The 143,507-nt window shown below is 47.5% G+C and overlaps 4 protein-coding genes and 1 long non-coding RNA gene across 6 annotated transcripts in view; all 5 read right to left on the bottom strand.

The window, feature by feature from the left end:
• The window catches only part of LOC144178437 (glycerophosphocholine cholinephosphodiesterase ENPP6-like), a 62,875-nt gene extending 3,833 nt beyond the window's left edge, over positions 1-59,042 (bottom strand). Inside the window, exons 1-6 of the mRNA XM_077706290.1 lie at positions 58,591-59,042; positions 10,939-11,116; positions 9,993-10,177; positions 9,034-9,143; positions 7,840-7,995; positions 1,384-1,527 (exon numbers count right to left, since the gene is read on the bottom strand). Coding sequence (XP_077562416.1) covers positions 1,384-1,527; positions 7,840-7,995; positions 9,034-9,143; positions 9,993-10,177; positions 10,939-11,116; positions 58,591-58,990 — 1,173 coding nt within the window. The 5' untranslated portion in view covers positions 58,991-59,042. The remainder of the gene's footprint in view (positions 1-1,383; positions 1,528-7,839; positions 7,996-9,033; positions 9,144-9,992; positions 10,178-10,938; positions 11,117-58,590) is intronic.
• A 10,565-nt stretch (positions 59,043-69,607) lies between these two features.
• On the bottom strand, positions 69,608-88,389 carry LOC144178435 (uncharacterized). Its single transcript, XM_077706289.1, has 3 exons — positions 88,020-88,389; positions 83,126-84,317; positions 69,608-72,385 (listed from the first exon to the last, which is right to left on the bottom strand). The coding sequence occupies exons 2-3, from the start codon at positions 84,304-84,306 to the stop codon at positions 72,124-72,126; spliced, it is 1,443 nt and encodes a 480-aa protein (XP_077562415.1). The 5' UTR covers positions 84,307-84,317; positions 88,020-88,389; the 3' UTR covers positions 69,608-72,123.
• Positions 88,390-94,990: 6,601 nt separating this feature from the next.
• LOC144178434 (uncharacterized) lies at positions 94,991-101,306 on the bottom strand. The gene is made up of 4 exons (XM_077706288.1): positions 101,172-101,306; positions 96,618-97,565; positions 96,443-96,504; positions 94,991-95,273 (listed from the first exon to the last, which is right to left on the bottom strand). Exons 2-3 carry the CDS (start codon positions 97,540-97,542, stop codon positions 96,455-96,457), a joined length of 975 nt encoding a protein of 324 aa, XP_077562414.1. The 5' UTR covers positions 97,543-97,565; positions 101,172-101,306; the 3' UTR covers positions 94,991-95,273; positions 96,443-96,454.
• Positions 101,307-101,605: 299 nt separating this feature from the next.
• On the bottom strand, positions 101,606-111,420 carry LOC144178433 (uncharacterized). 2 transcript variants are annotated; one of them, XM_077706287.1, is made up of 3 exons: positions 111,131-111,420; positions 107,369-107,467; positions 101,606-105,134 (listed from the first exon to the last, which is right to left on the bottom strand). In XM_077706287.1, the coding sequence occupies exon 3, from the start codon at positions 103,536-103,538 to the stop codon at positions 101,742-101,744; it is 1,797 nt and encodes a 598-aa protein (XP_077562413.1). In that variant the 5' UTR covers positions 103,539-105,134; positions 107,369-107,467; positions 111,131-111,420; the 3' UTR covers positions 101,606-101,741. The 2 variants fall into 2 exon arrangements, with proteins under 2 accessions (XP_077562413.1, XP_077562412.1); XM_077706286.1 differs by having other exon boundaries at positions 111,160-111,416.
• A 15,120-nt stretch (positions 111,421-126,540) lies between these two features.
• Positions 126,541-131,124, bottom strand: LOC144180296 (uncharacterized). Its single transcript, XR_013324368.1, has 2 exons — positions 131,021-131,124; positions 126,541-127,480 (listed from the first exon to the last, which is right to left on the bottom strand). It is a non-coding gene; the product is annotated as an uncharacterized LOC144180296 (long non-coding RNA).
• Between the last annotated feature and the right edge of the window lie 12,383 nt (positions 131,125-143,507).

Raw genomic sequence — 143,507 nt, 5'->3', positions numbered from 1 at the left:
GTAACATCACGGCACAGGCCACTGGCTGGTGACAGCAGGAAAAGGGCAACCACAAACATGGCAAAGACGCCTATGTCTGCCTAACGGAAAACCACTAACAGAAAGAAAGAACGGAAATCAAGACGGCGCTCCGAAGTTGTTTCTATCGATCGGTTTGGCAATGTACTGAAGGAAACAAAATAAATAAAGTCGGTTCAGTGTTACGATCAAAAAGAGGTGTGCAATAGCGACCTCGTCGGCGTAAAAACACATCACACGACGGCAATTTAAAGTAGTTATTTTTTACATGTGCTGCAGTTTTACTGAGCTTACAAATAACCTTAATAATAATTTAATACAGTAAATTGTTGTTTTAACAAAACCACTTCATTCGAATTTTTCCTTTATTCGAAGTTTTTTCATGGTCCCTTACTCAGAACATGAATGAATGAATGAATGAATGAATGAATGAATGACTTTAATGCGCAGAGTAGGCTAAAAAGCCCTGTGGGTAGGAGATGGAAAAGAGGATTGGGAAAGACGTCTCTAATTAGTTGTAGTACATCTGACTAAGTAATTTTCAGGGTTCGTTCTCAATGTAGCAGTCTCTCTAGGTCCCATTGGTGATAGAGTATGAAAAGAAAGCAAATCATTCCCCGCTTTATTAAAATGCAGTTTATGACTACGCCAAATTCTTGTCCAAAAGACTTCGTTATAACGAGGATTTACTGTATACGTTACTTTAAATTATTAATTGATTAAGTGGCTGTTTATTTTATTGGCAGACATGTGCTCTTGAACGATACGTTAAGATACCTGCCCATGAACCCGTAACTTGAGAAAATATCCTTATGTAAACAGCGCAGGCGAAGAAGAAGTCAGAGAAAGGGCAAACACAAAGACGGCGCTGTTTGTTTGCCCTTTCTCTATCTTCGTCTTCTTCTACGCTGTTTTTATCATGAACGTACCCCAACTTGCCAAGTTCGCCGCACTTGAGAAAATATGCTACCACCCCCCCCCCCCCCCTCCATCATACAAGATAAAAAACAATACATACTGTGCTCAAGTTGGAACAAACTCCACATGGCATCAGTAGTCATGCCGGGCAAGCGTTACATGTTGTTAGTTCAGTTTTACTATTTATAATTTATGTTTACTTCTTGTATTGTGTTTTTAAAAAATCGCCTTCGATCAATATTCCCGATTTACACTATTTTAAGAACTAAGCGTGTTAACTTCGCAAATTATGCGTTTTTGTGCTGGCGCAGGGCGTTACACGCTTGGTGCGGTGGGGTCATCGGCAAAGAATGCCCACGCAGTAAAACCTTAAAAATAACATAACCGAAAGGTGCAGGTTAATCGCTTTTGAACGCGCGTTCAGCCAAGCGGGTATCCATTACGCACCGGAAAGATGAAATACTTGGGTGTGGTCATGAGGAACAGCGGCAGGACTCGGGGGCTGTGCTTGATGTGGTACCTGGCGGGAATCTCCTCCTTTGTGTACACCTGCAGTCCCTCCACGCGGGCATCGATCAGGGCGCGGTGCAGCTGTGTGGGAGGCCAGGTGAAACAGAGGAGAAGGAGAACGGAACAATGAATTACGCAACTTAAAAGAAGCAATAACGGCGGAGCTAGCCGCCACCTTTAGCCGATATCGAACACCTGTGACCACGGTAGCGGCATTTGAACGCAACGCAGCTGCGGAAACCCTATACGCCCATACGCTGCCAAGCGAAAAAAGAAGTTTCGTACAAATGAAACGCCACGTATGAAATACAAAGCTGTATTCCCAAACGGTGCAATTTTTTTTCTTGTAACTTACAGGTGTCTTAAAACACGTTTTGTGCATGCACAGTAAATCAACTCACGCTCAAGGACATGTGGCAGAGTACCGCTCTTTCAAGAACAGCCGAAAGAAGCTCACAATCGGGAGGCAGAGTTACAACCACCATCCAGTGTCGTACCGTGCTTATGGTAGAAGGGAGTTATTTCAACTCTAGGGTACTTTTATTGCTTGCTGCAGCCATATCAGACGGAATTGCTGCAGCTTGCTGCGGCCAAATCAGCCTTACCACACAGGACCGCCACCGCCGACATTTAACTCAAGTGTCCAACATAAGCTAAGTTGGTTTTTCTCCTCGTCAAAACGTTTTGCCAAAATCTCCCAACAGCACACGTGTACCCAATGCCGGCGAACACCTGAGAGAAGTTATTTTCCTTCAATGTGCAAAATAGATTGAGCCCAACTCCTGTTGAAACAATTAACAGCACAAGCCATGGAGGCCGACGTGCCTATAGTGGGGCATAACGTATCACCGCCCCTAATTACCTCAGCCGTAACCTCGCCAGCTTTACGTACCACATGGGAGAGAAGAGGAGACTTGGGCTGAACTGCATTAATGTGTTGCGACAATTTAAGTAGGGCGATCTCGCAACCCATTCGAACTTTGTTACTTGTTGCGAACCAACGGGAAACCATGGTGTACGCTGGACCTGCTCGGGAGAGCAGTAACCCTGCGTACCTACGGTTGTTTTTGTGCAACAAACGCTCTTTGATGTACTACAACTACGTTAATACACATAACCTTGAATGGTTTTTTTTTCTTTCTTGCGAAAGGGGATTACCAGGCTTTGTGGAGCTGGACCCTATGTGCTACGCAGAGTCGATCATGTGCGTTAGGGATCAGTTTAAGCTGCTGCCCTACTGAATTTTAAGAAAATACTGAAACAACGCTTTCTAAAAATACCTAAAGCATCCCTAAGCCTTTAATTCTATGCATCCTGATTAATGCATTACTGCATCTTTTCATAACTGTACCTGCCCCCACATTGTGCTATCTTACAAACGTAAGTGGTGTAACGCGCGAATAGTAAACCTGTGTTTTGAGGCACGGCGTAGTGGAGGACTAGGAATTAATTTAGGCGACCTGATGAAGGTTTTTAACATGCGCCGCTTCCGTTTTCCCCACCATCAGAAACAACGTCGCCCCGGCCGAAATCTAACCCACGTCCTTGGGCTCCGCTGCACAATGCCTTAGCCACTGACCCACCGCAGCAGGGACCTCGGCAGGCGCGCGAAACAGCATAGCTCTCCTCCCACCCACTGCATATGCATTCGAGCATGGCACTGGCCCCCGCATTATTTAAAGCGAAGCTTTCTGCGCCTCGCTGATGACGTTCGATGTCGCGCCTAAACTAACTTCAGGAAAGCCAACTCTACACAATGAGTTTCACAAAATTATGATGATGATGATGATAGGCGAAGGCACATCAAGCGGCTCAAGAAAAAAAGCGCTTCCCGTGGTCGAAATCGAACCCGGGTCCCTCGCGTTATGAAGCCGACGTCTATCCGACTGCGCCACTTTTTTTTCTCTTTATTGCCGGTCTTCGACATAACGCAAGTCATTCAACACACCACATACAACAGGCACGCACAAAAAGCAGCCAGTCGTGACTCCGACTTGGCTTTGTCATTGGTTCATTACTTCATACTCCGATACGGTCGAAGCAGTTTGGAATTTGGTGTAAAGGGTACACATTTACCCATACTCTACGGCACTCGAACGTCCAAATCAATCCAATTCAAACAAATTAATCGAAAGCAACGATTAACTCCATTTTGCGCAGAGAAAGCTTCGCGTTTCAACAGTCGTTCTTCTTAGATGAAAGGGGCTTTGAATTTTTTCGCTCCTAGGAGTGAAATGACCTCCTTTGTAAAATTTCTCAATGCGGAGTTCAGCGCCTGCACAGAAGGAAAAAAAATAGCTCGCACCCGCTAGCGAAGAGGGGCGACATAAACAAAACATTTTCTGCAAGGCGGACTGCCACCGCGGAGTGCAGTCAGAGTAACGTATACTCTCGTAAAATTTGTTGTATGGGCGAAGCCTGATCACCAGCTAAATTTGGCCGGGTCTGCGGAGGGAAAGCTGGCCCCATTGGTACTGTGTTGCAGCCGGTCATGGGAATCGTGTGCGGCGTGGAAGACCGAGGGAGTAATCCTCCATGACAGTTTCTTACTTTAAAAAGTTCGAGTGGCACTTCTACAATTTTATTCATTTGGCCCTATGTTAGTGCAGCGTTACAAACACGGCAGAGTAAACGCGGGTTTCCTTCGATTTATTGTCACAAAAACGGATGACGACTCTAATAACGTGGAAAATGAAGTTTGTGAGAGCAAATGGTGCTCAAAGAATAAACGAACGAAGTAACATGCCACGAACTAGCAGACGAATCGACGTGCGCTATCACAGTCGTCGAATCGAATGGTGCCGCGCTAGGCCGCGAGTTTTTTCAGCATAGAAGCAACGGTTTTTCGAACAGCCATGAACTGTCGATCAGGCGTAGCGATAAAGCGAGGTCATCCCACCATAGCTTCTATGCGAGCATCAGCTTGATAAGAAGCCCGCATGCTGGCTGCGAAAAGATGATAATGGCATGCGGCCGGCCACTGGCACAAAGCAAAAAATAAGCGTAGGTATTTTCGCAACAATATGATTCGAGGGAACGACATTTTGTTAACACAGAAACTGCCCGTGTGCCGCGTCTGTTTGAGCTGTTTGTGTAGAGCAAATAAATGGTATCACAAGTATTTGCTTTTCCGCGATCAGCCAGGGCCGTGTATGCATTCTTAACAAATGGCTGTCCAAACAGCAACAGAGGGGAGATAAATAATCTAGCGTTAGAACACCTATAATGATTCCCGTTATCGGATACCACGAGTCGACCGATTTCGCAATGCCCAGTGGCTGCACCAAGGCATTCAAGGCATGTTCCCGCCAATATTTGGTAGTGGTTGCCAGGCTGGATCAAAAAAGCGCCGAACTCCCAAGGAGGCTGTAACTCCGTCGACTGTGGAACTGGCTGTAACTTGCGTTATGTAACTCAGCCGGCCGAAGATAGCAACCAGTATCGCATGCGCCAAAACTGCAGACAAAACTGCATGGCAAACTGTCATCGCTCCAGGCGTCTCGATACTCAACCATAAAAAATATCGTGCGGACAACGCAAACTGATAGCAATTTCGCGGGCCTGCAATCTTTGTGCGGGGTCTTATTGTACGCGAATTCTTTTGACCAGCTTCAAGCACCCCGGCAACGGTGGAAAGCTTCTGCTCGGTGGTACCCGCCAAGGTGGCTCAGTGGCTGAGGCGTTGCGCTGCTGAGCACAAGGACGCGGGTTCGATTCGCGGCCGCGGCGGCCGCTTTTCTGATGGAGGCGAAAAGCAAAAACGCCGGTACATGCGAGATTTCGCGCATGTTAAAGAGTCGCAGGTGGTCAAAATTAATCCGGAGACCTCCACTACGGCGCGCCTCATCGCCTGCGTTGCGTCGGCGCGTTAAACCCTACAAATGAATCAATTCTGCAGGGTAAGATCATTGAGTAGAACTTTGGACATTTTGCTGTAAGACGTTTCGATTTGTTGACAACTTACTGCGCGGATATTCGGTGTAAGGACATTTCGCCGCAATGGCGCTGAAACCATCGCTTTCTTGTCGACGTCATGGAACGTTGGGCTCATAATTTTTGTTACTTTATTTTTGGTAGCATTGATCACTGAAGATTTTAGTGCCAGCAGGCCTATATGTCAACCGAGAATAATTTGGCGGATGAACTTCATTATTTATTTATTTATTTATTTATTTATTTATTTATTTATTTATTTATTTATTTATTTATTTATTTATTTATTTATTTATTTATTTATTTATTTATTTATTTATTTATTTATTTATTTATTTATTTATTTATTTATTTATTTATTTATTTATTTATTTATTTATTTATTTATTTATTTATTTATTTATTTATTTATTTATTTATTTATTTATTTATTTATTTATTTATTTATTTATTTATTTATTTATTTATTTATTTATTTATTTATTTATTTATTTATTTATTTATTTATTTATTTATTTATTTATTTATTTATTTATTTATTTATTTATTTATTTATTTATTTATTTATTTAAGATACCCTCATGGCCCCAGGGGCATTACTGAGGAGAGTGGTAATGAGCAGTACAAGACACACAAAACTGACAAACATAAGACAACTTGACAACGTGTGTACAAGGCAAAGGAAGAAAGGTAGTAACACAGCCAGGAATCTGTGAGCGTGTTCATACTCGTTCTAAAACCACAAAACAAACACGATATGACAATGACAAAGTGTAAATGCTACAGTGAACAGATGACCAATGAAAAAGAATTACGACATAAATTACAGTAGCGAAATATACGGAACATTCTACATGGAATGAAATACGTCCCTCAGCTGATAGAATACATGCCATTTAAACGTATTTTGAATTCATCAAAATCGTTTATAGGCGCTATTGATACTGGTAGGTGGTTCAACTCTGATGCTGTGTTGGGAATAGATGAATTGGAATATGCAGCAGTGCGACAACGCGGGATGCTAACCTTACGAGAATGATCAATGCGTCGTGAAATGTAAGTGGGGGCGTTTAGTAGTGTATTTTTTAGGTCTGTGTTCTGGTGATAAATTTTAAAGACTATGCAAAGACGTGCTACCTTGCGGCGCAATGCAAGGTTGGATAGTGATAATGCATTTTTTGTTGCGTTTACACTAGAGAGATGGTTATAATTACCCGAAATAAAGCGAGCTGCACGGTTCTGAACCGCTTCAAGTGCTTCCGTTAGTAATTTGGTGTCTGGGTCCCGAATTGGTGCCGCATACCCAAGTTTAGACCTGACTAATGAATTACAAAGAAGAAGCTTCACGGACGGCGTTGCAGCTTTGAAATTTCATTTCAGATAACCTAGCATGCGGTTAGCATTTGGTATAATGTAGGTTGAATACATTTATTTGGAGATGGTTGCTTCGCCTTCATGAGGAAAGCGGGCTTAAAGGATTGGAAATGGTAAAAAGTGGCTGATGAATCGGCCCTATTTCATATCATTTTTTTAAAAGCCTAGTTGTCAGAAGTATGTGTTAAAACTGACGCCACTCCTACTTAGTAAATGCAGCCTCTTTTCGCGCAGCCTTTTTTCGTGTTTAACAGCGTTCGTGCTAAGCCGCGTGCCCGCATTCGACAGTTTTCTATACATAAGCTTGAAAAAAAATTCGTAAAAACGCTGCAGTCTCAAAAAGAATTCCAGACGGGAGACGCAATGGTAAGCACGACGGGTTCCCCACAGAAGGACACGCAATGAACAACGCAGCTGGTATTCACAAGGTATAGTAAAGGGAGAGCGTCCAAATAGGTCGCCAAGGCAGGCTCGGCAGATATTGTCATTATTGAATTACCGAAACAGGCTGCTATAATTCTGCACAGATTGTTGCCCTTCCCGTCTTCGCATCACATCTTTAAAGCGCTTTAGTGTTCTCATGTATGGCGTCTGTAACTCTAAAACGTCGGGTGAGTGTGAAAGAAAAAAAAAACGCTTCCCGTGGCCAGAATCGAACCTGGTGCTGGTCCGCCGCGTTAAGAAGCCGGCGTCTATACGATTGATTTCGCTACGGTCGAAACTCAGTCCAAACTCAGACGACAGCCAAGAAAATCGTCACGAGAAAGCTCTGCGTTTAACCACCTTCGTCGCTAAGCGGAAAGGTGCATGCTTTTTTCTCTAGAAAATATCTCGAGAATAAAAATTGGATCTTAAAATTTTAATTTTTCTTGGGAAATTATCAGCAGTTGCAATCTCTCATTATGTGGCAGACGCCGCATTTCGGGGCGGATATCCTCCACAGAACTAATTCTTTGTAGCCGCTGCATGTTGGAAATAGGTTGGGCGCCTCCCAGGAAGGATTTTAGCAGCTCACATCGATTACAGTTAAATTCAAGTTCAAAGCCTTTTCTGCGCAGAGAAGACGGTCGACAAAGCGAAGCTTACCGGTCGGAACATGTCCTTCCACGGGAGCACCATTGAGTGCGATCCGAAGTTCAGCATGTACTTGATGAACGAAGAGTACTTGTCAAGGACGATCTCGGTGGTCGACTCGGGGCCCGTGTTAGCCATGCCGTGGTCCGAGACCACCATCAGGGTCACCTGCGGTTTACACGACGTTCATCAGAAAGTCGTTAGGCAGCAGCTGCATTTGAACGCGGCCAAAATTCCTTGCGGGCGCTTTGAAACTATTAGTTCTCTTCAACCACATTCTGTACCTTGAGCCGTAGTACCCATGAGAATAGCATAAACTATATCTAGCTTGTTTAGAAGTTAGAACGACTTTGGGTGGTTGTAGCCGCCGCGCTACCCCGTCCCTCCTCATGCTACCCTACAAAGTTTCAAAAATAAAACTAGGACGAAGGGTGTGAATGAATGAATGAATGAATGAATGAATGAATGAATGAATGAATGAATGAATGAATTTAGGACAGAAGCAGACAAAAAATCATAAGACATTGCGCTCTGTGAATTTGTATGACCAGAAAAGCTTTTGACAACATGACATGGAGGCGACACAGAGTTGAGGGGAAAAATATCAACAAATTTTATTTCTCGTGAGCATTGACGGTGGTGATCCCGTACAAAGACACATGCATGCACACGTGAACCTTTATTTTGACTCTTTTGTTCTTGAAAATACCCCCTATAGATAACTAATCTGTTTAAAATGCATATCCAAGTCATGAGGCATACAAGCTTGAAGTCTATGATAATATAGTTAATGGAACTGTTTCTATGTTCAACAAGTTTACAGATTTTTGTAGCGCCAGCCAGTGCCAGTCGTAGTCGTTCAGAAAAGATTTTCTCACATGTACTTCGTCTTCACGAGCTATAACGGGACTGGGAGGCACATAGAAGGGGCTAGTGGGTTTTCGGACACAAAAAAGGGAAGGTAAAAGCTTGTTCCAAACTTTACGAAAACCCAGGTACCAAGCCAAACATCCTACGCGCTGAAAACCTTCGGCCGATTTCTGTAAGTGCACGGCTGCGCAAACTCAGGCTACATCCCTGCATGCGAACGGCGTAGAAACTGTGTTGCGTCGGTTTGCGACGTCCAATGTTACAAATGATGGAGCCTAGATTAGTAGCAGTCTTTCTTTGTTTTTCTTCTTCTTCTTCCTTTTGTGACTGGCTTACCTTCTGAGTTAAGTTGAGTATTTCCAATCTGTCGATGAGGTAATTCAAGTGGTGATCGAATTCTGCCAGCGCCTTGTGTCTTTCTTTGCTCTCTGGCCCGCGATGGCGGCCTGAAAAAAAAAAAAAAAAGATGCGGTTGATGCCTCTTTCATAGGAATCGGTAAAACACGAAAGTGAAATGTGCCTTCACAGGAGCATTTATTGTGCATCCGTGGGAGCTTGCACATCGCTATTTATATTAAGTCGACATGGCAACGTTAGACGCATCAACGTTAGACACTGGATTGCACGTGCGGGAAGATTGCGTAAATCCGACTGAAACCACGGCCCCTTGAAAACCATGCGAACGAAACGGAATTGAAACCGAAAGCAGTAGATGGCGGAGGGTGCCTCAATTCACCCGCGTCCCGCGTACGCGAAGACGCTGGCATCGAGGCGCCAACTGTCGGCGCTCAATTGTGTCACGATGAACTACTTCGCTTCACTTCTCCTAGACGGCAGCATCTCCTAGACGGCATCTGAATGAAGAAAGTAGTGGGGAAGATATAAGACGTGTTCGCAGACCTATTTGCGCTTGAATTCATAGCGCAGTGGGCAGAGCTCTTTGTACACCAGTATATTATCTCTATGCTTTGTACCTCCCGTTGCGGCGAGAAAGTTCGTGGCTCGAATCCGGGTGCAGTCGCGTCAATGGAAGTTTCTCTGGCGACGTCATTTCCGTGACCAATATGACGCCGGCACGCCGGTCAGCTCTTGGTGTACCCAGGCATAAAACACTTTCTTGTTTAAAAAATCAACATTCGACATGGCGAGAACAATCCAGTGAGTTTGATTGTTATACCGAGATGCTCCTTTCCCATATTAACTCCATAATAACCGTGGGGTAACTTCCTTCTGTTCTTCCCCCGAACCTCGTATACGAGGTGGACGCACGCACACAGGAACGCACGAAGGCGTACCGAAGTAGGCGACGGCCCCGTACTGAAGCATGGCCAGGCTGAGTTCATCGGTGTCGAACACCTCGAGCACCTCGTCCAGCTTGCGCCGAAAGTCCGAGTCCAGGGCGCGCCAGCCCTGCACGGGCCGCTGGGGCATGCAGATGGCCGGCCGCGTCTCGTTCAGCGCCACCTCGCAGCCGGGCCACCTGCGGGGCGCACTCGGTTAGAAACAGCATGCGGCGCAGTAGGTCTCCCTGCAGGCCGCCCTTAGCAAGCACGAGGTTTGAGTGGACAGCAAGGTAAAACAGGTGCGGCGGAAAGGACAGTAAGCCATTGCGATCGATTAGGCATGCTTTGTTGAACGCGGTCTACAGGTACCTAAAGATGCAACCTTGAACTCGTACGTAGGGTTAACCAGCGAAGCTGTAACGGTGCGGTCGGTGTTTTCCCGCTCCCTAATATGCGCCGTTCAGCAGCCTCGGTAGATGCGAAGTGCAGCTACGTCAGTTATGCATTAAGCTAAATTCTGTCCCGTTACTTCTAACTCCTCTCCAACCTGTTTTGTTTTTCTCGCGCATACACAGGTGGTTTCGCCGGAGGAGTTTTCTGCGTACACGGAACCGCCAGATTTTCACTTCACTTAGCCATATAAAGGTTCGCTTTAAAATAACTGGGAAATCAGGAGCTTAAAATATTTCGCGACGTTAGGTGTAAGAGACTTCAGATAAAAGCTGCAACCTCTAGCCCGAATTTGCTGCTGTCTGGCATAGTAACAAAAAATAAAACGCAAAATAAAGACAGATCTCACTTGGGTGAAATGTTATTTTAATTGGAAACTAAAATTCCACTCTGCGCGGTGAAAACTTTCTTGAGCACAGCGTCTTTGTGACTCGTTTCACGAGTTCCATCGCGGACGCAGCTGACTTCAGATTTACGGTGGAGGGATGACAGTTAGAAGGGTACTCACCAGTAGACTGCCGACCGCAGCCGTCGGCGCTCGGCAAGCAGCCAGATGGGCTCAGCACCTTCCCACCAGTGGGACCAAGGCACCGAGCTGCCCGCCGTGGGAGCCCCCAGAAACAGGTCGCGCTTCTCGGCGTCATACATGGCGTCTGCCACAATCCCGTGAGATTCCGCGTACAGCCCTGCGAGGCGGTGAAGAGGGGAATAAAAATCACGAGCCATTCCACTCTGTGAGGGCGGATGACCAGTGACGCTTGTTACGAACGACATAAAGGTGACGCAGAATTCGGGTGAAAGGTATCAGAAAATTTTATCTCACTTCAGCGTTGATGGCGGTTGTCTCTAAAGGCACGTACACACACGCACACACTTTCATTTAGACTTTTCTGATCTTGAAAATGGTCCAATTGATAACTAATCGTGAACGTCCAAGGAATTAGACGTAGTATAAGTTTGAGGTTCAAATCATGTTTCAAACGGGGTGCGATTGTGGTGGGGACGCAGACCGGGACGTTTGTTTCCCAACGCCTCGCGTCACAGAACGGCTCGCGAGTCAAATACACGTGGAGCCTCTGGAGTTCTTGTTCGCACACATGAAAAATACATCGAACCGTCGTAATATAAGCTTCGTCTAAAGAAAATGGCCTACTAAGACTTTCCACGTTAATACAAGCCACCAGTACCGATCCCGGGGGAATCTTTTACGGTTTCAAACGCGTCCAGCGACCTTCATTAGTGGTCTTCCGATACCACGTCACGAATGTGACAGCGTAAGTGCAGACACATCTCCAACAAAGCCACTATTTAATGGTCATTGTATTTGCTATCAAAAGCAAAGAAGAAAAAAGCCCTATGCAAACTGTTTTTTTTTTCGCACGTGCAGCGATGCAGGTAAGTACAGAAGAATAATGCTGCTTATGTGTCGAAATTTCGCATTGTGTCGGCGTGCTGATCTAGTGAGGTTGGATTGCATATTTATTTTTTTAAATCCGTCTAAACCTGTGATTCCTTCGTGCGCCCAGTTTGCTTCCCGTGGTGCATCGTCGTGCTTCTCGTTAGCACCGAAGGTGGTCACCCACTGGCATCGGTATGGCCAACGTTACCATCTGTAAGCGCATCGAGGGAGACGACTTTTTCTTTTTCTTTTTGCGCTCGCACCGTCACGCTCGAGTGACGGTCGTGTCGGGTTTGGAACCATGTCTGCGTCCATCACAGTCACCCGACCCAGTTCCGTTTGCTGTCCCCGCCGGCAAAAGTTCAACCGTCGTTCAGTTGCTTGCTTTGCTTGCTATCTCGGAGAATTAGACGACAGAAGAAAAGGGCTTCTTTGCTTTTATTTTTTCTTCCTAGATGCGCATGCAGCCCGAATTCCGATTAGTCTTCCTTGCTAGGTTTTACTAGCTGTGAACACTCTTTCGATCGTTTCGTGCCCATCCGTCTCGAGCCGTCGATCGTTGTACAACGCCTTTTCCCGGTAACAGTTTGCCTTTCACAGCAAAGGCTGTCAATTGTTTATTACAACGATACTTTTTTTCTCGACACGCATGGTTTTGTGTTCGTCGCTGTCAGCTGACATGTGTTCCTTCCTCGCACGCGCGTGCGCAGCTGAAGGTGAGTGCTGGTCTCTACATGTCCTACCGATAGTCGCCTGTAGCAAGAAATGCCCTTGCTGATGATTACCCGCTTGCGGAGGGGCAGCCTTTACAAGTGGCGAAAAATTTTCCCATCGAGCTCTGCCCTGCACTTCTTGACGACAGCGACACTTGTTCGTTCGCTCTTTGATATCTAAACAAAAAAATTAAAGCCGTTTCACTCAATGTGAAAGCTGTCGGAAGTACAGAGCAGGGATTCGTCACAATGGGCTGTAGCGCCGTTATCCGCTCACTGCTACCATCCAATGCAATTCAAATTTCCCGCCTTCGCAGTGCTCGCGCGCCCCCTGCCTGAAACTGCGCCAGCGGGAGTTCTGCTCTTTTTGTGCTTGCTTTTCCTCCCGCACGTGCCGGCGTTGCACTGCCACTTTTTTTTTTTTTTGCTTACTATCGTAAAAACCAACCCAACGAGCGTTCTCAACTAAATGAACGCGAGCGCTGCCGGTTAATTACGTATACTTTACCTCAAATGTACCAACAGTTTCCTTTGTGCTAAGCAACGGGGAGATGTATGACAATCGCCAGCGGTTCACGAGTTTTGAAATCTTAAGACTATATAAACCGCCTGGCTTTCGAAGCCTCCGGGTTACGCTACGCCGCGACGACAGCCGCTACGACGGAACGCCGTGTGGCTCTACTTGGGTCCAGGGACCGACAACGACTAGGCGAGCCCCTAAAGGGTTCTGCACTTTATAATAAAAGTTATTCAGCTACTCACAGCGTACCAAACCTAGTTTATATGGGGAAACTGAATGCAGCGCAACAGGATTTCGATTATCGCGTGACTCGGGACTGCTTACCAAAAGCCAACACAACGGGCTCGCAGTATTTACGCAGAAGGTAGCACAATGGGAATGGGTATCGATAATGCAGGGAAGGTTGCATGCAACCAAGGGCGGAACCAAGTGCCTACTTTGAGGGGAAGGGGGGGAGGGGGGGGGGGGGAAGGGGGATCCATAACGCTGAATGGAGGGGGAAGAGGGGCGCAACCAACCGAAATGTCATGATTTTTTATCCAGTGCACACCTCGTGCTTTTTTTCATCAACATCTTTCTGATAACTGCGGTTTTAAAAAGGCTTCCTCCTCGATGTAGCGCTGATGGATGAATAAGCCTTAAACAACTGTTTACGTTTTGAAGGGGGAAAACTGGCTGTGGAGAGAAAGCGATTTGCATGCTTCCAATAAGGCTGTGGTTGCGTTATCCAGTAGCACGCCTACCAAAAAGTTAGAAGTGAGAGTTGCTTTGCTCGCCGCGGACAGCGATGGTCCCCGCCACACCCTAAAAAATTGGTCGGCCGAAAAATCAATAACGCGAGGGGGGTGGAAGGGGGTAGATTAGTTGGTGGCTTTGGAAAGGGACGACCTGCCCCCCCCCCCCCCCCCCCCCCCCCCTTCCCTTTTTTTAATACGCCACGGCATGTGACAGGCATACAGCTGTCTATCATCTCTTGAGTACAGCTCCTGGTTGCCGCAAATCTGCAGAATTTCGTTCCTTTACAAGTTTGTTTCGATAATCACTCGTAAAACTTGCGGCCATAGACGTAAAAATATCCTAAATATATTGTGCTGGTCTTGATCCGTAGTGAATTGTCCCAAACGTTGGAAACTGCGTTCAGGAGAATAAACTGGGATGACGGAAACCATCAGTGCGATAATCTTCCAAATGCGCCAACATTTTACAGCAACACTTTCGCGCTGATGAAATCAGAATGTCGACGAGAGAGGAAGAGCGGGGTCACAAGCATGATGACAAGTTGGAAAGCCAGGCAGAAAGAGTAGCAGTCAAGCCCGACGTACGCGTTTCAGCGAGGTGACACTCGTAAGGTACGACGTGGGCGCTTGCTGGCGAACATTTCGAAAGAAACTGGTTGCGACCGCCCGACCGATAGTCTCGATACGTGAACCGCACGCGAAAAGAGGTCCATCCAGAACGCTGGTGCCTCAGCGCATGCGTAGTGCCAATATGGCGTTCAGGGCGTGCTTCCGATTCTTAGAAAAATGTTAAATTTAAGGCGCCGAAGCAACGCAGGCGATGAGGCGCGCTGTAGTGGAGGGCTCCGGATTAATTTTGACCACCTGGGGATCTTTAACGTGCGCCGAAATCTCGTACACACGGGCGTTTTTGCTTTTCGCCGTCATGAGAAAAGCGGCCGCCGCTGCCGGGAATCGAACCCGCGACCTCGTGCTTAGCAGCACAACGCCTTAGCCACAGAGCCGCCGCGGCGGGCGCTTCGTAGAAATCCATCATAAATGTTCCTCACGTGCACACTAACGTACACGTTAAACATGGGCGGCACAAGGTTTGCCGGCTCACTAAGAGCATTTCACATACTGGGAGTCGTTTTTACCATGGTGGATTGACATCGAAATTCGGTGCAACAATAAATGCATGAACATGTACTGGTGAGACCGAACTACAAAGAAGTGTGATCGATCAAGTCCTTTTGTATATATGTACGGATGTAGGGCGTTCCAGACCAAGACTTTGTTGAGTGCAATGCCGAAGCTATTGCATCCACACTTCTGTTCTAAAACTGTTCAAAGTGGTTACAGTGACCATGGAAAGCCCAAAGCTTTTTTTTTTTTTTTTTTTTTTTTTTGCCCGCGCGCGTTTCTGATATCGGAAGAACTCTGCTGATACCAACCACTTCCTGACCTGGCACTACTACAGCGTAGCGTGTGTGTGGGCGAGTGCGTGTTTGCGTGCGTGAGAGAGTGAAGGTAGAGTTACTGGTGATCAGGCATTACAAGTATATTTTTTTCTTTACCTGTGGCAACGGTCTTTCTAGATAACTACATAAAAAAAAATTCTTTCATCACAGCCAAGGAAAGGTGTTGCAACCATCGAAGGAAATTTTACTTGGGGGCTAACATTACCCTAATATAGAAAAGAGACATTCCCGCTTGCAACACCATCCATTGTCTTCTTTACCCTAAATGTCGCTTTCGAAATCATCCGAAGCCTTGCGTCATGCGATGAAGTCTTTCAGGCGAGAGCCCAAGGCATGCATTTTTATGTATTTTTCTTCCCCGTGATTTATTTCGGGCAACTGGGCGTTGAAGTGATCTAAAAAGAGGTGCGCCTTTTCTTCCCAATTTTTTTTATGTCCAGCGCATAAAACTCTATGTCTGCAGCCAACTGGCGCCATGAGTTCGCAACAACTATTACAGATCGTTATGCGCGCCATGATGTAACGAAATAAAACCTTCGCGTGCTCTTTATGTGTGTGCCTGAATTCAATCATGCGTGGGAAGCTGAGGATGCAGGGAGCACGCCAACAAACCTGTACTCGTCTTCACGGCTTCAGTAAGTGTGTAGAACACACGCGGGACCCCGTCCCGATTACTCACTGGACAGAGGTTTGAGCACGCAACTTCGTTTTATAGGAAAAAAAATGGTACTCGGTTATGTAAGGCGTAAGAAAGAAATGGCGTGAACTGAGCTCACCACTACACATACCCCAAACAATAACGGTTCGTGTAGTGTCGTATTTTTTTAGGGCGCAGCCCCTTGGCGGCCGTCTCTGGGCTGAGCCGGTTGTCGGCGTAACCGAGGGAACGATGGCCTGGACCGACGAGTGAAAGAAAAAGCGAACGATGAAAGGAAGCAAAGGAGGACAGTGTCTCGAAATTGGGTAGGGAGGGCGGTTCGCCGTGGCGGCGCGAGCCAGCGCTATCCGAAACTGTGCGGTGAAGGAGGAGAGGGGGCAGTATGCCGTGCCTGCACGAAGCGCTCGACGGCGCGACGCTGGGGCGAGAACGTGAGGGGGCGTGCGCGTGACTATGATGTGCGTTCGCTTAAGACGCAGTTCGTGGTCCCTTCCTGAGACGCGCTTCGCGCCGCCGCCACAGAGGCTCACCATAGCTGCCGTCAAGAGAACCCACGAGTGAGTGCTGCCTCAGCGCACTGTTGCTGCACACCAAATATCGCATTAGGGAGTATCGTAATCGCCAGCCAATTTTTTTTGTACTTTGGGCTAGCGCTCTCAAATCTAACTGTAGCCGTGTAGCCGTGCTGGAAGAGTGAGCTAGAGAGAGAGAGAGAGAGAGAGAGAGAGAGAGAGAGAGAGAGAGAGAGAGAGAGATCTTCGTTACGGAAGAAATTGTTGGAGTTTAAGAAAAGGGAGTAAATAGATGGTAGCGAACTCACGGGTAGAACCTGAAGTCCAGGTCGCCGGATGCAGCAGATCCTTCTTTTGCCCTCTCATCAACTCGCGCTGATCTTGAGGTAACAAGCTGGATAAAGCTGCCTCAGATATCTTGATAGAAGCGGAATATGCAATGTTTGAGTTCTTCTCCCCTGAGCAAACCTTTACGCGCGGCTAGGTTGCGAGGACGAGAGTGGATGTTTCCCCGAGTTTAGCGGGAGTTTTCAGTTAATGTGCAATGTTCCAACCGCACATCTTCGCCCACATATAAAGTAGGTACTTGGTTTGCTTTATCCTGCGCATAGTTTGCGATCCTTCGACATTGAGCCCCTCGAATCAAGGGGAAGATCGTGTTCCTATGCGTGATTTGAGGAGACGTTCTTAACATTTTCTTAGGGGAGTGTGGTAGTCGTAATCGCAAGGAGCACGGTATATAAATTACCCTGCGTCTTGGTCGGTGCCTCGTTCTCTTCCAGACCCTCGTGTCCGGGTGTCCGGGTGTCCAGGTGACGTTATTAATTTCTGAATTCCGGAAGGGCGTATCTTACGCAAGCGTTTAGGTATTCTGCCTGCAGAAAACAGTCTAATGCCCTTGAGAGTCTGTAACGATACTTACCTTTCTATTCAATAATTTCGCTAGTCGTATTCGTATTGCCAAGCTTATTTCTCCAACTGTATTTTTGTTGTTCATGCACGTATAAGGGTCATGCAGTCACAAAGATTGCCCAAAGAGTAGTCAACTGCGACAATTGCTTCCTCGTACTTTCATATGTGCCGGAGTCGGTGTATACTCCGGTCTTATGATTTTGGAACAAATTTCCCCAAATTTCCTGCAATATCACCTGTTCTCGCGTAGGTTTGGATCCATGTTTTTAGTAGAGGAGAGCTTTTATAAAGAGTCGTTGGATACATGTCTCCTATGGCGTGTAGTCGGCCCATCTCCGGGGCCATCCCAATTTTGTTTACCCAGCTGTTCTGAGGGGGCCAGGAAACTGGTTTCTCTGATTTCTTCGAAACAGTTATGAAGAGACAATTCGGGCCCCTAATCATGGTCATCATCATCAACATTCTATTTAGGTCAACTGCAGGACCAAGGCCTCTCCCATTGACACTTACCGCCCTTGTCTTGCGCTGTCCGAGTCCATTCTTTGCACCCGCCGCGGTGGCTCAGTGGCTAAGGCGTTGCGCTGCTGAGCACGAGGTCGCGGGTTCGATTCCCGGCCGCGGCGGCCGCTTTTCTGATGGAGGCGAAAAGCAAAAACGCCCGTGTGTACGAGATTTCGGCGCACGATAAAGATCCCCAGGTGGTCAAAATTAATCCGGAGCCCTCCACTACGGCGCGCCTCATCGCCTGCGTTGCGTCGGCGCGTTAAACCCAACAATCAATCAATCAAATCAATCCATTCTTTGCCTCGGACTGTTGTTATTTTGTGCCTCCATCAAATTGAATGTCCTCCCCCTTCTTCTAGACCCGTCTCTGGTTGTTCATTTTGTTACCCGTGGGGTTTACCGGGTGCCAGTCTGTCTCACAGTCACAATTGCGAGGTTGAGGACTGCCTTATATGCTGTCCTGATGATGATGTTTCTTTGATTTTCTTCGGTGCGGGTAAATTTGTGGTATGGTAGAATCTGCAACATCAGGGTAATGATCAGTGTGTGGCTGAATGTTTTTGTTGTTGTTCTTGCGCCTTTATGTATGGCACATACCCATTCAGGGGATCGGCCAATCAACAGAAGACAGTGAAAATAAATAGAATTCTCATTTAATTACGAGGCGCTTAGAAAAGATAATTTAGACCGGTTGGAAAGAGTTTTGGTTCCATACACGACAGAAAAAAAACTGAGAAATCATGGCGAGAGTAACCAATCGCAATCATAAAGAGAATCTATTGGAATTTTCAATGAAGCGCAGGAGGGCAGAGCGTACATCCCGACTGCAGAAACCCCGTTTCGGATGCCCCGAACGATAGCAGAGCCGGCACTGATAGGGATATCCCCAGACTGCAAAGCGGCACCTCCAGGAACTGACGTCTGAGACGTAAAAAACCTCGACAGGTGAAGAGGTAGTGTTCGACAGACTCGTCTTCGTTACAATAGCTGCACAGAGCTGTTGGCGCCATAGAGTTTCTCAATCTTATGAAGTGGAATTTTAAGTGAGGGCTTCTTGTTTAAACTAATACATTTTCTGACAAGGACTTGTCCGAAACCACCCACAAAAAGAGTGACGCAATCGGCGATGAGCGCGCGTAAAAGTAGTGAGAAACTCTATGGTTGGCGCCAGTCTTACTGTTTCTTCTTCTTTCTTTCCCCCTCTTCTCTTGGTTAGGCGTTTTATAATGTGGACAATCGGTTAAAGATTTATCACTTTTTTGGCAATTGTGAGTTAGGCTCTCCCGCTTGACTCCAGAGCCACACCGAGAATTATTGCGTGACTGCTCTCCGGGAGGACAACCGTACGTATTTTATCATCATTTATTACATGGCCATGCGGCGCCCTCTGTTTTTCGCCAAATGGAGCCGGCAGCGGAGTCCGAACGACGGGAATATTGAAAAGTAGTTCGAAAATTCATGTGATTATGCACTATACTATAGTGGGTTTCATTTTAGTTCGTTTCTCCTTGATTTCTGAGAGAATGACGTTAATCATTTCCCCCCTGTTTAAGTTAGACAAACCGAATGTTGATTCCGGCATCAGTTCTGGTCGAAAACACGATGGGGAGGCCGTAGTACCATTGTACTCCTTTCCACACTTCAGTTGCCCCTGCTCCATGTTCTAGATTCAGGCCAGCCCTCCAATCTTGCTGCCTCAGTCGTAGCTTCTGGAAGGCAGCGATGACGTATTTCCGTGGATGCTTGATGTGCACGGCTGATAGTGTACGGCTAACCACCACGGGGAAATAAAAAATGAACCTAATAACGCTATCGCGCTAAAATATGTGTGCGCTTTCAACACTCCCAGGGCTTAAATCTACTGCGGGAGACTTGAGCTCTGATAGCGGTAACGGGGGTCGCAAGGTGAAATCGTACTCTGCAAGGCGTTAGGGTATAAAAGGAATGACTCTGAACTGCGACAACTTTGCCCTACCAACATATTCTACGATGAATTGTTGTCGCGATTTAGATATGGCACATACCCATTCAGGGGATCTGCCAGTCAACAGAAGACAGTGAAAATAAATAGAATTCTTATTTAATTACGAGGCGCTTAGAAAAGATTATATAGACCGGTTGGAAAGAGTTTTTGATCCGTAAACGACAGAACAAAAAGAAAACTGAAAATTCAAGGCGAGAGTAACCAATACCAATTGGCAAGCTTTGTCCTCCTCTTCTGATTGTCGGTACCGTCATCATCATCGTACGACCAAGCCTCGTCCGCCCCAGAATTGGTGGCGCTGGTGAGCGAGAAGGACGAAAAAGCGTGCGTGGCTCAGCGCGAGGACTCCAATGGACCGCCGGAGGCGTTCGGAAGAGCCACTGCTGCGCTGATCGCCCTGCAGGACGGTAATTGTACCCCGCGCCTTACAACCCGAGCGGGGCGCGGTACCACAGCGTTTAGAGGCGGGACAAGCGGCCGGTCCAGCCTCTACGAGACCCGAGGTCCACTCTCAACCAGCCACAAGTTCGAGCGTTCCGGGAGCCGCCTTCGTGCTCCAACAGATCCCGCGTTCGAATCTCAACGGGACCCGAAGTCGAGCCTCAGCAGGATTTGAAGCCGTGTGCCTGTCGTTCCGGTGCTCCAGTCATGGGAGGACCCGCATCCTTGCCCCTTGGCCATCCTCGCAACGTGCGGCCTCAGCCGCCGCTGATCGTGGGCGCGCCGCAAGCGCCAGCAGTGCAGCGGCTCCCGCCCCTAACCCGCGTCCCCACCTGTCCGGGAATTCGCCTGTACCTGAAGCTGGCAAGTGCGGGGCGTTCGTTTCGCGCTGACTAGGCCGCGCTTTCTGACTGCTCGCCTTCTCCGTGTATGTGACCATCCCCGGCCTTCGTGAAGATGCATGTTGCCACAGCGCCAATGTCTCCAAGTCTCTTCCTTCCGCGTCACACAATGTGATTCGTTGGCTAACCGGCCAACAATCACACCTTCCTATGGGTCTTCTTAAACCTCTGTTACAATTCATTCGCCGTAGCTTAAATATCATACCTCCCTTGGTCAATCGATTGATTGACTGATTGATCGATTGATTGAGGAGTTTAGCGCACCGACGCTACGCAGGCGACGAGGCGCGTGGCAGTGGAGGACTTCGGATTAATTATGACCACTTGGGGATCTTTAACGTACGCCGAAATCTCGCACACACGGGCGTTTTCGCTTTTCGCCTTCATCAGAAAAGCGGCGGTCGCGGCCGGGCTTTGAACCCGCGTCCTTGGGCTCAGCAGCACAACGCCTTAGCCATTGAGCCAGCGCGGCGGGGCCTTCCACGATCTATACGCAACTTCCACCTAATGGAGTTAGCTATCATTGTGGGATAAAAAAAAACAAATAGGATCAGGATGCGGCCCTATTGAAACGAAAACTGCACCGAAGGGCGTCGTTGGAGTAGTGTAGCATGCACCAATGTTTTCTTTCGAAAAGGTACTCGAAGCTTCAGCTGAGGTATTTCGTTCAGATCGCTCGGTTCCTGGCTTTGCTGTTGAAACGTGCGGTAGTATATATTGAGGCCATGCTGCCCTCGCTTACGGATACTAACGAGAGGAATCACTCAATAAGGCCCAACGTAAACACTTTCCCCAAAACATTACGTAAAAAAGCTGTTTAGAAACTAGTTTATGTATGGTGTCTGCAGCTTTAAAAATACAAAGAAAATGCCGAGCGCACGCGAGCACGGCCCTCGCGGTGCCCGCCCGACAGTTAACAAAACCAAAAAAAAAATTGCCCCCACCTCCCCGAAGGGAATCGTGAGGAAGTGCGAATGCATTTCTTGCGCCGAGAGTACACGGCGTAGTAATTGTGCCATCGCCTTGAGAGGCGCAGTACCGGCGAGGGGGAGCTGTCAGGCGAGGGGAGAGGCGCAGCGATTGCTCCTCCGGTGACTGCGCTGCCGATGTCTCCCTGAGTGGCTACGATCGCGTGACCCGGGCCCTCGCCGAGAGGAGGGCTGGTGGAGTGGACGTCTTCCTAAAGCGCTACCGCCCCTTCAGTGAAGAGCTCAGGCGACAGCAGGACCGGACCCAACTCCTGGTCTTACAGCGCGCCGACCTCGCTCCTGATGCATCGCCTCGAACGTGTCCCACTGACGACCCGTGCTCCTTCGCTCGGAGTGGAAGCCGGGGCGAGTACTGCGGCGTGTGCTTGGTTGGACACGTCTACGCCAACGTCCTCTCGCATGCCGTGTGTACTTGGCCGCTCAGAGACGACTCGGGGCAACGGTCAGTACGGCATTAAGGGACAGATCGTGAACGTGCCCATCGACGTTCCGAGCGTGGTGGTGTGTCTTCCGCGGCTGGTTCCCGAGGACGTTGCGATAGACGTGCACGTGAAGCGGAGGCTGGTGAGTCCGGCTACGTACAGGCGCGGACTAGTAAAGCGTGGTAGCATCTTGGCGTGGTTGAAGCACCTGGATCCGAATTCGATGCGGTACAACGTTGCGGAAAGCAACATGATGATGATGCGCACTTATTCCTGGCCAATCTCCCACGTGGGTATGTGCCATGTCAGCGGCCAGGCAGCGCGCGCCCATCTCCCCCCGTTGCTAAGGAAGACGAAAAGCGCGCGCACCCGCAGCTGTTGCTATGCGGACGGCGGAAGGTTCGGGGTCGCTTATAAAGTGCATTCGCACTTAAAATTACACCATCTTCCCGTGGGGGACCCTGATGAGGATGCGAAGCATCGTGGCGGTTCCGTGTGGTTCCATTGTGTTGCCGTTATGTTGAGTGATCTGGTTTTTACTAGCGCCAGAGGGAATTTCGCGTCCGGGTCCACACCGGTGGCAAAGGCATGCAAGTACTGTTGTGTTACGGTGAGTGGGCGGTGGTTCTCGAGGCGCCGAAACTCGACCATCATGTTCTTGTCGATGTCTCTGTGGTAGAATCGGTAGTCTCCGTCAGCTTTGGTGAGGTAAAGGTTGTTGACATTGGTGCACCGGCTGAGAGCAATGTACACGCCCTCCTCTTCGCAGCTTTGTCTTCTCGTTCTTCTTCTTCGGCGGTTCCCCTACGGGAAGATGGCGACGGTGGTTGAACGCGAACCTATCTCGTGATGGATTCTTTGGTTGGCCAATCCCTAGGGGCATCCTGCCACAATCAGCATCAGAGGCGCTGCGGACGGGGCTGGTTGAGCTGCAAGGCGCGTGGCGCTTCCCGCCGCAGCCTTCCCACGGGAAATTCAGCATCCCCCTCTTAAGTTTTCAGTTCGTCGTTTCCGTTGACGTTCAGCTTCGCGTGCCTTCGTTGTATCAGTAGCTTCTTGACGTAGTTTGAATGAGTCAAGGACATAAGGCGCGTTCGTAGCACCTGCTCCTGTCCCGGATTTGTAGCATAGTGGGAAGAGAGCACCGCGTACCTCCCGTTGCGGCCAGATAGTCGTGGGATCGAAACCGGGCGCCGCTAACTATTTCTTTTTTTTATAGTGTAGTATCGCGGAGCTGTGGGTGTAAGGAGGAGAGTTGCGCATGCGCAGTGAGCGTGTGGACGGCGCCGCCATCAACGACGGAGGACCAGGTGAGCCTAAGAAATGCTCCGCATTTAAAAATGCCGAGCGCTCGTGTGTGCGCGCCTCGCGGCGACTGCCCAGCGTCCCCGGCGAACGCTTGTTAAGCCAAGCATACCCGCTAAGGGAGATTTGCCAAGATTGCGGTGACCGCCTGCCAGTTAAAAAAAAGAAAATTACTTCAGTAAGGCGTGTTGTTGGGCGAGTTGGTTCACATTACAGAAAAAGGATTTATCGCAGAGAAAGACACGGACGGGGAACAGACGGGAGCAAGAACACATGAGCAAAGAACTTCGTCCATCGGAAGCAAATTACTGTCCACAGAATAGCGGAACCGCGGATTGTTGTCGCGCAACTTGCGGCAATGTTGGAAACGCAAGCGGCCTCGCGAACGCACGTATTTTGCTGAAATAGCGACCGCTCGTCGTCCGTCCGCTAAATGCAGAACCGGCTTAGCGTACGGCGCATGCGCAGTGTGAACGACGCAAAGAACTAGCGTTCGGTAACTGTTTGCGTGCGGCTGCGTACGTTATTCTAAAACTCTGTAATACACGTCGCTTCAACCTATAGCGCTTGCTGCCGCGTGGAACATTGCGGCTGCCGCGTGCAACTTCGCGCAACAAAGCGCGGTCATGCGCCCAACAGCTCCCGTGATTGCCTCCATCTCGCCCTAAGGGCCGAAACACGGCACGCAAGAGGGGCCCTCTACACCCGCGAAGCCGTTGCCCGGTTGCCTGCCATACAATCGTGACATGCAATCATGACGACAGTGACGGGAACACCCGACCCTTACAGTGACACTCTTTGCAGTGGCACGGCAAGTGTGATCCGGTCCTGTTTTTTTATGGAGAGGGTGGGCTCTCGCAGAGCTAACGCAGATCCTTTGCACAAAAAATAATATAACACGCCCTGAAGTTATACCTTACGCGCACCGAGTCGCACATAATCTAAGAAAGGTCGCTTCGAGGTATAAGGTCCCGGTGGGTGGTGTTTTCAGCACCGCTTAAACTTGGCACGCTATGCAGGCGAACCGATCCCAAAAAGAAACGTCCCAAAACATGCGATAAGAAGCACGCTAAGCCTTTTGTAAACTGCATTGAAGGTGTTGTATGCGAGATACCATTCGATTGTGGCAAAGTATACACCAGCCAAGCTGGTCGATGTGTGAATGAACGAAGGCTGAAACTTTGGTCTGTCTGTCTGTCTGTCTGTCTGTCTGTCTGTCTGTCTGTCTGTCTGTCTGTCTGTCTGTCTGTCTGTCTGTCTGTCTGTCTGTGACTCGATTCAGTCACCCGGCCGAAGTAAAACAAATGATGCGCAATGGTCATAAGCCCACAGCCAAATGTAAACGTCTAGGTCCGGTGTTAATGTTCATACTTGTCAACATTGTTGAACAAGAACAAGATATTACACAAATAGAAAGCAGAAATTAATACATAAGAGATATTTGCAGTGTTCCTTTATAAATAATTTATGTCATCTTGGTTTTTGCGACAGCAAATGAAATACTACATCAACAGCAGAAAACCGCCGCCTGATCTTGTCCGCGCTACTATAGTTCCTGGCGGCATTTAGGAAATGCAACGGCAACAGCAACGAAAGGTTCCACTAGTTAGGATCCATGTTCTGCTTGAAGCGCTCGTGGAGTAGGGCAACGTGGTTCTATAAACGTTGTATTAACGTGCCTCGATTCGCGCACGTCTCCGCCATACGGCAGCGCTGGCATCGAGACACCCGACTTGGAGCAGTGGAACGAGGTAAATTTAAATTGACTTGAGCGAGCCTCAGTGCGCTATCTTGGGAGGAACGGGACGGGAGAGGAAAAGCATGAAAGGTGAGCGGAAAGAGAAGGGAGGCATTTACTTGGCAGGGGCGCCAGTCGACTATCGTTTTTCGTCGACATTTGGAACGAGAGAAGCAGATATGCGGCCATTTTTCTAAAAAAAAAAATCCATTTTGCGAGTTAGCGCCCGTCTTGTCTGTTCCCCGTCCGTGTCTTCCTCTGCGCTGAATTTTTTTCTGTAATCAAGACAACGTAGATCGCTCATGTGTGCGTGCCTCGCACCGACCACCCAGCGCCCACGGCGCACGCTTTTCAAGCCAAGAAAACCCACTTAGGGACATTGGACAAGATTGTGGCGACTGCTTGCCCGTTAAAAAAAACAGATAAATGCCGAGAGCTCGTGTGCACCTGCCTCGCGGCCACCGCCCAGCGTCCCCGGCGCACGTTTGTCAAGCCAAGCATACCCACTTAGGGAGACTGGCCAAGACTGGCCAAAAAAGCCCAGCGTTCGGCGTAATCGTAGCAACACTTGCTCCGAACGAGAAAGACTCGAACTTTCGCTGTAATCATGGCAACACTTGCTCGGCACGAGAAAGACACGTTATAGCGTACGCCCCGTCAAGGTGATGTCCAATGATTATCAGTTCCAACATTTGAAGGAAGCTCACACTTTTAGCAAAAATGATGGAGTAAAAGTCGTTGCGGCAGCGAAGAGGAAGCAAATCGGCTGCAATTGTGGACTTAAACTGTCGTGATGGTCGGGAAAGCTGCGTACAGCTTCGCTACCTTCAAGTCTTACGCGTCAGGAAAGTCAGGCCGGTTCCACGCGGCTGAAAGATGGCAGCGTAGAATCATACCCGACAGCATAACTACAAATCGAGGAAGAGGACAAAGCCGATTGAAAACGGTAATACTGGCAGACATTTCGCTAGTTTTGCATAATAAACGACAGTGAAAGCTTTTTTTTCGACCTCGCCTGTTGCATGGGGCCTCCTTTCTAAGGAGCGCTTCTCACCAAGGGTTCTTTTCTTAGTAATGGGTACGCGCTGACACATCTTGCGCTGTGTGTTCTTTGCACAGAATCCCTGAATCTCCTGCGTAGTACCCATCGCTGCACTTCAGGCGCGTTTCGCCCGATCGAGCTTATGCAGAGCCATGAGTGAGAAGTTCCCAGTCTAAAATCACAACAGGAATACCACAAAGACCGAACAGGAATTCCTGTCGTACGACAAAAAAACTTTGTTGTGACAATAGAAGTGCTGTTGTTACGACAAAGCCATCTGTTACCACACACATTTCTGTCGTAACGACAAAGTCAATTTTCTCAACGACAAACATTCTTGTAGTCACAACAGAACTGCATTTACGCTACTCTTCATAAAAGGCAATAACATTCAAACCATGTGCAACTACTGATGGAACATCAGTATCACGACAAGACCGGAATACAGAACGACGGAACATCAGAATCATGACAGGAATACGACACACGACAGTACATTAGAATCACGACACGACAAGAATACGACAAGACGACAGTACGACACGCGAAAATGCGACGATCTGCAGAAATTTTTCTTGTGGTTATTTTCGACTTGGTCTCCAGGAGACGTGCAGTGCACGGGCGGCGGGACTGCCCACTATGTCGCCATTTGTCGAGTAGGGGGACGCCAACCGAGGTGTAATTATTCCGCAATCATAGCATATTTTCACACGAGCAAAGCAATGGATGGAAGTGGTGTAAGTCGGATGATTCGTGATGTGGAAACAGAATTTAATGCTTTGAATCTGTAATGGAGCTGGAATAGCACGGACAGGTTTACTTGCACGTTTATCTACTGGCATAATGCATTAGCACTTGCATCCTACCAGGTGTTACTAAGCGGCAGTTCTCAGTACATAATGGTGGCATTGTTTTTGCAGGCAGACGGCGGGAGAGCATGTAGAGGCGGTTCGACAGCGTTTGGAGTGACTAAGTGCTTTTAACTGTTGTACGAATGGTTTAACTGCTCATGTATTCGCCTAGAACTGCTCAATACGCCCTGCTATTGCACGCGGGGTACATTAGAACTCGAGGCACAGCGTCGAAGCAGGTTAAAAGCAAATATTGTTCAAAATTATGAGTCAAGCATACTATAAAGCGTGAAAATAAGCCTAAAGCCATGCCTCGGTTTATTGTAATTTTATACCGTACCGCATAAACCCATAATCCACGCTGTACTGTTTTTTTTCTTATTGTTTTTTATTTTTAGCTGACTTTTAAACCTCACGATTCGGGCTGTATGAATTACCGATCACATGCCATCTTATACGTGTAATCATTTAATGAAGTACATGCATTTTACTATAACGGTTCTGGCAGATAAATAATTGTTGGAGTAATGTCACTTTTAGATACCTCAGTTAGTTGCATTCTAATGTTGCATGCGCGGCGCAACCCACATGCGCCCGTTAAAAAAATACCTGATCTGAGTGGCGACTCCAGCCTGGGAATCCCTAAAAGACACCCAAATCCCTAAAGAAATCCCTAAAAAATACCATGATACTGCGGCGACCTCGCTAGGCAATGAGGAGCCCCAATTCACCCCGGTCGTATACTTAATGGGTCCCTAAGAAAGCGACCCAGCCAATCTTTGTAAGAGCCCACTTAGCGCTGACCATGAGCAGCTGACGAAGAGATCCTCACAAACGCATCTAGAAAACGTGAACGGGGTGATCACATAACAATCAGCAACCCTGTAGGAGGGATGCGGCATGGTTAGGTTGCATAGAATTGGGTAGTGTGCGGGGATCTAACGAAGTTTGCAGGCGAGCACGTGGTCCTTGGCATTTTCTTTTAATGCGTCTTAGCCGAGGGTACTCACACCCCAACCCTGTAACGCCCTGTGTTGACGCAAGAAAGCGTAATTGGCGAAATTAAAGCACGTAATCGTTATATTAGCGTAAAGATGATCGGAGGAAATTTTGAAAAACCAAAAAGTCAGAGGTATACGAAAAAGAATAGGAATAAACCCGCTTTTTTTTTAACAGCGGAGCTGTTGTTACTTGCCATAAGTTCGGGGTTCGTGCGCGCCGAAACTCCCCGCGAGTAACGTTATCGCGTAGGCGTCGCGCAGCTGTCGCATTACCCACTCTACAACGGAACGACACGTGATAGCGGCCGCCGCAACTATCCAGAGGAGCGTGCGCATGCGCTCAGTATCGTAGGAGAGCCCTTCGCGCGGGAGCTCGCATCGTCCTGCGCTTGCACTGAGCGGGCAAAAAAAAAAACAAAAAAAAAAACGTGAAGGGTAGGTACTTTTGCTAGCTGAAGTGGCATAACGCTACAGAAGCAAAACCAGACGTGACTGCTACGTTAGCCACGGGATGGTGCTATCCCCTCCGTTCATGAACATCATCATCATCATCATCATCATCACCATCATAGTCGTCGTCGTCGTCGTGACGAATTTCGTGTTTAGGCGTTTCCAGACGTTTCCATTGCTGCTGGCTCCTTACGGTAGTGCTAGTATTCGCTAAATTCGTTTATTTCTCCGGTAGATTTTTGAGTAAAAGTGCGAAAAACAATGACTGATCAGCTCGCCGACTTCGTTACATCAAGGTTAACCGCGGCGACGTTTCGTTACATAGAGGGCGCAAACACATTGGCTTCATTAGGGGTGGCAACGGGGAAAAGAAAAACTTCGGTTAATCCAGGAATTCGTTAAATAGAGGTTCATTACATCCAGGTTTATCTGTAACCTGTAAATCAATCAATCAATCAATCAATCAATCAATCAATCAATCAATCAATCAATCAATCAATCAATCAATCAATCAATCAATCAATTAATCAATCAATCAATCAATCAATCAATCAATCAATCAATCAATCAATCAATATGCATCTTATACACCACTCTCACAAGAAGAAGTCGAAAATTATACGCAGAAAGCACAGACCAAAACACACAATTAAAAATCGAAAACACCAACCATGCAACCATGTAATTCTCAGAATTTTCATAAAAACGCATAATTGCCTACCTTAACGCGGATGATTGTTATTATAGCGGGATTATCAGAGGTGATTGGCCGAAGGAAATAGAAAAGAAAGAATGAATAGAAAAAAAAATAAAAATGAACTAACGAAATAAAAAAATGTCTTATGCACCATCACTACAAGACGAAGACAGAAAACCCAAAAACGCAGACGGAAACACCAAAGAAACATGAAAAAGCACTAACCCTGTAATGTAGGAAACCGGCGGAGGCCTCCTGACGCGTTAGTGGGCGATTCGCAGAATTTCTGACAATTTATCCAGGTGTGTGTGCAAGGGTATGTGGAGGGGGGGAGGGTGCATGGAACGCTTTCTGCGGAAGCTTCTTCAAACTTTTTGTGGCTGCGCATTTAAAGCATGGACACTTGGAATAAAACAATGTGTCGCAACGGAATTCTGCTTCGCGCCGGTAAACCGTCCAAGCGAAAAGAGCCCTGGTACTGCTGTCCCGAAGCCATCGCCACTAGACTATCGAGTCATAAAGCCATGTCTTAAGATACAAAAATCGTGCCTGCGGAAATTACCCCAAAGTAGCTCGATCTGGAAGACAATAAGCGGGGAATTTTGAAGCGAAGCTTTCTTTGTATCTCGTCCCGGTTTTCCGGGGGACTGCTGCTGCTTTCTGCCAGGGCGCGCCATGGGTTGGCGCCCGGGGAAGTTACATCAGATAACGGTGACATCCGCGTGTTGGGCCCGCGGGGCCAGGAAGCGACTGTCAGCGGGGAAGCACCATTTCGTGCGTGTGTCCTGTGCTCTGCGCTTGGAGCTGGTGACGCGTAAACAGCGGGCCGGCCAGCAGCTGGAGCGTCTGTGTCAAACCGTGCATGTAAAGGTGGCGGTCAAGGTGGACCGCATGGTTACGACCTTTCCGCGGGACGTTCCTACGGCGAGGAACATGTACGTGAGGATGTCAGTGCACAAGCACAAGTGTAAAGCTTCTCTTGGTGTCTGTCGCCACCTATGTGTGACGTCCGCCAATTTTTTTTTTGTCCTATGCAGTTTTTATGGCCCTCGCTAGATGATATTCACTGAAAAGTTTGACTGTCGATTTCTTCGCTTGGCTACACTGGGAACGGCCACGGACATGGCCGAAGCTCCACGGGCATGGCGCAGCTTTTGCCACTGCGCCTGCACGCCGCAGAAACAACAACAACAACAACAACAACAACAACAACAACAACAACAACAAAAAACACACCGGCGTGCATCGTCTGCTCCGTTTCAACCCGATTCTCAACGGTGGTGTCAACAGAGATGTTATTATCCCACTCAAATTGAACCCGAGGCATTACTTCGCGTTCGGTGAGGTGGAGTTTGGAACGTCCAACACCGTCATATGCTTGGCACGGACAAGTACCGCCATCCCGTGAAGCCCGACGTAACCAGTGACAGCGCACTCACATGGTTGACTGCATGCGTGCCTCGCCACTGAATACCAACCTATACGTTCGTTATGTATTTCGGATATAACTATAAAGCTTTTGTTATAGGGAGGCGAAGCTAAAGTTTGCCGGGCGAGGGAAGCGCTGCCCTCTCCCCGGAGGGGGAGTACGCCGGGGCGGCGGCCTATTCGGCACGTGCTTTTTTCGCTGCGCGCGTGCTGCATTTCTCGCGATAGGAAGAGGGCTGGGTGAAATTTTCTTTCGACTTATGAAAGCATACACATTAGCACGTGTCCAGCAAGTTCAGTTTACACGTAGAGTAGCTACTGGGTCCATTTTTGTCGACGTTTGTCTTGTCGTCTGCTACAGACGCGCCGCCTGCTTCCCGCCGCTCGACCGGCAGACTGCCCCGACGATTTTAAGGGGGGAAACGCGTTGTTCGGCGGTCGTCGGTTGCTCTTTTCTTCTGCAAGGCGACAGCTGCTCAGCTGGTCACAGCGTACTTTTGTCTTGTTTGTTACTCCTTTCGCGTGCTCGCGCTTCTGACATCCGGACTTTCTGGCCTGCAGAAACACTGACGCTTGCAAGAAATGTAAGATAAACGTGATTGATTATGGTTAATAGGTTATTTCTTACTCTTGAAACAATCAGCTGCATCTTATAAAAACGCATTAGAAAGGCACACGCTAATTAATGGGTGCGCTGACAGCGCCGCATTTCCATTTTACTTGTCCTTGAAGAAATGTTTGTTCGCAATGTTTGTCACCCGCTTGGAGTACAAGTATGGGTTAGCGTGACAGTTCGCGGAAACAACAGAACAGCTTGTGGCGTATAACTTTTAATTACTATTAATACGCAGAATTTGGTGTATACCTCTTTTAATTATGAGTATTTCTAAATGTGGGAAAAAAGCGAACAACGCAGCAATCCCGTCCAGAACACAATAAATTTGAATTTGAATAAATTTGAATTTGAAGTCACAATGACAAGACGGACCAGAGCTACTACAGCCAGGTAAATCGCTAGAAAGTATTTTTTTTTTCACCCATGCAAAATGTCAACCTATTGTGTTATATATGGACGATATCGAACGGCACCAGCTAAACAACTCCGAAGTTCATTTATTATAGCGGAAAACAATCATTGGCAGCATGCATTAAAAAAAGTGTAGAGGGGAGGACTCGTTGGAACACTAGTTCGCATTTTCAAAGCCGGGTAATGTAAACTGAAAGCACACAGATACAAACAAAAATGTGTCAACTTATTTCACCTTTCGAACCGCAGTGATCCATGCTTACCGTCTATCCTTTTGGTGCGCTTTCGCGGGGAATATGCAGAATTTAACGAATGGATCCTCTTCTTTCGCCTTGTTACTGTCGTGGCAGCTGACCATGCAACAATATGTTTTTTTTTTTTTCGCTTTCAGTTTCATCTTTTCGTTTCGGGCTAGTGAGGAGTGTTGCCGCCGCTCTTTGTACGAGGCTGGCTTAAGTGGCTCGCACAGCCGGCGATCGCTTTTTGTTCGCATTCGTGAGTAGGAGGCTGGGTGCCTCAGGCGGTGCGGGAGACAGCGCGAGCTGCGAGCTGCGCGTGCACTTGCCAGACGCGGAGGAGCGGGCCGGGGGGCGTCTGCTTAGGGCGCTGAAAAGCCGTTCACCAGACGCAGTCCTTTCGCGATGACTGAGGTGGTTAGACCAGCCAAGGGTCGCCCACAAGAGCACTCTTTATCCCGTGAAACCGCCGGGGCGCTCGGCCGTTCGAGCGGCGCGTAGCAGACGACGCGTCTCTAGAAGACGACAAGACATGCACCGGCAAAAATGGACCCAGTAGCTACTCTACGTGTAAAGGCCGACCTCCATGCAGCGAAATGTCGGCGAAAAGGCGGCGAACGTCGCCCGGCGGCGGCCGCTCTGCCGCCGGCGTCGAAAATACGGCTGTTCGCCGGCGATCTACGCGAGCTAGATGTCGAACGCGCGGCGGCGAACGCGACCGGAAGCGGCAAACTGCATTTTGAGGCCGCAGCCAATCACAGCCTCGTACTTCGTTGTACTTCCTGTCCTGTCTTCCGTCGGCGGCGTTCGCCGTGTCACGTTGCATGGAGGTTGGGTGGACGAAAACTGAGCGGCGCGTCAAACCACGGCGTCCGCCGCGCCAAGTTCGCCGAGAAACTTCGCTGCATGGAGGTCGGCCTTAAACCGAACTTGCTGGACACGTGCTAATGTGTATGCTTTCATAAGTCGAAAGAAAATTTTACCCAGCCCTCTTCCTAGCGCGAGAAATGCAGCACGCGCGCAGCGAAAAAAGCACGTGCCGAATAGGCCGCCGCCCCGGCGTAGTCCCCCTCCGGGGAGAGTGCAGCGCCACCCGGCGATCGTTCCGGAGCCTATGCTGACCTCAGAGATGCCCCTGAAACGAAGACTACCATGGACTCCGTTTTCTTGTCTCGTGGGATCCGGTTTGCCTTTGTCCCTCGGTAGCAAAGTGTGACGAGCTTATGACCCAGCGCAAAGGTTAAAGAGAACAGCGAAAAGAACTGTGTCAGGACCCCACGTACCGCCATTTTTTCGAATAGCCGCTGATTGGAGGCCTACCGTTGTCGGTTCCTCCTGTGACATAGTGGCCAGAACGACGAGAGAAGAACAAGTGCAAACGCTGCGCTCCGCTTCCTTTGTGCGAAGTGGGGCATGGTGCTGATTTGTTCTCAATCATGTTATTTCGGGCGTAAGCGTTCAGGAACCGCGGGCTCGCGCTAACGTCCTCGGACGCGCGTTGCGCCAGGCACCGAGACAGCGGCTCTGCGAGCGGGTGCCGCTTATTGGGGTGCGCCACCCGGCGGGCACGACCATTAGTTGCTCCTCTTTCGCGGCGGCCGCCTTCCGCTGCAGGCGGCTCGCTATAAGTCAGCGCCGCACGGGGAGATAAGCCCGGCAGTCGACTGGATGGGTAAACGCTCGCCGTTTCCGGGCCTTCCACCCCAAAAGAAGGCCGCTCCCTTTATTTAGGCAACCGTGAGGCGCGCGGAAAGTGCGTGCGCTGTTCGGCGCACTACGCGGTCCTGCACGGAGTGTTAGGAATGTACATACGTTGCTCCGTGCATTGCATTGAACACGATGCGAAAGTCGTCCTCTCTGTTCCACTAATTTGCAGGCGGGATTTCGAAAAATTCCATCTTCGCAATGTCGTAACCATGATAGCGTTGAGTGCCATTCGGGGAATTTGCCTGCAGCCAATGTTTGACCTATGCGAAGGAAAGTTTGACATCCACCTCAATACAGACGTACGGCTACAAAGGAAGGCTATACAGCTTTCTCAGAAACTTGCTGTAAAAGAAAAATTCGTTCTGTTCCAGGATTTGAACCCGGGACTACCGCTTAACCGGAGGAGTCGCTCAACCAACTGAGCTAACCAGAAGGCTAGCCATTTGTAGCGCGAGAGCGAATTGATCAACAACTCGAAGTGAAGCACAGGTGTTAATCGACCAGATTTAAGGGAAATACCCAAGGTGAAGTAAGTTTCTGCGAAGGAAAGTTAGCTTTTCTTTGTAGCCGTACGGCTGCATTCAGGTGGATGTCAAACTTTTCTTCGCAGAAACCTACTCCACCTTAGGGATTTCCCCTAAATCTGGTTAATTAATGTTTGGTCTCGTATGACATGGTGGCACTGTAGAGCTTTCTTGTTCCCTTTAGGATGTACACGCACGCCAGAGCTGCAACTTCTCGCTCTAGCAGGTGTAACTGAGCGGCCGTGTCAATAGAAGCACATCAAAGAAAAAACAATAGACAGCACCCCGCAGTCGTCTGTCGCATTGCAAAGGCCACTTCAGCTTTGTATTAGATGGTGTAAGGGCGAGTCTTTTTGCAGGGCGATACGCAGCATCACATACCTAAAAATGGTTATTCCAACATAACATAAACTAATTTTACCTTACCTTACCTATAAACCTCACGTATACCTACCCAAACCTAAACTACCTAACCTAACTTGATATTTTTTTCCCTAGAATCCCGTATTTAAACAAGCTTTTCCAACCTAACCTAGTCTAACCTGACCTAACCTGTTTTCAATTTCGTTTCATTCGACACGTAGTGTGTAAAGGGGGGCTGGGTGGTGGAAGGAGGTCGGTCCCTACTGTGCACTTCGCCTATTTATTCCCCCATATCGCAATAGCCATACGTTACTCAGTTAAGTCCTGCCATGAAGTCTTTGGTTGTTCTCTGTCGTTAGAGTTGATTCGTTTTGCGTAGCACGGTTTCAAAGAGAACGCCCCTAGATAGAAACGCAGAAGGTGCGAGCTGCCGAGTCACCCGTAAGTCGCTCTCAGTGAAGGCGGCTCCTTGAGTCCAAGATAAGCACTGTTAATTTTCATGGGCGCACATTTAGCTTTCGTTGACAGCCGTGCTGACTGCTTTCTGCTCTCGAGAGGTTTCCAATACTACGCTAACCCTATGCTTCCCACATTCCATAAAAGCGTCTAGCCTCGACGACTCGTGCAATCATCACAGACCTCCTGACACAAAGTGCTTACTGTGCTCGACCCTACAAGGACAACAGTCGAGTCGTTAAACACCCCTCGCCCCCACATTAAATCCTTAAAGAATGAACAAAAACGAGAGTACGCATAAAACCGCCGGTTGCACCATTTCACGCTTCGGCGCCGAAGATGGGCCTTGTACCGCAACGGGCGGCTAACACTCGCACGAATAGTAGAAAATTACCCCATGCACCAACCTCTCATGCTCGCAGAAGCCGAGGGCGACGCTAAGGGACGAAAGAAAAGGAAATCAAAAAGTAGCATTAATATCGTGAAAGCCCCGACGTTGAAACATCGTTGTCTGCGCCTGTGCATTGAATTGTTGCACAAGGGCGCGTCGACTTCCACTAGGGCGCGTGGGACGAAGTCGCAAAAATGAATGCTGCTCGGTTCAGTGGTGCTTGTCTTCGTTACGGCGCGCGGAACGTCAGTTGTGACCTTGGCAGCTTTATGTCCGGGTTTTGTCCTAGTTACCGGTACGCCTTATAGCCTCTTAAATATTAAACGATGTGACGGCCATTGGTCATCAAATATCGCGACAACTCATGGTACTTTTCGGATATCGCACCACAGGATGACGTTCGAAAACTTAGACCAGGCGAGGCTAGCGCATCATCAGCCAGTGACGTTTTCCCAATACCACCCACTGGAAATATCGTCGCAAGCAAAGCCTTCAAATGATTCTTGATTTCAATTTCTCTCCACGCTGCGCGCGTTGGAGTGACAAAAGAAAGCGACCCACATTGATGGAAAGATAAGAGGCAGCGGACTGGGCCCGGACAGCCAGCCAGACAGCCGCGCAAACAAAGCCGCACGGAAACTAAATCAAAGACTGCTGTCTCGTTCCTCTGCTCTTTGTCGTGCTTTCATTCCGAGCTCGGGAACGGCCGCAGCGGGGCGTTCGTTGTCCGCTCGCGTCGTATGGGCCCGTCCTTGGGACGGAGCGGCGGCGCGTGGCGGAAGGCAACAACAGAGCCGCGGCCCAGGGTCGGGATGTCCCGTCCGGGGCTCCGCTCCAAAAAACGACTCGCAGCGGCCATACAGGCACCCAGTGCAGCACAGAGCCTTTGTGAAACATAAAAATAAACTTAACAAAAACTATCTACTATATGTGCAGGTGCATGTTTAAGAGCTATCCCATGCATGTACAGTCTTCGTCAAAATTTTCTAGGCCAAGCCGAAAGTGTACAGGTCGCAAAACATTCAGTGTGCAAGCTTACGTCCCGAGCGAGGCTGAAACATTTTATGCCGGAAAGCTAGAGAAAACACCTTCCTTTCTTACAGTCATAAAATATTTTAACACGAAAGTGTTTTTTTCCGGGATTCAGAAGATTTCACTTACGTCATATCCATCACGGAAGTGACGCCAGTACAACGAAGCAAGCGGCCTGTAAAGGGTGCACCCCTGCACACAGGCTCTCCTTGCGGGAAAGCAACCTTTAGTACTAAGGAGTACGTTATATTTAGGGTTGTTCGTTTTCGGGTTTTATATTTTAACACGAAAGTGTATTATGCCGGGATACACCAAGATTTCACTGATGTCATATCCGTCACGGAAATGAAGCCAGTACACCTTTGCCGAAGCGACCCGCCAGCAGGACGTCACTCGCCAAGCACACCCACAAGACAGCCGCCGACCCGCAAAACATGCTTAGTAGCAGATTTCGCTGCACATTTCACTTTCGTGTTTTACCGATTCCTATGACAGAGGAATCAACCACGGTTTTTTTGTTACATTTAAATGTAAAGTTTATTCTTTGAATTCTTTGTGGTCCAGAAGGCTTAGGATTGGCCTAGAAAATTTTGGCAAAAGGTGTACGTGCAGATGCAGGTTTAAGAACTAATCGACCAGTTTACGAGAAATACTCAAGCTGTAGTACGTTTCTGCGAGGGAAACCAGGACGAATTTTTCTTCAGTTGCCAAGTTCCTGAGAAAGCTGTATTGCTTTCTTTAGTAGCCGTACGGCTGCATTTCATGTGGATGTCAACATTTCCGTCGCAGGTTTGAGAACTATACCATACACACTAAACCATGGTTATAACGAGGCCCTCGAGACACAAAATTGGCTTCGCTGTAAGCGATTATTCGTTAAAAGCGGAGATGATTTGCCTTAAGTGCACAGCAGTGCGGGCCGCAAAACACATCGAACCAGGCGAAGTCGAGAACAAAGCGATATCTTTAGAACGAGGTTTCTACAGTAGGTGCTGGTTCAGGTCGCAGGTTCAATTTTTGAAGCAGGTTTGATGCAGGTTCAATCTTTAACGGCTATAGACGTAACCTCTTGGTGGAGCACGCCGCTTCCGAATTTGAGAATAGGCAATGAGGTCACAACTCCTGAGTCTTCGATACGGTTTATGTTAGGAGAAAAATTAAGGAATACCACTCGTGAAAATATCAGCACTCTTCAAGGCGCTCGACCAGAGTTTAAGCCGGCAAACAGTCGTCACGCCAGTGAATTCGGTAAGCACACCCGCCTGCTTAGATTAAAAGCATTGAAGCTATAAGGGGGCTTTGCACGTATTGTATGACAAGAGCATCAGAGCCGACGTTTCACGTGCGTCCTAAATTGCACGCCTAGAGCGCGCATATGACCACGTACGTAAAAAAACCATAGCTGCCGTCCGGAGAAGGCTAGTTGCTGGCTCAAGTAACTAAGTAAACAATAAAGCCTGGAACAGAACTTCTAACAAGGGTTCAAATTGCAGCATGCTCCGTTAGGTACTCGTAGCCTTCTTAGAATGGCGCATAGCTGCACATTTCAGACAAAATCAAAATCGTTGCTTCACTCTATGGTGACATAGCGGAAAAAGCGCTCGGTATGGTCCAGGTTCACCCTAGGTGTTTTAATACGCTAAATTTGGCGTTCACCGTCGTTCTAACAAGCGAGCGCCCGTTGATTGGCTGAATTATCTGTTTAGCGACCATTCTTGGAACTTTTGATGGTAAATGGAGATTTTTTTAAACACGAAAGTGTTTTATTCCAGGATACACCAAGATTTGACTGAAGCCATATACGTCACGGAAATGACGCCAGTACAACGAAGCAAGCGGCCTGCAAAGGGTGCACCCCTGCACACAGGGTCTTCTTGCGGGGAAGAAAATCTTTAATACTGAAGAGTACATTATACTTAGGGTTGTTCGTTTTCGGGTTTTATATTTTAACACAAAAGTGTTTTATGCCGGGATACACCAAGGGTTCACTGACGTCATATCCGTCACGGAAATGACACCAGTACACCTTTGCCGAAGCGATTCACCAGCAGGACGTCGCTCGCCAAACACACCCACAAGGCAGCCACCGACCCGCGAATTATGCTCAGCTGAAGATTTAGCTGCACATTTCACGTGTTTTACCGATTCATATGACAGAGGAATCAACCACAGTTTTTTGCATGGGGTATGACTGCTCACGCTACCGTGGTAACGACAACGCAGACTAAATCGAGCACGACCCACACAGCCAGCATTCGTGAACCGGCTGTAGATGCTCATCTACCCTTCCCCCATCTTTCTGAAAGAAAACGCATTTGCGCCTATTCTTTTAGCTCCACAAGGCACGTGTTTGCTCTACAAAAACGTCGCCCGCCCGATGCGCGGATTTCATGCAAGGGGAGAAGGGGCGGCGGCGCCCGATGAGGCCATCGAGGCCCGGGAATCAGCGCCTTCCAGTGGGCGACCAAGGGAGCCAGGGTTCTGCTCCCCCTTTGTCCATTTCCTCTCCCTCGTGAGCCCACTGCGGCCATGGCGCCAGAGAATCAATTGCACCACTTTTTGTCCGGGCCGCAGTGCCCCTCTTCTTTCTGCGTCCCTGACGGATCTTCCCTCCCCTCTCCTCCCCTTCGGTTCCCCGCGGGAGGGGAATAAACAGCGCGCGCTTTCGCATCTTTCGTCGTAAAGGAAACGACGGCCCGTCTCGAGAAGTTCTCGTCCCGTGCGTGGAATCGGCCATGAAAACGAGTGAGATATGCCCAGCGCCGCCAGAACGGCTCAGACGCGGTAGGGGTGCTGAAAGTTTCTCAATCGATTGCAGCCAACTTTGCGCAGGATGGGCCTGGGAATGCTCGCGGTTCCGCTACTCGGTTGAGGCTTCTGTCCTCGGCGATTATGAACGCGCCGCAGGGGGGGAGCCAGGCAGAATTAAGGAAGCTCGTACTAACGCGTAAGACCGAAGCAGCTGTACGCAACCTTCACGATCATCCCGGCAGTTGAAGTCCACGATTGCAGCCGATTTGTTTTTTTTTTTTGTCTTCGCTGCCGCAATGACCTTTACACCATCATTGTTGCTGTAAGCGTGATCTATTTTTATCTATTTTTTTTTTGAAGTCATTGCATATCACTTTGGAGGGTCGTACGCTATGACTTGTCTTTCACGTTCCGAGCAAGTGTTGCCACGATTGCGGCGAACGCTGAAGTTTTTTGGCCAATCTTGGCCAATCTCCATAGGCTGGGCTTGACAAACATGCGCCGGCGACTCTGGGCGGGTTGACGTGATGCACGCACACACGAGCACTCGGCATTTTCTTGGTTTTTTTAAACTGCGGACACCATACTCTAACGATTTTCTCAACAGCTTAGCTGTTAGAAAAGTTTTTACGAGCTTTGAATGCAAGCGCATTATGGCGCGTGGAATTAGGAATCTTCACTTGCCAGTCTTCCTGGGTGGTGTGGGCATATCCTATCCTTGCCATGGAACAGAATGGAATAACGCGCCGTCGTTATTCTCACTGCTCTCGCGCAGCACTGAACTGCCCTGCCGAGAGACTGCCCACAACAGGTTCGAGAGCGAGCCACGACTCTCGCCACGCGTGTACGTTTTCAAACCACTTGACTCGACCGGGCGTTATCGGCGCTCGTCCGCTGATCTTAGACGGCGCAAGCCGTCAATGCGCGGACGCGGGGGCAACCCACGAAGGAGTAGAATATACCCGGAGAGTCACCGGACATCCTAAATAAACGAACTGACGCAAATCGGGGCATGCCCAAATCGACACGGTAGGTGCCGTCACCCGCGGAAGAGGGAAACAACGGCCAATGCAAGAAGCGGCCATGAGTGGCCGAAAGGCATTTACGTACTGTGCGACCGCTGCGCGTCCCAAGGGCGGTCTCCCGGGGAGTCTCCTGCGCGCATCCCCCGTCGCCTCGTTGGGAGAGGAGGGAGGCGCGCGAGGACGGCCCTCGCCCCACCAAGGAGGATGACGCCGCTAGCGCCTCCTCGCCCCGATTGGAGCTTGGACCCCATAGTGGGCATGTGGACATGTCAGCCTACGGAAGTTCCTTTTGAGTAGGTTTCTGACCGGTCCGAAAATATTTCGCAACCCCACGCCGGGCAGCTACGAATATGTAATATGAAGCTACGAATTTGTTGAAGACGAGTGGAATTTCGATGCCATCCGCTGCTCACAGCGCCTGGTTTGTAGTCTCATGTGGCAGACGCTGCTTTCGCATTAAGGAAAGGGAGCAAAAGCTCAGCTAAAGCGCAAAGCATTGAACCTATTTTTGAAAATTAGCACTTGTGCAGAGACAGGAGACGCTTGGTTGGTCAAGCTGTCACGTAAAATTGAGAGGCAGCTGGCAGCTTGTATACGGGCCTGCAGAAGCGCCGTATTTGCACGAAGCCAAAGTTTAGCAACCAATCTATAATCCGCAGTGCTGATGACCTAATAAAAATGACATAGGCAGTGACAGAGCAAGAACCGAACCGTAGCCAATCAAATAAGTTGTCGCCAGCTATGCGCCCCTGCAGGTATTCCTAATTTTGCTGGTAGGAGCACATCGGGTTTCTTTCATTTGAACTGTCACTCGATAAGTAATACCGGCGATTTACAAATATTTCTTGACACTTTTTGGTCTTACTTTCATGGTATTTTCACTAAGACGTGGTGTCACAATGATTCTAGTTACTTGGTTTTGATTGATTACACACATTGCGCACTTAAGTGACCCAACGTTCAAGGTAAACGTGTAGTGAGGAGGAATTTTAAACATGGTTATTGTAGCATATAACGCAGAGAATGCAAATTCTCGTCGATTGCACTAGACTTTGTCATACTAACCCTGTGTGTGGGGCAGAAATAATGTACTTTTTATGCTGTTACGCTATCCCTCCCCTGCTGAATCGTAAATTGGATGGCTTCTATTCCATTTTGAGTGGCTCTTTCCAATTAAATGTCTTCATAAGCAAATTCTCGGTCTGTCTGGTGAAATGAATATAAAAATTAATTTTGCTTCCTCAAAACTGCAGGAATTATCAATTGAGTTTATTATATGCTTCCGCAATGTCATTAAGTGCTGACACGCATCATGCTATCGACGTCTACCGTAATCTATCTGATAAATACGAACACCAAAAAACTGAATATTCAAGCTGGAACACTCGTATTCGATGTGAATGATCATCTACCAATATTTCCCTTGTCTGTGAAGCGTCTTTAGATTTGGTATGGGGTATGCTCGCTGACATTATCAGCGTATTGACGCCGACACTCTTGAATGCTTTCAAGTTACGATTTGAGAAGCAACCAGGCTGGAATCGGTCGCTCAGCGACGCTTTTTGTGCGGATGGCGCCCTGATTGCTGAATTTAAAATTTCCGGCGAAAATTGTTTCGTGATATTATATTATCAAAAACCGCAGATAGCTTTGGATCTACTAGCTAACACCGAAATAAAACGCAAATTTTGCGCCAAATTTTTAAGCCTCCAGACCTCATTTATACGATGATTGCATTAAATAACCAATTAGATAGAAAACCAAGACAAAGGAAATTCAGGTACTCTAACCATAATTTTCCGCATATCCCTGGCAAGGGCTACCGCTATCAGTGAAACCAATTAAACCACACATTTAACCTCTAATTCGGAGGGTCATCGACATCAATTGAACAGGGTCTAGTTTTAAGTAATGAAGCACTTTCAGATAAACTGGATTTTTTTTATAAACATAGCGAGATTATTATGTTACTCATCTAGTTCCCCACGTGATTGCACTGACCATGGCACAATTTAGCGAGGATCTTTGTCTCCAACCTCCGAAAGAGAAGTGGCAACAACGTAAACAAACATCAAACATAGCCAGGGTATTGATGGCGTTCAAACTGACCTATTTTAAAACGGGATTGTTTCTTCAGCTTCCGAGTTGGTATTTATGTATTATCTCTTAATCAGTACTGTCGTTTTTGCGAGAAAACTTAGGATCGCAAAATGTGTCGCCGGGCATAAAGGTGAACGTATTCATAATTTCTCAAATTACAGACCAATCTCGATTTTACCTGTACTATCAAAGGGCTTAAAATATAATCACATCACGATAAACGATTTCGTATCTAAAAAGAACACAGTTCTTTCAGAGCGCGAGTTTCGTTTCATAAAATATGGACCAACAACATAGTCGAGCTTAAACAGAAAGAACCAAGAAATAAAGCATCTTGTTCTTAAGATATATGTTGACTTTTCAAGTGTATTTAACCTGCTTAATCATACAGACAAACTTATTATCCATAGCATCAGAGGCCTTGGCGTGGCATGCAAAGCGGTCGTACGTAACACAACCACTACAAATGTTAATTTATAACCACGTTCTCTCAGAAATGCAATCGATTTTGTGTGGTGTACCTCAGGGGGATTTTTTTAAATCAATTTTGTTTTGGCAGAAGCCGCAGGCGTGGTATTTGCGGAAAACTCCGGATGATAAATTTGCTGCCATCATTGGCTGGCGCGTATACACAACCCCTCCCCCTCTGGGCTGATGCTCGTTTTAGCTCTCCAAATGCTGGGAGTTCGTAAAATTGAGCATAGCGTTCTTTTAATCACTTCTTCTGCATTTACCAAGCCACACCCTATAACATAGCAAGTATTCAATTATAGTTCACTGCCGTTTAAACAAGCTACATCCCTCTCGGGACGACCAACGCTTTTTCAAATAAAGCTGGCGACTGGTGCGCTTATTGCAAAGGCGATGTCTTGGCATTAAGCGCATCGTTCGACGACCTCAACTCACGTTTCTTCTTCGGTACTGAGAGGCCAACGACTTCACGCTAAAATAAAGCGAGAATTAGAGAACCAAAAACTGCTATCAGTCGCCCTTCCAAAAACGCGACCAGTAAGTAGCACCCCTCGGAGGAACAGTCCTCAGCGAAAATCGTTGTCGGGCACGACCACAGCTCACGACCACCACCTCCCCTGGGCCCGCTGACAAATGTCATTCGGCCTATTCGCTCCACGACAGACACGGTCCTATGCGGTTCCTTCAGGCAAAGGAGGGCCCTTTCAATCTCTCTGTCTGTCTATTTTGCATTCGCGAGAGTGGCCCTCGAAGACGAAGATATAGACGTTCCGGGGCGACGTTTGTCGCGGGAGGAGATCAAAAGAGCGGAATATCAGCGATGCGTGTTGGAGCTCGTCGGTGACGTTTGCAGATGATGGTCGACAGAGATGATGGAAATGTGCGGTCGAGAGTGGTGGTCTTCATCGACCTCCCCTGTGCCAGACACGGGTGCCTCGCTATGTCATCGGCGTATGGGAAAACACGGCGGGGTTCTTTGCACTTCTGCCCGGCCTTTCATTATTGTTGTTCTCTGGCTCTCGCGTTCTGAACTCCGACTGTCATCGGTAGGGAGCGCTGTCAGCGCAGACACACCTCCGGGTTCTTTGTTATCAAACTCTCGTTTTCCTTGACAGAAACGAACCTTGCCGTGTGATCTTGGGAAGATTCGTTCAACGGCGGAAGGAAGTCGCGGAGCAGGGAACGGGGATGATGGAAGCGAAGCGACTTTGAACACCGAACGGATAAAGAACGGATAGAAGGAAAAGCGGACTGGAGCGCTTATTCAGGGACATGACACCAGCTTCATGTAGGCCGTTGGGTATGTTGTTTTCCGGTACTGCCAAGCTGATCTTTAGAAAGAGAGAGATAGAGAGAGATAGAGATAGATAGATAGATAGAGATAGATAGATAGATAGAGAGAGAGAGAGAGAGAGAGAGAGAGAGAGAGAGAGAGAGAGAGAGAGAGAGAGAGAGAGAGAGAGAGAGAGAGAGAGAGAGAGAGAGAGAGAGAGAGACATGTATTGAAGAAATCATATTCCATTTCTGGTCCCGCTTCAAGCGCAATTACCATATCAGGTGGGATTGTGATCTGTAGATCACGTTAAATTTGTTTGTTTGGTAAAAACGCAAGAAGGGAGCTTGTGTAGTTATGTTTTCTTCTTACCTTTTCTTAATATTTAGCCCTTTAAAAACAACAAAATATAAATTGGTCATATGCGATATTTATCTGTGGTTACGACCTACCTCATCTCGTGCCAGGTGCTAGAACCACGACTGCGAATAATATGAAAAAGAAAACACATACACTAGACTAGCTGACTGCTTTTTTTTTCTTCCTCTGCTCAAAGATAGTTATTCACCATTCTCAGTCTACCGGCCCTGCCCGAATTTAGTTGTTAATTGACCCATAGGAAACCTCTGAATTCTTTAACAGGCCCCGCGCGTCTGTATTTCTGTGAATGGTAATTAAAAGGTGCCTACTAAGCCTCTCATTTTCATGAAATCAAAACAAAGCGTGCAGAATATCTTTCGCGATGCATTCATAATTTAAATAAGTCCTTTTTGCCTCGAGCCACAAATTCTGAGGAAGAGGAGGGGGGGGGGGGTTCTCATTTGGTGCTAAGATCAAAAGGAAAGCAGCCAATACCGCATTTTCTATTAACCTCCCCTCCACTGCCCTCCTTCAATATGCGGTACGAGGATGGTTCTTCCCATTGCAAGCAGTCCTCCCTTCCTAAGCCAGATATTCTAGAACACAGAAGCTTCGCTAAATTAATTACATCGAAATTCCACGGCTATTGCCCGGCGGCACGCTCCAGAAGCGTATAATGAGGAGGCAGTGAAACGTGGAAGCACTCTCTACAGACTGCGATGTGGAAGGTAACGGCGCGCCATCCGAGAAAGTACAGAGGCACAAGAAGAGAGGCGCTCGCCGAGTGACGAAACCAAAGTTCCACGACACAGGCCCAGCGGAGCGTGCAATCCCGGCCAGGCCCGAGCGCGGAGCAGCCCTGAATCAGGGGTCGGCGGGAAGTCCCCCTTTCACGTCGCCTCATCCGGAATGCAGGGGAAGAAGTTCATGTTACTCAAGTGGCGCTTTGCAATTCCCCGGCCATGCCAGGCTGTTGGCCCCGCCACGGCTCGCACCACCGAGGAGGAGCAGCGCGGCCTTTCAGGGGATCACTCTGGTTGCAGCGCCGGCTTCCTTCGTGCAGTGCACCGTTCCATCTTGCTTCCGAGCGACACCTACGCCGCCAGGAAGTTTCACCTCACTTTTAGCGCGCCCAATGACTACCCCCCTTCGCCCAGTTCCTTGATCTCTCTCTCTCTCTCTCTCTCTCTCTCTCTCTCTCTCTCTCTCTCTCTCTCTCTCTCTCTCTCTCTCTCTCTCTCTCTCACGATACAGGCTATGTGCGCTCCGGTGTCAATTTTTGTTTCTTTGTAATATTTCCCGTGTGCGGTATTACTCCGAGCTACTTTCCTTCCTGTGTTTTTCGTAACTTCGGATTTCTTGTTCAGACCTTCGTATTGCTTGCGAGGAGCTGCTCAGCCGTGTGGGGCATCGCCTTTCGTGTCCGCTTCCTTTCAAAGGCCCGGAAGGGCTGATGGTGCAATTTTAACAAGAGTAAGAATAAGGCCGCGTTCGAGCAACTAATCGTTATTGTTAGGCTAACGCCTAATGTCATATTCGTACTAGTGTGATTACTACAAGGAGAGTCGAATAAACAAAAGGATAACGATTTGGGCTCTAAAAAAAGTTCAGTTTATTTTTAACAGAGTTTTCTTCGGGACTTTATCTACTTCTAAAATCAAAGGTGCATTGCTTGCCCCCGCTGCTTGTGCGGCGATTCTCAAAAGGATCACGAAGACAAAATACAAACTTGGTTAAATCAAAAGGCTGCTTGGTGCAAATAGCAATGGTGCCAATTTTAACGACAACTTCAAATAGTAAAGCTAGATCGTCAAGAAGATAGATAAAGTAGTGTATACTAACTCGCCAATTTATCGCCCAGGCATTAGGACATCATGCGGGCTTCTTTGCGCTACTGGAGTCAACCAACCAAAAATGCTTCTAAGAAAAATATCTGTGCGATCGTAGTTGGGCCTCAATAGTTTAGTTTGATCTTAGTATTTTAATTCTAACAGGGGGCTAATGCCCTGATAACTCTCTGTTTAGTATTTGCACTATTACGTCACTGTGACGCCATGCAGTGTGAAGTGTGAAAGTTTTTCAATATTTCTCATCTCTTTTAGGGGTGAAGCACCTTAGGAGCTCGGGCTGTCGGCGTCTCCTGTCGTCGTCGTGTCCTGTCATAACGCATAAAAACAGTTAAAAATACCACGATTTAAACTAATTTAAAACACAGAATAATCAGGATTTAACTGCATTAACAACAAAAATTTGTTAAATTCCGTCTCAAAATTGATTCCAAACGCCGGGTTTTCTCCCGTAAAGCATACTTCTTTGCATGCTGCCGCGTGTGACACGAAGACAACTTACGGCCGGTCTGTCTCATTTAATTGCTTAAATCCAGTTCAACGCAAGAGAGGATGCCACCGCGTCAGCAAGCGCACGATTGCTCCTTCCAACAGCGATTCTCCGGCGCCCAATCAGCGCGTACCGTGTGGCAAGATAGAGGCAACGGCGCGCGTCGGCTCCAGAAACGCTCGTTTCTACGATGGACGCTTTCCCATTAGCCGCGATTTTGCTGTTGGAAACACCGTCACACACTGCATGCTTGGCCACTCCCCAGGTCTCACGTTAGGGGAGGTGGCCCGGAATTTCTCTGTGTGTGTGTGTGATATATATATAGCGAATCAGAATAGGAAATGAGGGGCTCGTTGAAAATAACACAGAAATAAGGGTTGGCAGTCGAGAAAACCTCCGAAAGCAAAGGGGAGGATGTGGTAGATCATTGAAACAGATTAAGAATTTGGAAAGAAAGAAAGAAAGTGAAGAAAAAATGCCCGCCAGGTGGGATCCGAACCCACGACCTCCAGAATACCGGTCTGGTGCGATAACCACTACGCTACCGGCGGGGCGATTTTCTCATTCACTTTCTGGGGTATTTATGTTAGGTATGTTTGTTTCCTGTGCTTGGGGGTGGTAGCCAGCGCCATTCGGACTAATCGGGGTGAAGGGGACCTTCTTTTTAACCCCCGGGTCGTGACTCGAGTGTCTACGACATGTCCAGAGTGGTCGACCAGCTTTGAACCCTCTTAAGCTCCCTTTGGCAACAAGACTGCCAGAACAGAGGCCCTCGCTATGCATGTAGCGAATCAGAATAGGAAATGAGGGGCTCGTTGAAAATAACACAGAAATAAGGGTTGGCAGTCGAGAAAACCTCCGAAAGCAAAGGGGAGGATGTGGTAGATCATTGAAACAGATTAAGAATTTGGAAAGAAAGAAAGAAAGTGAAGAAAAAATGCCCGCCAGGTGGGATCCGAACCCACGACCTCCAGAATACCGGTCTGGTGCGATAACCACTACGCTACCGGCGGGGCGATTTTCTCACTCACTTTCTGGGGTATTTATGTTAGGTATGTTTGTTTCCTGTGCTTGGGGGTGGTAGCCAGCGCCATTCGGACTAATCGGGGTGAAGGGGACCTTCTTTTTAACCCCCGGGTCGTGACTCGAGTGTCTACGACATGTCCAGAGTGGTCGACCAGCTTTGAACCCTCTTAAGCTCCCTTTGGCAACAAGACTGCCAGAACAGAGGCCCTCGCTATGCATGTAGCGAATCAGAATAGGAAATGAGGGGCTCGTTGAAAATAACACAGAAATAAGGGTTGGCAGTCGAGAAAACCTCCGAAAGCAAAGGGGAGGATGTGGTAGATCATTGAAACAGATTAAGAATTTGGAAAGAAAGAAAGAAAGTGAAGAAAAAATGCCCGCCAGGTGGGATCCGAACCCACGACCTCCAGAATACCGGTCTGGTGCGATAACCACTACGCTACCGGCGGGGCGATTTTCTCACTCACTTTCTGGGGTATTTATGTTAGGTATGTTTGTTTCCTGTGCTTGGGGGTGGTAGCCAGCGCCATTCGGACTAATCGGGGTGAAGGGGACCTTCTTTTTAACCCCCGGGTGGTGACTCGAGTGTCTACGACATGTCCAGAGTGGTCGACCAGCTTTGAACCCTCTTAAGCTCCCTTTGGCTCTGGACATGTCGTAGACACTCGAGTCACCACCCGGGGGTTAAAAAGAAGGTCCCCTTCACCCCGATTAGTCCGAATGGCGCTGGCTACCACCCCCAAGCACAGGAAACAAACATACCTAACATAAATACCCCAGAAAGTGAGTGAGAAAATCGCCCCGCCGGTAGCGTAGTGGTTATCGCACCAGACCGGTATTCTGGAGGTCGTGGGTTCGGATCCCACCTGGCGGGCATTTTTTCTTCACTTTCTTTCTTTCTTTCGAAATTCTTAATCTGTTTCAATGATCTACCACATCCTCCCCTTTGCTTTCGGAGGTTTTCTCGACTGCCAACCCTTATTTCTGTGTGATATATATATATATATATATATATATATAGCAGAACAGAGAGATACGGGACGAGGGACTCGGTAAAGATACATATCAAGGTTGCAGTCGTCATTGCCAGTGCTATTCGGCTTTTTTTTTTTTTCGAAATATATAATAGGGCCGAATGACGTGTGCTTGTCACGTTTCTTTGATTCATTGATAAATAAGCGAAAATATAAGTCGAGAAAAAATCCGCCGTTTTCCGGGAGCGGGACTCGAACCCACATCTCCGCATAACCGGTGCGGTGCGTTAGCCATTACGCTATCCCCACAGCGGCTTCTCTCTCGACTTTAAAGCGGGGGTTTATATTTACAAGAGCTCTGAGGCCGGTCAACTAGCGCCGCCCCTCGACTACCGCGGGAGACGTAGAACGTCTTTCTTTCCCAGCGGCCGCCACGTAGAACGTGGTCGGAGGTCGGGGTTAGCAATTGGCATATCCGAACTGCTGGAGCCAGTGCCTCGTAATGCATGTAGCAGAACAGAGAGATACGGGACGAGGGACTCGGTAAAGATACATATCAAGGTTGCAGTCGTCATTGCCAGTGCTATTCGGCTTTTTTTTTTTTTTTTTTTTCGAAATATATAATAGGGCCGAATGACGTGTGCTTGTCACGTTTCTTTGATTCATTGATAAATAAGCGAAAATATAAGTCGAGAAAAAATCCGCCGTTTTCCGGGAGCGGGACTCGAACCCACATCTCCGCATAACCGGTGCGGTGCGTTAGCCATTACGCTATCCCCACAGCGGCTTCTCTCTCGACTTTAAAGCGGGGGTTTATATTTACAAGAGCTCTGAGGCCGGTCAACTAGCGCCGCCCCTCGACTACCGCGGGAGACGTAGAACGTCTTTCTTTCCCAGCGGCCGCCACGTAGAACGTGGTCGGAGGTCGGGGTTAGCAATTGGCATATCCGAACTGCTGGAGCCAGTGCCTCGTAATGCATGTAGCAGAACAGAGAGATACGGGACGAGGGACTCGGTAAAGATACATATCAAGGTTGCAGTCGTCATTGCCAGTGCTATTCGGCTTTTTTTTTTTTTTTTCGAAATATATAATAGGGCCGAATGACGTGTGCTTGTCACGTTTCTTTGATTCATTGATAAATAAGCGAAAATATAAGTCGAGAAAAAATCCGCCGTTTTCCGGGAGCGGGACTCGAACCCACATCTCCGCATAACCGGTGCGGTGCGTTAGCCATTACGCTATCCCCACAGCGGCTTCTCTCTCGACTTTAAAGCGGGGGTTTATATTTACAAGAGCTCTGAGGCCGGTCAACTAGCGCCGCCCCTCGACTACCGCGGGAGACGTAGAACGTCTTTCTTTCCCAGCGGCCGCCACGTAGAACGTGGTCGGAGGTCGGGGTTAGCAATTGGCATATCCGAACTGCTGGAGCCAGTGCCTCGTAATGCATGTAGCAGAACAGAGAGATACGGGACGAGGGACTCGGTAAAGATACATATCAAGGTTGCAGTCGTCATTGCCAGTGCTATTCGGCTTTTTTTTTTTTTTTTTTTTTCGAAATATATAATAGGGCCGAATGACGTGTGCTTGTCACGTTTCTTTGATTCATTGATAAATAAGCGAAAATATAAGTCGAGAAAAAATCCGCCGTTTTCCGGGAATAGCACTGGCAAAGCCGAATAGCACTGGCAATGACGACTGCAACCTTGATATGTATCTTTACCGAGTCCCTCGTCCCGTATCTCTCTGTTCTGCTACATGCATTACGAGGCACTGGCTCCAGCAGTTCGGATATGCCAATTGCTAACCCCGACCTCCGACCACGTTCTACGTGGCGGCCGCTGGGAAAGAAAGACGTTCTACGTCTCCCGCGGTAGTCGAGGGGCGGCGCTAGTTGACCGGCCTCAGAGCTCTTGTAAATATAAACCCCCGCTTTAAAGTCGAGAGAGAAGCCGCTGTGGGGATAGCGTAATGGCTAACGCACCGCACCGGTTATGCGGAGATGTGGGTTCGAGTCCCGCTCCCGGAAAACGGCGGATTTTTTCTCGACTTATATTTTCGCTTATTTATCAATGAATCAAAGAAACGTGACAAGCACACGTCATTCGGCCCTATTATATATTTCGAAAAAAAAAAAAAAAAAGCCGAATAGCACTGGCAATGACGACTGCAACCTGGATATATATATATATATATATATATATATATATATATATATATATATATATATATATAGAGAGAGAGAGAGAGAGAGAGAGAGAGAGAGAGGGGGGCAGTATCAGACCCCTATCAACAGTTACAAAATTCTTAAATATCTAACTTTATATACGACAGAGAAATTGATTGATTGATTGATTGATTGATTAATTAGAAGATTTAACGTGCCGACGCTACAGAGGTGATGAGGCGCGCTGTAGCGGAGGGCTCCGGATTAATTTTGACCACCTGGGAATCTTCGACGTGCGCCGAAATCGCGAACAAACGGGCCTTTTTGCTTTTCACCTCCATCAGAAAAGCAGTCGCTGCGGCCGGGGACAGAGAAATCGCAGAATTACTAACAGCTAACCGATAAGTGAAAGTTCCTACGAACAGTTGTATAAAAGTGATTCCATGCAAGAGCCGCTTCTCACACGACAGCAGACCTACATCACACTCTCCGTAACCGAAGAAGTTGGTGTGGCACTGTGTGGAGCGGTGAGTATATTACAAGACGGAGCAGAAATTATACTCATGTACCTATAAAACTAGCGCACCGAATAGCATGCACAGAGCATAGGTTTTATAATAATATATATAACAGGGAAATCTGACGAAGAAACATGATTACAAGATGTGCTTACAAAGGCCTACTCGATGGTGGATCACATTCACGATAACAGAACAAGCTTTTTTAGCCTTTGTAGATTTTAAAAAGTGCTTGGGTCTGCAAACTATTTTACTCTACCTTTCTTTTCCTCCAACACCCCCCTTCCCCTTCCGGAATTCTTTATCCGCGCGTTCACACCTCCGAGCATCTCCTATTGCGTTTTGGCACGATCACTCGCACTAACATCCTGTTCAGCTAACGCGAATGTTTTACTGACTGTGCGCGCCGCGTGGTTTCGGAGCAGACGCTGCTCTTATCGACGATGAGAAGCACCGCCGCTCGAGGCTGTCTGTAAATGTGAGGCGAAGCTTAGAATAGGCCTACAAGCCTTTGTTACTTCGATAAACATTGCTTCACCATGATCTACTTGGAGTAACATTTTTTTTCTAATGATAAGGAGCACGCAGTCAAACCTACCGACTTACTACCGGTTCTCCCCCAACATTTCCTGTCCCATTTAGCGCTTCGTACCACTACGAAGGGCAGCCATCGAAGGTTCCATTCCAGTGAAGAACGTCATAGGGTCAGCAGTCTCCCCCTGCCCTTTTCACGCACCGTCTTTCGGCCACAGGTAATTTATTTTCCCCGACTTCTGGTTCGGTTTTCGAGCGCTGATTTCGCAGCCACCAGAAATTATCAACTAAGGCTTCACCACTCCTACACCAGTGTTTTCGTTTTGTGAGAACGTTTTTTCTCCAGTTCTTCACTTCCCTCAAGTGCGCTGGTCCTTTTGATTTAGGCTGAGCTGGAAATAATTGGAGCCCGTCAACGCATGAGAAAGCTGGCGGAACCCGAAGTTAGTGATCGAGGATTGAATAGAAAGGGGCGCCCTTGGGGGTCTTGCAGTGTCTTCGTTGCCTATTTTCGTTCCGTTTTCTGCTCTGTCGAACTCTTTGTTCGTGCGACGAAGGTTCAACTCAAAAGTCTTCGTTACGTAACCAGCAATAATGAACTCGTCGTTGAGCTGGAAATAAGTGCAGAAATTCGATATTCGCTTGTGTTTCCTTCAGTCTGTAATTAAGTATATTTACTCAGCAAAAAATATGCGAAGTGCAAGTACCTGCAAGACCTAGAAGCGAGGCCACCAAGAGGCATAGACTCGTCAGTATCATTCGTTATAAAAGACTTCATGCAGCTGTGTGGGCAGCACTTCTTAAAGATACAACGCTCAGTTGAAGAGAAAAAACGAAATTACGCATTGCACCACTCAAGCCTGTAGCGGTAGTAACAGAGATAGCAAGGAACGTCTCAATTTGAGCAGTTAACCGGCGCACGAACAGTAGGTAGTCATTTTAGAGTTTATTAGTTGGTAACAAGGGGGTAGCGGTGCCTGTTGGCAGCATCTGCTACTCCATTTCTGTTAACACAAAAACAAAAAAAATTCCCCCGCATTTCCCCGAGGGGGAGAATGTGAAAGTGCGAATGCACGGTTGTCGGCCCGCTTGCGGCGCTTGCGCTCGGCCCCCGCAGCCCACCGCCTCGCCGCCTTCTCTTCCATCTCTTCCATCGGGTTTGTAGTATCACGTGTACACCACGCAGTTATCAAGCCGCTATAACGCCGCTGAGTCGCCAACGCACGCCGCTGACGACGTAGTTTGAATGCGTTAAAGATATAAGGCGCGTCACTAACACTGATATCAGCGTCGCGTCCGTGGCTTGGTCGGTAGAGCGTCGCGCTGCGGCCGCAAAGTCCTCGGATCGAAACCTGGCGCCGGATGCTGTTTCTTTTTTAAATATAGAGGAGCACTGCGGACGCCACCGCCGCCGCCGCCGCCGGCGGTGGATGGTTTGGGGTCGCTTATAAAGTGCATTCGCACTTAAAACGCATCAGGTCCAGAAGCATGAGAACCCTGTCTAGCAGCCCAAATAATTCGCAGTTGAAGTAGTGCAGTTCGTACAAAACACACACAAAAAGATAAAGGACGAAAGGTGCTGATAAAGTAGCTCTGACTGAATGCAAGGTAAACAACAAAAAAGGAGGCATATGTTCAGTAACAAGTGTTTATAACAACAACAACAACAACACTACTGCGACTTAAAAGCATGCACTACTCGGTGCGAAGATCCACTATATGTGTTATTGCCAACTACGGTACATGTGAATTCCTTAAAGGGAGCATGGATTTTTTTTTTAAATCCAGGAATGAGCTATATTCCGTTTGGTGCACATTGAGCGCAGCGTTGTCTTTTTGTTGTTGTTGTTTTTATTTAAAAAAATGGGTTTTTAAATACCAGAAAGAACAATGGACGTTCCGCGGACGGATATCTTCTCAATTGTCTAAAGAGATGATCATCACAGGGGGAGAAATTATAATAAACATGTCCTTTGACTTTGGATTTTTCACGATTCCGGTTTGTGTAAAAATTCTAATCGCTAGTGCTGGCAGAGTTCAAAATCTTTCCTTTTGCTGCAAAGCCAACTTCTTTCACCACCGCGTTTGTGGAAGAGAAAGGAAATGTAACCCGCAAAGAAAGATTCGCATTCGATGACATAACTCAACTACGGCTGGCCAAGCTATGTCCCAAACGTTGCGTTATTCATGGAATACAGTCTACCTAAAAAAAAGGTAATCCGCACCATCCGCATTCCTTGCAAGTTCATAATGATGCCGTCCGACATAAGGACGGCGGTAGCATCACAGCTTCAAGAAAACTGCTCTCGACGTTGGATCCCGAAACACAAGAAGTCTTAGAGAACCAAATACGTAGCCTTTCTTGGAAAGAGGCTTCCAGGCTGGAACTGATTCCGGCCACACATCTGGCTCCGGTTGGAGTATAACGGCCGGCCTTTGTGCTCGACCCTGGCCCTTGCAGCTGGTGCGCTCCCGCTCGAGATGGCCATCCTCTTTGCGCGCGCGAAGTGGAAGAAGAGGGACTAAAACGGGGCGTCATGGCAGATATAGCCCATGTGTGGTGTTCGTGTGAGTGTTTGTGAGAGCCCTCGAAAATACACCGAAGGCAGTTCTTGATGACACCAAACGATTAAGATCCACCATCACGCAACGGTGTGGCATTGTGTGCGGGGCTGCACCCAACCGCGAAAGAGCTCTGTTTACTGATCTTATCGGGGGCGCATGACAGGATGGAGGCTCCAGCATCCGTTGTGCGAGACAATGCTGAAGTTGACATGCAGCTGTGCGCAACAGTCAACAGTAGCGCCATCAGTGCTCGTTGCTTTCAGGAAAGACCGATGACCTATCCACAAAAAAAGACACATAGACACGTACGTACACCTGGAGACAAAAGTTTGCTGGACGCGATTCCGAAAGTCAATTTATATGCTGACTGATGGCTCAGCCCTTCATGAGCCTCACAAAGTGAATCATCACACTTCGCGGTATCATCACCACACGCATAGCAGGAGCTTGGCCACCAGGCAGCTGAGAAATTGCAACCTCGGTTTTTGAAATTGCTTCCCAGAAATATTTGACGCCGGGTGTACTTGGATACCCGCATAATTTGATGCACTCTTATGCATCAAAATCTTCTAGAGAAGGAGAGAGAGAAAAAAAGAAATAAAGAAAGCATACATATGTACGTACATACGGCGAAATAGTAGTTGTAGTAGTAGTATTACTAGTAGAAGTAGTAGTAGTAGAAGTAGTAGAATATGCTTTTGTTATGGCGCAAGGGCAACAAAGGCGAAATAATGCCAGGGTGATAACGAATGGTCATAATGAGGGCCGATGTTTTGACTAAAATGTTATGCTCTGGGTGTGATGTGCCTAAAAATTCTCTCCACACTCTCTCGTCCCAGAAACTGGCCACACTCTCGTTTGAATATATGTCTTTCCAAACAGAGTATGCCGTACTTTAGCGCTAAGCAAACTCTAAAACCGCATCCAGTTTCACTTCCTATACGGGTACCTAATTAGCGATCGAATTGTTGAAACAGCCTGTGCGACGCCATCGGAATCGCACCCGCTCGGTGGCTGGAATGAATCCGGAGACGGTAGAATTATGCGTGATGCGAATTTTCATAAACAAATAACAGCATTTTTTTTTGCACTAAGATAAAACGATAGTCGTACAAGGTTTCATTGCATTAATCGTTACTCCTTCTTCCGCTACATTCCTACCTTCTTTTCACCTCTTCTTCCCTTTCTTTACGTCACCTTTTCGTAGCGGGCGACAAAATTACAAAAGAAAAAAAATACTCACGAAAGTATGCTAACTCTCACTTTCAAAACCATTGTAATGTGGTATTTTTCGCATCTCTAAAAGATCATGACGACATCAAGGCTACACAGTAGAGAGCGCTCTTTGTTGTCAAATAAGGCGGGTTTCGTCAGGTTGTCGGCAAAAATTTTACTCCAGGAAGAATCCATTTATTCATGCGAGCTCCTAGACTTTAAAAAAACAGTACGTAATAATGAGTCATCTTTAGTTAGCAGTTAAAGTTCGTATGGGCATTAAAGATGTCCGTTTCTAAATAATTATAAGTTTGGAATCGAATGCCTGTCGCTGCGAAAATTCGTGTCTTTGCAAAGTGTGCACAGCTCCAGCGAATGTGGGCACGTCGAAAATCCAGTACTACGTCGAGTACCGCGTGTTCTACGTATGGACACGCAGTAGGACTTATAGCGGATACCATGACCCACGACTTTGGGATATAGGGCCTCAGTCACTACAGTCGAACATCGTTATAACGGAAACTGATATAGCGAATTATCCTCAATAGCGAACTAAATACGAACTTTGGTTGGTTACGCTTCATTTCAATGGCACTTATTCTTTTATAACGAAAGTGAAACTATGAGAGCCGCGCGAACTATCGGATATAACGAAGAAATATTTGACCAGTAGGCTAGAAAGCTACTTGGAAAAACTCCCGGCGTCCGAAACTGCCGGACTAAAAAGGCCCCTTCGTTCTTGGACACTGCGGAAAACTGGATCCTGCTCAGTGCTGGGAATAGCCACCAGACAAAAACCGCATCCCTCTTCGAAAAAAATAGGAACGCAGGCCTGTTGTGTCCAATGAACTTTGTTCTGTTGTAATTTCCCGTTTCATGTTGTGGTTCATTCAGCTTGAAATGCCACAAGGAGAACGATAAGGGTTACCTTGTTTATAGAACGTTCGAAGATTAAAATGATGAATTTTTATATCAAGGGTTTTTGCGGGAGCCAGATTACCGATTGGTTTGAACCGACTTTTACCTCAACTGTTACAACGAATATCGGATATAACGAAATAAATTACGGTTTTGATGCTAATTCGTTATAACGAGGCTCGACTGTACCAGGAAAGTTAAAAGCCATCTTAACGTAAAATTATCCCAATCTTTTGTTGGTCAGAAAAGATTTTGTATGTCTTCATGCTAGAATTATCAGTCGTAATAAGTTCGAAACTAAAGCAGGTCAGCTTTGTCTAGTGTGGCCATCGGGCCAATTGTCCTGGACGGAAAGAGTACCGTATTGCACCCAGCGTTCGCCCCAGAGTTGCACCCAGAGTACCCAGCGTTCGCCCTGGCAGTAAGCCCCGTCCAAGGAGGACCGACTATCACTGCCTCTATCACTGCCTCTATCAAATCACTGCCTCTATCAAAATACGCTCACCAGCTGAAGCTGAACAGGCGGCAATCGCGCTTGCCATCTCCTCAACCAAGGCTACTACTGTAGTGACGGACAGCCAACAGGCCTGCCGGCACTTCCAGGACGGAACGGTACACGCTGCGGCCCGCGCAATACTACTACGCCACCCCCCCGCAGAGACAGATCCAGATTGTATGGACTCCAGCCCATCTGGGAGTGAGGGAGAACGAGACGGCCCACGACCTCGCGCGAGAAATGACACGCCGCACGAGGAGTGCAGACACCGCCTCGGAGAGATTTACTCCCCTCCTGACATATACAGAAATGACGCAACATCTACGTCTGGCCCGACGCACCCTTCCCCCACCGCACCGACACCTATCTATCGAGCAGGCACACCACTACCGTGCCTTGCAAACAAAGACCTTTCCCGACCCAAAAAGAGTCTGCCACTACTCCGAACAAATTACATCCCCTAGCTGCCCCTTCTGTGGAGCAGACTGTACTCTTTTCCACATGGTTGGTGGATGCCCCTCCCACCCTCTCCCCAAACCGAATCCGTACAACTCTCCGAGCTCTGGAGGCGCGCCCTGTCCAGCTCATGCCTGTCCGAGCAGCTTCGACTGGTGGAGCGGGCTGTAGCGGCTGGCAAAGCACATGGGATCCTGGACTGAGGACTCCACCTCCTGAAGACGCCATACAAATTTACTACACAAAAAAGATGTTGATCTTCCTCCTCCTCGGGAGAATGGTCATGGGGCATCCCCCTTTCTTCCATCTAGCTGTAGAGGTTTCAGAAAACTCCGTTCGCGCCAGTAAGAGCAACGCATGAACGAGCGTTTCCCTTCTCTAAAACCCATCCTCGTGTTGTTTTTAACGCGAAGGCCTTACATGCCTCACGATTCGAAAAATGCGGCGTGTTGATCGTCAACAGAGAATCGTGCCAGTAAGTCCCGAGGAGCGCAAAGCGCAAGGAGAACCCGTGACGGCACGTGAGGAGAACAGGCGCACCACAGCCCCACGGAAAATGCTGAATCTAGGAAAGTAGTTGTGTGGAGTGAAAGTGACTGCGTCTGTGTAATACTAAATACACTATAATAAAAACCTCGGGGCACCTTAGTCTAATTACACATCGCTAAGAGAAGCCACAGTGCTTTCGAATTTAAAGCACTTAAGCAGCTTTAAGTGCTCTGAGAAATTTTTATTCTTTTGAGAGGATGCACCACCAACCCACTCAAACATTATTATATTTAAACAAGAGATGAACCCCACGGAAAACCGATAAGGTATTGAGGAACTGCTGACTACGCATCGCGTCAGGCACAGCTTGCGCGGTACAGCTCCCGACGTACGGGTTTGACTGGCCGGAAAGCACCGCACTTCGCGCACTCCAGTGCTAAGCGTGACATGTCGAGCAAACAATGTTTTTGTGAAGAGCGCGGCTTCACGTTGATTCGACAAATTTGCCGACTCGTCCAAATGACGATACTGCAGAAGAAAATGTCTCTCTTCATCTGTGAGAATTGCCGCGCTTTGGTTACACTTACCAGTAGCAATGCTGTAAGCGTTGGGGTACGGGCTGGACGGGAACACTGGCAGGACATACTCGGCGCGAATGCCAGCCTGGGCCAGCCGTGCGAATCCCGGGTGCACGCCGTGGTCGATGTAGTCGGCCCTCACTCCTTGCACCAGAATCACGAGCAGCTTGGGCCTCGACGGCGGCTCTTCCTGGCTCTCCGGCGATGACGACGCGGAACTGCGTGGGTGTTGATCCTCGACCCCGTCGCCGCCGCCCCCTTTGTCCATCGCAGCGCGTGCATCGGCGGAACGGCTGATGGCCAGGGCCAACAGAAGCCACCACAGGGCGGGCATGGGCTTCCGACGAGTTGCCAGCGCGGGCAGCGGTTGCGCGATCAATAGCGGCCGCGACGCGGGACGTCTCGCCATGCTGGTGCGCCGTTCCCGTTTGTCCGGCTGCGGAGTAAGCGGCCCTTTCTTCGCGCAGCCCCCTCTCCCTTTGCCCCTCTTCCCCCTCGCTGCTCGGAGGAGCGGCTTGCGTCGCCACGCAGTTTCGGTGAAGGAGGGCTGTCCCGTTACTCGGCGCCGCTCGCGCTCGCCCGGCGCAGCCGAGAAGCGTCCCGCGCAGGACTTGAGTTGCGCACACGCTCCCTTCCCATCTTTGCTCCTCTGCCTCTCCTGCTCACCCTCCAGTTCCCTTTTCGGGATCGGGAGAGGAGGACACTTTATCGCTCCCCAATCGGGAGCGGAATCTTTCCTCCTGACAATTCTGAGGCGAGTCACAGCCCTGCATTGCTCCCTCTCCTTCATTTGAAAGCCAGTTGTCCATTTGATTTCATTTTACGAGTGTCAGATAGCATCAAGCCGTCGGTGTCGAGGAGGAGAGGCTTTCTCATCAACTGACGTAAAATAGGGCAATTATGCTTAGAAGTACAAAACTGGAGGTGGAGGGGGAGAAGAAGAAGAAGAAGAAGAAGAAGAGGGAGGAGGAGGAGGAGGAGGAGATGGAGGAGGAAATTGAAACCAAAATGGAAACCAGTCGCCGCTGCAGAGTTCACGGAGCAGCCAATGATCCGACAACCGAGGGACATGTGTCAAGTTATTGTTTTTAGAAGGCAGCTCACTCAACTGTCCTTCTTAATTTGTCCCTCATGCTGGTCGTCCCGAATCTCTCCGCTGCAGCCTATTTCTCCATTGTATTTTTTTTAACTTGCTGTAGCCCGAAGGGGCCTACCGCAGAATTGGGGCAGCAGTGAGCCAGAAAACAAACCCCATACACAGAGAGCGCAATGCAGAGAGGCAGACATAAAAAGAACGCATTGCAATCTGCAATAGCTGAAAGAAGGGCACCTAAGGGGAGGGAAGGCGTAACACCAGATGAGTAATTCCATGAATTGATTGTACGCGGAAAGAAACTACTTCAATGAGTTAGTACGAGCGAAATAAGGCATGGCGTTAAGGGAGGAATTAATTGCCGTGATACCAGTCTTCGTCAATCTAACAACATTATTACCAGAAGTGCGACCAGATGAATTTACAACACAGCGCAAAAATTTTAGTGAATCGGTGTATCTGCGATATGCGACCATCTACCGCTCTTCCCTGGCATGTCTTGAACGAAACGCCGCGTCCACTTCGCAGTTTCGCTCCTTTTTTTCTTGCATCCGATGCTCCACAACTCTCTACACTCTGCTTCCTTTCTCGTGCCCCATCCTTCGAGCCTACTATCTGCTCAGAACATCTGCGCGTGAGCGGAGGGCAAGGGGCGAGGTTCGCTTCTCGCCGCCGTAACGCCGAGCAGCGCTGGAAACAAAACACGAGTTGTTCAAAACCGGAGCGCGGACATTCTAGGACAGCTTGTTTCCCGGGCTCGGGTGCGTCGCGCTTCATGGCGGGAGAGGGAACGCCGAGAGCAAGGAGCGGTGGCGTACCAAGAATGTTTGCCGCCCGGACCGCCCGCATGATTCGGACCGAGTTAAGAATGGATTCCGCGAAGCTCGGGAAGAGGGCAAAATGTACGCACAGCAATAGGATAGCAACACTCTCGTGCGGACAACTTTATTTCAGCCAACCTTTTGTAAGATTTTCTCAGCTCTTTTTTTTTATCCTCGACTGCTCTTCTTCTAGTCTTCATCTCTTTCGTGTTTGACGATTGCGGCCATATTTCGCTTATACGCAACTACGGCGCGGCCGCTGGTGTCGCCCGCCTCTCCCCATCCGCTGCCGAATCCTTTGAATTGTGTCCCACTCTTTCCCGCGCTTGCATTCGACTTGTGCCCCGGTTTGAATTTATGTCTGCGACATTTATTGCTTTGCATCGCTTTTTTTTCTTCGTGATTCTGCGTCGTCTTTGCGCCGACAGGCGATCGCTGTAAAGCTGCGCAGTTGGACGCACCCCCTCTTGTCGGCTTATGCTACAGTATTTTTCATCGTTTTTCTTAATCTATTTTCTTCGTCGTCAGGCGCAGTGCGATGGTGACCGGGAAAGGGAGGGCCACGAAAACAGATGTAAAAATCCCATCGCCATTTTGGGTCAGGGCATGACATCTTGTGCAGTATAAAGAGTAAGAGCGGTCCTGCCCGGAGATTGAGTGGTGTAGAATTGCTTTGGGCCTCGTCTACTTGTAGTTACAAACGCAAAAGCCTGCCCTCAACGATGAAAATAGCGCGCGCCGAAGATACTTAAACATCTCAAAGGGGATAAAGACGAGCTGACCGCGGCCGGATGGGCTTGTTCAACGCTGTATGGTCCGTGGGGTTCTGGATATGTGACTTGAACAGTCCAAGAAAAGTATTCTTAGTCGGCGCTTTTTGTAACGTCATTTGTATACAAAGCTGCTTGAAAAACTATTTTCATAATCTTCCGAATTACAGAGGAGCTACACTTTTTAGCACTTTTCGCCTGAGCTCAGTACTTTTTTTTTACGCAATTGCGTGATGAAAAAAGGAGTTGATGCTTCGCAATCTGGTACACAGGAGGAATTAGTCGTAGTGCCTATACGTTGTACGAATGGTTGCTCAAAGCTTTCCTCAGCAGAATATATGAAGGTGGGGCCCCATAATGCTTTTAAGGATACGTAACTTAATTATAACCGTTTTACCGCGACACAAAGTTCTAAGCAGGTACATATCTACCGCCTCAAGGTAGACTGTCGGGTAAACAAAAATAATGCGCGTAAATTGTCGTCTAATTGTCCTATTTTCACAGTAGCGCAAACATGTCTAGCTTTAAAGCGCGAACCCTTTAACGGGACTGTGCAGATAAAACACAGGTTTGGTTCATTCGAAAGATTGCCACGTTAGAATCACACTGACACCACTTTTAAGGTAAACTTGGCTGAAGTAAGCTATATAATTGATTAGGCTGGGCTGCAAGCTAAGGCTGGGCTTATAAGCTTGCAGAACCAGCCATTTTCGTTTAGATGTAATGCGTATTCATTTTATAGCAGGGGGAATGGTGGGGTAAACAATGGAAGTTACGAAAGTACATGTAATCATAGAAGTACCAGTGTGTACTGCTGTTGGTACTGCGCGCACGATGCTTGTTTCAGCTGCACAGCAGTCCGACCCCTTGGGGTTGTCTCGCACGACACCGGCCGATTGGTGTAAGCGACATTGTCTTGCGTGACCATGTTTGTCGATCGCGAAACGAGTACTACATACCGGAACAAAAACAAGCCAGGTGCAGATACGGTCAGAAACAATGCAAAGATGAACAGCGGTCGTGCGCAGTACGGTGGCGCATCTAGGAGGACTGACGGTGAACAAGGCGTTCCGCATTCCACTGCAGACTAAACAGCACACTAACGTTCGCTTGAAGACCTGTCCTTGTTACGTCATCGCCGACATCACGAAACACGCGATTTGGCGGGAGAAGCAAAATTTTAACTTAGATTGATTAATTTCTCAGGAAAGTACAAGCGCTGGGGGTACTATAAAACACCAAATCTTTCGAATAAAAGAAACTTGTATTTTGTCTGCATGGACCCTTTAAATCCTTCTGACTGCTTGTCCAGCTTCTTTGTATTTTCTTTCATCTTTTGCAAATGTTTGGAAGAATATTATGACATTCTTGACTTTTTTATGCTGATCAGTCAACTTCTATTTGCACTTCATTCAACTTTGATTCGTTCGTATGTAATCTTAAAGTAAATCTGCGGTTTGGGAGTTGTACAGAGATTGGGGGTGCGTTCCGTTTTTATAACGACGGGAGTAAGTGGCGGTGAAGACGTTTCTACAGCCTTTTAAAGCCACCCGGCCAGAAGTAGACATTTATACATGCAAAACATTTTCCAAACACTCAATCTAATAGTATAGTTCACACTTGCCAACATTTTTCATCAAGAAAAAAAAAACATTAGGCATATTTTAGCAAGACGTAAATACATGAGTCACTTTAGCAGTGTTATTTTAATTAGAAATAGGCACTGGAAAAATTTTTGTGATAGAAAACAAAAATAAACGCGTTAAAAAGAATAAATCAGACAGTACAACAAAAGCTCGCGCTCGAGCCTCGAGCTTGTGGCTCAAGCGCCAAGCTCACCAGTAAAAGATGGCGCGCCAGCAGTGTGAACGCGGGAATTTTGAATTGGATATAGCAAATTTTCATTGCGTTCAACATAATATGACTGGAACAGGAGGGGAAACAGATTGGGAGGTGGGCGGATGAGAGAGGAGAGGCAGTTATGTGGCAGCGGCCGCAGAAGATTGCCGTCTTTCGACGATACTTGCAGCGAAGCGAGCGAATACGCGGCCATTTTTTTTTTGCGCACCTTCTATAGTTGATGGTAATACAAAAAAGAACAAAAGAGGCAACATTACGCCTGGCAACAAAACATCTAAAATGTAGGTGTACAGTCAGCGGCAGCTCATATGCAATTTTTTTTCGGTGCAGCTTTTCTAGCACCAGCTTACGGGAATGGAAGCTTTTGCGCTACGCTGATAAGTTGTCTTATTTAATGTAGTCACAGATTTGGGTCACAATGGGCCAGAAAGTACAATGTTCCAACAAAATTTGTAGTCACATTGTAACAACAAGTCCTTAATCTCACCCTTCTCAGATTTGGGTCATTAGCCGCTTCGAATAATGAACGACAAAAATAAATGACGTCCCAAGTTTAACCCGTTCAAGCTAGCTTTGTGCTGTAGCACATCTTGTATAAGCTCGTTTTTGTATTCCGCCTTCGCCAGAAACACGGCCATGGCGGTTAAGAGAATCAAGAAGCCCACTGCGGGTACTGACCATAGAAAATGCATATAAAAATTGTCCGAAAAAAAAAATTCACCCCTAATTGCCGCTTTGTTATGGCGTGTTCTCATTACATTTTTTAAAAAGCTCGGAAGCACTCAAGAAAAGAGGAAGGGCTTTTTTGGTTAAGCGAGCGGCCCACTCTTCATCGACGTCCGGTGCACGCACCGATTATATATACCCACAGCTGCCGGCCCTTTTGCTGCAGGCTTCACCGCAGTGCACGTGGACGATCATAGTTTCTTGGCATTTGCTTGGGTTCTCCCTAGACTCAGCGAAGAAAGTCTTCGCGGCAACCAGGCCAGGGTTTTCACTCTGTCTGCGCTGGACGAATGCGTGCTTACGGAAGAAGCGTAAACCCTTCTTCCCGGAGGATTCTCCGCGTGCCCCGAAAGAGCTGTGGGGGGAAAGGCACGGATGAACGCCGGCCCAACTGCGGCAGCTCTGTGGGCGGTTTGTTTGCGCGGTATGTTTCTGCACAGTACATCATCGATCCTTGTTTTTCTCCCCCATTCGTATGGATCTTGACGGTGTACTTTGGGAGGTTATTTCTTGGAGGAGCGGAGCCTGAGTGCCTGTGCTACGCGCGTGGCAGCGTCGCGATGGTTCTACTCGAATGCGCCTGCGTGAGCGTTCCGTTTATGGCCTTACGTGATACTTCTGATTCGAGCTTCTGTGAGTGAGGGAGGTGTCTGGGAACGGTTATGTCTTTAAAAATAGAAACACGCGTGTCTTAGAAAGCGTGAGCACCGCGCCAAACTCCGCTTCTGTTTATTGAGAAAAGAAAGGAAACACGCGATCGAACGTTTTATTTGAGAATTAAGGAAGCCGTGGGCTTTTTGTTTCTGCTTAATAAGCTATTGATCGACGTCGATGAGACGGAATACATAGTTCTCTGCATAAACAAGTGCTAACGGTGGACGCGTTTGGACTGGAGGTCGATGGCGTCGATGTTACAAGAGAGTGCAGCATGACATACTTAAACTCTGTTAACGATTCCAATGTGGATTGGGAGACGCATTTGGATAAAATAGCAAAACATTCGTTCAGTTTTTGTGTGGCTGAAATATAATCATTATTTTGATGTATCCAGATTAACAGTTCATATGTATACATAAAATGTGACTCACGGCAATCATGAACCTGGACTAAAAAAGAAGAAAAAGAGAGATGTATATCGGAGACAAAAAAGTCAAAATCACCTGCTTTGGAGTCATTTTGCTTGTGAAGCAGAATTTTGGTTGCGGGTACAATTAGCTAGGTAGGCTTTTTATTTTTCTAGCTTTTTTTACCCATTTGGTGACGCAACCTCCAGCCTCTGCTACGCCTTCATAGAAGCTTGGAAGCAACTCAAGAAATCCAGGTCTTATGTACCTTGGCCTATATGGAGTAAACGCTCCTTATAACGAATTTTTTTTATTTAAAAAATATCCACATTCAAAGCGTGTCATAGTCTCCACCGCGCATTCCGCGCAGAGCAAATAAGGTTTGCTTTTAACAAAGTGTCACTTATAACAAAACCAGTTTCCTTACTCGAGAACTTCGTTATAACGAGAATGTACTGTGTATTCGAGGCTCAGTAGTTCAGACTATGTATGACATGTGTTAGTTTCGCAGAATATACAGTGCACACCAGCTCCTTACCATCTGTGTGCTGCGCGTTAAGCTACATTCCCAAGGGATGATCATAACTGTGCGTTTGAAAGAGAGACAAAACTTTTTTAAAGACGATAGTTTTTCTTGGGCTTCTTGAACGGGAAAATTTTGGTCTGTCTGTCCGTATGCCTGTCTGTCTGTCACTCGATTCAGCAAGCCGGCCAAACCAACACAGATGCTGCGCAATAGTCTTATGTACTCATAGCCAAATCTAAACGTCTAAGTCCGGTGCCAATGTACATACTTGTCAACATTATTCTACAAGAATAAGACATTACGCAAATATAAGGCAGAAAATCAATACATGAGTGCTATTTCCAGTGGTCCTTTACAAAAAAAATTAACGATGCCTGCTTTTTGCGATAGCAAATAAAATACTGCATCAACTGCAAAAAACTCGCTGCTGTTGCCCGCGCTACCTGGCGGAATTCAAAAAAAAAATCAAATGGCAACGTCAACGAAAGGTTCCACTAGATGGGTTTCGAGTTCCCCTTGGAACGCTTGTGGAGTAGGGCAACGTGGTTCTATAACGTTGTTGTCGGGTGCCTCGATTCACACGTGTCTCCACCGTACGACAGCGCTGGCATCGAGGCACCCGATTTGGAGTAGTGGAACGCGGTAAATTTAAATTGACTTGAGCAAACCTCTAGCGTGTTATCTTGGAAGGAACGAGACTGAAGAGTAACAGCTTGAGAGGAGAGCGGGAAAGAGAAGGGATGCATTTACTTGCCAGAGGCCCCAGTCGATTATCGTCTTGCGTCGACATTTGCAACGGAAGGAGCAGATACGCGGCCAATTTTTATTGAGCCAAGTTTAGGTGGGGTGGTTCCTGATTTCAGGTAACCATGTGCCGTCCCGGCTCGACTGGCCCTCTCGACCAGCAGAAGTTGATCTCGAGGGAAGGAGCTGGACAGCAGTATCTCCCGCTGCTCAGGCGTAGGGGAAGGAAGAAAAGGGGGCGAAAAATTCGATGCTCGCATTTAATTGCAGCTGGTCTTCTAGGGCAGCAGTTAGGGCCGCGAAGTTAAAAATCCCAATAACTGTGCCTCAACACCCCCCCCCAGAGAAATGTCTAACCAAATTTTTATTCATAGGCACAGTCAAATGCATCCAAAGTAACGAGGATTTTCCTTACTTCGAAGTAATTAATAATGTAAGCACTTTAGTTACGAGAGAACAGTGAGTAATCCAGTTTACTACCTTTGCAGCAGCATTTTTGCTTTGTATGGCTCATGCTGCTGGTCGATGCGAAAAAGAGGGCGCTCCTAATCCCCAGAAAATGTTGAATTATGCCCAAGCTGGAAGTTTAAATTTCTTTTTGTTTTCCGAGATGGTGTCCCACTCTCGGCAACGAATGGTGGCTGGTAAATTCAATATCCGGCAAGCCTTCCCTTCACCAGGCCGGATAAACCTGCCAACTTCTCTTCCACGTTTAATTAGAATGCATGGCAGTACCGACTAGTTTAGCCGGTTGAGCGTGCTCAGGAAAAATAAGGGAAGCAAAACTCAAACACCAAATAGAGAAGAGTAAGTCGCAGAAGGAAGTAATCGGTTAACAAATTTAAAGTACATTCGTTGGGGTCAAATCACTTTGTTACCAACGTTTTCGCAGCAGAGCTCTGTAAGCTTTTAGTTCCGCCGTCCAGCGCTAAAAGAAAAACGAACAAAGAAAAAATACCGAGCGCACGTCAGCGTGCGACCAGTGAGGAGCGCCCTGCATCGGCTTGCGTGTGGGCTTGCGCCACGTGAGGAGCTCGCAAAAATATACCAAGAAATACCGAGCGCACGTGAGCGTGCGACTCGTGAGGAGCGCCCGGCTTTGGCCAGCTCGACATTCGAGAACACTCTGCCCAGCGTTCGGGGCGTGATCGCCTACGTGCTGTTCTCCTCGCCAGTTCACGTGCGTTCACGCCTGAAGTGGGGAGCATAGGCGCCGAGTTCTTGTTACAGACGCTGAGTTTGCGAAGCCGGCTGCCGTGGGCTGCAGCGCGTGATAACGCGGTTCACTTTGGGAGAGATGTGAACGCCTGCGGACAAAACGATTCGAGCCTGCCAGCCATGGAGAACTTTGAACAGCAAGTTCGGAAATCCATGTGAGCTGCAACAGCCGAGTCTCCAGCGAAGGGAGAGGAACTGTGCGTCCAGTTTACGAGTTTGGCAGCGAAATACCTCAGCCAAGCATTACTGCTGTACCCACATCAGGTAACTCAAAAACTCGCTAAAAACATTTTTTGTCTCCGTTTGTGATGTAACACAAGCACTACGGCTGCTATTAGTCAGCTTCTGTTTAGCTATAGCAATAAAATCCAGAAACAACCGTATCAAAGAAAGCAGAGGCAACGAAAGGCGTCGGCTCTGTTTTGTTCTGCGCTGGAGAAACGCAGCTTCCGCGGCCACATAAAGGCACGAAGCAGAGAGTGAAAACGTTGATTTACACCGATTAAATGTCCCTTTAAAAATAAGAAGTGCAGTTGCCTTGTGTTGTACATTTTTAGCAGTCTGCGTCATCAAAGGCTTCAAAAGATATGGGAAAGCTTGTTTTCTTTGTATTACTCATCGCTTTCACCCGGGCGAAAGATCCACCAGCGCGACAAAAAGGTTGCACTGCAAAAATAAATAGTTTTTGTCGATCGCAATTCAGTGTCAAAAAATACAGTTAGAAGCCATATCTTACGTTATTATTGCTTTGTAGTGTTTGCGCGCCGGTTGAAGTTTTAATGTTTCGTTTGTTTTCCTTTCGAACACTTGTTTGCCAGAGTTTGGAGCCCGCCAAGAACTCTGTGGAAGAGCGGATTGTATTATCCCGTAGCCGAATAAGCAAAAAGAAATTTAGTGCCTTTCCACTCTGTGTATAAAGAACACCAGGGAAGCCGAGCGCAGTCCAAGCAGTGATCGAAACAAAACACGTTTGTTTGTATTTTGCGATTGAGCATACTTCCCAGCTGAACGAAACACGGAAGGGCTGCAGTTTTATTCAAGGGGACAGATTTGGGGCTGTCCGTTTTCTTCCCGAAGAACCAGTGTATTGACGACAAATGGGAATTCGACAACATTTACAACCACACAGTAAACTACGTATAACGTATTTACGAAAAGAAGATGAAACTCCACGTAATGATGCATTAGCGGTCGATTATCATATAATTTATATTGTAACAGTTTCGATCAAATAGGAATCACAGCCGCTTATTGCAACCAAACTCCCTCCGTAGACGGCCATGTTTTGACAGGAGATGGCATTTCTATACCGTTTCACTTTGAACAAATTATGACTTGTAAATAGAACTCTGCGTAATCGGAGAGAAAGTCCTCTTGGCGGCCTTTCACATAACTTTTTTCGGTATAGTCACATAAGTGACATAACTTTTTTCGGTATAGTTTTGATAAAACAAGTTACATCGGTTTTCTGTGCAGGCTACACATCGTCCTAAGTTAACTGTTTCTTTTATTGTAAAATACCGATATCGATTCACGACAGTGTGAGGCCATTAACGGAAAATTAACATCGCGTAACTAGTGTTTAAGTAGCACGAACTATTAACAAAAAAATAAACACAAACAGTACTACGGTCGTCCGCGTGCAAATGTTCCAATCTGGTGTATCTCTTGTTGCATGAAAACCCTTTTGAATGTGAGTTTGCATGTATCAAACGGGTTAGTCGAAATGCTTGTAAACCATGCTTAGAGGCCGCCATTATTAAGGCTGTCCGGTATCAGAAAGCTTACATTATTTTTGCTGCAAGAGTATGTCACGTGTAATGGGCATAAAAAAATACAATAGAGGTATAGCCACATTTTTCTTCTCGACAAACTTTACACATGGTATTTTTCTCCTTAATTAGTTTTGTGAAAGCGCCATATCTTGCATACCATGAGAACTCTGTGAGGCAACTATGTTTCTCACTTATTTTTAGAAAAAAAAAAGTAAGATCTTGAGCTATGGCTTCTGCATTCACATAGCTTCGGGCTCTGGCTAGTTGAATTCTACGGCAGGAAAAGTGATTCTCACGTAAAACCACAAGCAGGACACGCAAAGAAGAGGATACAGTAAAAAAAAATGTTATCTGGGCCTACACTGCCCCCTTTTCACTACACAAACCCTCCTCTAAACAAGGACGCTAAGGCTTCAAAGACACAGTGAAGACCAAATACAACATTATTTTATTTAAAAGATCAAGCAATTGATAATTAAATCAAGCCAGTTTGGGCTCCAAAAGACGTTGTTCTTACACACACAAAAAAGAGACAAAACATTGGAAAATTTCAAATTTCGCTCAGCGCAACCGCAGCAGTGGCGTCATAGTAAAAATACTAAGAACTGCGTCATCAGTGGGTCACCTCGACTTACCAGTCCAGGACGATCCGCGGGCAGTCCGAGGACTGCCCTCGGACCGGAAGCCCCGTAGGAATACATGGGAAAAACGAACGCCGGATCGCGTCCTGGGCAGTCCGCGGACGATCCGGGACTGATAATTGAGGAGGCCCAGTGTGTTCCCGCCACGTTAAAATTCAAATGGTACGATAAAATGACACTACAGGCATTTCAGCAATCCCACAATCCAGTTCCTTGGCTTCGGCCAGCGGCTATCAATTACACAAACGAATCCCCGTGACGTCTAAGGACTAGGCTGCAAAGTGGAATGTGAGTCTTCACTAGTTCATCTGCTTTCCTTATTATCCACATAATCTGTTTTGGAGCTTGACTTAGAATTAGAATCACTGTTATTAGGACAACGCAGCTTTTGAATAATACTAACTCGTGTTTCGTCTTCTTGAAAATCCGGGCTAAAAATGTATGTACCAATATACAGGAAATACAGAAGAACCAATGAGCTGCGTACGGCGGTTGCAGCGCCCTTGGCTTCCGCGCATGCACAATACGTTGATATGTGTTAATCTCGGTTTTAACTTACACGATTACGTGATACAAAATGTCATTAGACAACGAATCCGACAATCAGAACAGCACATTTGCAACACACACAAATAAAAGATGTAATATAGAAAACGTAAAAAATAAACGACAGCCACCAAACTGTGGTTCGGGATAAAAAAAAAACGGAAACTATCAAACAAATTTACGCTACATATTGGGAAACATTTTGTGAAAATACTTCGTAACTGTCGCAAAAGGAAAGCACAAAATACATTCGCACTGCTTTGATGTCTCTTTTTCTGGAAATATGATGCATCCATACATTTCCAGAGTTTACACTCGCATACCGCATCGTATTTTTTTAATATGCGCGAACGACAACCACATGCAACAACAAAAACCATTGGGCAAACAAAAACACTGCTGCATTTTTGTTACACTTGAATATATTAAGCGCAGATTTCTCTACAAGGGGTCAAAAATTTTCTTAACTGAACATTGAGACAATCGTAACGTAAGCTTGCCACAAAGCTTACTAGTGACGCAACCTGAATGTATACGAACACATCAGAGATTTATTTATTGCAGCCTTATTTGGTAGCCAGTTTTAAAACAGTCCAAAAAATTCTTACAGTGGCCACGCTATAGACAATGAACCCATTAATTAAGGACGGATGCACTTCGAAAACCTCACTTTTAGTACTTGCATGCTTCACCGTCACTACGTAAGAGTTTAACCTAAACTCAAAAAGCACACCCCAATGACTCGTACATTGGTGGAAGCATCAGCGGCCATGGATCAGTGCGCGTGGTGTAGGTCCGTGCTCTGAGCTTTTCCAAGGGGTTCATTTCGGGAACCACTGACTGGCTGATAGCGCATACGAAGGATTATCAGTGCTCGTTCTACTTTTCCGATCCTCCAGTGCATGTGATTCCTATGAGAGACACTTTGAGGGCAATCCAAACGAATAATTTACAAAGTGTTAATGATATGGGTTACAGCACTTCCCACCTTTGACAGCCTCAAAATTTTATTTAATCCTGCAATTCTAATTCTGCACAGCCTAAGTACACCCGCGGTATTGACAGTTTTGACCAGACATCGGACTAAACATGATTATCCGTCACTATGTGCATGAACATCAATACGTTCGCAATTTAAGTGGCGCTCCTGGTCAAGAGCTTGCAGTAGAAATTAATTTGCTTTTTTTTTCAACTTTCCAGACGTCGAAGTTTGAATGCGAAACTGCTTACTTAGACTCTCTCCAAATAATTTTCACCATAAAAACAATCGAGTGGGAATGACCTTAATATAAAAAAAGCTGGAAATGTCGTTTTAACCAATATTTTAAACACAAAAACAACAAAAAACAAACGATACACCTTAAGCCCCTTGGCATTAAACCGATAATGAAAAAAAAAGTACAGCCAAAAGGTGTCATTTTTCGTGGGGCTCTCTGGTCCGCGCTCGAATACCTTCGTACGTGCCATCGTTTGCTTTAAATAAACGCGTAATCGTGGCCTCAATGGAGAACAGTACGGTAGACTAGTAAGTTTTGCAGTGAAGGAATGGCCCCTTTCCACAATGCCGTCGTTTAACTTCCGACATTTCGAACATAGATGTTCCAGTCAAAAGAATGCGCGCGTTGTCCGCGGTTATAACTGCTCGAAGGTGAGCTCTGCAGGCGTTCCTTGCCGTTCTTGAAACGGACTGACGGCGGACAATGCGGAAAGCGTACCTCTCCTTCCCTGCTTCCTCTTATTGGCGGCCATGGCCTGAGACTAGTCTTCTGCGCTGTACCCCAACCTCTGCTTGAGGCTGAGGTACACGTGGGGCTTTGCGCGCAGCTTCAGGTAGAGCAGCGTGACGATGATGAGTGCTAGGACCACGGTGACGGTGATGAGGAGCCCCAGGGCCACTCGCATGGCCACGTTGATCTCCTTCCAGCCCGGGTGCGCCACGGTCACGGTGTCGCTGCACTGCATGTCGGCCGCGTTCAACTTGGCCACCAGCCGGCCTTCCAGCTCCTTCGGACTGGCGCACCTGTATACGCGGCCAAAGGGCACCAGGGTCAAGGGTGGGTCGTCGCCCCTCCCGTGCATGCTGGGAAGAAGCCTGGCTTTCGTTTCGGTCTTTTTCGTATGTATTCACCTGCGGTCAAGAAGTTCTTAGCCACCTTGCACTGTTTATGAAGCAGCACGGTGTCACAAGCGTTGGGATGGGATACGAGAAAGAAGCATATCGTTGCGAACCTTCTCCCTCCCTCCCTCCCTCCCTCCCTCCCTCCCTCCCTCCCTCCCTCTTTCTCCCCTCTCCCACCTCTCTCCCTCTCCCTCTCTTTCTCTCTCTTTCTGCGTATGTATGCCCCTAGGAACGGGGGCATTGTGTTTCTGGTTCTGGGTACCCCAGGTGGCTCTGCAGTTCTCAGGTAGCCATCTTGTCCAAGATGGCGACCAGATATCCATATAAAAAATGTTTTTTCTTTGTTTTCTAAATAAACAGGTAGGTGGCGTAGACGTTCTTGGCGTTAACCAAAATAGAAACAAAATGGCGCGCGACAATCGGGAAAAGCTTGGCTTGAGCGCGACCGGAGAAGCGGTTTGTTCAGGAAATTTTTTTTAAAGGCGCTTGTTTATTGTCGTAGAACGCTGCATACATAGGCCCACGAAATTATCCCAGTGCCAGCATCCGTGAATTCAGAGATATGTACGAGTATTTCAAATGTAGCCAAATAATTCTGTTCGGTGAATTGCTTGACTCAGAAAGCCGTATACTTAAAAGAGCCATTATTGTCGTCGGCTAGCAGTACAAATGGTACCTATGCAGCAGAGGCGCATACAGTATGTAGAGTGGTTATTAAAATATTCAAAAAGATGGGGGAGGGGAGAGGGGATACTCACAGATGCTACACAATTTGGTATGAGTTTTAAAGCCAACGTAAGTCTTATCATTCACTAAACAACCCCAGGAGATATCTGAATTTATTCCTACGCATATTGCCAGTTCTAAGATATCTTTTTTTGTTAAATGTTGCTGGGGTTTTACTTATGAGAACAAAACTTTGCAACCACCCAATCGGCAAAGGACTGATATGGGCAAGTGTTGTGTTCAGATAGACTAGCTTACTCCTAGTACTTGGATAAACTGAACAATCGTAAAAGGCTTGGTTGATTCCATATAGATCAATGTATCACAACGTTCATATAGCGCCAAGCCATATGCAAGGCTGGCGGGCTTCAGTTCGCTGGAACAGTTTGGCCGTGTTGTAATAATGCGCGCCAAGTTTAAGAGCCACTTGATATGAAACGCTGTTCCTTTTGGTGCACTGGCCGGATAGCAATGGTATATTCTTTATCTACGTTCGCGCTTTCGCTTCAAATATGCAATGAAAGTTTAGTATCTAAGTTTTAGAGTACTGTTTGAGATTATAAAATTGTAAAGAGCCAGGAATCAAGGCTCGCAGTTTTTGAAAAATTACGAAGCTTTCTTGTAATTTAGTGTATGCGCCGCCATATTTCGCCTTCTAACACACAGGCGCTCCAGCTCGTACCATTTATGAAGTACTATGTTCGATGTGAGCCAAACCACCATCGTATCTGCTAGAAATTGCGAACACATTTCTCGAGTGACCAGCTTAGTTATTGTTCCAAGCTTTTAAAAAAATATGGTCGAGCTTTCACTGTTAGCGAACCCTTTTTTTTTCAATTGAAACATACTTCATCAAATATATAAAAAGTTAGTGACACAGGAAAACCACTGACAAGCATTACGCGCACACTTCGCGTCTTTGTAAGTTCATTAAAAGCAATTTCGGGTACTTATCCTAGCTTTGCATCAAGAAAGTCTCAAAGCTTAAGGTTAGCTCCCAGGTACGTGTAGCCTAATTTTGTGCTATTGAGACCCACCGCGGAGGCTCAGTAGCTAGGGCGTTGCGCCGCTGAGTACGAAGCCGCAGGTTTGATTCTGGCCACGGCGGCTATTTTTGTGGGGGAGATTGAAAACGAAAGTACCCTTGTGTCGGAAATTCCGGTGCACGTTTTATAGTCCCGACCCTCCATGCGATAGTTGAAATGGGAGCAACAATGAGGTACTAGCTGTCATCAAGTCCCTCGCTCGAACCATGAAATCAAGGAACTTAGAGGTGATTTCCTCCCTGAGTGAAGTTAAGGCTAGCCAAAAACTGCTTGGAGAACGAGTCTGAAATATGAACACCAGGCTAGCTGCCGTAGAATTAAAAGTAAGCTCGTTTGGAGAGAACCGACGTTCAACGCCTTGTTGCAGAAACTATGAGTAGCGAGAATGCCGCTGTTCAGTCCCGCTTGGATGATCACGCAGGTAGGTCTCGACGAGATAATCTCATTTTTCATGCAAATATTGATACATTCGCCAAGACATGGTCCCAGACAGAAGAAAAAGTGCGGGCCCTTCTCACGAACATATTTTCGCTGCAGCTGAATGACGAAGGAATTGCGCGAGCACATAGGCTAGGCGGATACGTCAGGGGCACTGACACAAAAATTTTGCATCTTGTTTTTTTTTTTTCGTTGCGATAAGTAGCTAGTGAACTACTTATCACCTGTAGTAACCTCATTTGTTTCAGCGTGCGATGCTTGTTTAATTAGAGGCATTTTCAATGCGACCAGTCGCAGTTTCGGTTTCAACGGGTGCCGTGAAACGATGGATTTTGTGTGAACAAAGCTGATCACGTGACCATCGGAGGGACATCACAGAGCAGAGCTGCCGTAGCACTGTCGAATCCGCGTCGCCGGCAGTTTCTGCGAATGCCTTCACGTACTGATCTCGTGAGCCGCTTAATTTAAAAGCGACCGTGGACGTGACGCAGACGCTGCGAGTGCAAATGCTGCCGCGGCTAGAGAACGACGCGTGACGCTCGAGACGTAGGTGGCAAGACGCGCGCTGGGAGCAGCCGGCCGGTCTGCCTACAGATGTGTTCGGCTTAGCCCTGCGGCAGATATTCGACTGCCGCTCTCGTAAGCAGTGCAGATGACAATTTTTAATGCAACCCGCCATCGCATCATTAACTCCTTTCTCGTATAAGGTGCCATGGTTGGGACTTGGGTCCAGTTTCGTGCAGCGGTGACAAGCTATCTTTCGAGCTACCTGCGCCGGCCTGTGCCACTTCGCGGCCGTGGCCGCCGCCTGCACAGCGACCGTGCGGCTCGCTCAGTGGGCTTTTCGTGTCTTCCAGCGCGTTTTCGCGTCCAATGTAAATAAAAAGTAATAAAATAGAGTGTCTGGAATCGCTGTAGAACTTTCGTCGCGGCCAGCTGCCCGATGAGCCGACGAAATCACGGCGCCTCCGCCGCCAACGATCGGGTCGTTCGTTCTCGCGAGCAGAAGCTCCGCCCTCCGATTGGAGCGGCGAGCCGGCGAAAAACGCCGGCAGTGCGGAAGCGGCAAACACAAACTCGTGACGTGTTTGGATGTTGTTTATTCACAAAATATCCAGGGGATGTAAATTGCGCGAGGTCCTCTGCTGGCTGCTCGGTTGCGCTTCGCACACATTGAAATTGATTTTAAATATGTTGTAGGCTGTATTCTCCGCTGCTATTTTGCAGATGATGTACGTGTGTTCACACCAATCTATCCCCGCAGTTATCTCGCCTTCAAAATTTTGTGTCAGTACCCCTCTAATCTTACTGCGTTCAAAATAAAGGATAAAATTCTGTCCCCGATCCCAACTGAGAGGCAGCGGTATAACCTTGCGAGAGGATTTTTGCAAGTCAACGAGGCTTGCAAGAAAAAAAAACTCCTTGAGTTTGTTAAATGGTGTGGACAAAAGTTTAACATAGAGTACAAAAAACTTCACATGAACAAAAAGTGTTATATGTATGTTGCGAAAACTTCCAGTGTGTGTGAAGTGACACTTTTGAACATGTCCGGCACCACTGGCGATATCGTATTATCTTCTGGTATTGACGATAGTGCACGCACTTCTACCGCTGTAATACACTCTCCTGCCGCTGTACTACCATCATCATTGCCCTAGGAAACTTCTATTGTTCAGGAACAACGCAAACATGACTACTCGAGCCGTTTTTTCTTTCGAAATGAGCGAGATCCACCAACGCGAATTTGATAAACAAAGGGAAATTTGTTACTGGAACTAAATGCAGCGCCGTCAAAGCTATTATGTATATGATATATTTTACGTGTCAGCTAGAGGAAGTTTATGGCCACAAGTAATTAAAAATTATTGCGTGAATTGGGGTGATAAGTTTGTGTTTGGCTCGTATTGAATTGAAACACTGAAGTTGAGGCTGCATTCTTATGAAAATTTTATTCAAATTTACTTTCCAGCATTGTGCGAATGAATTTTGGTGTAAAATGCCTTAAAAGTATGCAACAAGGCCTCAAGAACTGTAGAACTATACATGGAGAGCCGGTGAGTCCTCTTGGAACCATTAGCTGCTCTTTTCGAATTCTTCCATAGGATAATTATCTTGGCTACGCCTCAAGGCACTAACAAAGTATACAAGCTCTTCATTGATTTGCCATCAATTTCCGAAGCGCTTCACAAGAAGGTGGCTCATGTTTTATTTTTTCACTTTGATGAAGTGGTTCGTACTCTCAGCGGCGGCTATTTAGTTAAGTTTTTAAATAGTAAATATGGGAGTAAAAAAATAAATATAGCCAGAGTTATTTCGTAGAAACGGGGGAGACGAAATGCAATCATTGTTTCACATCTCTGTTTCATTTCGTTAATTTCTTCCGTTCACTTCGTCGTTGACATCTGGGGACAGATCTTTCGCCGATTTCTTAATTGCCGTCTGAATTCATAATAAGCCAGCTCTAAAACGCGAAAAAGAATTTCCGAAAACACCCACGAAATAGCCTGAACACTCAAGCAAAAAGCAAACTCCCATTGAGCAAATGCATGTGGCTCATTTTGTTACGTAAAACAGCAGGGTATGGCCCATTCTCGATAAAACTACGATCTGCGTGCACATTTTCAGGGCGTTATCTCAACTATTTCCTAGCCACTTTTTTTTTTTTAGGGGAAAGTTGTCGAGTTTTTCTTGGCACGGCAGCTTTATCCGACTCAGTTTCGGTGTCTGGATCTGGCCCATTTCGCAAAAAGAAAAAAAAACGCCTCACTCGTTTATTTTTAACAACATTAGTAGTAGTATAGTAAATAAACGGGATTATTTGTCTGCTTTGAGAGATACTTGCTCAGCTGACGTCGTCATAAAAACAGAAACGTGGCTTAAGAATCCAGTCAAGTGGCCAACTGCGAGTTGCTCAATTGGAAAAAAAAGGCTACAATGTCTACTGAAGTGACCGATGCGAGCGCATTGGCGGAGGAACTCTGATTGCAGTATCACATGACTTAGTATCATATTTCATTCCTATCACAGTCTCCGCCCCTTTAAAATTAGTTTCAGTCTGAATCCGTGTGAACCACAGAGACGCAGTGTTCTGCGCATGCTATAGTGCACCTAACGCTGCAGCTACTTTTTGACCTGTTTGTCTGTTTAAAAAAAAATGTTTTGTAATATCCCAGTGCTCCTATTTTTCTTTTGAGGGGCTTAATTTTCCCGCAATCTCGTGGGACGATCAACCTATAGTAACCTCTGGTTCCTCGGAATGTCTGGCATTTATTCATTAGTGTAACGCATTCCATCTGTCGTAAATTGTAAAAACACCTACACGCGTAACCACTTCGTCATCCAATGTGCTAGAGCTGATATTGACTACGGTACCAGATTCCATCTCATCCCTAACTGTTTTTCCCGGTTTAAGCGACTATGCGGTTATACACTTTTACATTTCTTTCATTCTACTCGTCCACTTAAGTGTTATAAATATAAGGCTGATTTCGGCGAAATTAACTCGGAGCTTAGGAACTTTGCCGATTCATTTTTTCCGCAATTCTGGGAGCGTAGCATTGACGATAACTGGTGCTTATAAGGGGTTTTGTTAAAATACTAACGGATAAATATATCCCACTGCATCGGTTGGCACAGCCCAAGTAACCATGGTTCAACCCAACGCTTAAAAGCCTTCTTAATAAACAACACATCTTTCGCAGCTACAAGCATTTCATGTCAAACAATAGAAAATCATTTTATTTCTCCGCAGCTTCAGAATACAAGCGCACTCTCTCCAGCCCGGAACACACGTTTTTTTAGTGAAATGCTTCCTCAACTATGAAAGACTAATCCACGGAATTTTTAAAGGTGATTACCATGCGCCGAACCAACGAAGGGCAATTAAGACTACTCGATGATACACCTGTACCCTGTCACCAATGTTGCACCGTTGTAAATAACACATTTTTCCTGTCATTCTCAGATTTTACACCAACAACATTTTCTTCTTCTTGCGTCGTGCTTTTTGAGCACTTGAATGCGGTTACAATCGAATCAGAAGGCATCGCTAACCTTATTCATGAGGGCAAGCTCTCATCCTCCTCTGGTGTCGACGCAATTAGCGACAAGTTTCTAAAAAGCCTTGGAGCATACTCATCCATTATCTTGTCTTACATGTTTTCACAGTCTTTACGAAGTGGCACCCTTCCTTCAGACTGGGGTATCGGCATGGTGGTCACAGTACACAAGTCTGGTTACGTTCCTTCTCCCTTTATCTATAGACCAATTAGTCTCACTTCTGTTCCGTGTAAACACCTCGAACGTGTAATGAGGGTTGTTCGTTTTCGGGTTTACCCAATTTTTACACCCCGAGCATGTTTCTGAAGAACCGGGTTGAACCCTATTTCCCCCGAATGGACCTTTTCCAAGTAGCGATCTGCACAATCGTGCGCTAAGGGTCCGCCGTACTGAACCAGTACTCGCTGGAAACAAGCCCCACAAACACAGCTTTCGAACTCTTTGAGTACTGCCGTGACTCTACCGCTCGCTACTGCAGGATGGAAGATGCGGCACTGATATTGTTGTGCCCAGATAGTAAGCTGTGATGTCGACAGAACTTTCTCCCGGCTGAGGCACATTCTGCACCAGGATGACGAGTTGGGCTAGTTGGTAAATTCGCATGTCGAAACCTTCAAAGAGTGCAACACTGAAAATGTGGCGCAAACAGAACAACAGGACGCGCTTGTTCCTGTTGTTCTGTTTCTCGTCCTGTTGCTCTGTCCGTGTCCCGTTTCAGTGTTTCGCTTTTTGAAGGTTTCGAGATGAGATACGCTCAACGATCGGACAGGTCTCGAATAGAGACAGACATGCTGCGCACGCAGATGATAATGTAGTAAACAAGGATGTGTAAAAGCTTTATGACCAGCTTTTTGTGAATACAGTAGCCGACCGATTTTTCGGACCTGGAAGCGAACAAAAAAATAGTCCGAATAAAAGAGCAGTCCGAAAAATCCGCCAGTCGCAAAAAGTAACATCATTTTAATTTAAACAGGTCGGAAAATCGCGAATGGTTCCTTGCCTTAAATTTCTCCTTCGTGTGAGAACGACTGCATGCATCTCTGCATGCGTCACGTTTTTTTTTTTTTCGTAGGCACTGGCTTAGTGCCTTTCGAGGTTGCTTCCGCCGCAGACTAAATGCAAAATTATGGCCTCCAAGATCATCATTTGTTACCCCGGCGGGAGTCAAGCCAATCTCCATTCAATTCGAAGCTAGCCAGATGGCTTAGGGTTTAAAATGACGTCGTCCTGGTGTCGCACCGTGGTTCTGTCGCGGAAAATTTTGTCCGAAATATTCATTGTTCATATACATTACTCCTATGGGAGAATTGGTGGTTCAGCGGGAAAGAGCAGAATATCCAGCAGGTCCGAACTTTTGAAGTCCGTGAAAACGGTCGGCTACTGTAGAATGTTTCATTTCTCAGAGGTTATCAATGCTCTTTACGGTCATCATTACTGATTCATTTCAAACAAACGCCAAATTTCGGAGGGTATTGGCTAGAAAACTCTGACGTGATCCTGATTACCAGCTTGAAACGAGCATCACTTTTAACGCATTAAATTTAAGAAGCTCGTGATACCTTCGGATAAAGTGAACTGAGTGTATTACTTAATACATCTCCAAACTTATCCGAAAAACCCAAATTTTGGAATGTTTTTACAAAAATAACCAGATTCCTCCCGATAATCAGTTTGAAAAATAGCAGCCTACTTTTACTGCCCGATTTTGAAAAAAAAATATAAAACCCGAAAACGAACAACCCTGCACATAATTTGGACTGTAGACCAGCCTTGTTAGTTTCTCCGAATTTATTTTTTTTGTCACCATACCAACACGAGTTTCGTAAATATCATTCCTGTGAGACCCAACTAATAGCCTTTATCAAGGACTTATTTTCGCCGTTACATCACTCATTGTTCATCGACTGCATCTTCATCGATTTTGCGAAAGCTTTTGACACCACATCCCATCAACTTCATCTCTTTAAGCTGAGCAAACTTAACCTAGACACGAATCTACTGAAATGGGTTGAATGTTTCCTAAATAACCGTACCCAATATGTCACTGTCAATGGTTACAAATCTGACCTTTACCTTTGACGTACGGTGTGCCATAAGGGTCAGTTTTAGCACCTCTCCTATTTATATATATATATATATTAATGACCTTCCTGAATTTGTTTATTCCTTCCATACGGCTGTTTTACGATGACTGCGGGACATACACAAAAATTACTAATCACTCCAATGTTTCGAACCTCGAATCTGACCTTGACAACATCTCTGCGTGGTGTGACCGCTGGGTAATGAAACTTAATATAACAAGGGCAAATAACTAAAAATTTCACGGCACACTGATCCCCAAGACCCCGTGTATTTTCTGAATGACTTCCCTTTATCCCCTGTTAGGAGTTTTAACTACCTTAGTGCCCACAGTACGAAAGACCTCACCTGGCACACTAACATTAAGCACATAATCGACAATGCAACCGGATACTTCGTTTTATTCATCGAAACTTTTCCCTCGCGCCTACCTCACTAACACTGTTGCTTTATAAAACGCTAGTGCGGTCAAAAGTAGAATATGCATAATCGGTTTGGGATACACCAACCCACACGCTCATTTCCACACTCGAATCCCTCCATGATCGCACAGCACGACTTATACTTTAAAATTATTCCAGTTTTTCTCGTTGCATGCGAATGAAATCTTCTTTACATCTACTAGATCTTTCGGCCCGTCGACAAATATCTCGCATATCACTCTTTCATGAATTGTTTTACGCAAATGTAAGGCTAAAAGAAACTCTCTTTTGTCGTCCTAGCCGCCATCATCTCGCATAGACCACGATTTGAAAGTTGGCATACCCAATGCAGGACTAACTTTTTATGATTCTGCTCTACCCAAAACCAGAGGAACTGGAACCACCTTCCGGCATCGGTTGTCTCAATCACAGATCATTCCTCTTTCAAAACCGCACTTCTTGGATGTATAACCTGAGACTACTTGGGAGTTTCGTCCATTACTTGCTTGTTACTTGATTGTTATTGTTTTTTGTAGTGTGTACCCTGTCCTCTCCGTAAAGCCTGGACGGCCCTGTGAGTGTGCGAATAAATAAACAAATAAATAAATAAATAACAAACAAACAAACAAACAAACAAACAAACAAACAAACAAACAAACAAACAAACAAACAAACAAACAAACAAATAAATAAATAAATAAATAAATAAATAAATAAATAAATAAATAAATAAATAAATAAATAAATAAATACACCGAGGGCCCAAAATAAATTGCCGCGTTCCGCTTCGGCTCACTCCATAGCCCAGGAGTCACTTCAGCAAGTTAAACCCTGTTTTAACTGGACTATCAGAAAGCCAAATAAGCCACGGGGAGCCCCGGTTTTTCGAGCGGGAATAACGGCCGGGAGCCTACTGCATTAAAATTAAAATAAGAGCAACAAGTGAAGATTAATTAAGGAATGCATGAAAAGTTTTGTTTCGAGAGCCGAAGCCACAGCAAAAAATCAAGAAAATATAGTGTACCGTCGCTAAATTTCCTTTTTTTTTTCGCCTTGCGGTGCATGAAGCGTTCATTAAGGTATTGGAGACACTTTACTGAAGCGCATAGGATTAGCGCCTCTAACGTGAAAACAGATTGCTTTATCCAAACACTTATCTTTGGGGCAAAAGTACGTTAAAAGTATACACCATCCACACTAAACCGTCTAAATAATTGTGGTCCGTGACGAACTTCTCCGGAATCATCACGCTGACGCATTTCTAGCGGGTTCATGGAGGTGATAAAACATTCCTTGCGGTCGTTGCTAGCGGCGAAGGAAAGGTAAGATAAGACACAAACATTTGCGCCAGTATCATCTTTACCAACGCATAACCGGAAACTGACGTGTCTATTGAAGAAAGAAGTGTAATGGAGGGCATGACCATTCATGTATTTCCTAGAAGAGGGCAATATGGGATCAAGTATGACTGCATAATTGTTGTTTTGGCTGTTCACAGGTGACGTCCCATTAACATTTGTTGAGTGAAATTCTGAAGCATAATCTTTATTTTTGAGTGTGTGTTGATGGTGTGAGGGAAGGGAAATGGTAGTTTCATTTATTCTTGTTGTTTCTGATAAAAATGATACCTATCTGTTATAATCTAAAACAATCCCGAAACCTCCAAGATTTTCACCACTTCAAAACCATTCAACTTGTTCCTACCTAACGAAGGCTGCTCACTGCACAGAAATACCAAGAAAAAGCATCAAACCATTCTATTTTCATCTAAACAAAGCCTATATCTCTTTCAATAGTTCATGTAAATATGGCAGGTAGTCACTATGTGTCTACGCCCAACAAAATAACCAGAATGAGTATAGCCGTACCTTAGCTTGCCGTCTATGACGTCCCTCTTGACGATGTGGGGCATCCACTCGAGGTGGCAATCACACTTCCAGTCGTTCTCGGCGAAGTCCACCTTGGTGACGTACTCCCAGCGAAGGAGCGACTCCGGTAGGGTCGTGAGCCCCGTCTGGCGAGCGTAAAACTCGTCGAGCTCAGTCTTTGCTTCCGACCCGTTGTAGGTAAACGCCCGTTTGTCAATGTTCACCAACTGTGGGCAAAAGCTTACGTCTACGGTCTTGAGACTCGTGACGTCACTGAACGCGTGCGCTTCGATGTTGGTGAGATCGACGGAGTACCTCAGCGAGAGACTTCGCAGCGATGTCAGGTTGTAGAAGCTGTAAGGCTTTATGGACGCGATGGGATTCCGCCCCAGCTCGAGGTGGCGCAGAAGACTGAGACGGTGCAGACCATTGACGGGAACTTCAAGGAAGCCGTTTCCGCTCAAGTCTAGCCACCTGAGGTTGGTCAGACTGTCAAAGTCCGTTTTCCTCAGGCTTGTGAGACCGGTGCTCTGAAGGACTAACTTGTTCAGCGAAATTAGTTGAGACAGTGAGTTGCCGTTGAACTCCATGAGGGGGTTGTGGGCGAGGTTCAACTCAGTGAGGTTGCCGAGGCGGTCAAAGACCTTCGGGTGGAGCGTCGACAGTCGGTTGTAGCTGAGGTCGAGGTACTGAAGGTTCTTAAGGCCGCCGAAAACGTCCTCTTCGAGCGATGCCAAACGGTTATGAGACAGCGAAAGTCGGTTAAGCTCGCCGAACATCTGCAAAGCCGTGAAGGCAATGAAGCGGGTGGGGTTGTGGGACAGGTCGAGGATATGCACACCTGGAGCACTGTAGAAGTATGTATCGAGTATGTTAGACAGGTTGTTACCGGCAAGGCTGATTTCAATCACGTTGTTTGGAACAGCCAGCCGGTTTAATGTGGCAATATGCTTGTAGGAGCAGTCAATCTTTTTCGGCACGGCTTCTGTGTAGCAGCCACACTTATATGACCGGCACAAGTCCGTCGGCGTCGTGACCGGAAGGTTGGGTCGGACGCTGTCGTTCGCACCGTGAGCTTCAGTCACGCCGGTTCCGAACATGCTGCCGAGCAGGTTGCACCGCACGTTGCTCACGAGTAGCAAGAAGAGCAAGGCTACACATCCTGTTTGGTGGGCGGCCATTGTGGGGCAGCCTGAAAAAATGAAACGCACATAAACATAGACAATTACTCATTGCTCTAACGGTGTGGGGGCACGCATTACCAAGCCCCTTGATGCTATATCACTGCAAACGTGCTCCTCTGAATTGCAATCAGCAAAAAAAAAAAAAATCCTGATCCTTATTGAGGTACGTTGCACGTCGGTGCGAAAAAAAAATAATGGTTAACACCGGAACAAGGATGAGCGCTGCGATATCTCCTTTTTTAACGGTTGGGTACTTTCTTATTCCCACTGCTGTTATGAGCCAAAAAGTTTCCCTTACTCATCTTGCCGGTAACGGTCTACTACTACAGAGTTCCACTGATGCTGTGTTATATTTCTTCCGTCCGAGCTTACAACGTCATAGCTTTTAAAGTACACGTCGGTTCTTGCTAAAGGGCAGCCCGCCTTCTCCCTATCCAAAAAGACATTTGCTCCAGTAAAAATATTATCTCAACAGACCAATTTCACCACTGACTTCACCACGGAATTCCGCTTCTCATAACCTCTTGAACCTAGAATTTTCTATCGCATGCCAAAAGCAAGTGTGATTTCTAAAAGCGTCGGTGTGACATGCTTGTTGGAATAGTCAGAACGGCTGTCACGGCGGTCCGCGGCTTCTTGTTTTTTTTTTTGTGTGTGTCAACTTAAAGAATGACAAAATGCACCGACATATGGTCCACGGGCTATGATACGCTTATTGAGAGCCCTGCTTATTTTGAGAAGGTCATTCAACTAGCAGTGGTTTAACTAATCAACAAACTACTGCAATGTCAAAAAAACAGCACCTGGACGGGGCGAAAAATTGCGTGAACGTACACGCGATATTTATTTTTGTTTTAAAATCGTGTGACCGTACCCGCTGGCCAACTTTCGCTCCCTCCAAAAATGGTTGGACCGGGAAAAACGATTAAACGAACGAATATATTTCATCATGTAACGTACCACTACACCATAAATGCATTTCCGATCTGCCACAGGCCTTCGTGCAAGCATTGCTTAGTTCATGTTCGTCGGCTTCTCAATTACAGCTCTAACCATAAATTCTGCCACGTGACGGGAAATGCCTGATTGTACCCTTCTTCGAATCACACCTTACTCGGCAGCCCTCAGCAGTTTATCTCCGGAAGCAGCAGGTGATAAACTCCTGCCACCTGCTGACGACAGCAGCATTCGTTGCCCAAAACGGTATATAACTGGCACTCAATGCATACACCTAGCGCCATCTAATGGTTAGCTTTGGCACTGTTCTTTTATACAACTGCAAAAAATACTCGATGTTCGCAACTTACTGGTCTGAATGTACGAGTTTCCCGTTCCAATAGTAACGGTTTATGCTCTCGCCGGGATTTGTTAGCAGAGCGACCTTTTTTACGTAAAAAATTCTCTCCTGCGATAAGTCTATACCAGCTTTTGCTCCTTAGGTATCGGAGTTTTGTAACTTTGAGGACGCAGCCTATCGCCATTAATAGACTTTGCACCGTGTGGGAAATGCCAGACATGTGCGGTTCGGGGAACCCGATGTCGCGGGACGGATGCACTGTAGGAAGAACGTAATGTTAGCAACCTATATTATGCGGCATGCATGCTCGCTGTGTAACGTGGCGACGGCACAGAGCTGGTGTCTTTCGCAGTATTTGTTATTGTGAAGATAGAGTGTCGATTTATTTTAATTACAGAACAGCTAAAGCTCGGCGACGTCAGACAGCGAGAAACAATACAACCCACCGCGGTGGCTCAGTGGCTAAGGCGTTGCGCTGCTGAGCACGAGGACGCGGGCTCGATTCCCGGTCCGCTTTTCTGATAAAAGGCGAGAAGCAAAAACGCCCGTGTGGACCAGATTTCGGCGCACGTTAAAGATCCCCAGGTGGTCAAAATTAATCCGGAGCCCTCCACTACGGCGTGCCTCATCGTCTGCGTTGCGTCGGCACGTTAAACACTACAAGTAATCAATCAGAAATAGTATAAAAGAATAAAAAGTTCGTCGAAACCGTAAGCAGTACTAGAGTGCAACTTCATGTAAATGACTCGCAACGTGAGTCAGAATTTCGATGAGGGTGGGGCAGTATTTTTATCGGCAGACGCGAGGCAGTCAAGCTGTGCGTTTTCCTCAAGGACGCATGCGCACATTATCGTTCTAATGATGACCAGGGAAAGAAAATGCAGAAGTATAAAGATGTGAAATACCTACATATACGCATGTTGGTACAACGAAGCCACACCCTGCACCATACTCGCAAGCTCATGCGAATCACTGAGTATAGCTGCTGGGGAAGGAACTTCAATTACACGGCGAACACTTTCCCTCACATCAGCATTCAAGGAATGCAACGTGGTCTGTAATGCCAGAGAAATTTACGACCAATGTAGAGGTAACAACAGCTGCGCTGCTGCTGACGAGCTCTGCGCCGCGCTGAGTCGTAGTATGTCAGTTGTGGGTTCCACAGCCGCCCAGAGCCCGTATTGTCTAAGTGCTTTCAGGAATTGCGCTTTTCTTCTTTTATTTGCGCAGATAGGCGGTGACTCATGGGACACCTTATCGGTGCCTCGAGCTTCTCTGTGAGTTCGAGCGCATGGCGACTAGTAAGTGAGGTCACAGCTGGTACCATGCCAGCTAGTTGCCGTTTCTAAGGGAGTGCGAACCTCGAAGATATCGTGAGCTCATAGTTGCCTGAATTATCCAGGCGTCTCCTATGTTGGAAAAAAAAAAAAAAAAACTGATTGCGCGTTTCTCACTTGACGTTTCCAGAAAACTGTCACCTTGCAGTACTTATTAACGTGAACAGAAATTTGATGCATATGAACAATTAAAATACCCACCGAAAAATGGAGAATCACTCGTTATGCCTCAACCTCCAATCTAAGCGCGACACTGAAATTCGTCAAAAATAGGTGACGTCGTCACAAATGGTGCTGCCTTAGTTATTTTGTTTTCCGCCTTGTTAATAAATCAAGGGCAAAACACGCCTTCATTGCGTCTTGGGTACGCTTATCCATTAGTTTATACTGTTGGTATCTAGCATTATCCGACCATTACCACTGTTACCACTGTTACGGTCTTGACTCTACAAAACGGGCAGACCACATCTGTAAACGCTACTTTCTCAATGGGTTGTAAGTGCAGGACACCATACCGGGGACTCTACTAAGGGCTGCCACAACCGTACGCATCTATAGCCGCAAGAAAATATCAAATGAAGATCCTCCTGCCTGTTTAAAAGCACCACTTAGTTCAAATTAGGAAGGAAGTTTCTCATTATTAACTCTCTTACGTGTCGCTTTTAGCCCCCAGATGCAGCATATGTATGCTACGCTGCAGCAGTTATTGTGAGGGAAATCATTGCTTAAACTAGCGAAGGACCACTCGTGTCTGTCGCTTCATCGCGACATATGGCATGCATGAGGTTGCACTATTGTGCACAGATTCTTGATATTAAGAGTGTCGCGTCGCACGATTACAGACACAGGGAACCGCGGAAGGAAGATAATCTTAAATAAATCCACCTTCTTTTCGTCACTGTAGAATGGCGTATAACAAGCTGGTCTAGTGTGGAGCCTGTAGCATACACGGTGGGCCTGTAGCATACACGAGTGGGCCTGTAGCATACACGACATAGCAAGCTAGCCGAGTAGCCCGCTACACGTGTCAGTCTCAAGCAATCCATGTAAGGCCGAGAAGGCGTGAAAAACCTTACCTGAATGGGAAACGTCCGTGGCTACTAAGACTAGCGGCGGGCCGAGGCGTTGCCGGAGGGCGCGCGATAACAGCTCAAGGCGCGATCTTTGCTCTCTACGTAGATAGGAGCGACCCGAGGCGTGGAGAAGCCGTCGCCATGGCGACCGCGCAGATACGCTGCTTACGCAAAATAGCCTTTTGCGAGCCACGCCGCAACACTCAAGGTAGGCAGCAGTGGAAGGCCGGAGGGGACAGACGAGGCCAGTACGGGTGAAGCCGACGTCGCCGTTCCACTAAACTTCGATCCGTTAGACCTTTCCTTTATTTCAAAAGCGAGAAGCGCATGGGCGCCGATAAGGGCACGCAAACACTTCATCGTTCCTCCTCCTCGTACAATCGGCCGACCTGTCTCGTCGTCGTTGGGTGCAACGCGATACTGGCGAGACTCGACGGCACGGGGGCCGTGCGTGCAGCGTGAAAGCGGAGCGAAGCAAGGGTAAAAGCACGGGGCTCTCACGTAGCGCCGCGCGCAAATGCAGGAGGAAGCGACCGTTGTTTGGCTGTGTGCGAACGTAGAGGGACCCTTGACGGGGCACGCCTTTAGCCCACGAAGCTGGGCGCGCCGTTAGTCTCTTGGACATGAAATTGTTCAATAGGTTTGCGGCTCCGATTCCCAAGAATTTCCTTTTCGCATACAAGCTTCGATGTACAAAGATAAATGTACAAAAACATTTTCCTTTCTCTCTTCATTTCGGTGGAGGCAGTGCGGACAACACCTTGCTGATAGGGGAATTTGATAAGAAAGAAGTTTCTTTACAATGATTAGCACTACTTTTCGTGACCAAAGCATACTTCGGTTTATTTGTCATTGAGTGTTGCTCAGCGAATATTTCCTGCTTTTCTAAAACACCGAAAAAAGCGGGAGATGAGTCCTTTAAAAGCGATACCCACACGAATTAGCACTATTCAAATTTTTATTTTAATATTTATGCCGGTTTGTATTCCTTTCTCTCTGTGTTTCTGTGCCAGAGCAAAAGGTGGAAGGAAAAGGAAAAAAGTTGCGCCCACCTCCCCGCGAGGGGAACCCTGTATAGATGCGACGCATCATGGGGTTCACTTGGTGTTTCCTTTGGATTGATTCTGAAATCGCGTGAAACGATGATGATGATGATGGTTTGATTTTATTGGCGCAAGGCCGACACGGGCAAAGAGCGCCAAACAGAAAGTTATTTGATGAGGAGACAACACGAAATAAAATCAGTTAAAAACTATGAGTACGGCTGGTGTAAAGGGCCAGGGTGAAGAACAAGAGTGGTTAAAAAATAAATAAGGTGGCTGGTGTATAGGACCAGGGGTAAAGCTATGGGGGGTATGAGATGAGTTGTAAAAAGTGAACTTCTGATAGGAACTTAAACGTGCGCTGAACAGAAAACATGGCATCATCTCCTAAGAAGTATGATGGGTGTGGTGGAATATGTCGTGTGTGTAGTTGAGGGAAGTGTTTGCGTCGTGTAGTGTCGAGTGCCTTACATTCTATGAGGATGTGGATCACGGATAGGGCCTCTCCGCACCTGCTGCACAGAGAATCGCGTGAAACGTGTCGGGAACGCCTATGATTATTATGTTTTATGATTATTATTATGTTTTATTGGCCAATCTTGGTCACTCTCTCTAAGTGGTATGCTTGGGGCTTCGCTGTCGCAACGACCTTTACTCCATCATTGTTGCGGTAAGTGGGAGCTTCTTTTCTTTTATTGCAAGTGTTAATCATTGCCCCATCATACGTTGTATCAGTAGCTTCTTGACGTAGTTTGAATGAGTCAAGGATACAAGGCGCGTTCGTAGCATTTGATTCTGTCTTGGTTTTGCGGCGCAGTGGGAAGAGCACCAGTTACCTCGCGTTCCGGCCACAGGGTCGTGGGATCGAAACCGGGCGCCGCTAAATATTATTTTTTTTATAGTGTAGGGGGAGGGGTGTGGACGGACAACGCCGTATGGAGGGACAAGGCGAGTGAATGAGATGCAGTCGCATCTAAAAGAACCACCTTGAAATACTTACGTTCACGCTGTCCTGGCTGTCAAATTAGAATTATTGGTTTACTGATATGGATGAGGTGATTAATTGAAATGGTCGATGTGCATCAATTTACAGAAACTATTAAATTCATAAATGAAAGCAATGGTCGTTATCCCGCCCTGCGAAAGTGGATGTCCAGCGAAACTGATGTACACCACTACACATGCTGATGGGGGAGGGTATGAAATGTTTCTCGTCGTCCCAACAACTCTCGGCGGGCTTGTCGCTTGCACTCGGCTTCTCTGGTGGCAAATACTGGGTCCTGTCTTGCGCATGCGCTCAGTGTCTTGGGCAAGAACTGCTATATTTTACAGTGTCACTAGATCCTGCTTAGCCTTCAAACATAACCTGCAAACATAATCTTTACCAGGAAGACATGGTTGGGGGGTTCCCATTGTTAACAGGTGCCTTATAATCCATAATGCGGTTTCGATGCTTGTTTTGTGGCTTTTGTAAACGAATATTGAGCTCTATGCAGTATGCCTGATCAGCCTGACGCATGCGCTCGCCGTCTTAGGCGATAACTTCTGGGTCCTGCCTGGGTTTTTGTTTACGACAGCACATTTTCCGACCAACTAGAGGCTCACAGCTCCGCTCTGAAACATAAAGAGCCTCAGCTGGCAAGCAGGGACACCATTTTCATCTCTGGTGGCGACCTTGAGGGTATACTGACGAGCGTGCTACTGCCACAAATGTGGACTGTTTTTGTTGCCTCGCGCACATACTGATCACCATGCGGGCACAAGATATCGCTATCACCGAAGCACGTCGAACTGCGCTTGCGACTCTTACCTGATGGCGTTACTGACGTCCTCCGGCAGGTAAGGCTTCTAATCTGCTTTCAAGGTATACCGCTGCGTTCCTGAAGTCTCACATGCCCGCATCGGGATCGCCCTCTTGACCGATATAGGTCGCTGCACACGACAGTGGTAGGCGGTTCACGGCGTTTGTTTTGCACGTAGCCAACTTGAGCGCGCGCGTGGTATACTTTGAAAGAGCACTGTCTCTATTCTTTGCGGTCCTGAGCCTCACATTTAATCCGGATAATTGGGCCCATACTGCCGAACTTGAGGGGTGTCGGAAGGACAGCTTGTATGTCACCTACAGTGGGATGGTCCAGTCAACATGACGCTGAGGAACAAGCCCGAAAGTCCCGGCGTTGCCACATTAGAGGAACGGACAACCACACCACTCACCTGAGTGCAGCATTGCAAGCCCGATCATTTGTGGTATTTTGTGCACAAAGTGACCGCCATTCCACTTCCCTTTCGTGTTTCCAACTTGGCTACAAAGCACCCCCCCTCACGAATACAGTTTCATTCCTTTGATTTCATGAATATACCAACGGCGCTTTTTCTTGAATTATTCGAAAACGCATGAACATACGGTGCCACCACTTTTGTCCTTTGCGCTGTTTCGCGAGGCTGGTCGCGTCTGACCTTGAAAAGTTTGGTAATTGGAACCCACACATCTGCGAAAACCCTTTCGTGTAGCAGGCTGTCCAGAGTATAGTTAGTTCAGCCTTAAATCAGCTGAAGGCATTTATGCCACTTGAAACACCGTCGGAGAGCTTCGTTGTAGGGTTCACAAGGACTCCGTTCGTCCTCGCCTGTTGTATGTACGTCCCCTGTTTAACCAAGAACGAATACACTCGCTAAATTAACTTACCACGCCGAAGAGGCGAATAGTCTGGCGCCATGAAAGGTCGTGTAAATTTGGTTATTTTCATTCTTCCTTTATTTAAATGTGGTGTCTGGAGTCGAAAATCGTGCTTGGGACCTTCGGTCCATTGGCAACACGCCTCAGCCACGGCGTATCCTATCGCGTGTACCAGTAGCACCCAGCCATTAAATGGACACTGAAGTGAATTTCTCAAGCTCCTCTTTTTGCTTGCACTGCATATACTGGCTCAAATAAATGCATTTTTCATCACTTATCCGGTCGATAGGCGGTATTTATTTTATAAAGCCCGAAAAAAGAAAAAAAAAAACCATTCGCGGTTTATGGCGGCTGCACCAACTAATATGGTGACGTCCATACAAGATGCACTGTGATGGGGCGATGTTCAAGATTACAATTCCAACCATTTTCGGCTTCGGTTCTGTGAAACAACATGCTTGGCATTCGACGTTATCGTTGGCTGGGCATCCTCGTAATCGGCATACCGCGCTTGTGCCATGTTGTCGGCTGTAAAATGCGTCAGAGAAGCCTGCCAGCACGGCTTGGAATCAAAACAATCTCTAAGCGAGGCGCATGCAGTGTATGAACACCCTCCGCGTCACCGGCAACACTCAAATGCGATGCGCTTTTTCCCCATCTTTGAAGCTTTCCTGGCTTGTGCCTGCATCGCAAGAGGCCTGTTCGCAACAGGCCCAAGGGTCGGATGTTTCGGTACTGTGCCTGCAAGCAGTCGGTGCTTATGGCAACACCACGCCAACGAGAACTCGCCAGTGCGTCAGTGTCAGTCTGCACGTGTTCTGCGAACTTACTCGTGGAGCAATGAACGTTACAGCACAAAACTGAGGAATTCAGTGTAGAAAATATTGCCCCAAAACAACGAAATCAACAAAAAACATGCACTATTGGGTATTCGGACTTGCGAATTGCAAAACATACCAAGTGCTCTAGACCACTTGGCCATAACCGAGCCCGCTGTGAAGGGCGAAATATACAGTATATAATGTATACCCTGTTCATTTTTTTTAAGTCTTAGAATTCGAAGCAGCTCAGATGGCCATTTCTTGAATAGCGCTCGTGCAGTAAGCGTGCCCAAATATCGGCAAATATCTCGTCTAAGCGACTGCATTCCTCACGCAAGAAAGTGTTCGCAGAAGCGTTGTCGTGCTGCTGACCTGTGTGCTAGTTCACCCAACGCAAAAAGTGCTTCCCGCACCTTGATTTCGCGCTCTACGATAAATGTTTCGGTTGATTTTAATTATTTAGTACCTATATTAACTTCACTAACTCTTCTACCACTTTTAATTGGCCTTAAAATTTTCTACTAGCGTACCATGTGCGCTTGTGTGGGGCGACTTGGACTTGGAGCTTGATACAGTCTTTAAACTAACGAACTAAAGGCAAATTCTTCTAGGCACAAACGTGTCGTGCCTTGGCTTAAACTTAGCGAACAAATCACGACGACGTGCCGGTGGCCGGTCGACTAAAAACTGCGCCGACTGATTCTGTCGGATGGTCGGCGAGCCGGCAGTAGCGCAGTCAAGTCAAGCCATCTTGTTTTGACGTCATACGAAACGTCATAGGAAATCGGCGAGAAGCATGCAGAAAGGAGGCCAGCATCTTGGAATTGATTTTTCTACTGAATGAAGTCGCGTATATGCAGCGAGAGTGGTCGAAACATGTCCTAGAGACTCCAGACTACAAGTTGCACTAGTCATCGCGCAATGTTTACAAATCCCTCCAGTGTCCCTTTAAAACAAAGTTCGCAGAGTAGCAATTACCATTCTGCAATAAAATAACTTACAGCGCTTATAAAACGTTCCGGATACAGGAAATTATGGGAATGCGGAATTACTGTGGAGTATTACCCACCCAGGCATACCTAACGAAGGTGATCTTTCAAAAAACAAGAGAATCACATTATTGTCAGAATAGAAACGTTTGGCATATTGTCGTAACTAAAGCGCGAACTACGGCACCATATTTTTCCGTGTGTTTCCCGTATACTGCGTATATAGGGATTTTATGCAGACGATGACTTGGCGTTTCTGCCGGTCGTAGAGAGATAAAACCGATGTAAAAATTTCTAACGTAACACCTTACTCCCTTTTCGTGTGTTACGGGCACACGTTCCAACATTTATTTCGGCACTGTGTCAAGAAAGGCAGAAAATTTTATTCCCATAAACGGAGCGCTTCATCAGGAAGTTGCCCTTAAAAGGGCCAAGCAGACAAAATACAAGTTTGTTTTATTCGAAAGATTTCGTGTTTTATAGTGGCCCCAGCGCTTGTCCGGCAGCAAATGGTGCCTTTTTCACTGCGAAATTAAAAAAAATTAAGGTTAGCGTCTTATTTTCCTGCAAAATCGTGTGTTTTCGTGACGGCTGCCCTGAGGTCATGAGGACGGGTATCCAAACGAACGTCCAGTGCGCCATTAGGCTCTGTCACGGCCGGACCAACGGGGGGAGGAGAGTCGAGTCCGGCCGTGGCTCTGCAGCCTTGCTTACCGTCAGTCCTCCCAGATGGCGGTACCATAGTCAGCCGCAGACCGTTGTCCGCCATTGCTGTGTTTCTGACCGTATTTGCTCCTGGCTTGTTTTTGTTACGGTAGAAAATACTGGTTTCGTGAAACATGGGGTATGTTCGACAAACAGGCTCACTTTAGACAATGGCGCTTACGCCAATCGGACAGTGTCGTGTAAGACAACTCCAAAGCGGCGGCCTGCTGTGCAGCCAGAAAAAGCATAGTGCGCCACTACGAGTAGCCGTGCGAGGCGCTACTTCTAGGTTTACGTGTAATTTCGCAACTTTCATGGTTTACCCAATCATTCTTACTGCTGTAAGATGAATATGCATTACATTTAAGCGCAAATAGCTCCTTCGGCAAGCTTATAAGCTCTGCCTAATTTGCGTTTGCCCTTGCCGGCCTCCGCCAATCGCAAAGCTAGCAGGCATGACATCATAAGTTCTGTGGCGGGAAATGAGCTAGTGGGTCGCATGATCATTCTCTTTTTCCTAATTATATAGCTTATTTGAGCGAAGTGTGTGTTAAAAGTGGTGTCAGTATGATTCTAACGAGGCAATCTTTTGAATGAACCAAACTGGTGTTTTGTCTGCATGGCCCCTTGAAACAATATATCCAATGCCTTGTAGGGTGGTTCTGGGTAACACTGGTACCGTATCACTTGTGCATTCACAATGTGGCCGCAAAAGGGAATTAGCGCTGTTGAGAAGGAGTTTAACAGCCTTTGCAAACGTTTTATTCCTTCATCTATAAAAGCAGCGCAAAATGAATCCAGGGTGACACGCGGGTATATACATATATTTCAGCATACGTGGAGAAAAATATCGAGACAAAATCGAATCCTTGTATTAAAATTAATACTAGGAGAGTAGTGAAGAATCGTGCAAAATGTGGAGAGCCGGCGGGGAAATTAACGTTGGTTGCTCGAGAGTCGTCCTCACCGTCACTCCGTGGGTAGACAAAAAATACAGGAGGCGAGGTTACTGGAGGAGATACCTGAAAACAAGTTGAAAAGCATATATTATAGTGTTACATATGTGACGCCCGTGGGTTAATTCTTTTTTGTAATCTCTATACCTCTACGAACTACAATTCTTAGCAGATCTGAAAGTACTGGGTAGAAGAAACACATATATTATAAACCGCTCTTACAACGAATATTTTCAGGATAGTATTAGGTTACTAAAGGCGCGAGCATAAATTATATTTATCCATTGAGAATATTTGTAACGCTTCAATTCTGCTCTGGACCTCGTGAATGCTCAAGCTCGCGTGCGTTAGTGTGGTTCCCACAAAAATACCGGGTAGTGCAAAATTTCCCGAAATTTCCATTCGTCAAAAAAAAAAAAAAACTAGCTGTCAGAAAGATTATAACTTAAAAAAAATATGAGAAAATTCGAAAGAAACTAATTATTAAACGACTTTTTACTGCATTGTATGTGTTCGTGAAAAATATAAATATTTGGTGAATCAGAAATGGAAACAACTCCAGTCTTACTTGCTTCGGTAAACGTACGATAAAAAATAATTTCATAAAAATCGCATGCGCACAGCACTGGCTTTTAATATTATGCCTGCTTGCGCTCCCATCAAATCTATTCGTCACAACCAGGTTACTATGAACATAGACCAAGATTGGGCACCCTTCCAATACGTTGCATGTCTCTGCCGCTTTGGAAAGCTTAAAAATAGATCGGTTGTATTCATGAGCTCCTGAAGACGGCATAATCTGCAAATAATACCTGGCGAGTGCCATCATTACTTGACCCACGGCCGGAAGCGCTATGCATCTGGTTTTTTGTGCCTCGAAGAAACTTCCGTAGCACGGAAAGCTTCTGCATTTCCCTTTTAATCACAAGTCTAAAATGTCGACGCAACTAAGCATAAATCCCTAGGTCTGCAACAAAAATCCTGAGCCGTCGGCCCACACGGCTCCATTGTTTGCTACCACTTTTCTGCGTCGTCGCTCAAATCGATTCGTTACTCGTTGCAGCATGATCTGCAGACGAATAAAGTAGAATACAAATGACATGTGGCCTCAAATTTTTCGAGCGCTCGCTCCTAACATAGATCCTCTCTGAATTGTTTCTGTTCAGGCAGGGCAAACTGGGCCATCTAAATACCCTGCTGCGCAAGAAATCTTTGACAACAGAGACGTCACTTACCAAAGCTGATTATCAATAAACGACGTAGGGGTAATCATTCGTGTCTTTCCTTGGGGATGCTTCTGAAAAATCCACATATTTGGAGGGGGAAAGGTGCACGTTATTTCCTGTTATTACAACTCCGTATATGGTGCCGCTTTAAGCTCCGCCAACCAATAAGAATTTGCTGTCTTACCTGGAACATGCGAATAGATGTCGGAGTCTTCTTCGCTTCCTTTTGCCATCCCTGCCGAAGACTCGGCTACGTAGGCTGGTTGGTTTTTCAGATAGCTCGGTGCCGCTTCAGCGGTGGTGGCTGGTTTGTTCATCGATACGCGGTTGTAGACTACGGCATTTTCAAGACGGGAGACGACCGGCGCAAAATGGTGCGACGACGGAGCATACCCGTCGGACACGTCCCGTTTGTAACCAGCATGGGGTACCGATGGCTGCACTGGCCTCGTCACGGATCCGTCTTTGCCTGGACGTGGTTGCGGCATGTGGTAAATGGGCACAGCTGGAAGTGCGCCCACTGGACTGGGGTTCCTGCGATTGAGACCGCCGTAACCAGGAGCGCGCCTGTATTCTTTGTGATCACCTAGCCTCTCCACCGGTTGATACTGTGGGCCGTACATGGGAGGTTGGGCCGTGTGGTAGGTTAACGGTTGAACAGCATATGGTCCAGGGGCGTACACGCGGGAGGGGCCAGGCTGGTGTCCTGATCCGTAAAGTATCTGCGGCTGTGGGTATGCCAGCGGGTGAGCGCCAGTATAATCATGGGACATTGGTGGATGATATTGCCCAGGGTAGACAGGCTGGTAGTGAGGTTGACCGTAAGGGTTGTAAGCGGGCGTGTACTGAGGCTGAGGCTGATAGCTGCCATAACTGCCTCTGTGGTTTTCGACTGGATGTGCACGGTAGTCTGGGTGGTAAGGCATTGGAGAACCGTAGCCCATGTGGTGTACCGGCTGGTACACGGGCTGGTAACCCGAAGGGTAGGCGACTGGTCGGGCCGGTTGGTACACAGTCGGCTGAAAAGGCTGGTAAGGTTGATATACGACTGGTTGCTGAGGGTACGGGTGGTCCACAACCAAAGGTGGAGGGTACACGGTCGGGTACATGACCGGCTGCACAGGATGCACGACTGAAAAGGAAACATTACGAAAGAAACACTGCAATAAAAGCACAGTCAATTCTTCTTTAGAAGGTATTGGTATTGGTACTAACAATTTAGAAGGTATTGGTACTAACAAAGAATATAATTAATGAGAGGTGGTTTAAACACTCCTCAATGAGCTCCTCAGGAACAAAGAAGCCGCATTGCACGATAGCTGAGGAGGGGTCAAGATGGCACCGCTCAAGATTGAGTGATTCTCAGATACAGCCTACTCATGCGTCATCGTCTCTCATAGCAACTATCCGAGATCATGAATTGTTTAAAAACGCTATTAGCTAAGACTGTATGAGTAGGAGACGCACCACTGTAATAACATGCATATCAACTGCTGCACCTCTGTATTTTTTCCCCCATGTGCAAGTACCACTCCCCTCTGTAATACCTCCCGGTCCTGAGGGTACCAATAAATGAAATGAAATGAAATGAAATAGGCGCGGCGGGGTCGCGTTTTTCCCTATTCCTGTCTCCTTCTCAAGAGTAGGGTGATCGGCCGCTGACGCCACGAATAGCCACTCAGCATCACATGTTACTGAAATGCAGTTAAGTAACGGGCCATGATGATGTCGATGACGGTACGCTGTGACATACGTACTCACAAAATGTCGTTTCATTATCTATGACAATTACAAAGCTCTTTGACTGAAATGAACAACTTCTGTTGCTCTTTAGAAACACTCCGTGGAAGATATTACCAATAATGAAGAGCCATGGGTTCCCCGAAAAGAAATGCACGCAATTCAATTAATGGGCACTGCGAGCGAGCTTCACCGGGCCAGAAGCTTAGCCTTACAAAGCGTCCTCAAAACAGGCCTATATACAGGCTGAGGGCAATTGAAAGAAAAAGTTGATAAATACGACACAAGACAGGAAGTAAGCATATTTGATTAAAAAACGCGAGAAAGAACATTATGCAACAATTTAAAATAAAAATGCAGAAATATATAATTACAATTAGGTGTCACTAAATTCAGTTACAGTTAGGTGATTTGCAGAATGCACAACAGGTAGTCAGCGCGCATAACGAAGTACATTCCATTGGACGGAACTCGACGTATAAATATACGCCAGTGGAAAAATGAGATAAAAATCCCCACATTGCAGGGTCGACTGAGAATGTCACCGAATAGAAGGTGTATATATCATTGAACAGTTCTTAGTCCTTTTTGCTCTACGATGGCCTCGTCGGTGTCCTGGGCAGTATGGGGGTATGAATTCAAATGGTATATAAAAGAAATGCGCATTCACGCAGGCTTATGTGCATGCATGGGAATTTCAGCAAATGAAGCGCTGGAGCCACTTGCTAAATTTAAAAAAAAACTGATTAGAACTTCCACAAACAAAATTCTGGCAAAGTCAGCGGGCAGTGGTAGATTTTATGGCATGTGGTCTAAAGCGTATTCGCACTTTCCAGCCACGGTGGCGCCGCCGCGCGCCTTTTTTCCGAAGCTGTTTGTAGATGATCGGCGTCCCGGGCGAAGGCAGCGGGAGCGTTCGGAAACGTGGGGATTGAGAACGCAAAACCAAAAAGCAATCGAATGTGCTGTGTACCGCAGTATAGAAATCGCTCAGTGCCGGGAAAAGCCAGCATTCATACCTTTCCTAGAGATAAAAAAAGCCCGGAAGGTTTGGATAACTATGCTCCGCATTGGAAAAGGTGTCAGCAACACAATGGGGTCTGCACTAGTCACTTCACGAAAGCTGACTTCTTCTGGAGCAGTATCCGTAAGTTTATTTCGCTCTTTCGTTATTGATGGTGCATTTTTCGTGCAAGTTGAGTGTGTCGTTTATTAATAGATGGTCTGCAGCGACTGAAACCGCGGTTAAAGAAAGGCGCCGTGCCGCCACATAACATTCCTATGCGCACGCACCAGAAGAACGTGAAGCCAAGAACCAACAGGAGAATGTCATTGTTCTTTTATTAACGTGCTGGTTTCTTTTATTAAATGCATCATTCCAGTTGCATTTTGTGCTTTGTTGGGTTATTTGTGCTTCGTCCTCTTTTTAGCACATGTGTGATTACTGTTTTGAACTTGCTGCTTTTTTTTCTTTCTCAACCCCCCCCCTCCTTCCCCCAGGAATGGGCGATGTAGGTATTTGTAATAAATAAATAAACTTGTTACTGCGGCATCGTCGTTTCCGACAGCGCGCTGAAAGCACAGCACAGCAGATGTATTAGGAGCTGCCGCAGTGGCTTCAGCGTTTGATATTTAGTTTCGGTATTTTTATTATTACCTACAGCCTGCACAAACACCGTTGGATCTTTCCTTGTAAAAACAGCCCACAGAATTATAATTTACTCGCATTATTCGCACTAAATCCGACACAATCACGCAAGTGGCAATAACAAAACGCTGTGCTCGGCTGCGTCTGCCGAGCTCTGCTTGGCGCTTAATAAATATTCGTGAACTGTGCTTGAACAATTTTACGAGCATGGATGGAAGTGTAGCATCCTTTATAGAACCTGCAGTGCCAACAAACGTTCACGCAGTGCGGTTGGCTGGTGACGCCGTTCGGTTGCAGGCACAACCCATCGATGCTCAGCATGTCATCGGTGGCCGCCCTGATGCCGCAAAACACTGTGTGACTGACGGTATAAACTGCTTCGCCTTCGACAAAGCACATTCGTGTCTCATCGGCAAGGGAAAATATTAGTCTGAAGAGACACTAAAGGGTCCGGATCGGCTTTTTCCTCCAGACGCGCGCGCTTATGCGACGTCCCGATCATTGTCCCGTCCTCCATTTTGGATACTCCGTCGCGCCACTTATATTCGCTGGAAAGTGCGAATACTGCGTTGAATATCCTCTCTAGATCACAGCTGGCGTGCATTGTAGGGTGCATCTAATAGGAGCATGAAGACGTAATTGTTTTTTATAATAGAGGGGTGCTTGAGAATATTAACGGCCATAAGACGCGATTTTTTTGTCCCTTCCACCGTACACAGCGACTTTTACACTTTTTTCGCACTAATTTTTTCCAGGCAGTTTTAAATGATTACTTTCTGTTTTTCTGCGCCAAAGATCGTTCTTACGCACCACTACACGATCTAACACAACATGAAAGATGAATTTAACGTTGCTCGCCCTTTTTAGGCGTACTGAATTACTATCAACTAAGCAATAAAAAGAAATAGAAGACAGTCACGACGAAGAAGGCATCTACGACACGAACAATAAGCACATCTCAGTTCATATCTGGCGTTCGTCAATTCACACTGACAAGACTATGCTGCCGGTTTCTTGGCTGACTGTTGTGGCTGGGGCACTGTCCATCTTAGTATCTATGAAAATAACGCTTCCAACGCCTTAGAAGGACAAAATTGAATCACATTTTGCAGATTCTCGATCCCCGGTTCCAGTGTACGACCAGGGTTTTAGGAAGGTCAACTAAACGTTCTCGGCACAGTCTCATTAAATCTCTTCCTACAGTACCTTCATGCTGACCTTAACCATACAGATGAACCAGCTCGCCCATTCATAAGCGTTTGTAAACACTATGAGGTAACCCTTGAACAACACGCCCAAATCGGGGGGCGAGCAATTGAACCGGGTAGTAGTGAGGCTTGCGTCTCTTACCTGGGGGCGGTACTTCGGGTTTTGTCTTCGGCTTCTTATCCGGCTGCTCCGGCTCCACCTCCACCGTAACATTTCTAATTTCGAGCTCCGGTTCAGGGTCTGCCGTCTTCGTATGCTCAGGTTTCTCCACTGAAGGCACAACAGGTCTGTTATGTTCTTCTGGTCCTTTTTCGTCAACTTCTACGTGCGTTTCAGATTTATCTGCTTCGTGCTTTTTTCCAGGTGGATTTTTGTTGTCCTCAGTATGTTCTTCTGGTTCTTTTTCGTCGACTGCTAAGTGCGTTTCAGATTCAACTGTTTCATGTTTTTTTGCCGGGGGATTTTTGTTGTCCTCAGTCACCTGCTTCTTGTCTTCCACTGTAACCTTAGTTGTCGAATCCTTGGGCGCAGTCACCTCCACCGGATCGGTGGTTTTCACGTCGATTGTAGTCTTGCCCTTTCCGTCACCTGTGCGGCCTGCTTCTCCGCTTTTTGCCGCTGGAACTTCGCCTCTTCCATCATTTCCAGTGCTTGGAGGAGGGGGCCCTTTTGGTACCTCGGTTCTCGGACCCTCGGGCTTGCTTTGTGCATTCATTGTATTCGGTTTACCAGGAGGGTTCTGCTGTTCTGCCCGGGGAACATTAGAAGTGGCACTGGGTCCCTGAGGTCCTTGCTGTGGCACTGTTTGCTCGGCCCGTGGAATATTGGTATTCGTTCCAGCTCCTTGCTGCTTTTGCTGCGGGCTTGGCTCTGCAGCGCGTGGGACGTTTGAACCGCTACCCGTGCTCGATTGTCCCTGCTGTGGATTCGTCTGGTCGGCCCGCGGAGCATCGGAACTGCTTCCAGTTTTCCCAAGCTGGGGATTCGACTGTTCAGTACGTGGCTGATTAGAACTGCTATCAATTCCCGGCGTTCCTTGCTGTTCTGCCCGTGGAACACTAGAACTGCCACCATTTCCCGGTTGCCCTTGCTGCGCGGTAGGTTGTCCTGCCCGCGGAACAGTAGAACCACCAGTAGCTCCAGGTTGACCTTGCTGCGCGTTCGGTGGTTCTGCTCGTGGAACATTGGAGCTGCCAGTAGCTCCGGGCTGTCCTTTTGGGGTGTTCGGCTGTTCGGCCCGTGGAACATTAGAGCTGCCGTCAGCTCGAGGTTGCCCTTGCTGCGCGTTCGGCTGTTCGGCCCGTGGAACATTAGAGCTGCCGTCAGCTCGAGGTTGCCCTTGCTGCGCGTTCGGCTGTTCGGCCCGTGGAACATTAGAGCTGCCGTCAGCTCGAGGTTGCCCTTGCTGCGCGTTAGGCTGTTCGGCCCGTGGAACATTAGAGCTGCCGTCAGCTCGAGGTTGCCCTTGCTGCGCGTTCGGCTGTTCGGCCCGTGGAACATTAGAGCTGCCATCAGCTCGAGGTTGCCCTTGCTGCGCGTTCGGCTGTTCGGCCCGTGGAACATTAGAGCTGCCGTCAGCTCGAGGTTGCCCTTGCTGCACGTTCGGCTGTTCGGCCCGTGGAACATTAGAGCTGCCGTCAGCTCGAGGTTGCCCTTGCTGCGCGTTAGGGTGTTCAGCCCGTGGAACATTAGAGCTGCCGTCAGCTCGAGGTTGCCCTTGCTGCGCGTTCGGCTGTTCTGCCCGTGGAACATTAGAGCTGCCGTCAGCTCGAGGTTGCCCTTGCTGCGCGTTCGGCTGTTCGGCCCGTGGAACATTAGAGCTGCCGTCAGCTCGAGGTTGCCCTTGCTGCGCGTTCGGCTGTTCGGCCCGTGGAACATTAGAGCTGCCGTCAGCTCGAGGTTGCCCTTGCTGCGCGTTAGGCTGTTCGGCCCGTGGAACATTAGAGCTGCCGTCAGCTCGAGGTTGCCCTTGCTGCGCGTTCGGCTGTTCGGCCCGTGGAACATTAGAGCTGCCATCAGCTTGAGGTTGCCCTTGCTGCGCGTTCGGCTGTTCGGCCCGTGGAACATTAGAGCTGCCGTCAGCTCGAGGTTGCCCTTGCTGCACGTTCGGCTGTTCGGCCCGTGGAACATTAGAGCTGCCGTCAGCTCGAGGTTGCCCTTGCTGCGCGTTAGGGTGTTCAGCCCGTGGAACATTAGAGCTGCCGTCAGCTCGAGGTTGCCCTTGCTGCGCGTTCGGCTGTTCTGCCCGTGGAACATTAGAGCTGCCGTCAGCTCGAGGTTGCCCTTGCTGCGCGTTCGGCTGTTCGGCCCGTGGAACATTAGAGCTGCCGTCAGCTCGAGGTTGCCCTTGCTGCGCGTTCGGCTGTTCGGCCCGTGGAACATTAGAGCTGCCATCAGCTCGAGGTTGCCCTTGCTGCGCGTTCGGCTGTTCGACCCGTGGAACATTAGAGCTGCCATCAGCTCGAGGTTGCCCTTTCTGCGCGTTCGGCTGTTCGGCCCGTGGAACATTAGAGCTGCCGTCAGCTCGAGGTAGCCCTTGCTGCGCGTTAGGCTGTTCTGCGCGTGGAACAGTGGAACCACTAGTAGTTCCCGGTTGCCCTTTCGGTGTGTTTAGTTGTTCGGCTCGTGGAACACTGGAACTACCGCCAGTACTTGGTTGCCCCTGCTGGGCGTTCGGTTGTTCGGCCCGTGCTACACTGGAACTGCCTCCAGTTACCGCCTGTCCTTGCTTCGGGCTTGATTGTTCGGCCCGTGGTGCATTGGAGTTGCCACTTGTTTCTGATCGCCCTTCTTCGGTTCTCGGCTGTTCGGCCCGCGGAACGTTGGAACTTCCATCACTTCTCGGTTGCCCTTGCTGGGGGTTGGTCGGCTGTTCAGCCCGTGCAACTTTGGAACTGCCTTCAGTTTCGGCCCGTGGAAGACTGGAACTGCCTCCAGTTACCTGTTTTCCTTGCTGAGGGTTTGGCTGCTCAGCCCGTGGAACAGCAGGACTGCCAACACGTGCAGCAGGTTGATTTTGGCTCGCTCGCTCGACCCGTGGAACGGTAGAACTTTCACCAGGTAGCCCTTGGCTAGGCTGTTGTGCTCGAGCCGTGTTAGGCTGGCCGTCATTCCCGGCTGCAGGAACGTTGGAGTTTCTTTGTACTTCCCCATTCTTTGGCACAGGAACATCATCTTCTCCTCCAGTTTCTTCAGATGGTCTAGTAGCCGGAGATTTCAGCACGCCCCCGCCGGTGATTGTCGAAAGTAGGGAAAGTTGATCGGAAGCGGTTCCGTCTGCTGTTCGCGCTACTTCAGAGCTTTGCGCTGATTGTTGGCGTTCCCCTTGCACACCTTCACCCTGAGACTTTGAAGCCTCAGGAGCAGCTTTACCAGACACCAGCCCGACATTCGGAGTATCAGCATGGCTGGAGCCTGCCTGGTCGTCTCTCGCCGTAGCAACAGGGACTGGGCCCGGCTTGTTTAGGTCACCATCTTTATCTGGTTGCCCTGGCGGTGCAGCCTCTCGAGCGCGTTGGCCTGCTGTGGTGGCATCAACTGAGCTTCCTTCCTTCCTGTCATTTAGCTCTTTACCTGGTGCTGTTGTGGGGTACGTGCTTTTCAATATCACGCCTTCTGAAGCAAGGTGCGTAATGCTCTCTGCTAAGGCAGGGCTCGCCGTGACAACCGTCGGCTGTTTGGGCGGTTGCACGTTATGCTGAGTAGTCTGCACTGCAGTTCGTCGCCGAGGCAGCATTTCGATATCTCCCTGTCGTACCTCAGGTTCATCGCCTTGCGTCTCAGTACTCGTACGATCAGTGTCAACAGCGTCATCGGACAAATCCGCGCGGGGCTCAAAAACCACTCGGGAGGCAGTGACGGCGCGCGTGCCATAAGTCGTTTTCAGCGGTGCGCGAGGCACGTCGGTAGTCCCACGTCCCACTGCATGATCATCTTTCTCTTGCAGCTGGGAATCAGTTGTATCGGTATCGGTGGATTGCTGGGTAGTACCCGTGGAGCCTTCGTGCAACAGTCCATATATACTGGCTGAAGCAGCTTCGTTTGTATCTCTCAATGGGGCTGCCACATCGACATCTGCTTGGGACCCTCCTGCACTCCTTACATCTGGGTATAAGGAGAGCATCAAGAAGAGAAGAAAATAGGCTTTACTGTTCATCCCCAGTTGAGGAGAAGGAGTGAGATGAAACATGCCTGTTGACGTCACAAATGCAGAGGTAACTTCAAAAAAGGAGCATGAAAATGGCAGTGAAGGGAATAAAGACAAAAAACAGTTAAGAGAGAAAGACGCCAAAACTGCTGTTAAGACAGCTGCTTGTACAGCAAAGCTAGGAAAAGCCTGCCCGGGCACAAGAACCGTGCTCTTTGCTGCATGCGGTGTCCCGTCTGAGATTAAATTTATTAATTTATTTGTATTTACGCTTTGGAATTTCCAAGTGTGTTCTCTCATGATTACCAGCTTTAAAGCGGGTTTTTCCCGCCTTTGCCTTCTGGTTTGCGTCCACAGAACGTTGACGCAGAGAAGTTCGACCAAAAGACACACTTGGCGGAAACATCTTTACTTGGATTGAAACTACAATTTCTTTTGAGGCATGCCCTCGGCCTAAAAATAACCCGTGTATCTGCTCACTTCGCTGAAATTGTCTTCGAAAGGCAACACTCTTGAGCCGCCCCTGCCACGCAAACGCCTATCTTCTTGTCCCTACCACCTCTCACGCTTTTCCCTTAACGTCTCGGTGATCCAACAGTAAACACTGTAAAGGTTTGCTCAAGTAAAATCCAATTTTCCTGCTTGTGTACTATCTACAGGAACCTTTCGCTACCACTGAACTTCCTGGAATGCATCTACGGTGTCTAGGCCGAGCGGGAGTTATTAAAGACGACAGTCTTTCTTTGGCTACTTAAACCCAGAAATTTTGTCTGTCTGTCTGTCTGTCTGTCTGTCTGTGACTCGCTTCAGCAACCCGGCCAAAGTAAAATAGATATTGCACAATAGTCTTATATACTCACAGCCAAATGTAAACGTGTAAGCCCGGTTTATATGTTCATACTTGTCAACTTTGTCGAACAGGAACAAGACATTACGCAAATATAAGACAGGAAATTAGTACACAAGGGACATTTACAGTGTTCCTTTATTAAAATTTTTATGGATGCTTGGTTTTTTGACAGCAAATGATATTCTACATCTATTGCAGAAAACCGCCACCTGCTGTTGCCCGCGCCACCTACTGGCGGCGTATGAAAAATCATGCGGCAACAGCAACGAAAGGTTCCACTAGCTAGGTTCCACGTTCTGCTTGGAACGCACGTGGAGCACGGCCACGCGGCTCTATAAACCTTCTAGTCGGCCGCCTCCATTCACGCGCGTCTCCGCCGTACTGCAGCGCTGGCATCGAGGAACCCGGCCTGTAGCAGTTGAACGCGGTATATTCAAATCGCCTTGCGCAAACCTTTGGTGTGATTACCTTGGAATGAACGCGACGGTACAGGAACAGCATGAGAGGTGAGAGGGAAGATAAAGGGGGGAATTTCCTTGGCAAATGTCTACAAGGACTATCGTCTTTTGACGACATTTGCAACGAAAAGAGCAGATACGCGGCCAATTTATTTATATTTTTATGTCAAAACTTCTTTTCAATGCGTACTTCTGATTTGCCATTAAAAAAAACAAGAAAGCGTGTGTTTTTAATCAAAAGAACACCGCAAATATTACATGTATCGTTGTCTTGTCTCAAATAAGTTTAATGTTTTCTTTTTGCTCAACAATTTTGACAGGAATGAAATGTGTTTCCGGATTTAGGGGTTTGGAAAAGTTTTGCCTATATAAACTTCCAGTTGAAGAATTCTGTTACGTTTTGGCAGTGTTGTTGAATCGAGGGACAGTCAAAATTTTCGGGTTTAAGTTGCCCGAGAAATAGTATAGTCTTTAAAATTCTTGGACACATAAGCACTCCTCGTGCCGTGGTAAATGCGAAAGCATTAGACTTGAACTGTGGGATAGATGGGTCGGCATTGTGCTCACCGCCGGGTATCACACCTGTTGTTTTGTGGACGGCTCCGAGTACCATTACCGCATAAACGGCTTGATTGGTTATGGTGTCTAACGCGGGGCATCGAGTGGCTGCTATGTCTGCTTCCAACGCTATCGAAAGCCGGTTGAATCGCTCAGTGGCCATTGAATGCTGACACATTAAAAACAACTGGGCCCAAGTTTAGGAAAGACTGGTGCATGCAAACATTTAATATCTGAAATTTGAAATGAAATATGCAACTGTAATGTAAATGAAAATAATGAGAAAACTGAGCGCGAACCGCACGTTTTTTTTTTATTTTTTCACCTTCTAGAAACGACGCTTCCGAAGTGGCCTGGTCAGGATTAGATTCTGTCACCTCCCCGGTCGGCGCAGCTGTCGTTGCTACAACCGCAACTGCAAGGACTGCAAAAACGTAAAAGGCAATGTCACGTGCTATGTAAACGCAATATAAGAGCCACATTGATCGGCATGAAATTTGTGAAGTGTCAGAGGGCACAACAATAAATTCTAAATGCTTATAGAGTTGTTAGATCTACTTGAACCATAGTTCGAAATAAAATACGCACAATTCCAACTATACAAAGTAATCACTTCCAACCGATCGGTATAGATGATAAAAAAGACTGCAAATAAATAGCCGTTTTTTATGTTGATTCGGCAGTGTCATCAAATCAAAACTCCAAGCTTTTCGTCTGATGCTTGAAAGTGACACCTGAGCATATAAAACTTACTCATAATTTCGTAGAAATTAGTGCCCTAACCAGAAATTACACATGAAACGCCTCCGAGGGTTGGTCAGGGGATGCGAAGGATATTTATCGACCGCGAAAAAATGCTCGCCGTGTGAAAAATTCGCCTCGCTTCATGAAGAAAGTACGTATGAATGAGGAATGCAATTTTTTTGCCACGAGCCTTACGTTACGTCTAGACTTCATTGAACCAGACCATAGGGCACGCAAGTGCAACGGGGAAAGTACTATCGGCGATAGGGGACCGAAATCGCAGATCGGTTTTGCGTAGTTAGTAGCGGTCAGCTCGTCACGTGACCGCGGCGCCGCTGCGCGGCTCGGGCGGGACGCACGGGATAGCTGGCTTCTTTTCGGTTCCCTTAAACGTCAACGGGGCGAACCTGGCTCGAATGAACGGCGGCTAAAACCTCCGAATGCCGTTTACGTGGACAACGTAAAAACATGAGTGATACTACTCCTGCGTGATATCTTTCCGAAACAATTTAAAAACCTAGATTTGTTAGTTTTAATATTTTTGTAAAGACCTATCCTACGTGTACTTTCAATTAAAAAAACACCGTTAACTTCTCTCCAAGCATGCCTAAAATTTCGTTTGCATTACACAGTGCTTGCCTGTACTAACAGTTACTCGCCTATATATACTTCGTCTTCATACTTGCTCTCCGCGCAGCAAGTAGCGTTTTCTGCAGCGGTTGGCAGCGTGCCCTCGAGCCTAGATCAGCTTACAAAAAATTAAAACCGTTCCAGTCAATATGAAAGCTACCGGAAGTGCAAAGCAGTGATCCGCCATAACGGGCTGTGGCGCCGTTATCCGCTTCCTGCTACCCCCAATGCAATTCAAATTTCCCGCCTCCGCAGTGCTCGCGCATACCCTGCCTGAAACTGCGCCAGGGGGAGTTCTGTTCTGTTTGTGCTTGCTTTTCCTCCCGCCCGTGCCGGCGTTGAACCGCCACTTTTTTTTGCTTGCTATCGTAAATACCAACCCAACGAGCGTTCCTAAGTAAATGAACGCGGGCGCTGCCGCTTAATTACGTATGTTTTGCCTCAAATGTACCTGCAGTTTTCTTTGCCCTACACAACAGGGATTGTGTGACAAGCGCCAACGGTTTACTAGTTTCGAACTCTTACGACTATATAAACCGCTTCACTTTCTAAGGCTCTGTGGGACGCCGCGAAGACAGCCGCTACGACGGAACGCCGTGTGGATCCGCTTGGGTCCAGCGAGAGGGCTATGACGACAAGGCGAGCCCCTAAAGTGCTCTGCACTTAAAAAGCGACGCAAAAAAAGAGAGCCCCCCTCGGGGATCCCCATCAATATGTTTCCCTTAAAAAGAGGAAAGCAACGAATTTTGGTGTTACACGTACGATGCTCTAAATGCGCTGGTATAGGCAAGCATGGCAATGCCGAAAGCGTAGGCAGCCTTCGGTGCATGAGGCTGTTTGACGTGTGGTCACCAGGGGGCAGTGCATTCACACTGCATATCCAGCGGGGCCAATAACTCATTGCGCCATCCAGAGGCACATTTGAGCCCACACACACGTGCTTTTTATACTCTATTGAAACATAAACGGGCCGGCTGGGTGTAGAGATGTTCCGATTGTGGCTGTCATTCGTATGAACGATATTAGAATCACGCCGGCACGCATTATTTTTCTTATTTAATTGTTTGTTTTACTTAAAACACAACAGCAGCTTATATTGTTTTGTCCAAACTAATCTCAAACACCGTTTAGAATGACCCATTCCACCTATTCGGACCACGGGTCCTCTTGCTCCATATTAAAAGTGCTACAACTATCATGCGTGTCATTCATATCTACGACCACTTTGTGCATTGTAAACAAAATTTCTGGTAGTTACTCTTACAAAATACTCTTACTCTTACAATAGTTACAAAATAGTACTCTTCAGTTGAGCTGAAGGTCTTCTTTTGCACGTTTCACTGATTTGGTCCATTTTATGTCGGTTTCGTTACTTTAATTGAATATTTTTGGACATCAGCGTGATTTTATTCGTGGTTAAGTGAGTGTTGTTTGGGAATTTTCTTTAATTAATTTGGTGTTTCACCCCCTTTAGGCCTATTTCTACTCTCACAAAGCTAGTTAAGCGAAGACTAGCAGCGGTAAGCATACGTGACTGATTGTTTTTTATTTTAGTTGGTCTTGTTTTGCCCGCATTAGGTTAAATTTGCATGTTATTAGGTATAATTTGCCTGTTGAAGCGAGGGGTGCCTTTTTCGGCTTTAGGTAGGTTCCTGCTGTCAAATGCGTCTTATACAGGTGAAAGTTTTTAATGGGTAAGAGATCGTGAATAAACCCGCGCTAAAAAGGCAGACGCGAGCCATAAAGTTTAATGAGGGAAGCCTGTTAATGTAGAGGAGAACTATTACGAGCGTGCGGCACATAGAGAACGAGGTTATGCGTTTTACAGGTAGCAACCTTTTGCATCGCCATTACTGCGCATGTCTAAATGCTGATAGAAAAATTACCGCTTTAGCATGTAACAAGCTATGCCATGCACTCCTCGATGTGTTTCAAGATCGCAAAATGATAGAACGCCGCTGTCTCTTGGCCGGGCAGATAAAGCAAACGTGCATCGTTCTGAGCAGCATAGAACTTTACAGGCTGCATATTTGCTGTGAGAACGAGGCACAGGCTAGTCTAGGCTTTCCAAAGTGCCGTAGACTGCCGAAATGACAATCATCTAGGAAGGAAGGGCATGCAATCAAAATAATTAGGCATATCCGTAGAACTTACGTGACCTCATGTATGCTTCTTTCTTTCCAGATAAAGCGTTTCTTGTAGCCCCCTTACCGTGATTACGCTCTGCAGGCAGGATACGAAAAATGCGCCTAAACCACGAGGGTAACATGAACATGCAAGCAGGACCCGCTTGCGAACCATTGGCCCGTCTAGAAACGGAGACTTAAAGCAGCGCGGAATAATACGTGTATTCGTTGCAACTGTGTTCACCAGACGAGTTTATATTATAACGCCAGTTCCTAGACACAGGGTTCGTACATTTTAGGGTGCAAGAACCAGCTTCGAGAATTCCAGGGGCGTCAAAACGCGCACAGTTTGCCTTCAGATACTACGGAACTACAGCTCTAAACATTCGTTTTGGCTTTTCGTTGTCGTTTTCGCGCTAAAAAAGGGGTGCCCGTGGCGGAACCCATAATCTGCTACTTGGGTGCCAACTGCACGCGGCGTGCCCATCGCGCCATCAACATCAATTATTCACGCACACTGGACGAAAAGAAAATAGCTGGACGATGACAATCTAGTAAACTTCTAAACATGTTTATATAACACTCACATATTAAGAACCAAGAAAGCTGTGCTTACACGCCGCCACTAGAAGCGTGAATACGCTCCGACGCCCCATGGCCCACCGCTGGAGAATCCTCGTCGCCGATGCTGCGCAGCCACTAACGTACTGTCTTCACTGCATCCACTTCTGGACTGGGAGCCGTGCGTAAGTGACCGTAGGTCGACCCTTCGGCCTGAGCAGGCCTGATCTGCGCAGTGAGCGCTTTGCGCAGGGATGTATAGCGGTGCTCAACCACCTGTTTCATTCGCTCTTGGGTTTTTGTTTCTGAAGCTTGAAGCGCAAGCAACAAGGGAATTTCGCTGAGTCGTGTGGTTGAACTTGCGGGTGATCGGGTTTCGAAGCAGGGGAGCTCAGGCAAGGTCCTGCGGGTTTCACGTTCTCAACGTTAGCGCAACATGTTGCTTTGACGTCCGTCGAACGCGCTAGTTGCACCCTCCTCTCGTTGCTGGCTTCTGCGCAACATAGCGCTCCGGAATGCGCCAGTTTCCTGTTCCTGCGCTTCAGGGTCACTCGTTTAGAATCGGCAATCCTCAAAACAGCCTCTCTCGGTGCTTGACCAAAGCTCCGCTTGTGCAAACTCTTCGGGATAATGTGCACCGCGCGCAAACACGCGATGCCGATGGCCTTCTCAGCAGCTATTAGGTTCCTCAGCTGAGCTCGCCTTCGCGGGTTCAGCTCCCTTCAAGATCGGAAATAAAATCAAACAATAAGAAACATTACCTTGGTAAACAACTTTTAAACGATTGCATACATGTTCTGCCATCCTCAAATTTTTCGACGTGATCTTTGTCTCGGAGCAAAAATATATAGGCTAGTGGTACTTCTTAAGTTCAGCCATGACATAAATGAAGCCTCAGCCTTTCCTTACGGTGTGCTTTAAATGCCATTGCTACTTACTCGGTGAAGTTTGACTGCTCATTTTAACTTGCAATGTCATAGTATTAGTACTTCTCCCCACAGAATTTCTTTTTCAGTGAAAAGTTGTTAAGCCGAGGTCTAGCTTGTGTCGTCAGGTTCCAGCAGTGTCAGAAGACGAAGTAGAAAAGGCCCTCACCCTCATAAAAATCTTTACCGAGATTTTATAAACTTGTTATAGATATTGCTCAAAAGAACCCTATAAACATTTTGTCAACATTCTATAGAATATTTCTATTGAGTTTCCATTGAGTTGCCACCGCGTTTCAATTAAAAGTCTATAGAGCCAAGTCAGTAGGACTTATCGGTTCTGAATGTAGTTTCTTATGAGTTTCCTATGGGGTTTTTATAAAATATATTAAATAGGTTTTCTGTGCAATTCTTATTGAGTACAGTCGCAACAGCCTGTTGCGTGGAAATCAGGTTTGAATACAGTTTCTGACGGATTTTTATTAAATTTGTGGCAATTAATGTTTTATAAAATTCCTATTGAGTATAGTCGTAACATCGTGTTGCATGTAAATAAAGTTTGAATAGAACTTTTGATGAGTTTTTATTAAATTTGCCTGGATAAGCTTTCTTAAAATTATTATTGAGTATGGTCGTATCAACCTGTTGCGTTTGAGTCAGCTTTGAATACAGTTTCTGAAGGGTTTCAATTAAATTTATCTCAATTAAATTTCTATAAAATTCTTATTGTGCCCAGTCATCACCACCGGTTGCATATGAGCAAGGTCTGAACAGAATGTCTGATGAGTTTATATTAATTGATCTCTATTACCTTTCTATAAAATTCTTATTGAGTATAGTCGTAATATCCTGTTGCCTGTGAGTTAGGTTTTCTGGCAAGTTTTAACAGAGGAGCTTTGCAGCGGCTCGAACTCTCCGGCGGTGATGTCCGCCATCCCAGGCGCCACCGCTCCCAAGTGCTCCCAAGACGAAGTGATGGGACGTCCATCGCGCGATCTCGGTTGATAAGGCGGGGCAGGCGACGTTATAGCACCCCACATATATGCACCGATAAGCTACCAGACCTCCGTGGGTGGGCTATAGAAACGCAATACAGAGTCTATTGAAACTCACCATAATGAAGGTAATAAGATTCTTGCTGCGTGTTAGCTATAAAAAGTTTATTGCCTGTCTAATGACCACAGTCCGCACATTCGGAGTTCAAACGACTTTATAGAAAGGCAGTACAAAGTTTGTTAAAACTCAATATAGTGAAGGCAATAAAATTCATGTTGCATTTTTACAATAAAAAGTTCATTGATTTTATATTGGCCGCAGTTTTTGAGATGGGAGATTTGGTTCACTCTATAAAAACTCAATATGAAGTGTATTAAAACTTAATACCTTGAAGGCAATAAAATGTTGGTTGAGGTTTTGCAATACAAAGTTTGTTGACTTTTTAACCAGCACAGTCAATAAGCAATGAGTTTTAATTGACTTTTTATTGACTCTATAGAAACACAATAGGGGGTCTATTAAAACTCAACGTCCATTTTCATGAGGGCAGTGGGGTGGAGAAAAGGAACTCTGCAGTAGACCATGGAATACCAATACATATACTGAATGATGGAGTAGATATTCTATGGGAAAGCCTACAAAATCATAGTCATAATTCCTTGGTACTTTCTAACTTTAAATCCACAAGAAGGGCAACGTCAAAGAGTTTAAGAATTACAGACCCATCAGTGTTCCTTCAGTTGTATACAAGTTGTTGACCAAGGTAAAAGTTGTTTGCCTAAGCGACACCCCGGATTACTAACAGAACATTCAATACGGAAATAGAGAAATCCGCAAACATAATAGTCCTTTTCTCCGGGTATTTGTTTATTACAAAAAAAAAAACATAGTCAGTGGACACCATCACAGTAACCGAAGCACTGAGACAAGCTAGTGGGGAAGACTTAAATAATTCTCACTGAGGGCAGATACACCGAATAAAGATCATTTCTACTCTCTCTACAAGGGGTGTACAAAAAGGATAGCCCCCCTTGACAAAAGCGATAAGTTCCCTATCAAGATAGGGCATCAAGAAACACGGGAAAGAAACACGGACTCCGAATTTTTTTAAGACTGTCTGAGGGGATATTTGAGAAGTTTGATTAGGAGGAACCAGGGATGGGAGTAAATGACAATATTTGAGCTACTTGGGGTCTGTGGCCGACATCGTTTCGTGTATTGGTTCTGTATGGAGGAGGAGGGATGCCTTAAGTGATGAAGAGAAGTCAGCCTGGCAGCGAGCTTCGTTCGCTACTCCACATGAACATGCGAGGGGTGAAAATAAGGGAAGGAAGCGAAGACACAAAAACTCACACAAACACTAACAAACGCAAATAAACACACAGAAACCGACAAACGCAGAAACACACACACCGCACACGCACAGTAGTAAAGTTAAAGAAAACGTTCACAGGGTTTCGTGTCGTTCAGGCCTGAGTCACGGAGAAATGACAACAAGGCCCTTGCACTCCGTGTTGCCGTGGCAGTGTATTACCATGGACCGATGGCGTCATAAAGTTGCAGTGGTGCATCGGCACGCAGTCCAAAAGTTTCTTCAAAATCTGCCGTGGGGTGTCATAGCGGGGACACACACACAGCACGTGTTCTATGTCCTCCCGAACACTGCAAGCGTGACAGTAAAGGCAGGCAACTCGGCGCGTCTTGTGCAAGTAGTGGCCGGTAAAAGCGACGTTGAGTCGAATGCGGTAAACAACTGCTCCGTCGCGTTTCCCAGGCCACACAGCGTTCGGAAAGTGAAGGCGGGTCAATTCTGTTCAAAGGCTGATAATTGTTTGATCCGTCCTTTCATAATTTGTGGACTGCCGTAATTCAAATTCTTTTGAACGCTTGTTATCATCTTTTCTGTAACCTTCCCTGCTTGGGCAGCAATGCTGTCCGCAGTATCTGGAAATAAATAAATCAAAATAAATTAAGAATTGGTTCTGGAAGAGATTTGTACGGTAATGTTAAACAGGAGGGAGAAAGCTTTAATCTTCTTCAACGCGGCAGCTCAATTCTGAATTGGTAGATTAATATAATAACTACCTTGAAAGAGCTCACTCTGCTACTGATCCAAGCCACGGAAAGAAATGAGGCGTAGAATTAGCGTGGGCGGGAAGTCATTCGGCAGGCACTCTAAGTAGTTAACTAGGTCACTTCTTCCACTCAAAACAATGGTATGCAACCCAAAGCGCACTTTCATGAATCTTGGAACCCAAATTTGGGAATATATTGAAATAAAAGGTAACGCTCAGGGATCGGAAGCGAGCGTATTGGACCGGGAAGCAAACTCGGGTGGAAAACATATGCTAGCTATATTTATGAGACATACATAGAATTGCGCCGGCCATGTAATTTCGGGGAACTGGCAATCGACGGACCACTAGGGTCACACAATGACTCTCGAGAGGTGAGTCTATAAATTGGAGAAGACAGGGAACTCGTTCGCTGGCGGAGATAACAAAATTCTGGGGCAAGGAATGGATCCACACAGCGCAGGATGCGTGCAGTCGAAACTAGGGGCCGGTGCCCCCTATTCCGAAAGGGTTTTTTATCTTGCTGCCGCTCTTGCCCTTTCGATCAGCTCCTGCTGAACTTTCGGAGGCCTTCGTCCTGTAATGGATACAAATAGACTGACGAGGACCATGATGAGAATGGTGGTGCCGGGGGTAATGATGGTAATGATGGTGAAAACTGCGTGCTATCAAGAAAACGTTATAAAAACAGTACGTTCATTAAAGGAATGAAATAAGAGTATGTTTTATAGCTGAGGTTGGTTCGTGTTGAGGTTTCAGTTTAACTTTAATGTAAATTTACGTCTGTAAACTTAACGTCTTTAAGTACGTCCTCAACGGATGTAAGTTGAGAGAGAGAGAGAGAGAGAGCGATCTTTAATGAAATCTGGCGATGTTAGCTGGGCTAAAATGCCTAACTTGCTATGCAAGTTGATGACGTGATGAAGATGATGGCGATGATGTTCAACAAGTTGATGCGTACTGATACGACGAGTTATTCACAGCGACTGGTCTATACCTGTGTGTAGCAGGTACTCTATCAGAGCTTTGGTAGCCCGTAAAGCACGTTTGGGACAAGCCCATGGTCCTAAAACGTCTTTTAGCTGCATGTCCACGGAAAGCGGCAGTCCCAAAGTCACTGCGAGGGATACTGTTTGAGCACTGAATCGAGCACATTCACAGAGCAGGTGCTGCAGGGTTTCTCGCACATAACAGTGGGGACAGAGTGGCGACGTAGCCTGTTTTAGCTTGAAAAGGAAGTTGCGCGTGTATACGACATTCAACCGCATGCGATGTAGAATTGCTTGTACCCGCTTGGAGAGTCCTGGTGGCATTTTAAATTTGCAGTTGGGATCGATGAAAGATAACGGCGCGTAATGACGTGATACGTCATCCCAGGCTGCACGCTGCATGTTCCATGCCACGCTGGATGCAAGTATAGATGCATCTTTCCTGGAGAATGGTATAGTTATTGCCGATGCACGATGCTTATGCGCAACGGATGCAGCAATGTCCGCCTTCACATTGCCACTTGTCCCACAATGGGCTGGAATCCACTGAAGTGCAATGTGATGGTGAGCTTGTAGAGCTTGGAGATGTAAAGCGTGTATGTCACACACAAGCTGGTCTTTTGGAAAAGATGCTAGACATTGAAGGGCAGCCCTTTAGTCTGTGAAGATGGCCCACTCTCGAGCGGGTTGCTCGACGATATGAGCGAAAGCCACCCTCAGAGCTGCAAGTTCTGTAGCCGTAGTTGACGTTCTGTGACTGAGCATGACACTGATGGTAGTACGGGATGACGGTAGGTGTTCTTGATCGAACTCCATGTTGGGCTTTGCATTGAGTGGGAGAGGGCGAAAGGGTTTGAAAAAAATTTGGCCCCCTTCGCCATGGTGATGCGAAGACTGAGGAAACAGGGTTCTGGTGGTCTTCATTAGCTTTCGCTGGGTTTTTCTTACGTCTGTCCCTTTCTTAAGAGAAATATAGTTAAAATGCGAAGCTTTCTCTACGTAAACTGAGTTACAATCAAAATACACAACCTAACCTGCTAAAGCAAAAAAAAAACTGCGAAAGACTAACTTAAACTCAGCCAAAGTCCAAAGCGAATGCCCGCGCTGCAAACCTTCAAGAAATGCTGAGCGTGCCCAGAAAGCGATAACCCGGATAAACGACCGGCGAGGGAATATTTTATTTGATTGATTGATTGATTGTAGGGCTTAACGCGCCGACGCAGCGCAGGCGATGAGGCGCGCCGTAGTGGAGGGCTCCGGATTAATTTTGACCACCTGGGGATCTTTAACGTGCGCCGAAATCTCGTACACACGGGCGTTTTTGCTTTTCGCCTCCATCAGAAAAGCGGCCGCCGCGGCCGGGAATCGAACCCGCGACCTCGTGCTCAGCAGCGCAACGCCTCAGCCACTGAGCCACCGCGGCGGGTGAATATTTTATTTAAAGCATCGCTTTTATCAGGGATGTAATCAAAAACTGCAAGAGCAAACTGATTGAGTTAACATCCTGGTCGAAACGTTTTTAGCACGCATGACCCGTAGCAGCGGGTGAAGCTTTTGTCGTTATATTGTGGTTAAAGCATGTGTCATTGCTTTAATTTTTTGTGCACTGTATCAAGTCTGCAATAAAGAAAACAATGAAGGAAGCTTACTAACACGCAAGACTTGAAGGTAGCGAAGCCTCACTCAACCTTCACGACCATCACGGCGGTTTTAATCCACGATTGCCGCCGATTTGCTCCTTCGCTGCTGCCGCAACGACCATTACTCCATCATTGTTGCTATAAGTGTGAGCTTCCTTCATTTTTTTGGAAGTGATAATCATTGGACATCACCTTGGAAGGGCGTGCGTTACGGCCTGTCTTTCTTGCTCCAAGATAATGTTGCCACGGTAACGGCGAACGCTGGAGGTTTCTTTTTTTTTATAATCTTGGCCAGTCCCCAAAGTGGGTATGCTTGGCTTGCAAACGTGCGCCGATGACGCTGCGTGGTCGCCGCGAGGCACGCACACACGAGCGTTCGGCATTTTCTTGGTTTTGTATCGTAAGTTACACTGGCCGAGGTTGAGCAGTTTCGCGTGGACCCTGAAGGGCCGTGGTGCGCAAGTGCGAGGAGCATTGATTTGGATTGGATTGAATTGAATTGGATTAAATAGGATTGGATTGGATTTCATTTGTGTACGGGTCTGTAGAGAATTGGGTCTGCACATTAGCCGGTCTGTGCATTCCAAAGGAGTCATGCATAGCCGCGGCAAACGCACTGGCGCCGGCGCGTGCCCAGTTGTGGGCCTCTGTTGCGCAGTAGCCAAGTCTCACGCTGCGCCGGAGCCGCTTGATATCCGTTTCGCGTGGCTCCTGGAAAGCCGTGCTGCGCATGCGTCCGGAGCAGTGACTGGACCTGACTGGACCAGACTGGAGTGGACTGGATTGGATTGGATTGAATTGGACTGGACTGGACTGGACAGGACTGGATTGGATTGGATTGGATTGGATTGGATTGGATTGGATTGGATTGCTGAACCTCAGCTCACGCTACGTACTATATCCTGGCATAGCCGAGCTAAGCCACCGCATTTTTTTTTGAAGTGCCATGCGGTCGCCGAAATCTTGGCCAATCTCCCTACGTGGGTACGCTTGGCTTGACAAACGTGCGCAGGGGACGCTGGGCGGTCGGCGCGAGGCCCACGCTCACGTGCGCGCGCTCGGCAATTTCTTGGTATTTTTACTGCGGACACGAAAAATTACAATAAAAAGCGATGATAGCGTAATCGAATAGACGTCGGATTCGTAATTCGAGGGATCAAGTTTCGATTCCGATCACAGGGACGCGTTTTTTTTAGACACACGCTCTCCACACCTGCTCGTCGGCTCCTTGCCTCCTCGCCACTTCCCCTCACACTTCTTGGTCTAGCATTTTCCTCCTGCCGACTTTGGTGCGCCGAGGTTTGAGCGGCGCCCGGCACAGATAAAGCTCAATCTTAAGCAGCTCCGCTGTTAAAGGGGGATCCAGGTTGACTTCTTAGGATGAGGTGGATGGAAGAGGGGATGCACACTTCGTATTCTGGCCAGATAGAACGGGAAGGGAGACAGAACAACCCCTTTAAACTCTGGTATTTGCAATACCTTTCCCTCCCCCGTGATCTGCCACTGCTCCCCATACGGTTCATAGCACCCCATTTTATCGAAGAGGCGCCCCTTTGACCGAACGCCATTTTATCGACCGCCGCTAAATAGAATAGCTAAGATACGGTATACCGATCTTAGTGTTTTGTTTCTTTTATTGATGCCTACGAAACGAAGCTTTTTTTTTCGGGTACTTCACCCACATTGCGATGTCTGTCTGGATGTCTAGACACTTACGCTGTTCCATCTATCGCAGGTGCCGTTAGCGTAAAAGTCGTTACACGCCCGCCCGCCCGCCCGCACATGCACACACAGCAGTATTTGTTCCCTAGAAGTGTTGAGGTGTCTATCTATGGACGCCTGTGAGGTAGAAGCGAGCGATTCTCCCTAACAAAAGAATGCTTTGCAAAAGAAAGACAATCAGCAGACGTTCACTGCGACTGCAGTTTACTGGTCGATATGCGGAGTTATTAAAATATCTGCATACGTATGCTACCTATGTCCACCACCGTTTCGTGCTTTTCTTTCCCTTGTGATATTTTGGGAATGGGTTTTAGGGGTGTCAGCTTGAAACCTCACTCGCGACTTCAGAAGTACGTGTCTGCTATAGTGCATATTTTTCAACACTGCACGTCGCTTCAAATCTGTATTACTCGGATTTGTTTTATTTTTCTTCCCGCCAGAATATGATCGCTAAGGCCGTAAGTGAAAGCAGTATTTCTTTTTTTCTGTCAAAAGCTTATGGTGTATTATGAACCGTGTTAAAAGAGTGGTTATTTTGCTTAGTTCGTGTTTCGTAGCTATTGTTCAGTTAGCGCGCCATTCGGGCCAGTGTACCTGTTGTCTCGCTGTCTTGTTGGCCATTGTATTCGTTACTAAGAGCTTCATTTAATTACCGACAATGCGCTATAGCTTGGCAGTTCGTAATTGATTCCACGAAAGGCAATGTTCACCCCAGAATTTCAGGGAGCTGCAGTGCTACACTTATGTCACTACCCAAACGAGCACAATACGAGTTACGAAAAACAAAAAAAAAATCCTTCGTTATGCGAAATAGAGGTGGTGGGGAGTCATGCGCTCGTTGAAGGCTGAGTATTGTACTCCCTGCATCCATTTTTCTTGCTTGTGTGACGAGGATAAGATGATCACCCGTCCCTCGACTTGCGGGACTGTCCCGCATTGAGGGCTATTGTTCCACGTCCCACAAGAGATGCGAAAATCGTCGAAAATGTTCCGCGTAATGCTGGGTCCCTCGTGGGGTCGTAAGTACAGTCCAATCAATGTCTATGGGGAGAGCGAGATATATATAATAGACTTTAACGATACTGGTGAGGCTAGCCTGGCATAGGCGCCTTGCTTGCTACACCAGATGTATGAGGAGAAAATGAAATTGATGAAGTGATGATGACTGTGATGATGATGATGCGCTCACTAGTGAAGCCTTATTTAAAGAGAACGGGGACATGCCAACGCTGTCTTGGGGAGCCTGCATTGCCATAACTTGGGAGCACAGCCTTCGATTAGTCATGGCAGGCACACGCACCCGTAAGTCTAAGAAGAACCTTACTGAGTCAATTCTTTCTTGCTTTCACACTCAGGCATCTAGATAGCGCAAGTAGTTCATGAACCGGTTATTCGCGGAGGCAAGCAAAATAAAATCAAACCGATAAACACAATGAACGCCCAACCCCAAGAAAGACAAGCACGTGCGGTTCTTCCCGTTGGATGTAATGACTCGTTGGATCTAGTGACGCGTTGGATCTAGTCACTCGGATGGATCGTTTGACTCATTGGATCTATTGACGCATTGGATCTAGTGACTCGGATGGATCTCTTGACTCGTTGGATCTTCTGACTCGGGAATCACGTGACCTAGCGGATGTCTTGATTCGTTGGATCTAATGGCTCGTCGGATGTAGTGACCATAAGCGCCTTACTGAGCGAATGGCATGCCACACTTGTGGGCCGCGTGGTGACAAGAGGTGTATGAATACGCGGGGCGTGCTGCAAAGGAGGTCATAGTTGCAGCGGAGCACATCGGAAGCCACGTGGTGCTGAGAACCGAGCGGGCGGTCCCGGGCATAGCTTTATTGTTGGCAGCGTTGCCAGAGGGGAGATGCTTACGTGCGGGGATGCACAGTGTTGCAGAACCTCCAGACGGCAAAGTGGTGGTGGTGGTGGTGGTGGTTGTGGGATCAGGCGGCGTTAGCCCGGCTGGATATGCCGGCAATTGCTCCGCCCAAGCTCCTCCTAATTAGCCAAAGGTAGTGTCCTTTTACCACAAGTCTGCCGTCTCCTCAAGGAAGCTCAGGAGAAGGCGTGACACGTCTCTTCGATGCATCCAATGTCGCCTTGGAAAGACGATGTGGTCCAGAGTGCTGTGTGGGGCTGACAGCTTTCGAATCGCTGAGAGCATTGCAGTCCACTCGACATCATGCTCTGGGCAACGCATTACGTAGTGGTGTACATCCCCTATCACTGCACATGACGAACACAGAGGCGATCGCGCGAGGCCCACCTTGAATAGCCATGCTGTGGTCTTCGCTGAACCCGTTCGGATGCGGTACAGCAATGTTGCCTCCGATCTTGTAAGCCCCTTTGTGACGCAAGACAGGTGATAGGGATTTTCCAAAGACTTGAAATGTTCGGCCACTGTTCGCCTGAAGTCGTTCCAGTGATTGGGGGAAACTTTAACTGTCGGTGCAAATTGCAGCGCACTCCATGCAATCTGATCAGCGGTCTCATTGCCCTTGACGCCAACATGGGATGGAATCCATTGAAACCGCACATTGAAACCCTTGCTGCCAAGTTCTTGCACAGGCCGTAAGGAACGCTGGCAGTCCTTTTTCGTAGGGATCCCACGCTGCAAAAGTTGTAGTGCTGCTTTTGAGTCAGTCATAATTACAACTTCCTGCGGCTTATACGACTTAAGTTTTCTCAAAGCAGCCGCGATGGCAATGCACTCGGATTCGGTGGAGGACACCACATGATCCAGGCGTGCTGCCTAGGAAACCTGGGCATCAGGAATGATATACGCTGCGGCACTAACCCCTCTGTACGGATCGACTGAGCCATCCGTAAAAATTTGAAGGTGATTGGGATAAGTGTGATTGCCATAACACTTAAGGTATTAACACCTAACACTTAAGGGCAATAAGTTATTGCCGGAAAATTATAGACCAATTTCCATTACATGCACAGCGTGTAAAATGTTAGAACTTATAATATGGAGACATCTAGTTGAATACATTGAAACTAACAACTTATTCTACGGAAAACAGCATGGTTTTCGCCGACGCTTGTCGACAGTAACGCAGCTTTTTGAAGTGTCCCATGCGTTCGGCCTTGCAATGAATTACAAGGAGCAAACCGATGTAATAGCCATTGATTTTTCGAAGGCTTTTGATCGGGTGTCACACTAAACTTATTGAGAAATTATATAAACGGCGTTAACAAGCAAATCGTGAAATGATTGATTGATTTGATTGATTGTAGGGTTTAACGCGCCGACGCAACGCAGGCGATGAGGCGCGCCGTAGTGGAGGGCTCCGGATTAATTTTGACCACCTGGGGATCTTTATCGTGCGCCGAAATCTCGTACACACAGGCGTTTTCGCTTTTCGCCTCCATCAGAAAAGCGGCCGCCGCGGCCGGGAATCGAACCCGCGACCTCGTGCTCAGCAGCGCAACGCCTTAGCCACTGAGCCACCGCGGCGGGTAAATCGTGAAATGGATTCACGTGTACCTTACCAATAGAAAACAGTATGTCCAAATAGCTGGCGAACGATCATCTTTTTTGCCGGTTTTGTCGGGTGTGCCGCAAGGGTCGGTTTTAGGACCAATTTTGTTTCTTTTATATGTTAATGACATTGCTAATGAAATTGATTCTAAGATTGAACTACGTCTATTTGCGGATGATTGCCTCATTTAGTGTCGCGTCAAGAATGTTCAAGATCAAGTGCTGTTAAACGAAAGTCTTCAAAAAGTTTACGACTGCTGTATTACATGGGACATGAAAATTAATTTTGATAAATCGGCTTACATGACTGTATCTAGCAAGAAAACCTCGTTGCCTTTTACTTACACAATAAATAATATTCCACTTCAGCATGCCAGTAAGCTTAAGTATCTCGGGGTCACAATAACGAACAATTTGAACTGGAACGAGCACATTGATAACGTCTGCGGATCTGCTCAACGCAAACTCGGTCTGTTAAGGCGAAAGTTAAAAGATGCTACACCCGAGGTCAAGCTCAAGGCGTACCAATCAATTATACGGCCGACACTGGAGTACGCTAGTATAGTTTGGGATCCGCACCAAATGGGTTTGATAAACAAATTGGAACGGATTGAAAGGCTAGCCGCAAGGTTTATCTTCGGTGCGTACCGAAGAACGCAGTCTGTATCTGCACTATTATCTCGTGCCGGTTTGCCCGAACTCTCAGCGCGCAGAAAAATAGCTAGGCTGAAATTCTTGTACCAACTGTATAATAATAAATTCAACTTGGATTCCAGGCTATACTTGTACCCCCCAGGGCGAGTGTCGCAACAGGTCACTCTCATGCTGTGATGCCGTATGTGCCACGCGTTGATGTCTTCAAATTTTCTTTTCTTGTAAAAACTATAGTTGAGTGGAACAACCTCGATGCAGATGTATTTATTGACGCACCCACGACTGAATCATTTGAGCGTAAGCTGTCATTGTGTGTTCTCTGAATGCATTGCTTGTCTATCGCGGAACTGGTGTTACATGTTTGTGGAAAATTATTTTCCTCCCACCTCTGTAACAGCCCGCAAGGGCTAACAGTATTGGAAATAAGTAAATAAATAAAGTGTTCTCCAAATGTTCAAAAACCAAAAATCTGGCTGCTTCCACTGGCGTGTTTCGCTTGACTCTCATGTGAGGGACATGTAGCTGACCCTGCAGGCTCTCATAAGACCTGCAAAACATATTGCAAAACATTTCTCCAAAAGTGATAAAATAAAGTATTGTCGCTTATTTCTTCTTGTTTGTGCATATATTTTCTTTTCTCTTGATTTATCGTGTCCCGAATTTTACTATTTGGAAGGTGTTCATCCGCATCTGTGCCGACTTACCCGTCATCAGAAAACGGTCGTCAGTACTAATCTTGAAGGGAAAGGGTGCGTTGCTTAAACTTTTCTTTGAAGGCGTTAAGACGATGCTTAGAAATCGAGAATGAAAAATGGGCACACTTTAGCGAAATCACTACCAGAATGACAAAATGGTGTAGTTGAAGATGGGGTAACAAGCGATAGTTTTGTATATCGTAAGTTCATAGTTGAGCGTATAGACGTCATGTTAACAAGCACAGCTGCGGTTGGCAGTTGACGGTACACGTATGCTCAATGGCAAATGTTCAAACAGCAGTAAATGCACTCTCCTCTATTGAAACGGGGTGTCAGAGTCGAAAATCGAGCTTGGGATCTTCGGCCAAATGACAATACGCCTCAGCCACGACATTACCCCATCTCGTATATCAATTGCACCAAGTCATTAGAACAAAGTTCGCAAGGTGAATAAATTATGCATCCAATTGTCGCTCCCCTAGATTAGCTTACACTTGCCCTTAAACAACATTCTTAAGTACATTTTACAGTAGTTCTGTGCAACACTGCCTCCCTGTTACTTGTGTAATCAGGGTCATCTGTAGAGTGGATGAGCGCTATTGAGAGCGAATCTAAGAGCGTTTGTAAACTTTTTATTCCTCCATGTATGAAAGCAGCGCAAAATTAAATCAAGGCGGTACGCGGGTATACACGTATATTGAAGCATACTTGAAGAAACATCGCTAGAGAAAACGGAATCCCCGTACTTTAATTAGTACTAGGATAGTAGTGAAGCATCATGCAAAATGTGGAGGGCCGCGAAGGCCATTAAGTTGGCTGAATATAGGCCTTCCGCACCGTCTCTTCATGGGTAGACAGGAAGAAAAGGCAGGAGGCGACGTTACATGTCGCGATATCTGAAAACATGTTGGAAAACACATTAAAAACACATATGTGTTCATTATTTGGCGCCCGTGTGTTACGTCTATTTATATTATTCCAATACCTTTACGAAATAAAGTTCCTAAAAGTTTATTAAGTTTTCTATACAAGAAACACAGTTAATATAAGCTGTTCTTACAATGAGTATTTATAGAATAGTATTATGCTATCGGCAGCGCGAGCAGAAATCATATTTATCAGTTCACGAAATCTTTAACAGTTCAATGGAAATATGTACTTCGTGAATGATCAAGCACGCTTACGCGATGATTTCGTGTGGTTCTCACGACTACACCACGTAGTGGAAAATGTGTTGAAATTTCGGATCATCTGACAAAAATAGTCCTCAGAGAAAATTCCTTCTTTAGAGAAAATCACAAGGAAACTAATTATAGCCTGCGTTTTACTCCCCTCTATTGTGTTAGTGAACAATACTCATATTTAAATTATAGAAATAGCAACAACGTCAGTCTTACTGGCTTCATTAACGTACGATACCAATGAATTTCATAAAAAAAGGCATACCCACAACACTGGCCTCTATTATTACGGCTGCTTGAGCTCACCTCCTATCGATTTGTCATAACCAGGTTACTATAAACATAGAACAAGCTTGCTTACCCTTCCAATACGTGGCTTGTCTCTTCGCTGCTTGCTAAAGCTTAAAAATCGCCCGGTTTTATTCGTGGGCTCCTGAAGACGGCAGAATCGGCAAATAATACCTGGCGAGTGCCATCATTACATAAACCACGGCCGATAGCGCCATGCATGTGGTTGTTGTGCCTCGAAACAAGGTCCCTAGCGCTGACAATTAATGCATTTCACTTTTAATCAATGATCTGAAAATATTGAAGCATCTATGCATAAGAAAATCTAGGTATAAAACAAAAATCCTGAGCCGACTTCCCACACGACTCCATTGTTCGTTACCAGTCTTTTGCATCGTCGCTCAAATCAGTACGTTACTCATTGCAGCATATTCTGTAAACGAAGCTCGTAGAATACGAAAGTAGCAAAAGCCAATGTTGTTTTGAAACTCTTGAGAGCTCTCTCCTTACATAGAACCCCTTCAGGCATGGTAAACTGGTGCACTTTAATGTCCTGCTGAGTAAGAAATCGTTGACAACCAGACGTCACTTACCAAAGTTGATCATCCATTACCAGTGTAAGGGTGACCATTTCTGCCTTTTCTGTCTGATGCTCCTGAAAAAATCTCATAATTAGAGGGGCGAAAGGTGTGCGCCCTTGCCTGCTCTAAGAAGTCCGCATAATGCGCCACTCTTGACTCCACCAATGAATAGAAATCCGCTGTATTACCTGGAACATAGATGTCGGGCTTCGCTGCGTTTCCCCTTGGCATCCCTTCCGGAGGCTGGGCTACGTACGCTGGTGGCTTTTGCGGATAGCTCGGTGGTGCACCACCGGGATTGGCTGGTTTTTTCATCGATACACGGGTGTAGTCTTTGGCATTCTCAAAACGGGTGTCAACTGGCGCGAAGTGGTGCAACGACGGAGCATGCCCATCGGACATGCCCCGTTTGTAACCAGGATGGGGTACCGATGGTTGAACTGGCCGCATAACGGGCAGGTTCTCCCCAGGACGTGGTTGCGGCATGTGGTGGTCGGGTACAGAGGGACGTCGGGATACCGGATGGTGGTTCTGGTTATTCGGGCCACTGTGACGGGGAGCCTCTCTGTAGATCACGGGATGATCTAGCTTCTGCACTTGCTGATAATGTGGGCCGTGCATTGGAGGAGGGGGGCCCACGTAATTGGTTAACGGTTGAGCAATGCGTGGCCCGGGGGTGTGAACGCGAGGAGGTCCAGGTTGGTGTCCTGATTGGTAAGGTACCTGTTGCTGTGGGTGAGCTGGCTTGTGAGCGCCAATATTTTCACGGGACTTTGCAGGATGATGTTGCCCTCGGTGGACAGGCTGGTGGGGAGGTTGAGTGTGAGGGTTGTGAACGGGCGTGTACGGAGGTTGAGGTTGGTAGCTGCCAGAATCGCCTCGGCGGTTTTCGACTGGATGTAGACGGTTGTCTGGTTGGTGAGGCTTTGAAGCATCGTAGACCACGTGGTGTACCGGCTGGTACACGGGCTGGTTACCTTGAGGGTAGGCGGCTGGTCGGGCTTGTTGGTACATGGTCGGCTGATGAGGCGGGTGAGGTTGATAAATGACTGGTTGTTGAGGATACGGGTACTTAACCACCAAAGATGGAGGGTGCACAGCCGGGTACACGGCCGGGTGAACAGGATGCTCGACTGGAGCGAAAAAGGATATATAACGAAAAAAAACATCAGGGACAGCTCTTCAGAAGGAATTGGTATACTAGCAAACAATATCATGAACGGTGGTTTATACACTGCTCAATCTCTTCCGCAGCTGCATAGAATCCGCATTACACGTCAGCTGAAGCTGAGGCTTGAAATGCCAGTTCTCAAGAGGGACAGGTTCTCTTATGGTGCCTACTCATGCACCACCATCTCTCACTAGGTGGGACATGCCCCCCCCCCCCCCCCAGCCCTAGATTGCAATTTCGATCTTCTTTTCAAGAAATAGCATGACACGCCACCTACGCCGGGACTCATCCCAATTCTTCACATATTAAGCGAGGTGTGGATCAGCTAGCATGGCAACGGGCCATGATGGTCACGTCGTCGACTGTACGCTGCGACATGCGTACTGGGAGCAGTTCGTTGGGCGCCACCGCGTCAGGGGATCGTGGTTTATCTTTATTTACATGTATTTTTATTTACAGAGGCCATTTTCATCTACAAACACGCCAAGTTACGCTTCGGTGAATTTTGGTGTTTAGGAGGAAGAGGATGGGTTATGGGAATTTGGAAATAATAAAATATTGATTCTAATGGGTGTTAAAGTTAAAGTAACTGATGGAGGCTGAATATCTTGAGGAAGTTTATTCGAATGACAAGCAGACGCCTTTCACAGCTTGGTACAGGAAGGTAAAACCAATAGGTAAGACTCGGTGGGCTTGCAATTTCGACTTTTTTGAAGGATTGTTGCCGGCAGTCGGGAAGGCGAGGGCAGTTCCACAGGATGCGGGCAGTGTAAATATTGGCTGAGCAACGTGCCCACTCCGGATCAACCTCTGATACATTGACTGCCACTACACTTGCTGGTACCTTATTCGCATTACCCCGTACTTAATCTACCTGTCATAGTTATCCTCATCATATTCCACATCATCTGCTCGTAGATTTCGTCATCATCATCAGCTGAGTTGGTGTTACAAGATGGTTGGACCCCCGAATAAACGTCTTGCAGCACCGAGTCTTCAGTGTGAACTGTACATTTCAGTGTGAACTGGGCATTTTAGTGCCACTGGCTGACTTTAATGTGTTCATTTTAGGATTAGGACCCCAATACTGCAACTGTGTTCATTGTGCGAGTTGTCACTTCCCTTTCCCCCTCATCCTTGCTCCCCCAAGGGCCCCATGGCCTCTCGTTTAATAAAAGTGTTTCACTCACTCACTCCCTCAAGGCCCTTACAGTATTCAGAGAATCTAGCTTTATTTCCATCACCACAAAGCTGTTTGGCTCAAAGAACCACTTGCACTCTAGAGGAAGACTTGTGGGAAAATATTCCAAGTAGCAAACAGGCGCAAGTCCTTCATCTGCCCCCAAAATGTGCGCTACCAATGCATACTACGAGTGATCTCCTCCAGGACCAGAGAAGCTTAACACTACAAATCGCCCTCAAGTGTGGCTTCTATAGGCTCGTAATATAAAAAAAATTGATATGACATAAGGAGACAGGAAGCAAGCAGCTTTGACTGAAGAGAAGAATACTGGAAAAACATTGTAGTCCAATTTTAAGACACGTGGGTCAAACGACAATAAGATACAATTACAGTTACGTGTGAATAAAGTTTAGCTATAATTAACTGATGTGAAGGATACACAATGGGCACACTGCGAGCACAGCAGGGCACGTCCCACAACACGGAACTCGACGGATAGAGGTGCAAGCTTGGCAAAATGCAATAAAAACCATCACTGGGGAGGGGTGAATGAGGGTTTCAGATGATATCAACTGGATGTATCCAATATTGAATAGTTCTGGGTCGTTTTTGCTCTAGGCTCGTCTCGGCAGTGGCCTAGGCAGGGGGACGGAACGCGTTCACATGATATTCAAGGCAAATACATGTTCTCGCCGGCCTACCTACATGCGAATGAAGCGTTAAAGCCATCTGCCAAACTTAGACTAAAATGATAAAACCTTACAAAAATAAAATTCTGGCAACGCCAGCGGACAGTTATAGATTTTATTGCATGTGGGATGTCTTTTTCTAGCACAGGAGTGCTCCAAAAATTTAATGGCCATGAGTATCTGCCTGGTTCATCGTACTCACCCGCTTTTACACTCATTCTTTTTGTTGCACAAATCCTTTTTTTTTCGGGCAAGTTCACTTGGTTGCGTTCAGTTTTTCCTGCTATAACAATCATGCCTACGCACCACTACACAATCCAACACCGTGGGAAGGATTAAATTAACGATGTGTCCCATTTTTGGGTGTACTGAATTATTAACAAAGCATAAAAAGAAATAAGACCCATCCTTACAGCTGCAAATTGTCGATTGCTACCGACAACATTGTGCTTCTGGTGAGCTTGGTGCTATAAAACATACATCCTATAGCCCAGTGGTTTTCACGTGGAGGTTGGCGAACCCCACGGGGTCTACGAAGACACTTTTAGAGTCTGCCACACTTTCCCCGAAATTCAGGCCCTCTTCCTGACCCTCATTTTTTTGTAGCGTAAGCTACACTGGCCGAGGTTGAGCGGTTTCGCGTGTGCCGTGAAGGGCCGTTCTGCGCAAGCGCGAGAAGCATTGGATTGGTTTGGATCGGATCAGATCGGATTGGCTTGAATTTGATTGGATTGCCTTGGATTGCATTTGATTTGGATTGGATTGGATTGGATTAAATTAGATTGTGTTGGATTGAAATCCAATCCAATTGTAGTACGGGTGCTGAACCTTAGCTCAAGCTACGTATATCCTGGCATAGCCGAGCTAAGCCACTGCTAATTTTTCAAAATATTTTCGCCAGCACAAAAAGGGGCTTCGCTGAATGACATGTACGTTTAACTTCTGCGCGTAGCGCACGTTTAAATTCGGCTGTTTACGCAACGCGCCAGCTGTACAAAAAACCCAGACACATAAAAGGCATCATATCAGAGTTTTGGCGGCTGTGTGCTGCAAGAGCTAATTGGTTGGAAATACGACACGAATCAGCGTAAACGTCACACAAAACGTGGGAATTACGTAGCTGTGGGAGTAACTTTAGATGCAAGCTCAAATCGTTTGGAACTATGACATAAATCAATATAGTTCATAGTTTCCTCCCCCACTTCAGCAAGCCCAAAATGGGTCCCTAGCGCACTTCAGGTCAAGAACCATTGCTGAAGCCGATATAGTCACGTTTCTACATTATTTTTTTTGCTTAACTTAGTGGCTAGTGCCCTTGTACTGCTTCCATCGTGGTATCTATGAAATTAACACTCAAATTCTTTCAACTGGATAACATTAATTCACATCTGGCAGAACATAAATACCCATTGCAACCGACAAGGGTTTTAACTTTTAGTGCTTTCGGGGTAAGATCCATTTGAACGCTGTATGAAGAACACCGCAGAGATCCCTGCAACGTCTAGTGTGCGTTTACATTTACATTGCTATAATAAAATAAACCCCCTGCCACATTCGCCGCCGTTTGTATATAGCTTCAAGTAACCTGCGAATAACCAAGCTAGATATTAGTGAGTTTGGAGTATCTCACCTAGAGGTGCTATTTTGGGTTTTGGCTGCGGCTTGTCTTTCGGCTTCTGTGGCTGTACGTTGGCGTGAACATTTCTAATTCCGAGCTCCGCTTCAGGGCCTGCCGTCTCCGTGTGCTCAGGTTTCTTCTCTGGATACACAACAGGTCTGGTATGTTCCCCGGGCTCTTTTTCGTCGAAGGCTACGCGCGTTTCAAGTTCGACTGTTGCATGCTTTTTTGTAGGCTGACTTTTGTTGCCCTCAGCAATCTGCTTTTTGTCTTTCTCAGTGACCTTGGGTGCCGAATCCTTCGGCGCAGTCAACACCACCGGATCGCTGGTTTTGAAGTCGGCTGTAGTCTTGCCCTGTTCGTCATCTATGCGGCCCGCTTCTCCGCTCTTAGGCGCTGGATCTTCGCCTTTTCCATTATTCCCAGCGCTTGGAGGAGGGGGTCCTTTTAGCAGATCGGTTCTCGGTCCCTCGGGCGTGCTTTGTCCAGTCACTGGATTCGGTTTACCAGCGGGGTTATGCTGTTCTGCCCGAGGAACATTAGAAGTGGCACTAGCTCCCTGTGGCACTTGCTGTGGCACTGATTGCTCCGTCCGTGAAACCTTTCGGTTAGTTCCAGCTCCTTGCTCCTTCTTCTGCGGGCCTGGCTCCTCAGCGCGTAGAATGTTTGAACCGGCACCAATGCTCTGTTTCCCTTTTTGTGGAATCGTCTCTTCGCCACGTTGACTATTAGAACTGCCGTAAATTACCGGTGTTACCTGCTGTTCAGCTAGTGAAACACTGGAAGTGCCACCAATTCCCGGTTTTACTTGCTGATTGTTCGGCTGCTCTGCCCGTGGAACTGTTACTCTACCAGCAGGTCCCGCTAGCGCATGCTGCGCGTTCGGCTGTTCTTCTCGTGGCGCAGTGGCCCTAGCACCAAATTCCGATTGTGTTTTCGGGGTGTCCGAAGGTTCAGTTTGTGGAACAGTGAAATTGTCACCACTTCCCGGTTGCCCTTGCTCCGTATCCTTCTGTTCTGCCCGTTGAACAGGGGAGCTACCAGTAGATTCCGACTGCCCTTTCGCGGTGTCAGGCCGTTCAACCCGTGGAACACTGGCACTGCTACCAGTTCCCTGTTTCCCTTGCAGCGCGTTCTGCTGTTCTGCTCGTAGAACAGTAGAGCTACCAGTAGATTTTCCTTGTGCTTTCGGGATGTTCGTCTCTTCGGCCCGTGGAACACTGGAGCTTTCACCAGTTCCCGGTTGTCTTTGCTGCGCGTTCGGTGGTTCAGCCCATAGAACAGTGGAGCTACCAGTTGATTCCGGTTGCCCTTTCGGGGTGTTCGACTGTACTGCCCGTGGAACACTAGAACTGCCAGAAGTGTCCGGTTGCCCTTGCTCGGCATTCTGCTGTTCTGCCTGGGGAACAGTGGAGCTACCAGTAGATTCCTGTTGTCCTTCCGGGGTGTTCATCGGTTCTTCCCGTGAAACAGTGGAGCGACCAGAATATTCCGGTTTTCCTTCCGGGGTGTTCGGCTGTTCGGCCTGTGAAACACTGGAACTGTCATCAGTTATCGTTTGCCTTTGTTGCTTGTTTTGCTGTTCTTTTCGGGGAACAGTGGAACTACCAGTAGATTCCGGTTGCCCTCTCGGATTGCTCGTTTCTTCGGCCCGTGGTACGATGGAACTGCGACCGGTTCCCAGTTGCCCTAGCTGCGCATTCCGCTGTTCTGCCCGTGGAACTGTCGAACTACCAGTAGATTGCGGGGGCCCTCTCGGGGTGTTCGGCTCTTTAGTCCGTGGTACGGTCGAACTGTCACCAGATTCTTGTTTCCCTTGCTGCGCATTCTCTTGTTTCGGCGGTGGAAAAATGGAGCTACCAGTAGATTCCGGCTGACCTTTCGAAGTGTTCGGCTCTTCGGCCCGTGGTACGCTGGAACTGCCACCAGTTCCCAGTTGCCCTTGCTGCACGTTCTGCTGTTCTTTCCGAGGACCAGTGGAGGTACCAGTAGATTCCGCTTGCCCTTGCGTAGTGTTAGGCTCTTCGTTCCGTGGTACGGTGGAACTGTCATCAGTTCCCGGTTGCCTTTGCTCCTCATTCCGCGGTTCTGCCGATGGAACAGTGGAAATATTAGTAGACTCCTGTTGCTCTATTGGGCTCTTCGGCTGTTCGGCCCGTGGAGCACTGGAACTGTCACCAGTTCCCGGTTCCCCTATCTGCGCGTTCGGCTGTTCCGTCCCTGGATCAGTGGAGCTACCAGTAGATTCCGGTTGGCCTTCGGGGCTCTCCGGCTGTTCTGCCCGGGGAACACTGGAACTGTCAGCAGTTATCGGTTGCCCTTCCTGCGCCGTTGATTGTTCGGCCCTTGGAACAGTGGAGCTACCAGTAGATTCCGGTTCCCTGTTTGCGGTGTTTGGCTGTTCGGACCGTGGAACACTGGAACTGTCACCAGCTATCGGTGTCCCTTTCTGCGTGTTCTGCTGTTGAGCCAGTGGAACAGTGGAGCTACCAGTAGATTTAGTTTGCCCTTTCGGGGTGTTCGCCTCTTCGGCCCGTGGTACACTGGAAGTGCCACCAGATCCCGGTTGCCCTTGCTGCGCATTCCGCTGTTCTGCCTTTGGAACAGTGGCGCGAGCAGTAGATTCCGGTTGACTTTCCGGGGTGTCCAGCTGTTCGGCTCGTGAAGCACTGGAATTGTCCCCAGTTATCGGTTGCCCTTCCCTTGCATTTGGCTGTTCTGCCTTTGGAACAGTGGGGATACCAATAGATTCCGGTTGCGCTTTCGGGGTGTTCGACTTTTCAGCCTGTGGAACACCTGAACTGCCACGAGTGTCTGGGTGTTCTTGCTCCGCATTCGGCTGTTCTTCCCGTGTAACCATAGAACCACCGGCAGTCGCTGTTGATCCTTTCGAGGTGTTGTGCTGTTCGGGCCGTGGAACAATGTAACTGCCCCCAGTTAGTGGCTGCCCGTGCTTCGCGCCCCGTTGTTCGACTGCTGAAGCATTGGAATTTCCCCTTGTTTCTGATCGCCCTTCCTCCCCTGTCGGCTGTTCAGCCCGCGGAACATTGGAAGTGCCACCACTTCTTGGCTGCCCATGCGTGGGGTGGGGTGGCTGTTCAACCCGGCGAAATTTGAAAACGTCTTTAGATTCGTCGCGTCGAACACTCGAAATCCTGATAGTTACCGGTTCATCTTGCTGAGGCTTCGGCTGATCAGCCCCTGAAATTGTAGAAATGACACCGGGTGCCCCTTCGCCTTCGCTAGGCTGTACGACTCGAGCCATGTTAGCCGGGCCCTCATTCCCAGTTACCCCTGTACCATTAGCGTTAGAATTTCTTTGTACTTCGCCATTCTTTGATGTTGAGATATCATCGTCTGTTCCCATTTCTCCAGCTGGTCCAGTACTCGAAGATTTCCGAACGCCCTCACGGTTGAATTTAGAAACTAGTGGAACTTGGCCGGAAGCAGCCCCGTCCAATTCTAGCGGCAGTTCCGAACTTTGCGCTGATCGCTCCCGGTCCCCTCGCACACCTTCACCCTGAGACTTTAAAACCTCGGAAGCAGGATTACCAGACACCAGCCCGCCATTCGGAGCATCAGTGTGGTTGGAGCCTGCCTGGTCGTCTCTCGCGGTAGCAACAGGGACTGGTCCCGGCTTGTTTAGGTCATCATCTTCATCTTGTTGTCCTGGTGATGCAGCCTCTCGAGTGGGTTGGCCTGCTGTCCTGGCATCATCTGAACTACCAACCGGCACTGTAGTCAATTCCGCGTGAATGCCTGAGTCCTTCATGCCCTCTAGTTCTTTACCTGGTGCTGTTGTGGGGTACGTGCTTTTCAATATTACGTCTTCTGAAGAGAGGAGTGTAATGCTCTCTGTTGACACAGGGCTCGCCGTGACAACCGTCGGCTGGTCCGACGATTGCACGTTATGCTGAGACTTCTGCATTGTAGTTTGCCCCTGAGGCACTATTTCGACATCTCCAGGTCCTTCTATAGGTTCACCCTCTTGCGTCTGAGCACTCGTAAGATCAGTGTCAACAACGCCATCAGACATATCCCCGCGGGACTCAAAAACCACTCGGGAAGCACTGACGGCGGGGGTGCCATAAGTCGTTTTCAGTGGTGTGCCAGACGCATCGTTATGTCCGCGCCCCACAGGATCATCATCCTCCTTTTTTACCTGGGGTGCACCGGCGGTATAGGTATTGGCGGGTTCCTTAGTGGGAGCCGGGTAGCTTTCGCCAAATAGTTCATGTTTACTCGCTGAAACAGCTTCGGTTGTAACCCTCACTGTGGCTGCGACGTCGTCTTCTGCTTGTGATGCTCTTTCACTCGTTACACCTGGACATAAGGAGAGGGACATTAACGAGTGAAAGAAGCAGCCTTTAAAGGGGCCACGCAGAAAAAAATGCGTTTGGTTGATTCAAAAAATTCCTTCGTTACAACCATACTGACAGTACTTTTAATGCAAACTCACTGAAGTAAGCCATATAATTAGGGTAAAATGGAATCGCCACTAACTCATTTACCGCACAAGAACTAATGACGTATTATGGGCAGCTACGCTGCTGGCTGACGCCGGCAAACGCAAATGCAAGTTAGGCAGGGCTTATACTCTTCAGAACGAGCTATTTTTGCTTAAATGTAATGCATAATAATTTCATAGCAGTAATAATTGTGGAGTAAACGATGTAAGTCATGAACACCCACATCGTAGGAGCACCAGTCTGTACTGCGTGAATTATGCCGGTTCACGGCCGGACTGGAGAAGCGCGCGCGTTCCTTAACGAACGCGCGCGCGCCTCTCCAGTCCGGCCGTGGCCGGTTAAAGGTACGTGCACACTAGCGTCGAACTCGCCGTGCCGCTATGTCGATAGCCGCCAGCGGCATCCCGCCCCGCTGCGTGTCGCATATCGCCCCGCTGCGGGTGAAGGCTGCGGTGCGATGCCGCTGGCGGCCGTCGGTAGGGCGGTTCGCCAAGTTCGACGCTAGTGCACGCAGCTTATAGCTCCACAGTGCGTTCCGGCATGTTGAGTTCACACTGGCCAACAGGTATAAGCGACATTGTGATCTGCTTGTCGAGAATACCAATATTTTACAAAACAAATACAATCGACCTTAAAAAAAAGTTATTCAGGCACAATTCCGGTCAAGAACAAAGCGAGGGTGGAGCGGTCCCGGGCGGTATGGTTGCGCCATCTAGAAGGACTGAGAGCAAACAAGACGTTTCGCCGTTCGCTACAGCCCTAGTCCGCATACTTAAGTTGGCTTCAGCACTTTCCCTGCATACGACATGGCATGCATCATGAAATACACGAGCAGCGCGAGAATCAAAATAATGGCTGAAGTTGTATAAGTTCTCAGTCAATGAAGCATAGTTTGGTGCCGGACTAGCGCTGGGGGCACTACACAACGCCAAATGTTTGAATAAAACAAGCTTGTATTTAAACTGCACGGCGCGTTTCGTTTTCATCTACATTTGAAGGGAAGGAATGTCAAAAGCATGCTTGTTGACTGGAGTAATAAAAAGGCAAGGCTAAAAAGGGTAAGCAAGAATAGGAAGATGACATAGAAGAAAACAAAGAGATGACAAATGAAAAGAGAAAGCCGACAAAAGTGTTGTGAGAGGGCTGCTATGTAGAGCAATGCTCGTCGGAGCCGACTTGCAAGGGCACGAGAACCGTATTATGTGTTCTACACGGTGGCCCACTGTGAATAAATTTGTTAACTTATTTCTATTTACTCTACTTATTTCTATTTACTCTGTGCGATTCCCGAGCGTACAATCGCATGATCCCGAGCATTTAGAGGTGGCTTGCTTGCCTTTGTTCCTTAGTTTGTATCCATAGAACTTTCGCAAGAACGTTCGGGCAAAAGTCTGACTAGGCGGAAACCTTCAGTTGGTTTGGATTTATATATTTCTTTCGGGGCATACACTCGGCCGAAAAACGCCTACAATGTGTCTAATAAACCTAAGCACTTCCTATGCTGTAGTGAAGGCAAAAGCAATACTGTTGAATTGTGGAAGTGATATGCCGATATTGCTCGCGCCGCCATGTTTCAGAGCGGCTGTTCAGAGCAGCCGAATGCATTGCACCGATAAAGTTTGTAGAACAAGTGTCATGCAGAACGCAGCACGTTAATTCTGTGCACAGCAATGACATAATCCAGGAAAATAGCGTAAACTTGAATATTATCAAGCAAATAAACTCGCGTTACTACATTACGATTTTCCCTGAACAACACGGTTGTTTAATTACCAGTCCTGTTGACAAGAAGCAACTGTGGGGCAGTACGTAAGGAGGGAGGCGTTGGTACAGATTCGTGATTACTTCACAAAGCACGACAATAAAGGCATAGGCGAAACACTCAGGACAAAACACCCCCTTCCTGAACTATGAGGGGTTTGTTTTGATTCGACTGCGATTCCCTTCATACAATTTTCGGATGACTACAGAAGTCTCCTTCTGACATAATGACGAAATGTGACTGGTCTCCCCATAAAACGCAACTACTGTGGGGTATCATTATCGCAGTGAGCTCAAAATGTCACAGAAAAGCCAGGGAGTTTTGCGGATACGTGCTCTGGCGTCTTTAGAGCAACCGTTACGTATAACGCAAAGCAAGATGGCATGTATAGCCGCAACGCTGAACTGCTCGCATAACGTACGGCACGAATAGCTTCGCTTTATTCTTGTACGCTGTAATCTCTTGAAGCAATCGGCGCGTTGAGCGGGGGTTTCAACAGCGCGACGTGTCCGTGCTGCTACTACCTTAATAAACTTTATGTTCGACGCAGCCATTTTTGCGTATTTACCACCCCAGCGCCGCCAAGACGTCTCAAGGCCGCGTGGTCATCCGACCATGAGCAGCGATTCTCGACAGAGGCTCTTTTACGCACGGCGCCGCGCAGGGACAATGACATGGCTCCATTCGGGCGGCAGGCGCCCTCCTTCCATAAAGCGATAAGTACAGGAATAAATACGTCCCTGGCTCACATGACACCGTCCCCAAGAATGGCTTTCCCCGAAAAAAGCACCCGAGAGCACCTAACCCCTTTTTGTCAGTTGCAAATCCGACACCATTAATTCCTAATGGGAAATTGCGCACTCTGTTGTACGATACTTTGCAAAACTAGAAAGCGTTTCATGTCGAGAACCATTACAAAAAAAAGAGGTACTCTGCTACTACGCTTATCATCGATGGCAGTTGGTTCGGTGCCGTGCTCGTTCAATTACTATCGCGGACTTCACTCGTTGCAACCTTAATTTCCTCAAATGATATCTGATTTACAATTCGTATAGTTAGCTCAGGCTCGAGCCAAGTGCACATCTTTGAAACCCTTTTGCCATGAAAGGCTCGAAAACGGCCGTTGCCGCCAACTATACGCACGGAACGGCTCTCTCTTAATTAGCTGAAACATGTTTTAGGCCCCTACCGGAGGGAGAAATAGCGTGCCCACGCGCGCATACACAGTCGGACCACGGTATTCAGTAACGCCAGCGTAGCGTACACTACCCGCTATGCTAGAACTTTCTGTTTGGCGTATCTTACCTGGGGGCGCTATTCCGGATTTTTGCTGCGGCTTGTCCTCCAGCAGCTCCGGCTGCACCTCGATCATAACGTTTATAATTTCGAGCTCCGCTTCAGGGTTGGCCGTCTGCTTACGATCACGTAGCTTTTCTGGGTGCACAGCAGGTGTGGTATGCTGTTCTGGCTCTATTGTGGCGCCTGCTACGTGTGTTTCAGATAGGACGGTGTTATCCTGTTTTTCAGGCGGATTTCTGTTGTCAACAGTAACCGGCTTTCTGTCTTTCACACTGCCCTTAGTTGTCGTATTCTCGGGGGCAGTCATTGCCACCGGATCGCTGGTTTTGATGTCCACTGTGGTCTTGCCCATACCGTCACCTGTGCGGCCTGCTTCTCCGCTTGGTTCCGCTTTCGGTGTGCTCGATTGTTCGACTTCTGAAACACTGGAACTGCTGCCTGTTTTCAATTGCTCTGGCTGCGCGTTTGGCTGTTCTGCCTGTGGAACAGTAGAACTACCTGTTGTTTCCGGTTGCTTTTTCGGTGGGCTCAGATTGTCGTCTTCTGGAACACTCGAACTGCTGCCCGTTTCGGATGGCTCTTGCGGCGCGTTCGGCTGTTCTTCCCGTGGAACAGTGGAGCTACCAGTTGTTCCCGGTTGCTGTTTAGGTGTGTTCAGATTGTCCTCTTCTGGAACACTCCAACTGCCGCCCGTTTCGGATGGATCTTGCGGCGTGTTCGGCTGTTCTTCCCGTGGAACAGTGGAGCTACCAGTTGTTCCCGGTTGCTGTTTAGGTGTGTTCAGATTGTCGTCTTCTGGAACACTCGAACTGCCGCCCGTTTCGGATGGCTCTTGCGGCGCGTTCGGCTGTTCTTCCCGTGGAACAGTGGAGCTACCAGTTGTTCCCGGTTGCTGTTTAGGTGTGTTCAGATTGTCCTCTTCTGGAACACTCCAACTGCCGCCCGTTTCGGATGGCTCTTGCGGCGTGTTCGGCTGTTCTTCCCGTGGAACAGTGGAGCTACCAGTTGTTCCCGGTTGCTGTTTAGGTGTGTTCAGATTGTCGTCTTCTGGAACACTCGAACTGCCGCCCGTTTCGGATGGCTCTTGCGGCGTGTTCGGCTGTTCTTCCCGTGGAACAGTGGAGCTACCAGTTGTTCCCGGTTGCTGTTTAGGTGTGCTCAGATTGTCGTCTTCTGGAACACTCGAACTGCCACCCGTTTCGGATGGCTCTTGCGGCGTGTTCGGCTGTTCTTCCCGTGGAACAGTGGAGCTACCAGTTGTTCCCGGTTGCTGTTTAGGTGTGCTCAGATTGTCGTCTTCTGGAACACTCGAACTGCCGCCCGTTACAGATGGCTCTTGCGGCGTGTTCGGCTGTTCTTCCCGTGGAACAGTGGAGCTACCAGTTGTTCCCGGTTGCTGTTTAGGTGTGCTCAGATTGTCGTCTTCTGGAACACTCGAACTGCCGCCCGTTTCGGATGGCTCTTGCGGCGCGTTCGGCTGTTCTTCCCGTGGAACAGTGGAGCTACTGGTTGTTCCCGGTTTCTCTTTAGGTGTGTTCCGATTGTCGTCTTCTGGAACACTCGAACTGCCGCCCGTTTCGGATGGCCCTTGCTGCGCGTTCGGCTGTTCTTCCCGTGGAACAGGGGAGCTACCGGTTGTTCCCGGTTGCTGTTTAGGTGTGTTCAGATTGTCGTCTTTTGGAACACTCGAACTGCCGCCCGGTTCGGATGGCTCTTTCGGCGTGTTCGGCTGTTCTTCCCGTGGAAAAGTGGAGCTACCAGTTGTTCCCGGTTGGTGTTTAGGTGTGTCCAGATTGTCGTCTTCTGGAACACTCGAACTGCCACCCTTTTCGGATGGCTCTTGCGGCGTGTTCGGCTGTTCTTCCCGCGGAACAGTGGAGCCACCAGTTGTTCCCGGTTGCTGTTTAGGTGTGTTCAGATTGTCGTCTTCTGGAACACTCGAACTGCCGCCCGTTTCGGATGGCTCTTGCGGCGTGTTCGGCTGTTCTTCCCGTGGAACAGTGGAGCTACCAGTTGTTCCCGGTTGCTGTTTAGGTGTGTTCAGATTGTCGTCTTCTGGAACACTCGAACTGCCGCCCGTTTCGGATGGCTCTTGCGGCGTATTCGGCTGTTCTTCCCGTGGAACTGTGGAGCTGCCAGTTGTTCCCGGTTGCTGGTTAGGTGTGTTCAGATTGTCGTCTTCTGGAACACTCGAACTGCCGCCCGTTTCGGATGGCTCTTGCGGCGTGTTCGGCTGTTCTTCCCGTGGAACAGTGGAGCTACCAGTTGTTCCCGGTTGCTGTTTAGGTGTGTTCAGATTGTCGTCTTCTGGAACACTCCAACTGCCGCCCGTTTCGGATGGCTCTTGCGGCGTGTTCGGCTGTTCTTCCCGTAGAACCGTGGAGCTACCAGTTGTCCCCGGTTGCTGTTTAGGTGTGTTCAGATTGTCGTCTTCTGGAACACTGGAACTTCCGCCCGTTTTGGATGGCTCTTGCGGCGTGTTCGGCTGTTCTTCCCGTGGAACAGTGGAGCTACCAGTTGTTCCCGGTTGCTCTTTAGGTGTGTTCCGATTGTCGTCTTCTCGAACACTCGAACTGCCGCCCGTTTCGGATGGCCCTTGCGGCGCGTTCGGCTGTTCTTCCCGTGGAACAGGGGAGCTACCGGTTGTTCCCGGTTGCTGTTTAGGTGTGTTCAGATTGTCGTCTTTTGGAACACTCGAACTGCCGCCCGGTTCGGATGGCTCTTTCGGCGTGTTCGGCTGTTCTTCCCGTGGAAAAGTGGAGCTACCAGTTGTTCCCGGTTGGTGTTTAGGTGTGTCCAGATTGTCGTCTTCTGGAACACTCGAACTGCCACCCTTTTGGGATGGCTCTTGCGGCGTGTTCGGCTGTTCTTCCCGCGGAACAGTGGAGCCACCAGTTGTTCCCGGTTGCTGTTTAGGTGTGTTCAGATTGTCGTCTTCTGGAACACTCGAACTGCCGCCCGTTTCGGATGGCTCTTGCGGCGTGTTCGGCTGTTCTTCCCGTGGAACAGTGGAGCTACCAGTTGTTCCCGGTTGCTGTTTAGGTGTGCTCAGATTGTCGCCTTCTGGAACACTCGAACTGCCACCCGTTTTGGATGGCCCTTGCGGCGTGTTCGGCTGTTCTTCCCGTGGAACAGTGGAGCTACCAGTTGTTCCCGGTTGCTGTTTAGGTGTGTTCAGATTGTCGTCTTCTGGAACACTCCAACTGCCGCCCGTTTCGGATGGCTCTTGCGGCGTGTTCGGCTGTTCTTCCCGTAGAATCGTGGAGCTACCAGTTGTCCCCGGTTGCTGTTTAGGTGTGTTCAGATTGTCGTCTTCTGGAACACTCGAACTTCCGCCCGTTTTGGATGGCTCTTGCGGCGTGTTCGGCTGTTCTTCCCGTGTAACAGTGGAGCTACCAGTTGTTCCCGGTTGCTGTTTAGGTGTGTTCCGATTGTCGTCTTCTCGAACACTCGAACTGCCGCCCGTTTCGGATGGCCCTTGCGGCGCGTTCGGCTGTTCTTCCCGTGGAACAGGGGAGCTACCGGTTGTTCCCGGTTGCTGTTTAGGTGTGTTCAGATTGTCGTCTTCTGGAACACTCGAACTGCCGCCCGTTTCGGATGTCTCTTGCGGCGTGTTCGGCTGTTCTTCCCGTGGAACAGTGGAGCTACCAGGTGTTCCCGGTTGCTCTTTAGGTGTGTTCAGATAGTCGTCTCCAGATTGTACATCTGGATATAAGGAGAGGGGCATAGAGACAAGAAGAAAACAGGCTTTACTGTTGAACCCCAAGTGAGGGGGAGTGCAATGGAACAGGTCTGTTGACGTCACGAATGAAGAGGTAACTTTTAAAAAAGACTAAAGCAGGAACATAAAGGTGACAATGGAGGGAATAAGGACAGATGAGCAGTGAAAAGAGAAAAAAAACCCGAAAATGCTGTGCTGAGAAACGCGCCGTGCTCTCTGTTGCATGGGGTGTCCCGCTGGGAGTAATTTTGTTAATTTATTTCTATGCTGCGGAAGTCCCGAGTGTAATCTCACACTATTACTAGCTTTAACGGGTGTTTTGCCGGCCTTTGCCTTTTGGTTTGTCTCGAGAGAACCTTGACACGACTCTTAGAGCACAAGTCTCACTTGGTGGAAACATGTTTACTAGGATTGAAGTTGTATCTTTCGAGGCATACACGCGGCCTAAAAACACCTAAAATACAGCCGCGTATCTGCTCACTACGCTGCAAATGTCGTCGAAAAACGATAATCTTCAGCCGTTCCGTCCACGCAAATGAATATCTTCTCTATCCCTTCCACCTCTCACGCTTTTCCCCGTCCGACTCGCTGATACCAAAGTAAACAACGCAAAGGTTTGCTCAAATGAAATTCAGTTTTCCTGCATTTTACGGCTCGCGCGATATCTAGCTTTTCATTACTGCTGGACTTCTAATGTCGCCGCGAGTTCTAGGATCGCGCGGAAGTTATTTTTGTATTTTTCCGTTAGCGCATTGTTTTCAATGCGCACTTTTGATTTGCTATTTTAAAAGTCAAGAAGTCGTGCATTTTTAATCAAAAGAATACTGTACATATTTCGCATGTAACGATGTCTTGCCTCAAATATGCCCAATATCTTCTGTTTACTTAACAATGTTAAAGTATGAGGTGTGTTTCCACATTTAGTTGTTGGGAAAACTTTAGCCTAAATAAATTTCCCATTCAAGAATTTTGTTAAGTCATGAATAAATGAACATGCAATCAGACAGACCAAGATTTCCGGGTTTAAGTAGCTAAAAAAGACAACCGTGTTTAAAATTCTTGTACACCACCATTGTTGCTATGGCCCGAAACACCATGTTTGATCGCTGTTGATGGTGTAGGCGGCGCCTGGCCGCCGACTTCGTGCTCGAGAGGGGGCCCTAGAATTACCCCGGGGGGGGGGGGGGGGGGGGTCATCCTCACGGACGGTTGCCCTGCTGCGCCTGCACGCGTCCGACCAGCCCACCA

Source organism: Haemaphysalis longicornis, unplaced genomic scaffold (assembly GCF_048455015.1).
Source record: "Haemaphysalis longicornis isolate Haplotype H1 unplaced genomic scaffold, Haemaphysalis longicornis Haplotype H1 scaffold_4, whole genome shotgun sequence".
Taxonomy (NCBI): domain Eukaryota; kingdom Metazoa; phylum Arthropoda; class Arachnida; order Ixodida; family Ixodidae; genus Haemaphysalis; species Haemaphysalis longicornis.
This window is presented reverse-complemented; position numbering and strand designations above follow the sequence as displayed.

Bases quoted from the DNA above. Each gene is read 5' to 3' on its own strand.
- LOC144178435 (XM_077706289.1), bottom strand. From the start codon at position 84,306: ATGGCCGCCCACCAAACAGGATGTGTAGCCTTGCTCTTCTTGCTACTC. The intron at 72,386-83,125 runs GTACGGCTATAC...CCGCGTATACAG, and splicing joins GTCATAGACGGCAAGCTAAG to GTGCGCCAGTCCGAAGGAGC.
- LOC144178434 (XM_077706288.1), bottom strand. From the start codon at position 97,542: ATGTACCCGACCGTGTACCCTCCACCTTTGGTTGTGGACCACCCGTAC. The intron at 96,505-96,617 runs GTAAGACAGCAA...TGGATTTTTCAG, and splicing joins CATCTATTCGCATGTTCCAG to AAGCATCCCCAAGGAAAGAC.
- LOC144178433 (XM_077706287.1), bottom strand. From the start codon at position 103,538: ATGTTCCACGGGCCGAACAGCCGAACGCGCAGAAAGGGCAACCTCGAG.